The 144,179-nt window shown below is 41.4% G+C and overlaps 3 protein-coding genes and 1 long non-coding RNA gene across 15 annotated transcripts in view; 2 read left to right on the forward strand and 2 right to left on the reverse strand.

Moving 5' to 3' along the window:
• Window positions 1-697: 697 nt before the first annotated feature.
• Window positions 698-50,556, forward strand: sdccag8 (SHH signaling and ciliogenesis regulator sdccag8). Of its 2 annotated transcripts, none has more exons than XM_085296434.1 (18): window positions 698-1,099; window positions 1,994-2,155; window positions 3,213-3,298; window positions 3,751-3,849; window positions 3,948-4,073; window positions 4,515-4,607; window positions 4,855-4,919; window positions 5,626-5,826; window positions 5,972-6,110; window positions 6,436-6,588; window positions 6,960-7,094; window positions 7,992-8,108; window positions 8,999-9,141; window positions 28,314-28,441; window positions 33,348-33,456; window positions 34,869-35,000; window positions 49,580-49,706; window positions 50,005-50,556. In XM_085296434.1, exons 2-18 carry the CDS (start codon window positions 2,104-2,106, stop codon window positions 50,041-50,043), a joined length of 1,944 nt encoding a protein of 647 aa, XP_085152560.1. In that variant the 5' UTR covers window positions 698-1,099; window positions 1,994-2,103; the 3' UTR covers window positions 50,044-50,556. The 2 variants fall into 2 exon arrangements, with proteins under 2 accessions (XP_085152560.1, XP_085152559.1); XM_085296433.1 differs by having other exon boundaries at window positions 698-1,026.
• LOC146560881 (uncharacterized) lies at window positions 32,115-43,809 on the reverse strand. 2 transcript variants are annotated; one of them, XR_014894811.1, is made up of 3 exons: window positions 43,122-43,809; window positions 42,879-42,985; window positions 32,115-39,953 (listed from the first exon to the last, which is right to left on the reverse strand). It is a non-coding gene; the product is annotated as an uncharacterized LOC146560881 (long non-coding RNA). The 2 variants fall into 2 exon arrangements; XR_014894810.1 differs by having other exon boundaries at window positions 32,115-39,956.
• Window positions 50,557-50,652: 96 nt separating the features above from the next.
• Window positions 50,653-105,962, reverse strand: akt3a (AKT serine/threonine kinase 3a). Of its 5 annotated transcripts, XR_014894809.1 has the most exons (16): window positions 105,488-105,797; window positions 96,878-97,314; window positions 74,614-74,739; window positions 71,313-71,424; window positions 67,628-67,772; window positions 66,795-66,926; window positions 66,522-66,587; window positions 65,703-65,771; window positions 63,687-63,809; window positions 62,935-63,063; window positions 57,168-57,382; window positions 56,471-56,558; window positions 55,816-55,918; window positions 54,870-55,212; window positions 53,792-53,868; window positions 50,653-53,264 (listed from the first exon to the last, which is right to left on the reverse strand). XR_014894809.1 is itself a non-coding variant. In XM_085296436.1 (15 exons), the coding sequence occupies exons 3-15, from the start codon at window positions 96,921-96,923 to the stop codon at window positions 55,127-55,129; spliced, it is 1,440 nt and encodes a 479-aa protein (XP_085152562.1). In that variant the 5' UTR covers window positions 96,924-97,314; window positions 105,488-105,541; window positions 105,854-105,962; the 3' UTR covers window positions 50,653-55,126. The 5 variants fall into 5 exon arrangements, 2 of the variants coding, with proteins under 2 accessions (XP_085152562.1, XP_085152561.1); XR_014894807.1 differs by having other exon boundaries at window positions 50,653-53,868; XR_014894808.1 differs by having other exon boundaries at window positions 53,792-55,212.
• A 31,285-nt stretch (window positions 105,963-137,247) lies between these two features.
• zbtb18 (zinc finger and BTB domain containing 18) overlaps window positions 137,248-144,179 on the forward strand; it is a 10,378-nt gene continuing 3,446 nt past the window's right edge. The window contains exons 1-3 of one of the 6 annotated variants that reach the window (XM_085296441.1): window positions 138,010-138,025; window positions 139,726-139,859; window positions 142,590-144,179. The exon at window positions 142,590-144,179 is cut by the window's right edge and continues 3,446 nt beyond it. In XM_085296441.1, the coding sequence (XP_085152567.1) occupies window positions 139,844-139,859; window positions 142,590-144,179 (1,606 nt within the window). In that variant the 5' untranslated portion in view covers window positions 138,010-138,025; window positions 139,726-139,843. Of the gene's footprint in view, window positions 137,696-137,847; window positions 138,026-138,064; window positions 139,860-141,060; window positions 141,274-141,327; window positions 141,814-142,589 lie in introns of those variants that run through there. The other 5 variants (XM_085296442.1, XM_085296437.1, XM_085296440.1 and 2 more) reach the window with 5 other exon arrangements.

Consider the following 144,179-nt stretch of genomic DNA (forward strand, 5'->3'; position numbering starts at 1 on the left):
GTTTTATTTTATGACATCTAACAAGGGAGTTGTCTTAACATCACAACATATACTTAGTCACGTTTATATTTCTTTCTAAAAGAGCAATAAGGGATTTTTGCACTGATAGACAGCTCTAAAATGTTTGCATAACTGAGGCAGTTGTCATTCAGGAGACAGAGTCGGTCGTCTGTCAACTGGAATATCATATGTGTAAACTGGTTTGAGTCTCAGCCTCCAGTCTACATATTCAGTATCCTGGGCAAGATAGTGAACCCTAAGTTACCCCTAGTGCATCCACTAAATTGCGAGTGTGCCAATGTTGTGTTAAAAGTCCTTAGGTGTAGAAAAAAAGGAACTTATATGAATATGTGTGTGAATGAGGCTTCTAGTAAGAAAGTGCTATAAAGATACCAAACCATTTAAAACAAAACTCCCTATAATTACTGAGAAAATACATGAATGGACAATAAGAAATAAAGGTATACTACTTTAAAATATGGAGTATTTGGTGTTTATAAATACCAAGGAAGGTAGTTTAACATTAAGTGTTGCCTACTGGCGTCGATTAAAACATTTCTGTAATCTCACAACTGGGTTTAGGGAATTAAAAAAACAAAAAACAAAAAACGTTTCGTCTTTAAGCGCTCGCATTTGTATCATGACTACAAAAAACAACTACAATTCCCATCAGCTACGTGTGTTTACGGAAGCCTGACCCGTAAGCTAATGGTTGCCTCGTTTTGTTTTTAGGGTACAAGCTGATGTGATTTCTCGCAGGGGCGGTGACGTAAAATCTAAAATTCACTACTTAAAGGGAACTGTTTTCGGGCGATACTGGTTAATGAACTAAGCACAGCTCCATTGGGATTTGACGACCGTTACGTCGTGCTCGATGTGATGGTTGTTGCTTTGATTGTTGTACGTAGCCTAGCATGTTTCCTTAGTTAACAGTGCGATTTAACGACGATTAAACATCCATGAAACCGACAGACTCGGATGAAGATGAAGCAGAGCACCCAAGCTCCATGCAGTAGGAGCTGAGGCGTATGTTAATGTTTTGTCGTGCTACGTTTGCTAACCTGTTTGAATGGGCAGCTCAAGAGAGCGTCGTTGGATGGTTAGTTAGCACATAGTAAGATGAAACCGACTTGGTGTATTAAATTTATGCCGCCAGAGCCCAATAGAGCATTATCTCTATAGGTATGTTACCGAAAAGAACTATTATTGGTGGAAAAGTACAGGTGACAGGCACATGACTGCCACCTGTTGCTGCTGGGGCAGCAGATGAGGACACTTCACAGAACATAAGTGTCAATGCAATCTTAAACCAAAAGAAAACACAAGCTGACAATAAAATGAAGCTTCAGATTCTGAATCCAGGCGCTCAAAGTGCAGCTAAAAAGGAGACATGATCTCATGTGAACCGGACCAGGGAAACTGCCCTTTCTGCCAGTGTACAGAAGTTTAACTACATATTTAATCCCCGAGATTTGTTAGCATGACTCTTTGGGCTGAAAGTCAAAGAACTAAATGTGTAAAATTGCAGAAATCTAAATTTTAATTACTTTGGTGTAGTATGAATGACCATGGAGGAGGTCTTTATCAGTATGAAAACTTGTGAAAATACAATTAAAAGTCCAAGATTTCTGTTCTCCTTCTCCTTTCCAAAGCCATTTAGTGGGCCAGTTTGAAGCCTTTGCTGGGCCGATTCTGGACCCCGGGCCTTATGATTGGCACCACTGCTCTAAAGCTTTCATTTTAGGATGCATTGCCTGCCCTAAGCAAAATAAAAGCTTTGCATTATTTGGCTTCTGATTGGCTAAAATAAATAGGTGAAATTGAGATTGTACAGCTTAGTTTTTGTGCAAGTGCCACCTGCTTACCTTCGTGAACACAACACTGGTGGTGTATTTGTTTGCTGTATAGACATGACTTCTTTGGTTGTCTGTGCATTTCATCAAATAAATGATATACTATGTTACACTGGCATCTATGTGTATGCTGAATTCAGAGCGGGCCAACCAAAGCATCCAGCATCTGAGCAGTGCTCCGCTGCAGCTGGACCCTGATGGAGATGAGGTGGAGGAGGTCAGAGGTGGTGATGAAGACCATTATACAACCATGGCCGAAGAGGACAAGGCTGCATGGAACCAAAAGTCACAGAGTGAAGCAGGTGACTGATTGAATACATAGAAAGTTGATTCTGTTCACTTGTAAACTGACCTTACACCAACCAAGTAACTTTTTCTGCAGACTGCAGGCTTTCTCAACCTTATAAACAGTATAGTTGCATAATGACAGAAATTGGCGCAACTGACTAACAATGTGCAATGAGCTCAGTCCCGTGATTGTTAATATGCCAACTGTCATGACCACTGATCAGTGAGGAGTGGCTAAAGCATTGCAAGATTGTGAAAGATGTACTCTTAGGCCTCCTCCAGTGTTAAAAAATGGTCACCTCTCTTTTTACTTCCTACCAGCCTGGGATGCAAACTTCCTCAACATTGAAAGATTGGGCAGTACCCTGTAGGTATAATTACATGCAGTCTTGGCTTGACAAACTGAATATTCTGTGTTGTCCCGTCTGCCAGTGGTTGTTTGGGTTCTCTGATAATGTATAATTTACTGCAGTCGTCTTGGCAGCTGCATGTACTGTATTACTGTGTCTGTTCTGGGGCACCCGATCATTGAGGTGGACCACTTTTTGATGGATCATCTTTTGGTGTTTCAAACCACAGAAACATGGTGTTTTGAAAAAAGAAAAATGCATCTCAGCTGTTCTGATACTCCCGAAACATAAGAGATCAGATTGTTTCCTTAGGCAGCAGTTGTCCTTCTTCTCTCCTGGATCGCTCATAGCATTCTTCCCATCTTTGACTAACCAACCTGTGATAACCACATTTTAATAAGGAGCTCTTTGATATGACGTTCTTTTGCTTCCCTAGCTGCTGTGTATGTGGGGATGGTGTTTGCTCTAAAAAGAACCACAATGGTGCTAAATTATGCACTTGTACTGCTTATAAGGCTGGGAAACGTGCAGTCAGCTGAGACCGAAGAAGTTACTTGGATGAGTGATGAAATGTTTCTGATTAGTTGTAAGTCGGTTATGTGATAAAACTCAGCCCTTATAGTGGGGTATCGTGAGATTTCCCCTCTCAGTCTTTTTACACAAAGTTTAAATAAAGTGTTTATGTGTTTGTGTACATACTTATTTCTTATGTCTTTTGTAGTTAATCAGCTGAAGAGCCTTCTGCTGAAGCAGGGCAGAGAAATTCCCACACCTGTCTCCCCTTCCAAGAAACAGTCTCCATCCAAGGTAGAATGAGCAGTTGTGCATGGTTTAACATTTAAATGCGTTAGATCTGACGAAGGCCTGTTACAGAACTGATACTCAGATTAGGAGCAATTCTCCATACTTGAATGTACCATGGTTTTATAGTTCACTAAAATGAAAGAAAAAACTAAAAGTAGGTGTGAAAACTAAGTGAAATAAACTAAAAATAAACAGGAAAGGCCCTCAGTTTTAGTTTTTGTCATTCTAGCAAGCATCAGGAAGCCTTGTAAATTTGTTAAAATTTGTCACAGACTCACTTTCTAATAATAAAAAAGTAAAATTAAAAAAAATGTGCTAAAAGTGAAATGTGCAAAACCGCTTTGAAAACAAATGAAAGCTAAACTGAAATAAAATGGAATTAAAACTGACTTCACTTGCGGCTCTTCTGTGTTTTGGCTTTTATTTTTTACTCTTCTTTCCCTTTTGCATGGCAGGAGGGGATGTCCAGTTTACCTGCCTTTCAGGATTTGGTTCCTGTATTTCACAAGTCAGAATACATCCAACATCTGGAAGCTGAGGTTAAATTCTGTAAGGTCTGTGTGCACAAATGTACGTGTGTGGGCGCGTCCTTCATTCCCAGTGTGCTAATGTGAACGGATGTTAATCGGCTTCTCTGTTTGTGTGACTTCAGGAAGAGCTGCAGGGAATGAAACAGCGGATCAGAGTAGTGGTGGTGGAAAATGAGAAGTTACGTTCAGAACTGAAAGCCGAAGCTGTGGATGAATCCCTAAAAGATTACACGATCCGAAACTCCACGGTAATTTGTGCGTGTGTGAAAATCATTGGTTTGATTTTTGTGTGTGTGAAAATGGTAATGCATGTAACAATGAAGGCACCTATAGTACAAACATAATAATGAGAGGAATAAAAAAGACTGAGGTTACCTTATGGCTCAGTCACACTTAAATAAAAATAGGACGGTCATTTCTTTGCAGCTTTGACACTCCAGCTTTGACAACAGCGACTGAGGCTTGAGGCTTGCATTAATCGTAGTCATGCTATGGTCTCCAAACGCTGTTTTCTTATTATATTATGACTGTTGCATTAGTCATTTTTCTCTGGACACTTTCAGTAGAGAGACACTAGAATATAAAGTTAACGTAGCAAAGTTTTTATAGTTCAACAGGCTGAATTTAAGCATCATAAAAGCATCTTTCAAATTAAAGATTTGGTCACCCGTTCCAATTTTTTTCCTCAGATGAATGAAGTCATCGACAACAGCCACGTAGCCTCCATTCGAGACCACAGTGTGCTACAGAAAGAAGAACACAACACATGGAAAAATGAGCTGGTAGGAAAGATGAGTCTCTACTGGTTGCCGTTCGGTTCTCTTTTACCTCAGTGTTCATCAGATTTTATGCGTCACAATAATGCACAATGGTCCCAGATTGTATTTTAAGATTGGTCTTTTTGCTAATTTCCTCCAATAAAACTTTAACAGTAGAAACATGAATTCTGTTTTTTAGTACATTTATATAGGAAGCTGTTGCAATAAATTTAATTTCATCCAGTTAGATTCAGATGTTTGTGCTCATCAGGAAAAACTGAAGGTGATCTACCAGGCCCAGATGGAAAGCTTGGAGGCCCAGGTCATCTCTCTCAGGTTAGTTCTTTGCGGCATCAAACGAGCAGAAACTCATCTGGGTCATTCCTTGAAGAAAAGGTCAGTTCCTCCCACTGACGCCCTCAGAGTCTGCAGATTGTTTTTTGTTTAGTCACTTTAGTATTTTAATGATACCCTGGAAAAAATGTTTATTTTGTACTAAATATTTTCCAAGTTAAAAGTGCAGAGGAGTTGGTTAAAAACAAAATGCTCATTTTTTCAAGTTATTGTCTTCTTGTTTTTTTTTGAGCTCAACATAAAATGTTCAGGGCTGAGAAAGACATTTATGCTCTATTTAAAACTGCAACCAGATCAAGTGGACACCCACTCAGTGTCACAGTGCAAAACACAAAACGTTTTTGTTCAGCATGAGTTTTTCAATAACCAACTTTGAGCATCAACATATAGTTTCAATAACCAAACTATTATTTGCTGTCAATGACGCGGTGTCACAGAAACATTCTGACCTGAATTTTTTTTTATCTGTCTTCTGGTAATTCACTGGAGAAAAATGTAAAAAGTCCATTTCTTGTAGGCTGGTCAAAATAAGTCATAGCTTACCTACATTTTTATACCAAGCCCATCTCTGATCCCCTCCGTTTCAAAACCTTAGTCATTTTTAACCCTAGCAAATGTACCTTATGTCTGTAAAAATCAGTTATCTTTAATTCTTTTTAGAACACTTTTCCTTCTCTGATATTTTCAGAAAGGATCTGTCAGTCAGTCAGAAGGAGTGTGAGGAGGTGAAGCTTCGCCTGAGACACAGGGAGAAGCAGGCCGCAGATGCACTGAAGGCTGATGGAGCTCCTCGTGTGGCAGGATTGTGCCTGAAGTGTGCACAGCACGAAGCTGTGTTGGCTGGGACTCACACAAACCTGCATGTCCAGGCTATTGACAGGCTCACAAAGTCAGTGGTAACAAATGCTTCCTGCAGAATCAATCAGACGTTAGCAGCAGCATACTGACTGCGTAAACCATAGCATTAGTTTAGACTTAGTTAAGTGTACCATCCAGATTCTGCTTTTAATTCCTTTTTGTCTGATTTTTCTCAGAGAGCGTGATGAGTTACTGGTGGCTCTGCGTGCTGTGAGGACCAGTCAGCAAGAGACACAACAGAGGGAGTGGTCAGCCTGTCTCCAGGTCAAACAGGCTGTGGAGATGGCGGAGGAAGCAAACCTGCAGAAAGCTAGGGTCAGAGAAACATCCTCACACACAACTTTCCAGCTGACCGCCATCTTTGCTTAATACAGTTAATATTTAGAATGCATTGCATTTGTTAATGCTCAGATTTACCTATTTATAAGCTACACACACTGTATACATATACAGTACAAGCTTATGGGAATACCACTATCATATACGTCCACTAGAGGGTGCTCAAACATTGCCTTGAAATTAAGGACATATTCAGCTTTCATATGTTCTTCAACCTCGGTGTTGACTCACAACATCATTTTTTGTTTTCTTTACAGCTGGTTATTACTCTGTTAACCCTTCTGTTTTTGTACACATGCAGGTGGAGGTGCAGTGCGAGCAGTTGTCCAGGGAGCTGGCTCGACAGAGAGAACAGCTCGACCGAGACGCACACGGTTTGCAGCAGAGACTGGCTGAGGCCAGAGAGGAGGGCCGAGCAGAGGCCCGCAAACAAAAAGAGGAGCTGACGAATATAGTTAGTCTTACTTTTCATGTACATGATTATTAGTCGCAGAATTGGGAAATTCACAGAAGAAGTGGATTACAGAAGAATGAGTCTGTTCATTTGCCTGTAAAATACTGTAAATAACTATATTAACAGACAAATTTAAAAAAATACTCTTTTAATGAAACATTAAGTAGTAAAAAGTAGGAAATTGAATCATTGCTGTTTGCTTTTGCAGTAGCTATTGTATATTTCTTGTACTTAGAGTTTATGTCTGTTATGTTTTGTACGGTAATGATACCCTAAAAAAAATGTTTGTATTTGCAGGACATTTTACTTGAATTCTGAGTGACGCTGCAGTGAAATGGCCACTGAAATGGTGTACTGTGTTTGTCTGTCAGGTGTCTGGCCTTTCCCAGCGTGTCGCTGAGTTGGAAGGACAGCTAGACAGAGCTCTCAGAGACAAGAGTTCACTGACCAGTCAGCTGGAGGACACTCTCCGCACACTTACCAGCCAGGAACAAGAAAACACAAAGGTATCGGATGCTGTTTGCGCAAGAAAACTTTGTGTCAGTATGTCTTCTATTGATGGCATGATGAGCATTTCAAATAAGCATGAGCCAGCGTTTGTCTTTAGAAGTGTGGGATTGAAAAAGCAAAAAGCTCTTTTGTTGTTGTTTAAAAAAGTAGAACTATTAATTTTAAGGACCCACATGCTTCACTATCTGCTTGCATTTAATTTCTAAATCCACTGGATGGCAGCAAAAGATAATCTATTCCAACTTTATATTCAGTTTTTGAACACGTAAATGCAAGAGCATATTTTTCTTTCATTAATATTTGTATTTATTTTGAACAATTCAAGAACACAAACAAAAACAAAAATAAACCAAGTGAATCGAAAGAAAAAGCGAACAGCAATCTGCTCCTCTCAATCGACACATGGCAACCCACAGGCTGAAAAAGACTTCAGAAAAAGACAAACAAAGTGTGTGGGTTCACACAAAATTCAACCCTCATATCATTTTACAAATCTTAAAAAAATAAAACTTAGTTTACAACAAACAGCCAGATTCAAATCTTTCTAATAATTCAAAGAGATTCTCAAAACTTTTCAAATGCGTCTTATTTGTGTTTGTTTCTTAATCCTTCTAGGGGAGGATTCGAGATTAAACATCACAGTGCTTTTATATTTTTGGTGAAAGACTGAATTAGTAGGTGCTTTTAGGGATGATGAAATGTGAAACTAGTCAAATACACGAGTGTAAAAACATTGAGCCTGGGAACGAGACAGTCTGATTTAGATGGGTGATTTTCAAAGTAAGGACATGATAGGATAATAAAAAGAAAATCAATAAATGATGAAGCATTGAATGTGACATACTTGTTAATTAAAAGACCGCCTTTGTTTAATGAGGACTGTTCATCTATAGGTATGTGTGGATCTGAGATATCAGCTCAGCCAGGCCGCGCTGAAGAAACAGGAGGCTGAACGAGAGCTCAGAGAGCTCAACGCCAAGACCAGCAGACGGATGGAAAAGGCAGCACAGGTATGTGCCGATGTATTGATTAGTTAGGATTTATTTGATATTTGTTTAAGTCGGCTACAGACCCAGTATTTTGTAGAGTTGATTGTTTCATAAATAGTCTTTATTTTTCTTTTTTTGAGGGTCTGCAATGAAGCATAGCAAGCAAAATGAGTATTAAAACTCAAATTTTCCAAATTATTCTCAAGTTATTTGCACAAGCATCAATTATCCAAACTGTTAAAGGAACAGTTCACACCAAAATCAAATTTGCATACTTTTCCTTCAGCCTTTAGTGATATTAAGTGATAGAGATTGTTTTGGTGTGAACCTTTCCACTGTAGAAATGACAGCCTTCTTTTGAATATAATACAGCTAAATGACATTTTCCTTGTGGTGCTCAAAGCCCCACGGCATTGGCATTAACTTCTCTTTACAGAAGTCATGACCTGGTTACTAAAAGAAAGCTGACAGATGCACCACTCTACATGAGGAAGTATTGGTAGTAGTTTGGGATAACTCTGTCATGATTTCTAGAAATATATTTTATGTCTTTTAAGTGTATTTCGTGTGCTTTGAGCACCACAAGGCAAATGCCATAAAGAAGTCAGACATTGCTACACACCTCAAAAACTGGACAAGACGCACCAAAACAATCTATATGACTAAATGGCATTAAAGGTTCTGATTGATTTTGGGGTGAACTGTCCCTTTAAATTTAAATAATGAATGCAGGATATTCTGTGTTTCCATTTTGAGGTTCAGAAGATCAAACCTGACGTCCTTTTTTTGTCCTGCTCAGTTTTTACATGTTATTGTAACCAGGCTTTAATGTTTTGTTCATCTGAGGGCACAGGGTGGGTTGTTGTGAAAGATTTCCTCACCTCCTCTCTTCTTCCATCTCTGCGGGACAGGAAGTGGAAAGGCTGAGCTCAGAGCTGGTTGGCTGTCGGCAGCATCTGGAGGCGGTCCAAAAGGATGGGAGCCAATGGCAGGCCGAAGCCCTGAGCCTAGCAGAACAGCTGGCAAATGCCCAGCGCCAACTGCACCTCACCAGGTAGTACCTAATCCTATTATACATGCCACCACACTCACACACACACAGTGCTCCCCTCTGTCCAGCTCCTGCCCAGCTCAGCCCAGTCCAGTCCAGTTCAGATCAGCACACCAACTGTACCGCACCAGGTAACAGCTAATCCTATTATACAAACCACACACACATAAACACACATGCGCGCCGCTGTGCCATGGTCCCGATACCAACTGGACCTCACTAGGTCACCTCTAATCCTGTTAAGCATGCCACAACATAATGCAACACAACACACACACACACACTGCCCACTCTGTGCCACCAGGCCAGTGCCCAACCCAGCAACAGCTCCAACAGAGCCAAAATGGCGCCTGAGCCTTTCTTCTGTCCCTGGCGCACACACACACACACACACACAACAGTGCGGCTGATGGTCACTGGACAGCCTGGCCTCAGTGCCACCTGCCAGTGCCCTGCACCCGTCCTCACAACGGGCACTACCGGCACCCCTCCATTATCTTTCTATCTATTTTTGCACCATTCTGTCCTGCTTTTTCCAGCATCTCTATATCAAGACCTCTGATATTCTTTATGATTTCATCCCACCTATTTGGGCATAGATTCATATTTACTGCCACCTGCTCTTTTGTCCTTATCTGGCCTTTCTGTCTCCTCTTTAATTGAAACTAATCTCCCCTGTAACGTTATCCTATCGCCGTCCTCCCTTTGACGTTATTCTTTCTTTCCTTTCTTACTACGATCTTGTCTTTTTCTTCCCTCTGTCCCTCCTGTCATCCTCTGGCTGCTTTTTCCTTCCACACCATTCACCGCCAAGGCCACGCCAGCCAATGCCAGCCGCTCAGGGCACTCTCTCACCCCCGCTGCCCAAAGCCGAGGTGTTTGAGATGGGCACAGATGTGGTGGCGGTGTCCCGTGGTGCTGGAGGCTGCGGGATGCAAGTTTGTGCAATCTAAGTGTGTATATGTGTGTCTGGTTTAAGTGTGTGTGTCCACTGCTGCTTCTGGCTCTGATCTGTGTTTAAGTGTGTTTGTCTGTCAGCTGGCCAGCATTTACACACTGGTTTCATGACTGGCTGCTGTGTGTTTTTTGTTTTTTTTAAAAAGATGATGTAATGAGCGTGTGTGCGTGCGTGCACACGTGTGTGCATTTTGCAGCCAGCTGTGGAGAATGACATGCATATTAATGTGGCTACATGATGACTTTGACCTGTACTAGAGGAGCTACTGGACGAAACCATTTTACTGCCATGTGTGCGCCTGTATGTGCATGAGAGAGTTTATAGTTTTATCTGTCCTCAGTTGCATACTAGATGTTTGACAGCTGTTGACTTGGCTAAGCATGTAGCCATTCAGATTCAATTTTGGTCATTAGCAGTGAAAACCACTTCTGATAGAGATTTAATATGGCTGCTTCTTTTTTTTAAACAGTTTTAGATGAGAAGAAGTCTTAAGTCTTTGCACACAGTAACACCTTTAGTCACATTTAAAGGCAAAAGAGTATAAGAGTATAAAAATGATTAATACCCATAACCGCCCCTGGTTTTAAGCTTGGATGGTTCCATAATAGTGCGGTGGTTTGCACATTTTTCTGACAGCTGAAAGATTCCTGGTTTGACGCTGAAAGGAGACACAATGAAACCTGTGGAGCTACCTGCTATGACGACTCTCCCGTGAATAAGGCAGCAGCTGAAAGTTGCTTTTTATAGCAGCTGGCTGACAGTTGATTTCCACTTCTGCTGTAAATCTTTGTTGATTCTACAATGTAACCAATGCAAGTGGCCTTCTGCAATGTGTTTATTATCTTGTGGTTGTGGCTCAGTGTTTTAAATGCAGTGCTACCCAAAAATCCTGGGAGATTTTCCCCCTTTTTTGTACATTCCCACTCCCAATAGTTTGGCAGTCTCCCCTCAAGAATTTGACCACATCTGTAAGTACTAATATTAAGGCTATGATTGTAATTTCTCATGTTTAGATGATAATTCTTATTCTTTCTCTGATTCATTCAGAAACTGCAGTGAAAAATAGCTAGAAACACACACAGGAGGAACACACCTAATAGGCCAATCACAATAGCTGCAGGCTGGGTCGATGTGACGTCTAGTTATAGTTCCATGGAGGTGCATGTCAGGTTAAGGCGTAGTTTAAATGGTAGTTTTTCAGATGTTTCTGCAGTTACAGTTTCCTAACACAGAGGTATCAATCCACCACGAGTTGTTGTGCTGTTACAGTAAATGTTGAACACTGTTTGACTGTACAGACTAAAGGTTTGTCCGTCTGAGATGCACTTTAAAGCAGTTTCAACTCATTACTTTTGATATTTGGTTAATCATTACTCTGAGCTCTGAAGGAAAAAGTCTGCCGAGGACACAGAAAGCTGTCCAGCAGGCCTGTTTCCAAAAAGCAGTTTTCTTAGAAGTGTGCAAAGTCTTAACATCCATACATGGATATGGGATCTCTGTTGATTTAACTGCTTTAGAGAATGGTATATTTCACTCACATCTTAAAGATTCATCAAATTTGTGATGGTAAAAACCAAGTCTTAGCGGTGCAATGGCTCTGCACAAAAATGTATCCATGCAAAGATGGTAGCATACATGCATCGTACACACCTGTTGAAGTTTGGTCAAAGCCTTTGTCCCTCCTCAGCACTGCATTATGTTTGTTTTTTTCTCCCGCCCCCCCCCCCCTTTTACTTGTCATGTCCTCATCGCTTTTTTCTTTTGCCATTTCGAAATGAAACAAATGAAACCTCAAGCGATTGTGTCTCTCTGCTCTTTCACTAGCTCTGTGTCATTCTCTTTCTGTCCATCTGTGGGCCTTCAGGGGTTATGCAGAGCTACATGTATTTCATTCATAGTCATGCCCTCTGCTGTTGTTCGCTACAGAGCCATCCAAGAGTCTTTGTAGCTTTACTGGGCTGTATTTTTGTTGGTGTGTGTGTGTGTGTGTGTGTTGTTGGAGAGTAAGAGGAGAGGGTGAGATTCACGGTAGCAAGGCTGGAAGGCATTTATATGGCCAGCCTTCGAAGGCAGCTCTTTGATTTTTCTCTTTGCAACTTGCTCGCTCCTCTCTTTCATTCGGTCCACCTCTCGTGGCGCAAATGATCACAGCTCGCCTTCAAACAGGGGGGACATGAAGCGCAGACAGCTTCTGTTTGATTTCTGATAGCCCTACCTTCCTTCCTGATAAACACATACATATAATATGGACACACACACTCACACACATATTTGTTTGTACAACGGCATCTTTGCAAACGTGCACGCTGATATTCACATCAGTCTAACCCACATGCCTGTACACAAAGACGCAAACACACGCGCTCACACACAGATGCAAGCACGCATCCGGGGGTCCCATGGCGGCTGGTGCGCTGCGCTGTGCTCCAGGATTGGATCATCAGCCAGCTGTGAGTTGGACAGCCCAGGATCTGTCCTAATCCCCGCCACTCTGTTCACATCGCCTCACATGCGCACACACACTCTCCAGTCCCGGCCCCAACCCAGCAGAGGGCTTTACTAAGTTTGTTTTGTTTGTTTGCTCCCGCCTTTCTTCACTTTCTTTCTTTTCTTCTTTCCATGTCTCCATCCGGCCTCATCTCTCCCCGTGTTGTGATCACACATCCCAAAGGCCATAGTGAAAACTGCCCAGCATAACTTCTCTTTCAACACATGCCAGATAGGACTGAGATGTGTGTTTGCATGCGTTAGTGTATCCATGGTTAGTTGAGACCTGTGGGCCTGCATTGTGTTTGAGCCGAGATGAATGTCTGAGGCTCCAGATCTTCCACCGGTTTTGTTATCCCCATGAAATCAAGCATCCATGTTCATTAGGGTGCTTGCTTAGAGATGTAGATGGACCTGGAGCTTCAAACTGCTTCTGTGAATAAGTTTACTTGCGCTCAGTTTTTCCACCTAAAACTTCTGTGTGGAGTCTTCAGCCAGGAAATATCTGAACATGCTGGTCCATATAATCTGTGCCTGTATGTGACAAACACCTGAAGAACGAGTCTTCAGTTGAAATTGTCCTGGCAGCAAATTTGCCGAGGAGGCTGAATAAACCTCTTATGAGAAAATCTGCAGTGATGATTATCTGTGAATATCTGGTTAAAAATCCTATCAGCAAATGTTCATCTTTATGCATTTGGGGTCACAGTTTCCAAAGGTTGATACTGGATAATGCAGAGCGGGCTGTGAGATGGGGAAGGTCTTTTGGGTTTGGATCAGCGTGTCCTGATCTGTTCTTTGGCAGTTGTGCTAAGTGCACCCACTGCAGCAGTATTGCATGCTAACAGTCCTATTTGAAAGAGTCAAATGTTTATGACCCAGGAGGCCACAGTTTGCCTTCCATTAGGACCTTTGTGCTTGGCGCTATGTCTTGTCTTCTCTTCAGTGTGTGAATGTCTGTGTGAATGGGTGGATGACTGGATATGTAAAGCGCTTTGGGGTCTTTAGGGACTAGTAAAGCGCTATATAAATACAGGCCATTTACCATTTTTACCATTCTCTTAAACTTGCTCCTTCATTTGCTTGTGAGGTTTAGGCCCTTAAAAAGTATTAGATTAGGATTAGCTAGAAATATTGGTTTGGGTTAAAACATCCCTCTTCAAAATGATGATAAAATGACGCTTATCCCACAAGTCAAGGGATAAGCATGCAGGTGGAATTGAGAGCTAAGTTTTGTACAGTTAGGTCCATATATATTGGGACACTGACGCAAGTTTAGTTTGGTTTTATTTGTTTGATAAAACATATTACAATTATAGTTATATAATGTACATGGATATAATGTGTAGACTCTAAGCTTTCATTTGAGGGTGTCCACATTCAAATTGGATGGAGGGTTTAGGAGTTTCAGCCTCTTAACCTGTGCCACCTTCGTTTTAAAGAGAACAAAAGTAATAGGACAATTGACTCTGTTGTTTCATGGGCACGTGTGGGCAATTCGTTGATTATGTCATTTTAAATTGAGCAGATAAAAAGCCTGGAGTTGATTTCAAGTGTGGTGCTTGCATGTGGAAGAGTTTGCTGTGAACAGACAACGTGCGGTCAAAGAAGCTTCCCATGCAGGTGAACAAGCCATTCTTAAACTGGGAAAACAGGAAAAAAAACACATCAGAGAAATTCCTACAATATTAGGAGTGGCAGAATCTACAGTTTGGTACAGCGGTCCCCAACCCACGGGCCTTGGACCGGTACCAGTCCGTGAGTCGTTTGGTACCGGGCCGCGAGAGTTGAGGCGAAGGTGTGAAATGTATGGTTTTCAGGGTTTTTATCGGTTTTCAGTGTTATTTTGTTATCGTTTTTATCATTAACTCGGTGTCCCTGTCCCGTGGCGCAAAAAAGGTTGGGGACCGCTGGTTTAGTACATCCTGAGAAAGAAAGAAAGCACTGGTGAAAACAAAAAGACCTGGGCGTCCATGGATGACAACAGTGGTGGATGATCGCAGAATCATTTCTATGGTGAAGAGAACAACCAAGAACAACCAGCCAAGTGAACAACACTCTCCAGGAAGTAGGCGTATTAAAGTCTACCATAAAGAGAAGACTGCATGAAAGTAAATACAGAGGATTCACTGCAAGGTGCAAGCCACTCATAAGTCTTCGTAATAAAAAAGCTAGATTGGAAAAACATCTAATATAACTGAACACAGTTTTCAGATCAACCTCTACCAGAATAATGACAAGAAAAAACTATGGAGAAGGTGTGGAACAGCTCATGATCGAAAGCATACCACATCATCTGTAACACACGGCGGAGGCAGTGCAATGGGTTTGGTGTGCATGGCTGCCAGTGGCACTGGGACACTAGTGTTTATTGATGCTGTGACACAGCACAGAAGCAGCTGAGTGAATTCGGAGGTGTTCAGAGACATACTGTCTGCTCAAATCCAGGTAAATGCAGTCAAATTGGTTGGATGACGTTTCATAATACAGATGGATGATGACCCAAAACATACAGCCAAAGCAATCCAGGAGTTTATTAAGGCAAGTAAGTGGATTATTCTTGAATGGCCAAGTCAGTCACCTGGTCTTAACCCAACTGAGCATGCATTTCATTTGCTGAAGACTAAACTTAGGCCCACAAACAAACAGCAACTGAAAGCTGCTGCAGTAAAGGTCTTTGTGTTCAACCCACTGAATCAAAGCTGAAAGTCAACTGCATCTGAGTTGTTTCATTTAAAAAAATTTGTGGTAATGTACAGAACCAAAATTAGGAAAAAGGTTGTCTCTGTTCTGATTAGAGATGGACCGATCCGATATTACGTATCGGTATCGGTCCGATACTGACCTAAATTACTGGATTGGATATCGGAGAGAAATAAAAAATTTAATCCGATCCATTAAATATCACAAAAGCAGCTCACAAAACTTGCGACATGGCATAACTCGGCTCTTAACTGTAGCACGTCGGAGCAGTATGCGTCACACGATAGAGCGGCTGTGGCGTGTGTTGTGGAAGTTTTCCATTAAATAAAGCCTGCAGACGAGCGGTGAGCGGTAGCTAACATTCTTTAATCCAAACACACAATAAACAGAAAACCAAGTTGGTGGAGAGCCTGCATGACCAAGGGGAGACAGTCAGCAGAGTCTCCCTGAGCCTAGTTAAATATCAGTTAAATATCAAAAGGCAGTGCACAGCTGTTTCACACATTAAGGTTCACACTCCCTTGCTACCTCCCAGAGTTCTGGAAGAGACAAAAGACTCTTCTTGTGGAGTGGTCTGCTTCCCCCAACTTCCTTACTACCCCTCCACCATTTGTCTTAATGAATGAGTGTGGAACATGTTTAAATCCAGTGGCACCAAGGCATTGTACAATAAAATAATGTGATTAATACATAAATAAAACAAATTCCTATAACATTGCAAGACCTGTCAGCTGTCTGGTTGAGCATTTGGAGCCTTGCTACCAAACCGGCATTTTATCTCCGAGGAAGTTATCCCAGAGAGAAGTAAAGCAAGTGTGTAAGTTCATCTCTGAATGTTTGTAAAGCATTCCAGCTTTATGCTTAACACCCGATATATGGAGCGACTGCCTCTTCTCTCCCCCTCCCTCTCCTGCTGCTACTTAAATCATGAAACTGATTAATGATCAGCTGATCGGCTTTTCTGTCGCGAGTCCATCTCTCTTGTTTGTTTATCGCCCACTTCGCACCAGAAAGAGGAAACCAGCGGCTGAACAACAGCTTGATAATCTGTTGTTAGAATTTATTTAATATTACTTTCTACACCAGAATCCTTTTCTACGCAGCTGACGGCTGGTAACTGTGCAGGGGCGGATCTAGCAAAGTTTAGCCAGGGGGGCCATAGGGCATGAACAGGGAAAAGGGGGCACAAAGACATACTTTTCTTTCTTATTCTCATTTAAAATATCTAGCTTTTAATAAACAATTATCTGCATCTTACACCCAAAGTTTTAATCTGATGTAAAATGCATAGAAGTTCATTACTGTATATAGTAACTATTAAGTCTAATACACCCTAGTAAGCTAGTTTTGCTGGGAGTTTGCAACCCTATTAGTTAGGTTGCTTAATATTTATGCTAAGTACTCTTTAAAATACCAGAATAGGGAGGATGGAGTAGGTTTACGTTTATTAGATTGATCAGTATTGCTGAACTATGAAATATTTTGGGTGCACTGTATTTTTTTGCATACAAGTATAACAGAATAGCTTTAGTGTTAGTTTGTTTTTAAACTTGAGTATGAACTTATACAAAATGCAGCAAGATATTACAAAAACAGTTTTATTGATTAAAAAACACACTATATCAGATTCATATCGGTATCGGCCGATATCCAAATTTATGATATCGGTATCGGTATCGGACATAAAAAAAGTGGTATCGTGCCATCTCTAGTCCAGATATTTATGAACCTAACTATGTAAGCCATGAGGCTGAAGCTTCTGTTGGCACTTTACACAAAGCCTTAGGTTTGGAAATAATCTTATTAAGAGGCCTTGGAAAAACACTTCCATTAGTGGGGGCTATACAGAGGTGCATATTCACTGATGTATTCAGAGCATATCCAACAGCGAGGTGAAGACACCATTGTTGATCTGCCATGTATTCTTGCTTTAACCAACAAATAGTTGCAGTAAATAGAAAAGATTTGGTAGACTTTGTACTGCATGAACTAACATCTTTCCTGCCTTTTGGCATCACTTTATATTTTCACAAATAGAAAGAAAAGTGAAAGGGCTGATTAATATTTTCTGATTGTGTAGTTGTTTATTGAAGTCTTTCTTGTGTTTCTTGTAGCTATGTTATGCATGCCATCACTGCATTGCTTTCTGCAGAAAACTTATATATATTTGGTACTAGACCAGGTCTGGTTAGGGCATAAGAGATGATGTATTAGAGATGCAAAAATGTGAGACATTTAAGGCACTTGTGAAATGATGGAATGCACCAAATTGGTAGTGTGGGAAATACAAAAGCAACCATATAGGCCAGGCAAGGAGAGAAGCATACATTGTGTATTTTAAGGCCACAGTCTCCTTTCTGTGACCCTGAAATCAGAAGATGGGTGCAAAGAGACACAGAGCGAGAGGGTTAGGCAGACAAAACTCTGGACCAACCGCTGTGACTCTTATACATGAAGTTCCCCAAACTCTATTAAACACGTCACGCTGCTGCGTTCCCTCTGTACCTCTACGTCGTTCTATTTTTTTCTCCCCTCTGTTGTACATCGTGATAGCAAGGTCTGGAAAGGCGGTGAACAGAACTGTGTGTGTGTGTGTGCGAGGGCGGAGAAGTGTAAATGAGGAAGGTGAGGCAGCAGATGCCGCGTCCCGCCAGAGGCTCGCTTTGAGCAGCGAGTGAAATCTGGGCGCGACAAAACTGCTGCAAACCAACTCGGCGGGAGGCCCTTGTCCAATCACGGCCCGGAATAAAAGGGCCGGGGCGCCACGCGGGCTGCAGTCGCTCAGGAGAGGCGGGGGCCATAATGAACCTTCAAGCGCTGCCAGCGAGCACACACACACACACACACACACACACACACACACACACACACACACACACACACACACACACACCACTTGAGCACAGCATCACTCTTTCTACCTGGCATTAAGAGTGTCTAACCACTGTCACCACGAACATGAATGCACTCTGCCTCTAAGGCAACTGTGTGCATGTATTCTTGTGTGTGCGCACATGCTTGGAGTATTCTTGTTTCGTGAACTGTATTGACTTGTTTGCGAGCGTGCAATTAGACGAGCGTGCGTGCACGTCTGTGTGTGAATGTTATGTGTTGATACCTTTGGGCTACACCTGTGTCTGTGAAGTTTGATGTGTGTGTCTCTGTGTGACAGCAGCAGTGCAGTGCCAGGTATGAGACTCGCTGTGTGTTTCTGTGTGTGTGTGTTTGTGTGTGTGTGTGCTTGTCTGGTCGGCGGCCATGTTGTTGGGTAGCAGATGGCACCATGGTTGGCAGGGGAGGGGCTGCTTAGCACAACTAATCAGACAGTTACGGATAGGGCAGCTGGGAGGGCCGTCGGCCAGCCGTGTGTGCGTGTGTGTGTTTGTGTGTGTACCACAGAGTGCCATGATGTTGACAGTGGTGGGCCCGTTGGCCCGGTGACGAGACCTTGCCGTGTTCTTCTCTCCTCGCTGTCGGAGTGCCCTCTCTGCCATCGTGCCTCCTCGCCTCTCTCTCTTGCACTCTTCCTGCCTCTCTCGCTCAATCTGTTGAGACCTACTTGTTTGTGTCTTCGTTTTAGCTTTTTTAACTGTCTCCTTTGATCTTCCTGTCACTGCTGTATTTCTTTGGTTAACTGTTCAAAGGTTATGTTAATTTGCCATGAAACAGTTATTAAAATACTAGCAAATTTATACTGAAACCATTTTTGTACAGTTTTAATGGAATTGGCACTATACGTATAAAAATGTGACCCCTTGAGCAGGATGTTATGTTGATGTTTATTGACTTCGTGAAGTAGGTCAGTGTCTGAATGCCTTTTGAAATCATGCATAAAGTCACTAACATATTTCGTTTTCACCCGTGATCTTAATAAATGTATCTTCCTTCTATATTGGTGGTTCTTATGCTCTGCTTATGAGTCTTTTCCCTTTATTCTACCTGAGTGTGGATAACATTAAAGGAAATTTACCAGACTTGAGGCATCTGACTATCAGGTAATAGATCTAAGATGGTTCTTAGAACAGCATTACTACTGCATTAGTACATATGACTTTATGGCTTTGGCCTTACCAGGTACTCCCTGATCTCTTAAACATGTGTTTCATGTGCTGCAATTGTATTCTGCAGTGATTTTATACGATTAAATACTATTATTTTCATCATGCATGTAGGTTTAAAACAGTTTTCCAGTTAGGTGCAAGTGTGGATAGTTTATGTGGGGAAACACAGTAGTTTGAGCATTACAGAATTGCAATACAGAGAGAACTCATTCTTGTTAGGTTCTCAGCCAGTGCACACATTTCTCACTAGTATTCACAACCTAAGTATTATATATAAACATGTTATATGTTATGGCTGATAACTGATAATGTGCAGCCATGGTATACTGTCCTTCTCACTCTTAACTCAGGAGCTTATTTATGTCTTTCGCAGTTAAAATGTAGATGCTATAAATCCACCAGAGAATATTCACACTCATTACTGTAAGTATGAAGATTGTTAAGCAGGACTGTAATCTATCCATCCGGCGAGGCTGAGAATGGATAGAAAAGACAGATCGCTGACTGTGAGACCTCAGGCAAGATGGAGGCAAATCTGTCGGCTACAACTGTTGCCACCCCAGCCAAGTGTGCCCTGGGACACTGGCCTACATACACACACTACTGCTAGAGGACAAAACGAAAGGGAGTACCAGCCCCCTGCCATCCATCCACCATCCACCCTTCACCTCATTCTGTACTCATCTTTTGCATATCTTTCTAAATAGGTATGGTGAGAAGGGTTTACCAGTAGCTCTATACGTTTTAGAGGATTGTGCTGAAGATCCAGTGCAGGTCGATTTTGAAATCTGTGTTTAAAAGTGTGTGTTGTTTTCGTGTGACCGTGTCATCTGTTCAACTTTTGTGCCTTTGCACACCCCTGCTGTGAGGGTGGCAGGATCAGTGGCGCTACCCAGTGCCCACTACCCAGTAGGCCCAGCTTTCATCCAACATGACAGAACCTCTCTCTGCCCCCCCCCCCCCCCCCCCATTTCTCTTTTACCTCTCTCATTCTCTTTTACCTGATTGATCTATCCTTTTGTCGTTTCATCCTCTTTTTTTCCTGCATAGCTGCTTTTTGTTCAGTTTTTTTCCCCTTCTTTTGCCTTCGTTCCATCAGCTTCTCTCTGTTACCCTGGGTGGACACAGCAGTGCCAACCGGTGCCACATAGGTAGTGGGCCAGTGCTGCCCTCAGCAGATTGTACTGGGAGTTGATCACAAAGAGCAGTAAGGAACAGAAGGATGAAAGATAAGATTGGAGCAAGGTAGCAGCTAAGTGGAGATGGAAGATACAGCAGGACAAATACTGAAAGGGGAGAGTGTCAAAGAGTTCAGACGGCATAGGAAAGTAATAATAATTATATACTGGGAGAAGACAGAAGGATCTACTCCTGCAAGCTAGATCTGAGAGATCAAATCAGGCAAAGCTGATAAAACCCCAAAACAAAATAAGAAATGTGATCAGTGTGGCTATAAGCACTAATAGGAGAAGCCCATGAAGGAGTGCTGTCCACTTTGGTGTCTATACATGACACCAGCAGCAGAACTAGCAGAAAAAACATGAAGAAGGACGATTTCTCCCCTTCCTGAGGTAATATAAAAAATTGCATTATTTGACCACTTTGGCCATTTTAATGAGTGAAAAAGCTTTTTGCTATTGGTACTTACAGCCATACTTTTAACAGGATCCAATCAACTCTCCATGGTGACAACTCTGTAACTGCTAGGCCTCTTCATTGGCACTTGCAGCTACATTTCAAGTGAATTAATATAATTTCCCTGCAGTGTATGTTGATGTGCTGCTCGTTCCAAACAAAGTGCCGTGCGAGCCAGGTTAAAGACGCCTTGACCTGATCCTGACAAACAAAGTGATCTAGTTGAGACCATAGACTGTGACATCACGCATAGTTTTCTGATTTCTGTATTCTGAAGCCTCAAGATTTGCTGTCTTTGGCAGCACATTATTTATTTAATTAGTTTTATTTTATTTTATTTTTTATTTTTTTTACCATAAAACCATATCTGGACAAGTTGGAAGCTTGTTTTGCAAGCTGTATTAATAAACTGAACAGGTGCAATGTACCGACAAACATCTGCTAATTAGTACTAAGTACGTAATGACTAATGATAAGGTACTAATAATTTTCACTCACCAAAGCACAACTTCTTGGATAGTCTGTACACAGCAAGCTGTATTATTTGTCAGATAATTGCATTAAGGATTGCATCAGCAGCAATCAGTGATACCAGTTAGCAGAGGTGAAGCCTAGCAAATCCTGCCCGGCTACAGCTCCCTGTGCCGGGACAGTTAATCAATGCAACCACTCCAGATGCAAAATGTATGAAAATTTAAACTTGTAAAGTCGTTCTGAATAATTCAAAAAGGAAAAAAAAAAATAACTGTAAAGTATTTTAAGAAGAGGGGGCTCTGGGAATTTGTTCGACTTTCTTAGGCAGCCTCAAGTGGCCACCAGGGGAACTGCAGTTTCTGGCAACTCTAGTGGTTGCTACTTGGTAAAGACACATCTGATTATAAAGCCCAGGGGAGAGGAGAGACGTTGTCAGAGACACGAGGTATGAAAGTAAGGAGATGATTGAATTCACTGACGATGATTTGGGTGCATAAGGAGAGAAAGGTGGTGCATAGTCCTTTGAGCCTGTTACCTCCAAGCACACGACCCACTGTGAAGGCTGGTGGGTGTTTTAAATAACATCATGCATGTCTCCAGTAAGAAGTGAATTCCGTCACAGGTAGACGGTGCTCACGCCAGCAGAGATAAATTTGCTGTAGTACACAAGATTTGGACTTATAGTATAAGTACCTTTCTCACTCTTTCCTCTCTCTTTTCTCTCTCTCTTTTTTTTTGTTGCATTGCATGTAAGTTAAGCATTTAACAGTAAGACAGTTGTAATTACAGATTTCTTTCTGTTTATTTGGGTAATTAACCAGAACCTTTTCTTATTATATTTGTCCCATAAAATTCACACAACAGGTATTAGACATACACTTTAAAAGATGCCTAATGAGAGGTAGCCTGGTTGAAATAATTAATTTTAAGCAGTCGTTTACCTTTTCTGCTAAAATAGATTTGACCTCGAGCACTGCCACATATGCTACCCACAACTATTTCTGCGGGGCACAGATTTGACACTGACGTTAGGTCTTTGGTTTCTGGATTGGGTCAATATGAGAGCATATTGTACGTATGCTGTGTGTTTATTTTTAAAAATCACAGATGCCTGCGCTGCCAGGCCGCTTTTCTTGTGTTAAGACCATCAGTCATCTGTGCCAATTAAGATTTTTAAACTTCTCTCGCTCTGTTTTGTGAGCAGATAGATGATGACAGAGGCCAATCAGCCACTAATTGCTTCAATCTAGAGCTGGGTTTTTTCTCTGAGGGAATGTGTGCTGTAACAGCAAATGTTTGTTTCTGCAGGGTCGTGTCTATTTGTAGCCGTCTGTGTGTATATGCATACATTTATTCATATGCATGGGAGATTAAACAGCTTTTCAGATGAGCGAAATTGCACACTTTTTTTTGTGCATACTTTTGCATATGTGTGTTACGGTTTGGGAGGCGAGGGGGTATATAAATTTTTTATTTTTTTTTTTTTGCGCTACTTTTAACAGTTGCAGCTTTCTGCTTTTCGGGCACGATTTGCTAACCACTGACCTTGGTGTCGGCGGGGGGGCTTTAGTGTTCCTTGAAGAAGAAAAGAGGCTTGGGCCGCCCGCTGTAAACAAAGTTGACTTGCCGACAGATGGATTGAATGACAGAGAGGCTAACTGAGCCAGGAATGGGCCTGGCAGCATCGCACCGAGCGGAGAGAGAGGGAGTGAGGGAGAGAGAAAGAGAAAAAGAGAGAGATAAAGGGGGGGGAGGGGGGAGAGAGAGGGGAGAAGAGAGAAGAGGTGGCCAACAGGAGAGGAGGTGTGAACAGGTGCAGGGCCGCTGAAGGAAGAACCAGCAGATGGAGAGAGACACAGCCAGTTTAGTTACAGGAAAAAAAGGGTGGGAGGGAAAAGAGGAAGGAGGAGGGAGAGATGGGAACGGGAGAAAAAAAAGGATCGGAGCAGAGATGAGAATGCTCTGGACAGATAGATGGACGGATATCTATATATATGTACGTGTATGTACATGTATGTGTATGTACGTGTATGTACATGTATGTGTATGTACGTGTATGTGTATGTATGTGTATGTACATGTATGTGTATGTACATGTATGTACATGTATGTGTATATATATATATATATAAATAAATAAGGCTGGGTGCAGAGTAAAGAAGCAGTGAGGCTGCATCAGGCCGCCTCTGTGTTGGATGTGCTTGCTTCACGGAGTCGGACAGCAAGATGAAGGGAGGGGTGCCGCAAGGAAAAATGTGGGAGCAGAGTGATTGACTTGCATCACCCAGAGGTTTAATAAAAATGTGCTAAAACACATTGAGGTGCGTGTGACAGGAAATCGTGTGACAGGAAATCGTGTGACACTCTGCGTGGTCTGCCACACGGAACAATTCAGATGTTTATTGTGTGCGACATCACCGATACGCAGCGCTGCAAATGTTCAATATGTCACATTATTTTCTCTGTATCGCGCTCATCGATTGTTGGCAGTTACCAGTTAGACGGGCCTACACGAGGCCGCTCGCTCACCGTCTCTCTGTCGCACACATAAACATCGCACTCGCACATAAGCAGAAATCATCTTTGTAGTCTTGCGTATCAAACTGTTGAATATTAATATAGTCTGATTGATGCAGTCTATCATAAATAACCGTGTATCTACTGGAATTCCTCCACCAGAGTGAATCATCACGAGTGTCACCGTTTTGAGCAGTTGGAGAGCAAATAATTAACAGTTGTCATTTTATAGTATACTATGAGTTTATTTCAGTAAAATCTTACTGACTCGATAAATGGGGTGGAAATTAACTGTGGGTTTTTTATAGCTATGTTCATATAAGAGGCAAAATAAAGGGAAAAACCTGACCTAGATCTGGTATGCTGTGTTTTGCTAGGGTGATTTGACTTCATTTGTGGCCTTAAAATGAAAGAAACTATCTCCTAAATGTAACATTTCTATTCTGGTGAGGGAGGTCTCTTCAAAGATGGCAGTGCTCCCTATCCAAGGGTCACTGTACAGGCTGTAAATTAGAAAAAAAGGTGTTAGGACCACCTCAGTTAAGCCTTTTGAGGACCTGTGAGAGATTGCATCATAAAGAGATGATAATTGGAGGGACCCAGAAGAGTTAAAGAGACTCGATGAATCAGTGGCAGGGTGTGCCAACATTTTCCTTTAATTAATGTTATAGGTGCTTAAAAATCCAATTCAGAAATCAGTGTGTTTTATTGTTTATTCTATAATGACATCCTAGTTACATGTGAATTACGTAAATCTGTAATTCTTCAATTAAAATGTTACATTGAACCGCTAATTCCATAATTGATAGCATCTTCTGGTTCTGGGCTCTCGTAGGTATTTTACCTGCGCAGTAGAAATGCTATTATTTGTCTTTGTCTTGATTCTTCAACTCTTTGCAGAGATCATCAGTACCTGCAACATTCAGTCCTTTTTGTTGCAAACAAAGCCTGCGTCTTCACATGTTTTTTGCTATAGGCTCAGTTCGCAGTCTGTTCACCTGTATGTTAATTTCACACCTGTTATTTTGCACCACATAACTATTGCAGAGCATAAATCTGAATATTCATTCATTTGAGGAATTGTTCTTTTTAGCTTATCGCTTGTTTTTATGTAGATAATTAATATACGATACACGTCAATATTTTACACTTTCTTTACGTCGCAGTGCGTTGAATAAGTTGCTCCAGTTTTTCCTTCATCAATCTTGTGACTGCTTTTTAAGGATTTGAAATTACAGCAAAATATAAACTAAATGATTGTTTTCCCCATTATCTCCGTGTGTGTGTGTGTTCGTATTTTTATGCTTTAAATATGCATGTATATGTATGTGAGTTATATAGTGGAGAGTTGATTCTGTTTTTACTTTAGTCAGAACAGCGGTCAGTTGTGTCTGGCGTTGGCGAATGTCTCCAATTCCTCCAAGTCCACCGTCTGACTCCAATTTGTGCTCGTTCTGTGATAAACCACGGCATTTGGTGGTTCTGGCGTGGGATGCCGGCTGCACCATGGGGTGCTGCAAACTCCGCGCTTGGTCAGGCCCTGGCACCCCACATCTAATGGGCAACAGCTTGAATAGTGCCCACTTAAGCAGGCAGTGTGGACTGGGCTCCCTCTTCTTCCTCACCACTCCAGCCAGCTAGTCAGCCAGCCACCGCCTCTGCCACCTCCCACTTACCCAGCAGCCACTGTACCTGGACGCAGCCCCAGAGCCATTCCAGCCTACCTTAGGCCCCTGGCCCATGCAGCTCTCGCCATACTTATCAAGCTGTCCTACTGTGCATCAGGCCAGGCATATACAAACAGGCCCAGCTATCTGCTAACTGAACAGTCAGTCTATTGCCTCCTAGGCCCAAACAAGAGTTCCTGCCACAGGCAGCATCCCAGAGCCCATTCACCAATTAACTGGAAGGCAGATTAATGCCCAAGGAGAATTCTACAGCTCCAGCCCCACATATTCAGCCTCTGCTCTACCCGTCACTCCTTATGCTTGCTCCAGGGCTTGGCTTTTCGCTGATACCTCGCCTTCGCTTTCTCTTTTTTATGCTTTAATTTGATAGTGCTCAACAGCAGCCATTTTGTGACAGCATTTTGCAAGTAAACATGTTGCACTGGATTAGAGGTACAAAATGGCGCAGGGGAGAAACAACCGCAAAAGTTTGATCTGGCAGCTCCAGTTTGATCTTTGGTGAGGCATTCAGGCTCTTGTCACAGAGATACAAGTGCTCGCACCCAACTTATCGAACCGAAACCTAAACTCAGCGCACTTCTTTGGGGTTTCTTCACCCAGGAACGAAAGCTTCCAGTCCGTTTGTTCAATTCTCTGTCCTTAACTAGGTCGTACTTCTGAGGTTTGGTTCTGTAATTCAGCACGACCAAGCAGATGCCAAATGTGAAGCTCTCTGTCTTTTGATTTCCTCTCCTCAGTTTTTATCACCCTCCTCTTCCTCACCACCACTCTATTGCTGACTGCTGGAACTTTCTGGCGATCTGTCTGATGCTAATTGGTGGGTAAACAGGTCTGGTGTGAGCCCCCTCCACCACCACCCCCCATCCCAATCGCACACAAACGCACACTCATAGAAATACACAAATACACACGGCCCCCTGGAACCTCTTGCAGGACCAAATGGCTGGCAACGCCTGCCCGCCATCTCCCGCTGAGCCCTGGTGTGCGCTTTGGTGGCTCAGGCTGCTGTTCAAGCCCAGCGGGGGTTCATTCACTCACACACACACTCATACGCGTACAGACACACACAGTCTCCTTGTGTCCCCTGCACACCCGCCACCCGCTTTCACACCCCAGACAGCAGGACAGCAGGAGAACACACACACACACGAAGGAACAGACAGACGCGGTCACTTTAGAGATGCAGGCCAAGCGCTGTAGGGGAGAAAAGTTTTCACTTAAACTGGAGAATTCTCTCTTCATTAGCGCCTTTGGACTTCAGGAAGAGTTCTGTTTATTTGTTCGTTTTTTTCCGCTCTTTGTAGTTTTTCTTTTCTTTCCTTCTTTGTCTGTCTCTCTGTTGTTTGGGTACGTTTGGACTTAGTTGAGATAGAAAGTTTGGTTCAGACAGGAACAAAATGTGCCGCTGTTCAAAGCCAGAAGCACCTCAGCTTGAATCGTACCTGTTCTATTCTATTCTGATACTGACACAAATCTGAATGCAGTTTAAAGTTATTTGACTCCTTCACGTACTTACAGAGATGACAGATCAGCTGACTCACTGTTGTGTGTCCTCAGCATTAGTGTAGCATATATCACAGTGATTTACCTTGTATCAAAATGCGCGGGATGGCAGTTTATTCGAGTGTTGTGTGAATGAGACAGCTGCTGTATCACTCAGGGGTCTCTAAGCTGACAGTGGCCTGACACATTTACCCTTCGACCCCCTCCAAGTCTTTTCTGTCATCGTCCTTTCTGCCCTTCCTTTCTTTCTCATGTTGTATAGTATGTGCTCTCCTCCTGCTCCCTCTCTCACCTTGGTTTTAGCAAAAAGCCTGTCTGACATCATTCGCACACACACACAGACGCATAACGTTTTCTTTTTATAGAAACGGCTGCAGATACGACCTGGTGGATTCTTGTCAGGTTGCTGGGATTCACTTGATAAATGACCCCGATTACATCGTAAGCCTTTGTGCATTTGTTACTGGACGCGTGGGAAGTCTGAAACATCAACAGTAATGAAGATGATCTGACATTTAACTTAACGCCTAGTTTCCACGTCTCAGTTTGAGTGCAGTTATTTAACGTACTCCTTCCAGAGCAGATTGCACGCAAGAAATTTGTTTCTCGGTGTGTCAACAAACTAATCTCCTTAGTAACCAGAAGCCACTTAAATGCACTGATTGACATGTCTGTTAATGCACAGACTTGAACTTGATCTAAGTGTACAAATTGTCGTCTGCATTATGTTGCAGGAGTAAAACATTAGACCCATTATTTCTGCAGTTTTTAGCCACAAAACACAAATTCCTACCTAAAAACAAAGATTGTGCTTGAAATGCTTCAGAGTGAAACCTTTTTCATGCACCATCACCCGCAGAGTGTGATGAGTAAGATGCCACAGAATGTCAGCGAGTGGCTGTGGAGACTTTTCACATTATTTTCCTTTTCACATGCGATGCTGTGCATGTGTACACAGCAGCTATGGAGGAATCAGAACACTGTCATCTAGTCTTTAGGGTTCTACCAATGGGCCGCTGTGCGTGTATTTTTTGCAGTGCACTTTTATATGATGTGCCAGAAACTAGAAAGTGTGTAGAAATAGTGAAAACACATTTTCTTTCACTGATTCTTCTTCTTTTTCTTTAACTTCTTGTTTTTTCTCCTCAGACAGGACAGAGAGGGTGCAGATCGGGCTCACGAAGAGGAAATGGCCTCGGTGACTCTTTCAGCTCGGGAAAGGGAGCGAGAGCTAACTGTGATGCTGCAGCAAGCAGAAGCCGAACACCTGCAGAGAGGTCAGTGCTTCAATCCACAGCAGTGACAACGGGTTTGTCTTCGTGCTTTTGACTTGTGGCGTAGGTCACAATGTCCTCTTTTCACCTCTCTGACTTAGTCAGCCATTTTGGCTCACATCAGGACAGGTCAGTTCTTCAAAAGAAAAAGCCCCTCCTTTCTTCCCCATCGGCATTTTAGTCACCACAGAACCTGTCGTTCAGAGTCATGCTGTCGTAATACTTACAGACTGCACCACAGCTCGATGCCGCAGTTTAAATGCTTTCTGGAAAACTTGGACGAGCAAAGCATGATAAAGCTTCTTAAAGCAATTTATATTGTAACGTAAAAACCATTGAACATTATAAAGCTTACAACAAACTGTTTTACAACAGTTTTTTTAATGCAATTTGTATTTATAATTTTTAAAACATTTAAAAAAAATATTAGCAGAAGGAATCTTGTAATGTTTCTTATTCTGTTTTATGCTTCAGAGTAGGGAGACCGAAAAGAAAAGACAGTGTCAGGATCTAATGAATCTTTAAATGTTATATGTACAACATGTGAATAAAGAAATCCGAGTTTGTGGATGCTGATAGAGCAGGTTCATCGTTTAAAAAGTTTTCAGCGAAGGCCTGCACACACTTGTTAAAACTGTACATGGCTACGCAGCCGTCTGTTCTCCGATTTGCGTCGCAGCTAGGTTTACTGCAGTACCCCGCAGTACACAGGCACGTCAGTTCTAACACAGAGGAGAGGTCGGTGTACGGTCGAGACAAACAAGACTACAGAACGCAGCAGGACTGAATGGGACAGAGCAATTAGAGTCAAATATCCAGAACAACAAGAGGCAAAACGGCAGAGATGACCAGGGTCAGCTACACATTCACATCCATTGAGCTGGATGATTTTCACTCTCCTCCTCAAGGGCGATTCAGCATGGCGGATCTTTGTTCAAACAAGGTCTTGAACTTGCATCATCCAGTTGAAGGGTGTCTTTCTTCTTTCTGTGCCCCCTCGTCCCCGCCATGACGGCACAGAGAGGAGAGCAATTCATCTGAACTGTACAAAACATGGCTGAAGTGACCTCAGAAGTGCAGAAGAGAGCAGAAAGAGCCAAACAGAAGCCTTAAGAGGAGAATAGAGAGAAGAGGGGCAGAGCAGAGGGAAGGTGATGGGAGCAGAGCAGGGAGACCCAGCTCAGAGCTCCCTGTCTGTCTGCACAGCAGAGCTGCTGCTGCTAGCACATCTGTTGCACCATCTGGATATTCCCCCCCCCCCCCATAACCCACCACCCGCCCTCAGCCACTCTCCCTCCCCTCCCTCCCTTCCCCTATCTTTTTATTTACCTGTGGTTCCCTTCAACAACCCGGGAGCCTGCTGGTACGCAGAACAAAGATGGAGGGTATAGAGAGAGGGAGGGGTGGCGGCGGTGTAGGTGGGGGGGGTAAACAAAGAGTTTTTTTGCTGGCGCGTGTCGACAGCACACATGTTGTCTAAAGAGAGCTGACATCAGAGCACAGCAGGAAACTGTGGATGGGGAGGGGATAGAGGGGTGGACGTCCTTTAGTAGCTCGCATCACTTCCTCTCCCCGTGCAACTCAACAGACGAGCTGGATAATTAGCTTTCTTGCTCTCCAAATCCCGCCTCTCTGTCCATCCGTTTGTCCTTCCATCCATCCGTTCCCCCCCTCTCTCACTTCTTCTCCGCTCCCTCCCACCTTTTTTTCTTTTTTCTGAATTTTTTTTTCATGTTTCTTTTTTGAGTAAATGTGTACAGAGCAGCCTCTAGATGATATCAGATATTTGTTTCTCTCTGTCCCTCCCTCCCTGCCACGCTTCTTCCCTCCATCCCTCCCTCCCTCATTTTTCCTCTGTTTGTTTCCAGTGCCAGTTCTGCTGTGTTTCTGTGTCCCAGGGTTCTTTTTGGCCTACGCATGGCCAGACGCATTCAAAGCCTGTTCAGCTAATTAGCATTCTTCATACAACTTTTCCAGCACTGACCAAACTTTGTAGAGTGTATGTGTGTGTGCACGGCTGTGAGTTTGTGTAGTTTAGTTTAATAGTTTAATGCTCAGTAGCATCCAATTTCTGCTCGACTTACATTGTCTGTGGTAGTGATTTGAAGAAGGCGGCTGTGGACAGTGGAATAAAATAGGTTAGAGGTTCCTTTGGAGTCACGGTCAATGGATGAGGTGCTCATCATCCTAAGCATTACCCTTTAAATTTCTCCCAATCAAGACTTGTATAACTTTCCGTTTTAATAGCTAATCTGTAGCTCGGAGAGAGCGAAGATGTCTAAAGGGGAGAGTCCAGTTTCTGTCTGCAGAGATCTTTATTTTCTCCACAATATTTGCTGTATGAAAAGGAAAAAAGTCTGAGTTACTTTTCAAAGACTGCGAGTCCTTGGTGTTTTTTGGTTTTTGGTCGACTGTAACAGAATGCCGGAGCAGGTGGATCATTCCCTCAATCCAACCGGCAGCCATTGTTATTTTAAAAGAGCAGACATATGCTGGAGAGCTGAACGTGGACCATTTCAAAGGAACGATGAAAGCCCAGTGTTGGATTGTTCAGAAAGAGGCCCCCATGAGCGGATGAGGAGGTGGCAGGAAGGGTGGAAAGGAGAAAGAAAGCGCTTTCAAACAACTATCCGCTCTTTTTCTCCACCTTGTTTTACCCTTCTCACTTTATATTTAAATTCTCTCTTCTGTGCATGGCTGCTTTTTTTTTCCTGTACATTTATTTGTGTCGATTGAACAGTTTTTATTTTAATAGGATTGTTGACTAAAGCATTTTTTGCAGATTCAAAGAGACATATGTACCTATATGTGACTTTAGTTTCATTGTTCTGTGCTGTCCATAAGGTAGACGTTATCCTCTGACGTGAGGCCACTTGGGGTTTTTTATGTGCCCACAGAAGTTGGGAAATGTCTTTTAACTAACTTTTCATAACAACATATGTTTCGTTTATTGTATTTTATTTAGTCAGTCGCGGTGTAAGTTTTATTCTGCACAGGAACCAAGTAGCACATATAGACACACCATTTAAACATTGATTTTTCTTTCTAAAACATGATGAGATCTCACATGATGACTCCAGTTTACAAGTCACAGTGACCATCCTCTAGTGCAGAGTCCTTTAGTACAGCTCACTTCGAATCTTTTTTTGTTGATATTATTGGCCCTGACTAGGGCTGTGCGATATGAACAAAATCTCATATCCCGATATAAGAATTCTATCGTCCGATAACGATATAAATCACAAAAATGTAGCATTAATTCTGTGAATCTCGGGCAGCTCAACTTGCGGGAAGTGTTTCCAGCTGCGCGTCATGTACCTGAAGTCGAGTGTTTTAACCGATGCATGAAACTATACATTTTTAGACATAAGTTGTAAAGGCCGCCGTTTTCTTTGTGAGTATTTATTACGCGGCGTGCTGCGGGGAAAAGCCTGTTCTAACGTTTGAGTCTAAGGGAGTCTAAGGTTTATTTTTTAGCACCTGGCGGCTCTTTTTTAATTCTCATCCGTAAATAATCTGCTCTTTCACGTGATTCAGTTTATTTTGAAAAGTCTCAACAGGATCTTGAGCTTTATTGTGAAAGGTTTACGTGAAACATAAACAAGCGGACACGGGATTGTGTTACCATCGTTGTTGCTAATGACAACGCATAAAACAGGCGCTTGTCCGTCCGTAGAGAAAGAAGATATAGCCATTAATTAATATAGCCACTACAGTGACCATCAAAAGGATGAAAAAATATTGCTGTAAACAGTTTATTTTGCGACACCACGAAACAAACGATAGCATAAAATGAAACGATAGACGTTTTTATATCGTCATCCGATATATATCGTTATATCGAACAGCCCTGGCCCTGACCCACTTTTTTTTTTACTTATTTAATTATAATTTTAATCTTCTTTATGTTTTCCTTTGTACTTTTAATGACATGAGCATGCAAAACTGCTAATTAGAATAAAAGGGGCATCTCAGGGTTTTCCAAAATATGGAGGCCTTTTATAGGGTTCTGTAAATGTCTTTCAATAATTTCTCCAGATTGGGAATCAGATCTCTGTCTGTTAATTATATCAATAATATTGAGGCGGGCATGCAGGTGTACTTGAATTTATTCCACTGAAGGATGGATGCTTTACTCTCCTCATGTTCTCCTCATGCTCAGTTTTATGAGCTGTGGCATTATAGTAAAAACATACTTGGATGATAGCTTAATGATTACGACATTAAGATATCGTCCTCACCTGTGAAAACTAGTCGCCCAAATCTTTTTTTTGACCTTTAGTATTTTATGTTCTCAGAGGTGAAACTGACAGATACAATCTTCAAATTAAGCCCCTCGCTGTTCCTTGTGTTTAAAACCTGCATACGCATAAAACATTTATTATGCTGTCAATTTTTTTGATTTGGCTCCACAGCTTAAAAATGTAACCATCATGTCCTTGTTACTGAGATTGTCCTTTTTACATATAGCAGCAGTTAATTAAAGGGAGTGTAACCGCTGTTAGGTAAACAACAGCTGCTACACTGTCAGAGCAACTTATTCAGTTGTGTTTAAGTATTAGATTGGAAATGGTCTAGTTAGGCTCAGTTTTGTTTTGGTCAGATTGGAGATTTATTTTGAAAGGACCTGAATACACATCTGTATCTCTATAACCTATGTGTAATTTATCATTCAGAAAAAGGTGTCTAATTCTTCTCTGTGTTTAGCTGGCACGTGTTGATATCATCATTAAAGCCAGTCAGCTACAGAATCACTGATGGCATTAAACTATGTTTGCATCCAAAATAAATAACATTTAATTTTTCAAGAGAAAGGTAGGTAAGTGAGGACTTTCACCTGTTCTGGAGGAACGTCACCTGTGGTGGTTAAACCTAAAGTGACTGCCAGCTTTCCCATCATTGATTACAGTTGGAGAGTTGGATGGTCTCCTGAGTTCCCAGAATTCCCTCATTGGGAGGCTGAAGGAGGAGTGCTGCAACCTGGGGACCAAACTGGAAGAGCTGGCTGAAAAAAGCAGGTGAGTGTTTCCTCTGTGTTTGAACATTTATTCGCTCAGTTATGCCTCGATTTTTTTTAAATTTGCCGTTTGCTTCCTAGCTCAGTGGCTTTTTTCTCTCTACATGAAACAGTTGTTTGCTCTGCCACTCTGTTGTTTATTCCCTCTATCTGCTGGACATCCATGTCATCATTTCACAAAGCATCATCTATCCAGGCTGTTTGAACAGAGCACATCAACATACTACATACTGCTTTCCAGTCTGACCTGTTTTCTTGTTAACCTGATGCTACAGTAGTCACAGCAGGCCTGCCCAGCTCTCCATCTGGGCTGAATGCGTGTGTGTCTGTGTGTGATTGTCTTCTGGGTGTGTGTGTATGACAGTGACCCTGGGCTCAGTGTCCTGTCAGCTGTTGGAGCTGTGCTGCACATTAGTCACATGACAGCCTCCAATCTGGCCCTGCCAGACCGCACTGGCCTCACCAACCACAGGACACATGCACACAACACACACACCAAAGTACACTGTGTATTTTGTTTGTTTGGAAGGACGTGAGTACCAGGTACACGTATAGAGTTTTTGTAGGTACAGAGTCATGCAGACACACTGGCCTGAAGGCTCATTGTGTACATCTTCTGGATGTGTGCGTTATGTAGTTTAGCAGCAGCGTGGTGGTGTGTTTGGTGCCTCGGGCTGTTTGAGTTCCTGGAGTCTAAGCCCAACGTAGCGGTTAAAGTCCTGCTGGACTGCCTCACTCGGGCGAAGTGAGGTTACAGTGAGACAGTTGCAGGAAGATGGAAAAGAAAAATGATCATCTGTTTTTGGTAGTCCTGCTGACTCTGCACCTTTTATCGAGTGTGCTGCTGCAGATTGGCCAATGTAATGTTGTGAAAGTGACACTCACTACGTCTGGACATGCAGCCCGTTACCTCTATTTTTATCCCTGCATTTCCTGCTGTTACCTCTACTGTTGATGTTAGGTAGGCAGAGTGGAAAATGGTGATCTTAAAACAGGCATGTTTGCCAAATTAGCCGAAGAGTAAATGAAGTCACTATTTATTTGTTGTTTTGCCTTTTGAGACTTCTATTTCCTGGATCGACATAGGCATCATGAACCTAGCCTGTTTTTGGACACCAGAGAAAAGTACTCAGGTGCGTGAGCTCTGTTGTGAGGCAACAATGCTAACCACTGAGCTACCTCGCTGCCATTTATTTGATGACACATACGTTCTCGTAAGATGTGCGCACACACTGACAAAGACTCTGCTGCTATCTCTGCTGTTTCATTCTCTGGGACTACGCAGATATACTTTACTAAAAAGTCATATATTAAAGAAAAAAAAGTGGATGATGAATTCAGTTTGTTGGTTGTATAATGCTTCGTACGTTGGTAGTGTGAATATAGCAGCTGTGTATGTGTGTGTGTATGCAGAAGTGAGCTGGAACAGCTGGCATTGGAGAAACAACACTTGGAGGAAACGGTGAAGAATCTGAGAGCTCGCTGCTCAGATATGGAAGAACAGTGTGTCCAGCACGGTCGCATGCACCAGCGCATGAAGGACAGGTGGGCGCATAACACACATAACTACACAGCTACACATACTGTCCATGCAGCAGAGGGCAAAACATCTTCTGACATCTTTTTGGGGTTGTTTAATTTGTTCATTGGTCTTGTAAACTCCCCGTCAAGAATTTTATCTGATTGAAAGAGTCCCGTAAACATCAGTGACATTACATAGAAATCACTAGTGTTTAAATCACGAGTGTTTAAATGTTCATTTCTTTACATTTCTGCAGCGATGGAAGCGAGCCTTTTAAAAAAGGAAGCACAGTTTTCTTCACATTCTGTCCCCTCACCAGTGAATCTTCTGCACAGCTGATGTTTATTTTTATATAAGAATTGTTTTAATTTTTTGTTGACATAGTGTTTTTTGTGTCAGCGCTTTATTCTCCTGCTGTCTGTACTGAGGCTGCACACACCAAGAGTTTCTGATCAGAAACTTTTCTCTTACATAACAGACAGGAGGAAAGTAAAGTAGTTATAGCGGTATAACTACGCGGTTGCGACTGTTCGCCCCGTTCACACGCAAGTCTCTCACAGCTCAACACAGATAATGGACACATGTTAAAGGGAAAAAAGTCTTAAAACGAGGACGTTAGGTACTCGTTTATCAAATTGCTCGTTTACAGCTGTGCTTCTTCACACCTCTGTGGCTCAGATGAGTTATGAAGTTAACAAGTGGGTAATTCGTGAGAAGTTGTGCGTCTCGGCAGTGACTAAAACCTATAATAAGCAGCGGTAAGTTGATCTCTTGTCAGCGGGAGCTGACACACGATGCTCCCGTGCGCTTGTCACACTCTAATAGACTCTTAATTACACTGCAGTGAACAGTAAAGTGAGATTTGGAGGAATTTAGAAACCATAAATAGTCTTCAAGTCAAAAAAAAACATGGCAGTGTGCATTTTAAGAAAAGAACGAAGCTGATCAGAGTGAGCTGATGAACTGAGGAGTCAGTTAAGAGAAAATAAATCTGATAGTGTAATAGTTGAGTATTTGTATTTGTATGAAGATTTGTTGGGTTTCTTTACTTATGAAAGCTGCAGCTAAAAGTGCCTCCATCTTTGGCTTATGCTACAGTATCTGTACATGTGTATGCATGATGCGGGGGTCTCTTCCTCCTTAAGTGCGGAGCCCAGTTGGCGTGCGTCTCCACGGGGCGCCTGGCATACAGCTTGGCTCTGCCAATGTGGGAGAGGGTGTGTGGGTGTTGTTGCCCCACTCTGCAGGATCTCTACCCCAGTGCCCCCCACTTTTCCTCTTAACACACACACACTTGCAATCACGCTCACCCTTTTCTCCTGCTCCATCCATGACACTACATATTGTCTACCTCCCACCGGTGTTAACCTGTCGATAGTCACACGCTGCCAAAAAAACAAAGTTTACCAAGTCACAGCTGTCTCCTGGTTCTGTGTGACTCTTTGTGTGGTTTAGAGAAAGAAAAGCTATTTAAGTTGACAAGGAGTGTGAAGTATGAATATTCTGTACGTTTCTGTGCATATGTTGCTGCGGTATTTTGTGTATGTGTGTGTGCGTGTGTGTGTTGGTTGCTATTGCATGTTCTCAGGAGGTTTAGCAGAGCAGGAATGTGGCTGCCAAAAGTGGATTGGCTGGGAAGTTGGCACCTAACTTCTCTCTTCTCCCAACTGAACCACGATAATCACTCTTGGCATTTACTGAGTTTTATTTTCTGCTTTGACACTTAGTTTGTTGATGAATCCTCCTGATATTTAAAAATCTCTCAAGTTCAGTCCTACAAGAGGTCACTTCAGGAGCGACTGTTAAGCCGGCTGACCGCGTTTTTATTTTTCAGCCGGTAGAAGGTGTGTTTGTTTGAGAGTGTGTTTATACTGGTTTGACGAGTAGGTTTGGCATTTAGCTGCCTTTTTTTTTTTTTTTTTTTTTAAAAAAGGTGCAACATAGAGATGAGGTAGAGAGGTGTGATTAACATTTATGATACACAATGCTGATACAACTTGTTTTTTTATCTCTATATGTGCTTCTTTTTGAGGTAAACATTATAGAATGTATATCATAAGAGTATAAGAGAATAATATTTGTTGGAGTTTGGGAAGTTTAGCGACAGGCGCGAACTTTGAGATGTGGCTTCCGAGTGTGTGTGCATGCAGTTTTGTTTGTGCGCGTTTAAGCCAGTACGTCATCAGTTCTTTTCTTGTACTTGTTGTCGTGATCTTCGGTGTGCTTGCACGTCTATATGTCGGGTATATGTTCGCTGGTCCCCACAGGCCCTGAGTGTTCGGTGGGCGCCCCGCCGTGCCGCTCGGGGGTTAAGGTGTACGTGTTAACAAGCTGGTGTAAGTGGGTTCAATATCCAGCGCCCCGCCCCTCCCCACAGCCTCTCCATCGGCCTGCAATCTGTGCTGCGAAGAGCGGCAACAGCGCACCACGCACAAAACATTTGGAAAATCAGCTTGATTTATTTTTACATGGGCAAGCTGATTGCCAAACTACACAGGGGTTTTAGCACACAATGTTTTGCTGCACCATTTAATTATTTATTTTACTATTTCTGTGTTGTTGCTTTTTTTTTCTTTCTTCTTTTTCCTTTTTTCTGCTTGGAAATGAAGGAATGGAGCGGAGGGTGGAGAGATGGAGCAGGACAGCAGCGAGTTAGAGAAGATGCATAGATGCAAATGTTGAATTTAAAGCCTCTGCGATTATTATCATTTTTACCAGCCTTTTTTAAAAACATTTTGATTTAGTTTAGTGTATAATGTAGTTTGGGATTTTAGGTTTAAATAGTTGGTTTTTTTTAGTTTTCAAGAATATTTTATTTAACATTTTTGGTATTTGATCATTTTCAGATGCTTTTGTGTCCGAAAAATACAAACAACAAATCAGCCTTTATTAACTCATGACAGCCGATCATTTGTCAGTGGGCAGGTGATGTTTGTGAGTTTGTATTATGTGAAAACAACTTAATACAAGCATAAACGGAAGAAAAAAGATTTTGCTATAACTGTGACAAAAGTGAACATTTTGCAGTGCAGATGAATTAGTTAATAGAAACATTAAACTCTCAGTGCAAATCATGCATTTCTTAGTTATTCCAAAATATTTAAAATCAATACATAAATAAAAACGAGCATTTCTTTTAAAGCAAAGATATTATTAAAATCTGAAAACGCTGCATGAGTACATGTACAGCTGGCCCTGAAACTTTAATCCACTTTAGTCCATTTTAGTTGGAAATTTCTCTTAATAATGCAGCTTTAACAAGAAAAAGGAAAATATATCTGTCGATCTCTCTATATATGAAATAACCTTTTTCTAACAGAGTAATGTTTGTTGGGAAATGTGACTTTAAACTGTAACTTCTCCAGTTTTCTATTCATATTAATTATTTTTTCAGCTGTGGCTCTTCTGCCCTCCGTCTCCTCTTACCTCCCCCTTCTCTTCTTCTTATCTCTTTTCACTTTACTTTCCTTTCCTGCTCCAACTTTTCTCCTCTCCTCTCTTCTCCTCCTCCCCTCTGCTTTCCGTACTAAACACCACGCAACCTTTTCTCACCCCACAGCTGTTGGCAGGCTGTTTTACCAATTATCACTACGCATGCACACACTTAGGTCACGCACATAGACTCTCGCGCACATGTACGACGGACCAGCACAACACCAATGCTTGCTTAACCACGCATCGTGACAGCGGAGTGTGTTTGTCAGGCCTCGGTGCGCGAGTGCTGTAGAGGTGTACGAGCGCAGCTCACTGTGCAGTCCTTTAAGAAGAGTAGCAACATATACGCAGATGTGTCTGTAGATCCACAGGCTTCACTGGGCCATATGGCCTCCACGGAGAAAGATGGTGCTTGCGTCTGGAGGAGAGCAGAAGAGGGAGGGAGGGATGGAGCGGAGGATGGAGGGCCATGTGTGGCATGAGCTGTGCAAGCAGTTGTTGAAGTATGTATGCCTGTGGATGTGTGTGTGAGTGCATGCATGTGTATGAGCGTGTGCGTTTGCACCAGAGGCTCCAGGAGATTGGTTAATGGAACAAATGGTCGCGGCGGGCCAGGGAAGAGGGAACAGGCTTGCTGCTACCGCGGGCGGACAGTGAGCCTCAGGCGAGGGCTGCTTCATCTGGGCTCATGCCACACACATACACACACCCTCTGTCAAACCCTCGTCTCTCCTCATCCCCCCGCTCCCAAACACACAGTGTGCTGCCATGCCGCCCCAGAAGCAAAAGGACGCTCGTCGCAAAACTTTTCATTTGCAAATGAAGTTGGCAGAGGCTGGGCAGAAGAAAACAGGACAGCTTTCATTTGTCTCATCTGTGTCTTCGCGCGTACACACACACACACACACACACAGATATTTGTGTGTGCGTGCATCTGTGTGTGATGAGTTGCCACTATGTGTGTGATCTATGAGGTACAGAGAAACAGGGGGACGATAAAAAGAGTGAGATGTGGAGAAAGTGAGGATAAAGACAAAGAAGGCCCAGTGTGAGGTTCAGTGACGTTAACGCCTCGTATTCATCTTCCACAGAGCGCTAATATTAACATCACCTCCTTACATTTCACATGCGTTTCTTTTTTTTTACTGATCACACATAGCTGTTTCTTCACAGATTTTTTTAAAAATGGATTTTTATTTTTCACATAACAGCAGCCCCTTGCCTTTCAGGTTTTTATCATAAAGCACTGATCACAGGTAGGTAGTTGGGTAGTCAGAATGTGGTTTGTTAGCAGCTACTTTCCAAACATTTCAAATATTTAATTTAAATTTTAAATATTTACAAAAGCAAACACGAGGAAGTATTAACCGTTTTAAGACACTACCTCCATTTCGTTCCTCACTCATACTTGCGTTCTTACCTCTGGGTGGCGCTGATCAGTCGTCTCCCTCCTCCTTCATCTTCCTCTTCTTCTTTTCTCATCGTTTCTGTCTCTGCATGGCCCAGCTGGCTCCCGCAGCCGGGAGCGACTGCAGGGCGGCCTGCTGAAAGAGCATTGTCAAACGGTGGCTTTACAGCTCTGTCACACACACACGCACACACAGACGCACAGATTTGCAGCTCAGATGTCAGGCTGTAGCCAGAGGCTTGCAAGCTGGAGCGTTAACTGTGCAAAGCGTCACATCTCAAGCCCCAGTCAGTGACTCTAACACTACTTCATAAAACTACAAGTAGAAAACTCGAGCAGAAGCACCTGCCCCTTCTTTAGAAAAAATGTTAAAAGTAACATCAGCAGAAACACTTTAATGCCAGCAAAGCAAAAGCTCAAACCCACGGCCTAAAACAGTCAGGAGGCCTCACGGCAGCAAACAACTCTGACGTTAAATAGATGATTTCCCAGCCTGCAGCAGCACCGACACCTCTGTTAATGCAGAAATGAAAGCAGAGACGACTTCTGTGCCCGTTCAGAGCTGTTTACAGCTTCGTCAGATCGTGAATATATTTCTAACATCCCTTCCTAAACTCTTTCCAGATTTTATTTTTAATTATAAATACTGGCCAGGAGCCTTTCATTTTACGCTGGTGAACTGCTGTCTGGGACGCTTTACGGGAATGAAAGAAAAAGCACCTGAAATGATCAAGGAAAATAATTGATATTAAAAATATGAAATTACATCATACGGAAGGTGATGGCACTGGGAGGTCTTAAGACGAAAAAAGACAGATTTGCCAAGTTTGTCTGTTACAGATGTTTTATTGGGTACAGCACAGCTGACGGCCTAATACTAGCCCCACTTTAGAATCTGCAATTAAGATTTTTTGCACAGCACTTTTCAAATTTTATTTTACTGATAATAACTTAATACTTATGTAAGCTGGATATTTATGGTTTTTGTTGCAATCAGCGCAAGAAGCAGACATGATGTTTAATTTCTTTTACTCTCAACTTTATGTTCACTTTAATGTAAAGCTAAAAACTGTAAAGTACCACAGCATGCAATGTAAATGTAGCAGTAATATCAAGTAATTGTATTTGAAAATTTAAAAAAAAACAAACCAGTAATAATATAAATGCTGTTTTAGTGTTTTTAAATCTCATATAAAGGTTTAAGCATGCATTTTTTCAAACAAAAATGTCAGTAAAAATCATTTTCTTGCACCTGTTAAATAAAGATTTCACAATAAAAGCATGATTAGTTAACATGACTTTGTAGTAACAAACACAAGAGAAGCCAAATTAAAAATTTCAAACAACAAAAAAGAAACATTTTTAAGAAAAGTATTATTTAATGTTGGTGATCACATGCTGAAAAGTATTTTTCACTTCATGCCGTGCTCTCAGAAGAAGCTGGCCTGACAGACTTTAGGTTATTATATTCACGCTGTTATTCAGCGTGCATGAATATAAATGTGTACACAGTGCAGTGCTCAAAGTAAAAGGAATTAAAACTGAACAGCTATAGGATCGCTGCCTCGTGTATGTTGTTCCTTTAATAAGTGCTGAATATTGGTTTTGCAGGACTGCGACAGATGAGTTGCAACTTTCATGTGACTGTTCATGGAACATCTGGCGGGCTAGTAACATCTAAGACACTTTTTTTTTTCTTCCCCTCCTGATCTTCACACTGTGCTCAGCACTGCAGGGGAACAGCTGTGAGCTGGAAACTAATGGGGGAAAAGAGCAGTTTTAACAGAGGCTGCTTCACAGATGATATTTTTTTTAGTTTGATGATTAGATGCCAATTCACCCGACATTTGTTTAATCGCCATTTCTGTCTTCACAATTTGACAGAAATGCGGTGCACCAAAGCCGCTCCAGTTAGAATGTACATATTTAAAGATTACTGGAACTTAGAGGATTTTGCAAATGATTTGATTGTTAGGATTTCTTCAATTCTAAATTACAGAAAAATATCAACTATATCCTGCTTTAGAAATTGCCCATAAACAATATACTTCTTTAATATCCAGTATATGTAATTTCTTTATCTGTTTATTCAGGGGATAGTGATCTTCTGTGTCGTGGATCTGGAAATGAAGACTGACTTAGCGTGTCTTTCAAGCGTGACGCTCACATGTGAAATCCGCTGTGCCTTTACAGAATAAAGTCTCTGGAAATTGCCAGGTGGCCGTAAACAAAAAGCAAAGAAAATCAAAAGACAGTGAGGGAATGCACGTCGGGCTCATCCCGATCAAAACCCCGCAGCGTCAGCGATGGCGTTCCCATGTCAAATGCACATGTTAGCGAGAGCAACAACTGGCGTGACAGGTTGGTGGAAGAGGGCGAGGGGCATGGCCTTCAGGCACACGCACATATTCTCGAGTGCGGTTTTGTGCCAGCCAAGATTTAGCGGGAGCGCTGGGGTGTGAGGGTGGTGATGGTGGGCAAGCCTGGGGTTGGGCGAAATATGGTTTTGTGTTGTGCGTGTGTGTTTGTGTGTGTGTGGCAGCTGCAGCCTTCATGCCCCTGGCAGTGTTGTTGTAACCAGGCAAACCAAGGCCGTCTGCCTGCGTTCTTCACCCCCCTAGGCTCCTTGCCTGCTGCACACAGACACACACACACGCACACACGTAGGTTCAGAGATCTTTCATTGTCTTTAGATTTAATTTTTTGCAACATTGAGTCCAATTCTTTAGTTTTTTGTGATGTTTGAGCATGTGTTTTTTATCTCTCTGGTTTGCAGATTTTTGAAATGTACTCTTTAATTACAGCCCACGTTCGCCATCGCTGACAGATTTTCCTTTTTTTTACTCTTATTAAAAAAAAAAAAAAAAAGTAAAATACCTGATCTCACAACCCAGTTTATGCAGGATAGCGTCAGTTTACTCTGTGGTTTGTTTTCGAGTAATTTTGATAATCTATGCACTGTGCGATAAATATTTTCTTAAAGTGGCACGCTCCACTGGCTGATTTGTTTAGTGATAGGAACACACACACATTCATAAGGGGCTGCTGAGTGACAGACCTGAACGCCGCTTCCAGATCTTCTGTATCTATTACAGTGTCTCTGTTTTTCTAACGTGACGTTAGCACTTTCCCTTTGGACCATGCCTTTAGGACATATGCTCCCACCTGTAAATAAATATGCAAACACAGACAAACACGTACACACAGAACAGAGTTTAGACACTAGCTGTGGGCTACGACTGATGTATACCAGAGAGAGGTAGCTGTGTCTGTGTTTGTGTGTTGTAATTAATCTCCTTACTAGCAGCAGTCAATAGAGAGTGCTGTGGTTTGAGGTGCAGATTGTGAGCAGAGTTTGATTATTGGGCTGTCAGGGGAAATTACTGCAAACTGCCTCCCAGCAAAACTTGCTTCTGTCATGTCTGCTGGAGAGCAGAATACACACTTAGTACCAGGACTGCTCTGGAAGCTGTTTTCAGGTATTTTAGGGGAATTATTTCAGTGTAGATGTGTGCGTTGTGTGTGTGTGTCAGTGAAGCGCTGGATCCAGCAGGTGGTGTCCTTTTACCAGGTCAGCGGGGAAGCTTCTCCTTCTCTAACCCCGGTCACTGAGCTGCCAGCCCGGCCATCAGCAGGCAGCAGGGGATGGTGACGGCTGGAGCTTGGAGCCTCGGTTTCTCTTCGCCCCCACCACCGCTCAGTCCGACACCTCACCTGACACCACAAACTGTCAGCCCTCGTTTTTCACCGGCTGCAGATCCCCTTCACCCAAACATCCGTTTATCTGTCCTCCCATCAGTCGGTCAGTGAATCCAAGCTTCCTTCTAACCAAACCCATTCCAAGCAGTGTGCAGAACTGAGCCAGCAAGCCAGCAGTGTGTGTGTGTGTGTGTTTGGGGGGGGTGTTCAGTGTAGGGCAGTGCCTGAGCATTAAGCCGTTTTAAGCCCTAATTAATGAGTGTGCCAGTCGATAGAGACCAGTTATTGGATTTGCTGCTTTAGCTGCTGGAAGGAGCGCTACCTTAATCACACACACACGCATATACACACATCCCCCCTAGGAGGCGGGGTTTCAAGGTGAGGTGAAGTGGATTAGAGAAAGTGTGTTGTGTAAGGTCAGAGGTTGGCGTCTCTGAGGGCAGACAAATTGCGTCTGTGGTTGTTTATGTCTGTGCTGGGGTCAAATCCTTCACTTACTGCATTACATAAACCTTCAGCTTACAACCTATAGCCGGTTTAAACATCTCGAGCCACGACCTGGCCGACTGATTTACTGGCTGCCTGCTTAGCTCACTTACCGTCACGTCAGGGGGTTGTGTAGAAGCCTGCTGGCATTTTACATTTTGTACAGCTGTTGCCATGTTGTTCAGAATAATTGTGTTTTGGATATATTAACTCCAGAGTGACCCAGTTATGCTTTAGGAATGGGTGATCAGTGTGTTGACAAAAAACAGCTACAAAGTTACTTTTGTGGAAGTGTAAAATGTAATGTAACTATTTAAAGCCTGTTTTAAACTGAAAGTAATGAAAATGCAGCACGTAAAAGCTCATTTTGAATTCATGGGTAGCAACGCAATAAAAACATAATATGTTGACCGCTGTGTTGCATCACCTCTTCTTTCAGAAACACTGCATGTGTGTGGGAGTTGAGACGATTAGTTCCTGTAGTTAAAAGTTCAGCCGGGGTCAGTTCAGGACTACAGGGAGGTCATTTTCTTTTCACCTGGACTCTTTTACTGCAAAGCCGCTCTGCTGTAATACGTGTGGTTATCTTGCTAAAATAAGAAAGTTTTCCTGAACAAGATGTCAATATTCCAGAACTTTGTCTGTATTAATGGCGACTTCAAAAATGTGCTAATTGAGTGTGCTATCTGTTCTAATGCCTCACATTCAATCACCGATGCTGGTTTTTGATCTCTGTGCTGATATGTTGGATGATCCCTCTCGTCGAGATGGTTTTGTGAGGAAAATCCCAGCAGATTAGCTGTTTCTGAAATACAGACCAACAACCACGCCACGGTCAAAGTCACCTAAATCAACTTTATTCGCCATTCTGATGCTCGGGTTAAACTTCAGCAGTTGTCTTGACCACATCTACATGCCTAAATGCAATTAGTTGCTGCCATGTGATTGGCTGATGAGATACTTGCGTCAACAGGTAGGACTATTAAAGTGGCTGGTGAGTGTATGCTAATTTAGACTAGTTTTTAGAAGCGTCCCTGAGTCGATGCACGGATTTCCACTGCACGGCTGTCAAATGCAGTGCTATCTGGAGGCCTGATTTTTGGCCTCCTCCCTACTTCGTCCCATTCTGCTCCAGAATCTCTGACTCTTTTAGTAGTACACCCCCAATTTTTTTTAATCGTTTTAGATAAACCTTACACCTTAAACATGGTGACTCCCCTCTCCATCCGGACTTTTTACATTCTTTTTATAAGATAGAGTCTCCAAGTGCATGTGTTTTGTAGGCCAGCCTTGCTACTAAACCTGTTTTCAATTAACCTAATTACTTTAAAGATATTCCAACAGGTGTTTTTCCCACTTTTTTTCCCAATTAAATAACGTTTCCAGTCTTTATCCAACACGTCACAGGGATCAAACTCAAAGAGAGCACACATTCTTTAAAAAAGAAAGACATTTTCTCAGTTTAAACATTTAGTATGTTGTCATTTCACAATGTTTATTTAAAGAGAGGATTTAAATGATTCAGACTCACATTTGAAAGAATATCCACATTTTGAAGAGGGATAGTTTTCAGATACAGATTTTAAAGAGTAGTGGTTTGTGCGTGGAAAAAAGAAATTTGATTAAGTTAAACTTCTGAATGCAAACAACAGAACTCTCTGTAGGACTAGAAATATTTTATTTTGGGTAATAAAGTTTAAGTTAAAGTTGGTATAAAATGGGATTTTTAAGATATGTCAGGTTTTGTTTTGTTTACCGTTGTAGGATGTCCTCTGTGAACAAGTTGTGGATCATTTCATAGAAATATCCTCCCAGCTTTAATCAATGAATGAATACATTTTCACTCCAGTGTCACATTTTTCTCCACTAGCAGACAAAGTGTAAAACCCCTGTTGGATTATAGAGTGGATTTCAAAGCGGGCCAAGTCATCGCCACAAAATCTCCCGTAAATTCTCTTTGATTTTCGGAGTGGTGCATCTACATGTATCGATATCAGAGGGCATGAATGGATAAGGACTGGCATTTTCCCAGCGTGACTCAGATTAGTTTAGTGGTGTGGAGCTAAAGGCCTTCAGTCGACACATTCCCAACACTTCCCTCATCAAACATTTACAGCTTCAGAACAACAGGCTCTGTTTCTGACCTTTAGGTCCTCCGCTGTGTGTGTGTATATGTGCGTGTGTGTGTGTGGCCGACATCCCCGCACTGGTTGTGTTTGTACCTTGTGTCTTCGCTCACCGCAGTGGGGCTGCTTCTGTGTGTGTGTTTGTTGTGTTGTTGGGTGACGTGGCGATGTCCTGCTGTGGTGCTGTGTGAAGGCGTAGGAGGTAGAGCAGAGTGGGAGGAGGGAGTGAGGGGGTGGTTGGTCAGGACAGCTTGGCAGCCGGCTGGAGGAACACCAGGCAGGGAGGGGAGTCATCGCCCTCAGCCTCCAGGACTGGACAGAGCCTCCGGGTCTGGGATAAACCACTCAGCGGGCCCTGAGACAGGATGGAGGAGAAGGAGGAGGCTCAAAGAGGGAAGGTAGGGATGATGAAGAAGGACAGGCAAAAAAAAAGGATTAAACCCTGCAGAGCAGAGTGAGGACCATGTGGGTGGGGAGAGCAGTGTGAAGTGTTGGGATGTTCGCCTCCCCCGTCTGTCTCACACAGCCAGCACTACCACTGCCAACATGACCAGCAGGGCAGGGGCATCTGTCTCCCTCCCAGCTACCCCCTCTCTGTCTCTCTCTGCCCCGAGCCACTGCCCTCTTCATCCTCCTCTTCTTCGCTCTTCCTTGTCTGTATCCCCCCACATCATTGCTTTCTAATGAACTTGTTGAAACAGCGACAATTTTAGCTTATAATTCATATCAGAGTAATTAAAATTCCTCACAGGGTGCTTATGAGCTCTGAGAAGCTCTGCAGAGACCGATGTTGGTTTTTTAAATTCAAAAAGTGTAGCAGATACTTTCTTAACTTTATTAACCATTTTATCTTTCCTCCTGTCTCCCTCTAAGTAAGTAGTAAATAAAGTTTTAATACCACAAGTCTTAAGTAATCTATGTGATGTTTTCAAGAGGAAGATGAGAAATCCCTCATCCAAAAATAAGGATGGAGGACACTGTCAGAGCAATCTGGAACACTCAGCAGTGCTTTAAGCTGATCGTCTCCATGCCACATACACTGAAGCAGTAAACTGTGGTAAAGAAGCTCCAAACAAGTGTACAGTTTTTGGAATTTGGACATTTTTGTATTTAAAATCTCTTTTATACTGGTCTTTAAAAATATTTTAAGAATTTGAGATACTGGATTTATGATTATTCTTATTAGCTGCATATCAATATGTGAGCAGTATATAACTTCTAATGCTCCTTGAGGTGGTGCTAGTCTGTGGTTTGTAATCTAAAGGTCGGGTTCCTACACAGGAGAGAAACGAAAACAATAAATAAATCCTCCCACAAAAGTGTTTTATTCATTGAGAACTGGTTTAATCTTTAATATTTCATCATATTATAGAGGATTAACTAGTGGCTATTTTTATTTAATAGACATATCAGACTAAATGATACATTTCCTTTTGAAATCTAGCAGAAGTAAATTTTAAAAAAATGAAAATACATAAGTAAAGCATGAGTAATCTGAAGTTGTGGTACTCGAGTAATTGTACTTAATACTTTGAAGCATTGTTTTATGTGTGCAAAAGTCTCTAAATTATCCTAAAGTTCCTCATATAGAAGACAGAAATATGTATAATTTTATAGATGGCTGGTTAAATATGTAAATGTGCATTCCAGTGCTGTGACATCGCTCTCATTATCTGTGTGTGTGTGTGTGTGTGTGTGTGTGTGTGTGTGTAAATGAATGAGTTCACCACTGCATTTGAGGGGAGCATGGATGGATGAATGAGTGAAATAATGGGCTGCTGGTGGGAAATATCTCAACACACATTCATCCACCACCCCCAAACACACATTCAACACACACAATTTCTCACGCATCCTTGAACTCCAGCTGGAACACACACACACACTCTGAGTTTAATCCTAGTGTGCAGTGAAAGAGTTCATTGTCTGTAGGAGCGGCTGTTTTTTTCTCATTATTATCATTTATGAGTGAAAAAGCATTAAATTTAAAAAAACAACTGTATGACAGTATGTTGCCCATAGTAATGATCTTGACATAGTGATATAGTGATATACTACAACACTCTCTATGTTGGAAGTCCTGAAAAAGCAAGCAGTAGGAACGATGCATGTGTCTTATAGGTCTGAAAATCTAAAAATGAAGTCACAGCATTTTTCTTCTTCTCTCAGTGTCCCACAGGGGGCGACTTCTTGTACTAACGCACTTTGTTTAGAAGTGTAAAGGAAAGTTACCGTTGGCTCATTTGATCTTTGACCTGAGAAAACACAGTCCTGAGGAGTATATGAGCTCCATCACTAGTTTGAAGTCTTATTGAACACCATGTGAAGCTTATTTTCTTATAAAGTCATTAAAGTCAGCAAAAATGATGAAGGATTGTATGAGTGACAAGCTGCTGCCCTGTGAGCACACGGTGTCCCTCGGTCTCTCATGCAGGGATTATACTCCGTTAATAACGAGCACTCATTCCTGCTATATCGCTCTGAAGACCGCAGGCAGAGCTGTTGACTTGTAATGTCTCTGCAAAGGAGTGTTTACAGTTGCAGACATCTGCAGTGCAGCATATCCACGAGGTGGAAAATGTGACACGCCTGTAAGGCCTGATGTAGACTTCTGCGTACTAAATTCACAGGAGGAATCAGCAGTACTGAACAGACCAATCAGAATAGTTGCGGGCTGTGTCGACTTGACGTGTGGTTGCACTTTTAGGGAGCTGTCTGTCAGGTTACGATGTTTGCTGTTAGATAAAAACGAAAGTTTGGGGCCTGCGGGCATCACGGCAACTTCATTAATTATTTCACTCTGATTCTGTTGATAAGAAACACCAGCTGAGTCATGAACTGGTACCTTTGGTTACTAGTCACTCATTTTATAAAAAATATTTGGTCGAGTGTGTCACTAATGTATCCCTGAATAAGTGTTTTAATAAGATTTCATCCAGTTTCACATAAGATGAGTGGTTTTTTGTTTGTTTTTTGTTGACTCTTCCTCATTAATTATCAATAGGTTGATAATGCGGCCTACTGGACTAAACTTCTTCTGTATATAAATTAGCTCTTCATGCACCAAGCTTATCGACTCGATGCCTCAAGTCAGCATTTTTTTTTTTAAACGTACTTTATAGTTTTCAAAAACTGTCTGGAAGAGGAATTTTTAATAGCCGTCATTATATAAACATCTAGCCAGCATCCAGTCCTTTGATACATTTCAGCTACTGCATCATCCCTATGTGCACTCACAGTGAAAAACTTAAACCGCACTCGTATCCCTGTAAACACTGTTGATTGCTTGATCAAAACAAAGTCCGGTGATATTAAAAGCTCTTTGTGGATCCAGCTCTCTTTCAATATTTACAACATTTGGTTTTATATTAGCCAGGAGGGTACGTTCTTCTCACACTCTTTCAGTCAATATTGTGTGTGTGTGTGTGTGTGTGTGTGTGCGTTGCAGGCTGCAGCAGTTGGACCGTCACTGTCAGAGCAGCGCCCAGCAGGTGTGTGAGCTGCTGGCCAAACAGAACCAGCTGATGCAGGAGAGAAACACACTGAGCGAGGAGATGCAGAGCCTACGCATCGAGGTACGAACACACAGAGGAGTGTGTGATTGTGTGTGACTCACTGTTCTGATACTAAATGAATTTGTAGTCGTGTCTTTTCTCTCTGGGAGCACGCTAAGAGTTGTCAGTTTACCAAGAATAAAAACCAGTAAGAAGACATTTGTCCCTTCGTGACTAATGATTCTGTCTGGTTCTGGATTTGCTGAAAAACATGTTGTCTGTATTCTGCTGTGATTCATTATCACAGGGTGTGTTTGTGCGCGCCTCTGTGTGTGTTCACATACACTTCTCACTATGTGTTGTGTGTTTGTCTTTCAAGCTGCCGAACACGAGACGAACTGAGACTCTGTCCACATGAGTCTGTCTCACCGGTTTCCCTTCATCGCTCCGTGGATCACGATGTTCTGTTCGTTTGTCAACAGGAAAACAAACTGTTGTTTACTTAGAGGATATTTATGTCCTCTATTCGGTATTAATGTGGATTGTGTTCATGTAACTGGGTTTTTTGTGGCATTTTTTTGTCTCATGACTGAGTGTAATTATGATTGATAGGTCAAGTGAGTATTCAAAGTATGTTTTTTTTTTTTCCCCTCCCATCCATTTTAATAAATAAAAGCTCAGTCCACTAATGAGCTTTCTGAAGTACAACTTCTTTATATAGAAATGCTAACATGATGCACAACTCCATGTCCAATAGGAAGTGTCCTGGATTAAAAACTGTAAAGATCCTAATCCAAACTTTACTTCCATTACAGGATTTTATTTGCTGGGAAACTTTGAGCATAAAGTGCCTCTGTAAACCTCTGCCATACTGGACATAGACTTGATTTGTATTAAAGCTTGTTATGATGTGTGCAAAGCGCACCCCCAACACTCATTTTGTGAGTTTTTAGTGAACATTGTTTTTTTGCTCTGTTTAGACTGAGCTGAAACTCCACAAAGCGAACAAAAAGTCGACACGATGGCAGCAGATTGACATAGTGCTTTATTGAAGCTGTCTGTAAGAAGGAAAATAATGTGCATCCCTATCATATACATTTTATGTGTAAAAATACTAAGGATGTACAGAGTAAAAAAACCAGCTTCATGTTGATGGTAATTTGTTGTTTTCACATCGTGGCGGGCTCACTGGCCAGCAGCTCTGCATCTGCACGGAGCACAGAAAAAGGCTTTTCTGTGAAGCTCTCCAGAGTTTCCCCGATGCCGTGTCAGAGTCTACGCCATCTCTGTGCCTTCGACAAGAGCGGCGACGACCTCGGCCGCGCAGCGACTTGGGAAAACGCGGCCCACTCTGCCGAACAGCTGGAAGCTGTCCGCAAATGTCTCACGCAACTGTAAAGCTACAGTGGATGGACATGGCATCAAAACCCAGTTATACTGTGTAATATTTGTACATGTTTGCTGTTTTGTTTTTTTTTGTTTGCCGTTTATAAATAAATGCATCTCATGCTTGTTTATGTTAAATGTGATGATAGCGGTCTAGTACCAGAGAGAGGAGAGGGGAGGGGGAATCTGCCGCAGACACGAGGTCGAACACTTTCACCTTCCAAACACTCGAGCCGTTTACTGATCACCTGGCGGAGAGCGGTTTGCCATTTAGAGCTGATGGGTTCATTAACAATGGAAGAGGTCAGTTCTTGAAAGAATTTTACATATGTCTGAAACACGAGTGGGGTCTTATGTGTTGTGTGATAGGTGTACAAACAGCAGCAGCTTTAAGAGGGAACACCATCAGCGCAGCATCAAATCTCAAACTGCTGAGGCCACCAGTAAAGCTGTGAGGAACAATGAATTTCTGCATTCAGTTTAAGAACTGAGCCACGTGTCCACGACTGATTTGCTGTTCCACACTGAGTAAGTGTGTTACAAAGCGTTACCTTCCCCCCTATTAAAAGTCAGAGGAAACCCTTCTTTTTTTAGGATCTCTGACCCCACAGTCAGACTCTGATATCATTGCTGTCACTACATGGACCTGTATCCATCGAGGATGGAGTGTGGGAGAGTTGGCGGCTTACTGTTGAAAAAAACTTTGCGAATCAGAGCAGGAATCTGGGACATCAGTGCCACGGCTGATCAGTGGATTTGTTTTTTTAAACAAACACTGACCAATTTACTAAAAATTCCAACTGAGCCCAGTTCACAGGCCGCTCTAACTCGTCTCAGCATGCGACACACTTCATCCAGTCTCGCCAACTCTCAACATCAGAGCAACATCAAAGCTAGTGGTTGTAGATGGAGGGGGAGATGTGTTTTGAAAAATCCTCATTTCCTTACAAACATAAAAAACAAGCTAAAAGTCTTCCTTTAAAGCAAAGCTGAACCAGACTCCTCTGAGTCATATAAAAAGTGATGGGTGTTGAAAGTGCTATGGCCGAAGCTACAAAGCGATATTTTATGAACTCTGGTTTCTAATGATTTTTGGCGTTAAGCGTGCACATGCAGCTAGAACTCCTCAGTCGCTCGCAGACCTGGGTCAAATCAAAGCTGAAATCCTTCCAAATACTTGGGGAGCGTTTGCTTGAGCCTGTCGAGGGTGCCAGCTGGGTGGGATTTGTACTCATTTCGCTTCAGCCGTGCCAGACAGGCTCAATCGATCACAGAGCAGTATTTTTCATAAGAGTTCTGAGTGCCACTTTGACTCAGGACTGGTGAAGCGGACAGAGGAGGACTACAGCTTGCAGGCCAGCGCCATCCTTTTATACTTTCTGCCATAAAGCGCCTAGTAGCGGTTTAATGGATGTGCAACAGTAAAGCATATGGACTTCAGAGCAGCGGAAAAACAGGTAATTTGTTGTATATCTGAAAATGGAAAAAAAAAAAAAAGGAGACATTTATTTCTAGCACAAAGTGTTGAAACACAGCTACATCCCCTTACTGCTAAACGCCAAAACAACATTAAATAAATTAAATAGAAAATAAATTCAAGTTATCCATCAATAAAGATAAAAAACATTCAAATAAATAAAGTGGAATACAGTTTTCCACGGCTAATAAGAGCACATCCCCTGGTACTCTTTTAATCCGTCATCCTGACACTGAAGGTGACATCTCCCCCACAAGATGAACATGTCGCTATTTTAAAATTTTAAAAATATATTACCTCACATCTGGCGATATATATATTTTTGTCTCAGAAATGCTGGGTGTCAACGTCTTTGACTTGTTCTGAGCTAAACCGTAAGGCTTACTGGCCATTTGAAGACAGTGACTTTGAGGGGACTTTCAAATCTTGTTGGTCAGACTGGAAGACATACGACAACGTGACGACTGGAAACAAAGAAAAGTCCACAAGGGAGAAATGACGGCGCGCGTTATAGACAGAAGAGTGCGGGGATGGTTTAGTGGTAAGGACCTGATCTTTAAATAAACTTGATCTTCTAAACATCCAAAGAACCGACAGGAACACGACGACTCGCCTTCAAACATACATTTCTTAACCGAGTGCTAACTCACCTCTCCTCAAAACACTTACAGCTAAAGCCTTGCATTCAGCCTTTTGTGCTGCACTTGTTATCCTTCTGCTCAACTTCCACTTTGTCTTTCTCACCCGACTGTGCCTTAACCATCACCGACACACACCTGTAATAAGAATAAATATGAGCAACATCTACTAGTCTTCATATCTGACATCTCATTGAGATAATTATGCAGATTCCTAGATGTTTCTCCCAAACTTTCGTCGTCTGTCTTTAATATGTCCTGTCACCTCTGGGCTGTCACATTTTGGTCACAAAACAACACGAAAACATTAAAACAAAAAAACAAATGGAGCAGGAAGGCTATCTGCTTTCCCTCCTACATTCTTCAGCCATTTTTGTTTCTTGAGGTGCTTTTTTTTCCCTCTCAGCCCTAAGAAATAACAATATATTTCTTTCTAGAATAATGTAATAACAATAGAAAAAGTTAAATATAAAACTGATGAGTAGAACAATAAATAAAACATATATATATTATAACCATTGCTGTGATTCTTGTAAACCCATAACAGTTGACGTGTACCTCCTCACAAAACATATATACTTTTTATACCTGTTACCTCACGGCTCCTTATCACATTATAAATATTTCACATCTTTCCTGATTTTTTTTCTCATCGCTGCACTCACCCTGCCATCTCAGACTTTTTTTTTTTTTTTTTTTTTTGCTCTGTGCTGAATCTGCTCCTTTCTTCAGGTTCCCTTTCCTGCACATAGACACAGAGGTACAGCCACATGGATCCAACAGCCGCTATAACGATGCGTCACAGTAAAGCTTTCCATCGTCGAAACAAAAGTACCGTTTTGCTTTTGTGTTCCCTTTCAGAGATTTAAACTCAGCGGGACTGAAAACTAAAAAAGAAAAAAAAATTGGGGGGAAACATTCAAACCAGCTGTTTTCACCTCTGCAGTAATATATGCATCGACCATCTTGCACTGCACTGTAGGTTATGTAGTAAAGCTCATGGGTTGAGAGTCACATCCTTCTGAACTGCTGTGCTTTGAGATGCGATCTTAAAACACAAACCCATAACTGGACCTTAAACACGCACACAGACACACACGACACGCGTTTGATCTACAGAGCTGATGTGTAAGAGCTGTGCATCAGGAGCAGCAGCTGTTCTGCAGCTGTATAAGCATAAGTGTGGTTCATGTTTTGCTGGCGCTTGTATAATGATCAGCAGCATTTAGCCAGTATTGTAGCACCGGGTTTTAGTAGTAGCAGTAATAGTATAAGAGCAGTAGGAACAGCGGTACCTGTAATAGTTGTTGTAGTAGTTGAAATAGCAGCAACGATGATAATGACTTGCACTGAGCAAAACCTGAGTCAAATCCTGCTCGACAACATGAGGTGTGTAGGATTCTGCTCACTGGTGACAACTGCTTCCTCGATGCCAGGCAGCCTCAATAAATCCCAGAATTATGTAACTGAGGATTTCAAATCTGACCTGTCTGCAAAAGCCTGAGATACAACTGGTAATGGCAGTTTGGGTTTTGAATGATTTGAGTGTTTCCGTCCCACGGATAAAGAAGCCACAAAAACGTCTCCTTAGAAATGCATCAGCTGTTGTCTAAGTGCATCAGAGATGTTCATTTTTAGAGTTTGGCAGGCCCGACACACGTCAAAGCACAGCAGGCCACCGGAGGTGCACCCATCATTAAAGGGTCATTACATAACAACTGATCACATCACAGTTCGGATCACCTGGGGTTGCAGTGCAGGATTAGACCGTAATTTCGCCTGAAGGTTTTTTCTAAGGAGGGATTGGAGAGAATTAAAAAAAAAAGAGAGAGAGAAAAGAAGCACACTGGAGAGGTGAAGAACAGATAACGAGGAAGAGGAAAAGGGCAAAAATCCTTCAAGTCATGGTTGTTCTGGGTTGGTCCAAAGCTGTGGGTCTCTTTGCGCCCACAGTGATGGCCTCAGAGACCAGCTGTGATGATGTCACTGTGATGGACAGTTCATTCCCGACCGCTGGCAGAGTACGAGAACTGCGGGAAGTGTGGTCGTCTCTCGTTGTCCAGACAGTCCATCCCATCCTCATCGACTAAGAAAAAAATATGAAAAGTATAGATTCAGAGGTCATTTTTAAAGCATTTACTATATAACACAGTTCATTTGTATTAATACATGACATCAATCAGGAAATATACAACTTCTCTCTCTCATCTGATCATCTTCTCTGTTACTGTCGAGTTAAACAATTAAAAAGTAAGTTTCTGATGTGCCAGTTTCATTCTACTAACATGTGACCTACAAACAAGTGGAACCTCACATCAGTTCATGTATAATACAGCGTTAAATGATTTTAAAAGCACGATCTGTATCCCAGAAGCCCAGAAGAGCTGCATGTGGCCGGAGGACTAACACAGAGACACTCGAATAAACAGACAAAGGTGTTTGTTCCACAGTGTGAAACAGTCATCTGTTTGAGTAAACGCTGTCATTTCACCACTAACATTTTACAGAAATCCTGACACGTATTAAACACCCGACAACAGAGAATGCATGTTTGTTTATTTCACCATTATGTCCAAGGACAATATCTGCAGCTTTGTAAAAAAACAAAATTTGTGATTGAGTCAAATTATGTTCTTGACTTATTTGTTCATATGCGCGTGTGGAAAAGAAAGAGGCACGAGACACTCACATTTCTCTGGTGGGGTGATTGTGATGGTCTGAGCTGTGAACTCCTCATCAAAGTATCTGGTGTCTGTCTCCGACGTCACCTGAGGCTTGAACGGAGGAACGAGCTGGGACAGAGATGCGAAGAGATCACATCAGATTGTAAATAACAGCAGTGGGCGTTGTTGTTGTTCCAGACTGACAGACATAAAAATTCCTGTAACTAAAAGTCAGGAAAAAAAGGCCAGGAAGAAGAAGAAATAAATCCACCAAAATCCTCCTTTCACCACAGTTATTATTCATAGTTAACATCCGAGCCTCAGATCCAGAGTGTCTTGTCTTTACATCATTACCATAAAACCCTATAAATAGTAGTTAAACCAACTGAATAATTTCAAGGAGGTCTTTTATGCTTTTGAATCACTGGACTCTACTAAACTCTGCAACAGAACAAAACAACTTTTTAAAAAAAAAGTCAAATGAGGAGGCTTGACACCTGTTTAGCTGCTTAAGTGATGCCACCTGACTCTCACTTGATGGTGTTATATGAGAAACACATGCACAGGATACAAAGTCACACATCTCTGTAACACTGTGCTCTTTACAGCTGCCTGTCTTAATAAGTTGAATACATTATTTTCTACAGTCCTATTATGTTTAATTAGACATGCAAACTATACCTTTTTATCGTAGACATCCTGCCAGTCAATACCAGAGAAAAAACTGTGTCTCATTATTTCTTTAGCATCATCTGGCCCTCCTCCGAGCCTAGGGCAGAGGACAGGTGAAGACAGGATTGTTAGAAGCAGAAGTGACAAACGCAGTAAGAAATGAACAGCACAGCGTGAACAGAATGTGAACAGATTTCTACAATTTTCTATATGGCGTCTTACTGCTGCTATATCGACAAATGGTGGCTAATCAGTGATCTACAGAATGAAAGGCTTTGCCCATTAAAACAGCAGTAAGAATCAGCACATCTCTATATTTGTATGATTAGTGGCTGTACACTAAAAGTAGTGGGTGTTTTTTGTTTATATAGCAAAATAACTAAAGTTAGTCTCCTCTGTGTGTCTGAAGGTAGTAACTGAAAAATAACTTTACACAAAGGGCACAAATATGAATCATCTTCCCAACTTTTCCCACTTTTGCCGGTGGTTGTCAATTCACCAGATCTGTTAATATCTTGTATTAAGTCAGTACCGGGCCATATTGGCGATACAAAGTAAAAATTTAAATTTCACTGACATGGTGATACGAATAAAGAGATTTATTTGACATCAAAATAGTATTTCTAATAGAGGTCCTGCTTCACATTACTGAATAAATTTGATTTCATGTGAAAGTAAAAAAAAAAAAAAAAGCTTCGACACACACCGTTTGTTCGGATCTTTGAAGAGCAGGCCAGACAGCAGGGACTTTGCGTCAGCTGACAGAGTGCGGGGGAACTTGATGTCCTCCATGAGGATGAGCTCAAACAGCTTCTCGTGGTCTTGGTTGTAGAAAGGCAGGCGACCGCACATCATCTCGTACGTCACAACACCCAGACCCCACCAGTCCACCGCTCGACCGTAGTCATTGTCCTCCAGGACCTGAGGAGCAAACACAAAGATACGAAATTTCTGTCTTTTAAAATGGGACCATTAGTTTTATTGGGCATCTGCTTTTTCTAGTGAACGTCTGCATTTATTTTATTGGACAATATTGACTGCTTAAGGTATCCATTGAATAAACAGATGAGCGAGGAACGGCACCAAAGGACAGTCAATATGCCATTAGGCTCCAGGGATGAATAAAACCAAAAAGTTGTCTGAGATGAACAGAAGTTGCTGCACAGTTATCAAGGACTAAGGTGTAGACGACAGCCCCCACCTCTCTCAATACACAGCCACGTACAGAGGCAAATATTATGGGATGGCAGGTCTTCAGAGGCTCCTGTTACAGTAGGAAAGTCGGCGTGTTGGCGTGGCCTACCAGATGCCCCCCCGGTTGCTGCCAGCTCTCCCTGGCACACTAAGCTCTCCTGGCAGTGACAGACAAGAATGTCCCTGGATGGAAAAGGCAGGAACAGCCTCCAGTCCAAGTCAGGGCCACACCAACCTCCAAGCTGGGTGGCACAAGTACTGCATGGTAAACTGCTGTGTTTCATGTCTATTTGTGTGTGTTTTAAGGAAAATTGTACTGTTTAGTAAGTCACTTTTATATCTAAATCTCGCGTTTGGGCCGCCTTCCTACTCTTCATCCCTTCCTGCCTTCCTTGCACTATCCTCTCCATCCTGTCTTATCCTGCCTTCTCCATCCTCTAATCATGCCTTCCCTCACTCGCTTTCCTCTCTTTCATCCCCTCATGTTCCGCTCTGCAAACCTCTGGAAGGGAGAAGGAGAAGAGAAGGAGGCAGAAACAAGAAGAGAGGTATTTCAGGTGCTGTTGAGGCCCTCATTAACATAATAAGCTTATTAACATGATGAGTACAAGTGTGTGCATGTGTTGCACGTGTGTGTGTGTATGTGCGTGTGACTGACAAACAGACAGGGCTGGAGAGCAGCCAGAACAGCATATGTTGTACATCTCGCCAATAATAACAACATCTCACTCACTGTTAATAATGGACCAGTCAGGGTGGACATGAGCACACGCTAACAGAGACTAAAACGTTCACAAAAGGCCTGTTTGTACTGCCACTATTTAAAATGACATGAAACAATTACACAGTGAATTTAATAATATCATAATATTTAAAAACATATACTCCACTCTGAACTAACACCAGACATTGTGTGGCAGATGCTGGGAGGACAGGTGTCATAAATACATAACTGGCTCATATTAAACAGAAAACAGGGTCACATATCAAAACTTTTAATAAACTTTAAAAAACAACAACAAAAAAACGTTGATGCATACTAATTGCAAATTGTGCTTTGATGTTCACATAGGCCTTATTAGCAGTGTCAAAAGGTGAAAACAGTGTCTAAAATCAAACCATACCACTCTAAATGTATCAGTTCAATGTTACGGATGTGATATAATCAACTGTATGAGGAAACTCGAGGAAGCAAAATCTAGTTTTATTTAGCATATTTCTGCATTTTAAATCCTAAACAGAGTTGCTGTCATTTAAAGTAACCACAGCCTAAAATGCCGTGAAGGCAGGCAGAAAATATGCAATATGCTTATTTTGAATACATTTTTACTTGGCAGTTTCTTTCCAGCTCTACAATTAGATAAGACGGCTGAATTCAAATGTCACAGTGCACCACGCAGGGAAGAAAAAAAAAAAAGGAAGAATACGAAGAACACACCAAACAGCTGCCTGTGAGTTTCTACAGCAGTTCAATACCACGGAAAGCTGGTCATTAACTGACTGAGCTCATGCACTTGACACTAAACTGCTAATGATGCAGGCGGACTGCTTCAATGTGTGCAAGTCAACATGTACAGTACGTGGAAGTGAATAAGAGACTTATGAGTGCTATTTTATGTGTGAATGTGTGTTTGGGTGAGAATTAAGCTGGTCACCCAGTTGGCAGCTGCAGAGAAGAGCTGGGGGAATGAAACACACCGCCAGCTCCAGATATATTACTGACTGGTACGGCTGGAGGGATAACACTGGCTTAGACTGCTGGGAGACTGCAAGACACACACACGCACACACACACAGCAGATGGAATATTTATCCATCCTCATCAAATTCATAAAGTTTTGAGTGTGAGATGTTTGGTGTTGTTTCAGTTCCTGCAGCTCGAGGACGCACGCACGCACGCACGCGCACACACACACACACACACACACACACACACACACACACACACACACACACACACACACACACACACACACACACACACACACACACACACACACACACACACACACACGGAACCGTTTATGAAATTCAGAGCAGCTTACGAGGTTGATTTTGCATCTTTGTACAAAAAAGGTACAGAAATGTAAACTAATCAGTGTGTCCAGTTAGGCATGTATACGTATGTGGTTGTCAGTGTCTGTAACAGTGTGTGTAATGGTGTGTCCGTGTGTCCTGGGACTAAAGAAAGTGGTGGCAGCTCGGTTGCAGGCAGGGAGCAGATTAATCCACACAGAGCCAGAATGATGCCCCACAGCCCGAGGCATGGAGGCACTGGAGTGTGTATGCGTGTGTGTGTGTGTTTATGGCATGTGTGGTTATGTGTATAATTTAAAAAGAGGCAGGGCAAATAAATAGGACAAGACAGGAAGAAACAAATGGGACAAATCGAGAGGAGAGGAGAGGAGAGGAGAGGAGAGGAAAGAAGAAGGAGAGGAGAGGAGGAAAGAAGGAGGTGAGGAAGAGGAGGAGAGGATGCGAAGAAGAGAAGGAGGAGAGGAGAGTGATTTAAAGCAGCAGTGATGGAGAAGGTCCTGTCCTGTCCTGGTCCCTATAGTGGCAGCCATGTGGCAGCTAGCTGCCGATCGCAGGATGAGGGCTTTGGCAGCCTGGACAGGGCTAGATGGGACGGGATGGGCACACACAGCCTGAGGCTGTACCAGCCCAGATACCCAGCAGGAAACACAAACACACATCCACATACACAGTTCATATACTGTGAACATACTATCCCATATTGTGGGTATCAGACAGAGGCCTTCCATCTCCAAAGTGTCATCACTTGAAAATGAATTTGTGCTGTCACTGTGCTAACATTTTGAAATACGCTGACTGTTTGTGAAACATTTACAATAGAAAAGGAGTCGCAATAATACCCAACATATACAACATACAAACAAAATAAAAACAAACACATAAAAATAAATGGAAAAGGCCCAAATCCATTCCCTTTAACACTTTCAAATTTGCCACAAAGAAATGTGTCAAACGCACAAAAAAGAAAAGGAAAAAAAACACTCTCCATGTGTTTTCTCTGATCCCGTTCCATCCCTTTGCGAGGATCTTACACTGCTTATTCTTTATTAATCTTACATTAATCTTTTTTATAATTGTTGACTTCCCTTGAAACAAATGATAACACTTCAATCTAATTCTTTACGAGTTTGGATGAAGAATTATTCAGCGTTGCGTTGCTGCAGTATCTGTTTGTGTGTTCTTCAGGCACGCAGCAGACAGAAACCCTCTTTATTCACTTCTCATCTGCCCTTTTCACTGACGGCAAACACAGGAACTGTCTGAATTTCACTCCTGTAACCCTGAAATATTTTCTCTCCCTTCTCATCTTCCTCTGTCTTCAACCCCCATCCCCCCTTTTTCTTTTTTATCCCGGCTACTTTGCATCTCTGTAACTTGGCTCCGAGCAAACTGTGTTATTTTTACACGCAGGCGGGCGAGCAGAGCTTGCGGGCGGGCGAGTGGCGGCGGCGGTGGTGTAGATTTCCAGGTTTTTTCCGAGCACCTTCCTCCAACCTCGCCCATCTGCCGCCATCTGCCTCGCTTTAGCCTGCACTTTCTACTGCAATCACACACACACACACACACAGCGCACACGCGCGCACACACACATATAAATACACACAGACGCACATCCTGTGAAAAATAACCAACAGCCTCCAATCAGCTTTTGGCACGCAAAGGAAGGGACTAAAAAAAAAAAAAGCACAAAATGCTGCGCCAAATTGTCCTCCATACTTTTTTGAGTGGGATATATACTATGCCTCTCCCCTCCTGCCTTCATCTCCACATCACCATCGCTCTGCTTCCACCACCCACAGTCGTGCAACACTCTCTGCAGTTGATCTGCTGGCCTTCGAGTGAGGCAGAGCTGATGACTGGACAGCGGATGGTTGAAAAAAATGATTACAAGATCGTAGCGCTGTGTGTTTGTGTGTGTTTTTGTGTGTGTGTGTGAGAGGAACCGTGCTTTGCCCTTTTCCAATTCAACCAACACCCTGCTTCGCACGCAAAAACTGCATATTTACTGTTCACCCTGATATTATGGAAATTGTTTGCCTGTGAAATTTGCAAATGAAACTGTACATACATAAATTCCACTATAAGAAGACTCCTAACACCCTCATGAGTGTTATGGGTAACGGGTCGGGAGAGAGTCTCTGGATCATCACTTTGTGATTCAAGTGTACTGAGCGCATTAGCTCCGCCTCAACCAGACACATAAATGAAACAATAAGATAATTCATGATAACGAAACACAGAATGACCTCTCTTTCAGTGTGTTTCAATACTTAGAAATACATTTTGCTATTAACAATGGATTTTTGTAATGCAGTAAAGGATACTGTATGTGTGGCTCCTACAGGTTCTTCATGAACCTACCCTGCAGGCACCCATTTATCAAAGCTCAGTAATAATTCCGGTAGTTAAATTAATCAGCCAGGGCTGTTGTTAGATAAACAGAAACTGTGCAGTGGGCAACATGAGTCTCACAGTTCACAGGGGCCTTCCTGGTGGAACCCTGAGCACTGCAGAAAAGCTGCCTAATGGATAGGCCGCCTGTGGATGCCACAGATGCTTTTATGTACTACGAGGCCTAAGTCAATCTGCTCAGTTTACGGAACATAACATACAGTCACTGAGATTTCTCTTGTTGATCAATTATATAAATCAGTTTAAAAAGTGGACGCTCCTTCGTGGATCTGGTGGTTTGAATCCTTTGCTTTTTGGCCTTTGAACACCTAACATGTTCATGACTGAATCAATGTCGCATGTGGAAACAGGCTGAGCTCTATATCCTGCACCTCTAAAAATATCTTACACGTACATTGTCCTGACAGTGTATGGTTTTTACATGGTGCCCAGAACTACTATACAGTACAACTCTCAGGAATGTGCCCTGTGACATATTAGCAATTTCTTTAACTGCTTCTCATCTCTTCTTCTTCTTATCTATAAATAAAAACAGAATTTTAATGAAAACGTTAAGCAACAAATGCATCAAATTCTCTGACACCACACATCATGTTACACTTCAAATTTCACACGTGGGGTACACACGTGAGTGATCAATTAGTGAAGATCAAAGAAAAAAAGCTTCTCCTTTCCTGTACAAGATTACAGATGTGCATACATCCAGGTGAAAATACCAAGGATGTGTGCTTATTTACCGCATTGCAGTGCAGTGCAGGCACCTCACATTCACCCTCTGATGACAAAAACATAAATGTATATACACACATTTAAAAAAAAAAAAACATTACCTCAGGTGCAAGGTACTCTGGTGTACCACAGAAGGTCTTCATGGTAGCAGCATCAGTGATGCCCTCCTTGCAGAGCCCAAAATCTGTGATTTTGATATGGCCATCTTTATCCAGCATTAAGTTTTCCAACTGGAAGGAAATCAAAATCTCTTTGTCATTATGTGACACTTTATTAACTGGCTGAACACTTTTTGTGCACTGTGGAGTCAAACTTGTTATCACTTTGAAGAGGAAAGCAGTGAGGGACGAGTAAGCTGTATTGTATTACTCCACAGTGTGGCAGTACACACACTCAGACACACAAACACCAAGTTGAAAAGGGAAATAAACTTCAGGCATGTAGTGGAGCCACTCAACCTTTTAATTTTAATGGCTGAAGTGTTTTTCTCACTCTCTGTCTGCTTTTTCTCCTTTCTGTTTTCTTGGCTGCTGCGAGTGGGGCTGGGGCCAAGGCTGCCAGGCAGGCACTCAGACGGAGCAATCTACCTCTCTACCTCTGTGGCATCAGCACCTCTCTCCTTCCCTCTCTCCCTGCCTCCTGCAATTCTTTGCTGCTTTATGTCTGTGTGAGTTTGTCCCTGTCCGTCTCTTTAATTACTACACATCCTGAGCCACTTGTCTTCTCCTGGACGGGGAGGGACACCGAAACACAAGAGGTGGGAGGGGGGCAAAAACAAAAGAAGTTTTCCCTAAAATATCTGATCACTCTCTTCCATGCCCCCAGCCTGCTTTTCCTCCCTGTTTCTGTTTACCTTGAGGTCCCGGTACACAATCTTGGCTGAATGCAGGTAGTCGAGAGCCGAAACAATCTCTGCGCCGTAGAAGCGCGTGCGCTCCTCTGAGAACACCCGTTCTCTGGACAAATGGAAAAACAGCTGCGGGAAAAGGAGGAAGGACGAGAAGGGAAGAGCGGGTGAGAGGGAGAGAACAGAGAGAGGGCGGGGGAGAGAGAAGGGGGAGAGACAGCAGGGACGGCACAGCAATAATTACTGATTTATTGGAGGAAATTAGCACAACACAAACTGGCTGCCCGCACCATATTGAGATGATAGATAGCGGAGGGGAGGGTGAGTGGGGTGTGTGTGCGCGTGTGTGTGTGTGAGGGGTGCATGTGTGTGGGGGGGGTCTCAGAGGACGGCGGGTGGAGGCGCTCGGCAGCTGGCGCCTCATCTAGTGGCCCCCCCCACACCCCCTTCTCACTACACATACACAGACACGCATACCTCTTCCACGTTACCCTCTGGGCTAGGTTGGCACGGTGCTGGCGTGGAGTTCGGCGATGGGGGCCAAATCAAGGGTTTAATCAATACACCAGTCTAGTTAAAGACAGGCCGACTGCCGCTGTCGCCAACAGCCCCCCGACTGCCTACGGTGCAGTACTCATTAGTGGCCTAACTGGCCTTGCCCCCTGAGCCTCCGTCTTCATTTGCTCCATTCTCATATCCACCGTTCTCTGTTTTTGGCACAAGGCTTATTTTCATACTTTAAAGAGTACAACCCCTCCTGTGGTTTGACCTCTCCTGTCTTCCTTTTAAATGGCTCACCTCACATTCCCTTCCTCACTTACTTTCTCCTTCGCTGTCAGTTGTCAAGTTCTCACTGTCACACAGCTACACATGTGGCACCAAACTGACATCAGCCTGCTGTGCCGCAACAGTCGAGTCGTACAAATTACCCATGAGGCCAAAGGGCAGATATCTCCCCATTAATTGTTCAGGGAGGTTTGCATAATGGCCACTGGAGTGATCCTCACAGACCACCTTGCTCAAATGGTGTCTGTTTGTGTGCAAGTGTGTGCATGTGTGTGTGTATGTGTTGAAGCTGTGGTGAGAGGGGGTAACACGACAGGTGGGCCTTCATCAGTGTACTGGCAGCTGTGACTGTGGCAGGTTTGTAATGGGTTCGGTGTGTGTGTGTGGTGTGTGTGTGAGGCATGTGTGGTCACAATTTGTCCGTTGAGGTAAAAATTTGGTGCGTGTGTTTGTATGTATGTGTGAGTTCTGCTCAGGCCTGGTGCTGGCTGAACTGCTTAACTAGCTGGGAGGGGAGCAGGTGACAGTTACACTAAGGGAATGAACCAAGATTGCAAAAACGGCCCGATTAAAAATCTGAGAAATGGAAAAGTGGGGGAATCCAAACTCATTTCATCTCAGACTGTCATTCTGGCTGTGTCCTCCCCATAGGTGTGTTCATGAATAGACACACGCAGGAGAAGGAGAGTACAGAAAAGAGAGGCGAGAAGGCAAGTGAGAGGCCAGTTGGTTGGAAAATTAACCGTGTTAGAAAGCAATCAAAAAGCGAAACTTTAGCCACTTCTTCAGTGTTTGCACGTTCAACCGATCATTCCCGGCACTGCTGCTGCAGCTTTGCACATACAATTACAACATATTCTGTATTCATCTGTGAGACATTTATGAACCCAAAAAACTGTTTAGGAAATTGTCTTTGAAATAATAATAATCACAAAAACAACTAATTTACAATTTAAATCCAGTCTCTTTTAGTTTGGCTGAACACTGGCATCTGGAGAGTGATTAAATATGATTTAAAACACTTGTAACAACCCTGATATATAAAAACTGAAATGAAAATTAAGATAACAGATCCAGGAATGTATCTGTTTACATACCATAAGACAGTTACTGTGAGAAAGTAACTCGCCGACAGTTATTGTGGTGGAAATGTGGTTTAACCGGCTCTTTAAAGTAGTAACACAAAGATGAGAAACCACACACAGCACATCCATCACAAATGTGTGTGTCTCTTACCTCTCCTCCATTCACATACTCCATGACGAAACAGAGGCGGTCTTTAGTCTGGAATGAGTATTTTAGAGACTGAAACAAAAACCACACACACAAACAATTTATATAAAAGAAATCATTCACCGAGGCACTGAAAGCATCAGCCTTGCATTAATTAAAATAAAATAATCTCAGGATATATATGTAATATAACATTTCAGGCCTAACTGGTTGTACAGGAGAGGTAATATGGAATGCTCCTTCTTCATTTGGCTTAAAAAACACAAACAATCTGCCTGTTTTCGTATGCACTCCCTGTACAGTGAACAGTGAAGTGGGTGAGTGAACGATTTCATACACAGCAGGAAGTCTTGCCGTTCTAGCTAGAACAGCAGGAGGAGCACAACGTGATCGGCCTAAGCTTTAAACTGTTTATGCCTCTATTTGTTTATTCAAAGCAAGTAGGTGTCTGTGTGTCTGTGTGTTCACTTTCTCTTTTGAGGGAGAAATCTGCTAAACAAAAGAACAGTTGGTTGAAGTCTCTTTGTGGCTGCAGGTGTGACGGGGCTAAACTCAGATGTGAAGTGTAATTGCTCTTTCGATAGTGTGTGTGTGTGTGTGTCTGTGTGTGAACATGCATATATGTGTGCAGCAGCTAATGTGTGAATGTGTACATCAAAGCTAACAGATGCAGCTGTTAAAGTACAACAATGTGGCTTCTAAATCATAACTCAGGTATGTGGAGGATGAATAAGCTGTGTGTGTACAGATGTCAGGACACGGTCCATATGTAAAGATCTATAAATTTAAACCAGTTGTGTTTAGTGTGTACGAGGTACTTACAGTTAGAAAGGGGTGCCTGGTGTTTTTTAGTACTCTGCTCTCTGTGAGTGTGTGAGCCACTTCATCCTGTTCAGACAACATGCAATAAAAACCATTATCAGTCCACTTAAACCACTAAGAAAGAGGACAGCTGAACAGTGCTGCAGCAGTACAATAAAAACAACCAATACTGACATCTGACATTACCCAGAATCAAAAGTACAGTAAAAGATAAAATATTCAAATTAATGGACGCAACTGAAAATACATACTTGATGTATTTTCCAGACTCACCTTGGCTATAATGACTTCTTTTTTAAGGATTTTCATGGCGTAGTATTTCCCGCTGGCCTTTTCCCGGACAAGAATCACTTTACCAAAGGTTCCCTTTCCCAGCAGCTTCAGGTAGTCGAAGTCGCTCATTGTCTATTAGAGGAAAAAAAGAGAAGGCCAATATCATGAGTTCCTCAGTTGAATAATTGATGCAGTATCTACTGGCATTTAGAAACATTAAAATCCCATTGGAAGTGTAGGGCTGTGAATATTTTGAAATAAGTATATTTTTCTCCTTTAAGCAATACAATGAGGATTCTCTGTGAAGCCGTTTTTCATGTAACAGAAAAGTGGCAATCTTCCTCAATGTAAATGATATCTAAATTCAAGCAGCCAAAAACAACATTTATTGACTGCTACTGGGCTAAATGCCATGAAATTCATGAGTGATGTTAATGGCACCCGTGAGATGACTCCCAGTCATCTTCATGACCATGCCGAGTGCGACTGTCAGGTCAAAACAAGCCCTTTAGTCTACGATAGACACTGAAAACAGATTTTTATTGAACCATAACATTATTACATAAAACCTTTACAGAGTGGGGTGTAATAAACAGCAGAGCCAGAGGAGGCAGCTAGTGGTAGATTGTTAAATTTATTTTTTTATGTATGTAGTAGGAAATGTGCCCAAGTATCACCTGTGCCTTCACAGAAGATATTTAGCAGGACTGATTTTACTCGCTGGAGTATTATAACATGAAAAAAATTATGAGCTGACATAAAACAGCATAACGGCTGGAATATTTTTTGTACCTTGGGTATAAAATACATGCACGTGCAAGTGTAGTTTTTACCTTTCTTTTGTGGTGTGTAGTGGAGATGTCCATCTCCTCCTCCACCATGTTGTCGATGTTGGAGGTGGGGCTGCACTGGATCCTTTCCTCCTCTTGTCTCTGCAGCTTGTCAGCCACCATCTGAATTGCCTCTGTCCACTCATCTCTGGAGTCAAAGCATGTAAAAAGGTAAAGTTAGCATTTGCAGCCTTACTAAGACCTTTCTTAATATACTGACTGTCCAAAAAGGTCCAGTTTACTATGCTTAAGCACACACCTGTAACTAGCACATGTATAAAAACATTAAATTGGTGTAATGCATTATACTGGTCCTAATATTAAAAAGAAATTTGAGTGCACTTATTTAACCAGGTTTTTAAAGGCATCAAAGTGTTTTCAATTAACATAAACACCTATTTGTTCAACAGAGTGGAAACACGGTCAACTAGAGAATCAACCAAATGAGCAATGATCATAGAGCAGAACTAATGCCTACCAGTCTGTGTGTGTGCATGTGCGAGAGGCGAGGGGGTGAATGAGTGTGTGCAAATACACACCAGTGCATTAGAGGGAACAATGCTTTGTTTTTTGCTAACATTGTTCCTCCCCATTGACTTTCCATTAGCAGTGATGTTCAACATCTGTTCAGAGAAGGTGTGTGTGTGCGTGTGTGTGTGTGTGATTATAATCTGTAGCAGCATGGATGGCCATGCATCAAGATGTTAAGGTGCATTAACTGTATTTAACAATGATGAATATAATGGTTAGGACAGAGGGTCTAGCTTCCCTCTGCCCTGAGAAGAGAAGAGAAGAGAAGAGAAGAGAAGAGAAGAGAAGAGAAGAGAAGAGAAGAGAAGAGAAGAGAAGAGAAGAGAAGAGAAGAGAAGAGAAGAGAAGAGAAGAGAAGAGAAGAGAAGAGAAGAGAAGAGAAGATTCTGTGATTTTAGCAGTATCCAAAAAATTGTAAATTAGTTTAAGTTCACACAACTTGAAAGTTTTCCTCAAGAATGAAATGGTTCAAAATGACTTGTACTTTGAAGTTTTTTTTATGCCACTGATCTTCACTCAAACAGTGTTAATCCTGTGCCACATGCAGGGGTTACATGTTAGCAGAAAACACCAGAGAGCTTGAACTGAGGTGAAGTAAAAATGATACTCAAATATTCTGAAATCCCCTGGACTCGGGAGAAGCAAATCTGGATTTACGAGAATGCACTTTGAAAACACACTTACCCAGAGTAAGCTGTGAGGAGATCATAATAATGAAACCTGCTTGACTCATAAACATTCACCTCTGTCTGCTTTGTTTTGTTTTGAGTTAGACGCCCATATGTTTCCTTGAGGGATCTGGAGGAATATTCATCTGAACCTAAACAGAGCAGTGTGTTTTTAAGATCTGAATCTCTTTCTTCTGCAAAGACTTCTTAGCATACCCTACACACTCCAAAACAAGGGCAAACTCAAGTTACACTCTATCAACAACAGTGGAGCACTCAATTTGTGGCATCCATATTGTGCGAATGTGTGTGTGCTACGTGAAAAGCAACGGGAACTCTCTCAAGGTCAGACAGCAGATAAATGCTCTCTCATTTTGAGTATTTTTTTTTGTGTAATGAGGGGTTTTTTTTTGCTAATGAGAGATAATGGGCCTGCCTACAGTCGGGCACCACGCCAACACGTGCCACCCTCTCTGGGTTGGTGCTGTGGTAGCTGGAGCTCTGCCAGCACGGGTACAGTACAACAGATACAGTAACACACAACAGCACAGACTCCCACACGCAGACTTTTTTCCAACCCACTTCAATAACGCAAAAAATCTTGCGCACACTTCTACAACAAAGCACAGGCACATCTGGAGCTCACAGTCATCTACTTCCTCTTCCTCCATCAATATAAAGTTATTAGTTTAATGTTATTTGATTATCTAGAGACTAAACTACTATAAAAGCAACATATAACACCAAGTTAGACAGACAGCTGCAGCCCACACACATAGACCCCCAAAAAAATGAATAAATAAAAAGAAGAACACACACACACACACACACACACACACACACACACACACACACACACACACACACACACACACAAACACACACACACACACAAACTCAAAGGATGCACAGAAGCATCTGTGGTCTTCTGGGCAAAGCTGTTCATTTTCTGGAGATAAACACCTCAGCTCCTCAGAAAGGAACTGAGCAGCTGGAGAATTTATGCCAACGCAACTTGAAAGGTCTCCTTTCCACTCTGTCTCTCTCACCCTCTCCTTTCTCTCTCACACCACCAAAAGCAATACAGTACAGACCTCTTCATACATCCTGTATCCCTGCCATTGATAATTCGTTTACCCATGTACTTTCCATTTATTTTACTTCAACATGATTTGTACTCATTTGGCTATTTTTGCTTCCCTTAATGGAAAAAAAAATGCTTCGTCAAGCAGTCGTGGATGTCAATTTGACTGGTGGTAGCCACAGGTTATTGAGAAAGAGGCACGATACTCAAGAAAAATTCAAGCACCGACTTGTGGCATGAAAAACACCGCAACAACAGCTGACCCTGAAAGCAACAAACTGTCTCTTCTGGGAAGAGAGTGTAAATCAATTCCAAATGGAATGTAATACAAAGAATACATTACTGTGCAAAAATCAGCCTGTCATTTCTTTATATTTTGCATGCAATGATCCAAACTCTCTTGCAATTTTAAATTTCTTTTTAAGTGCTCTTGAGCAATAGTTCTCTGGGTTTCTGAAGGGCTTTCAAAGTGGTTTTTTGGCTGGTTTTCATTCATTTTTAGTCCAGTATCTCCACCTGATCATTTTCAGTTTAATGTTTTTTGTTTGTTGAAACACTAACCTATGCATCCTACAAGGATAAAAAGGCAACTAACTCAAGAGATGAACCACTGTCGTGTCTACATATAACAGTCAGCTTATCAAGGAAGCAATTTTAAATAACTTTTTTTACAAGTGTATAATTTATTCTCATTTCTTTAGTTGAATCTAAGGAAAAGACAAACATAACACAGTTTGGTAAGCAAAAAATAATATTTTTGCACTAATGAGGTGATTGAAGAAGCTATTAGCCAAAAACTTGGAATATCTCAGCATGGTGCGCAGTATCATTAAAAATATAAGGAAACTGGAGGAGTGGAGAACACAAGTGGCAGTAGCATGCCCAAAAACATATCTATAGTGGATGAACAGGGTCTTAAAGTCATGCGTTCCAGCAAAGACCTGACACAGAACCTGAGCGATGCACCAGGACATTCATGATATGTGATCCATCTACTGTTAACTGAAGTGTCATCAAAAATGGTCTCAGTGCAAGCGTAGCTATCAAGAAGAAATTCTTAAGGAAGGGAAATGAACTGGATTGAAAATCTGTGGCATTCACATTTTTGATTCAAGTTGTTGTCAATATGTACAGAAGACAGATGTACAACAGTGAGAGTCATCAATAAAACATGGTGGAGGCTCTGTCATGGTTTGGGGTTTTCAGCCAGTGCTGGAGATTTTCTCAAAACTGGTGGAATTAACAGAGAATAGACATTTTTTGGTATTCTGACTAATAAGTCTTAACTAGATTACAAAATGTCCATTCAGCATGCTGCACTCATTTCTCAGAGAGATATAGATACTCACTGATCAAACCCTGATTGTTGAACACTTTAGGAATTGTTGCCTAAAGGAAAACTGACCTCTCATCTGGGGAGTCCACATGGAACGTCCTCTCGATGACCGTGGTCCACTGGAGGCAGCGTATGATGAAGGTGTTTGACTTCGGCCTCTCTGTCTTCATCAGCTGACATTCTAAAAATAAAGAAAGAAAGAAAGAAAAGAAAAGAAAAGAAAAGAAAGAAAATGGGCACCCAGAGGAAAGTGATTTCTTCACTGTACGATGACTGCAATCACTTTGCACTCCAGAAAAACAAATAAGCAGAAACAAACTCAGATGAGGTCAGAGCACTTCTAACTCTACCAGAAATAAATTAAGATGTAGTGACTTCAGGTCAAAGTTACTTATGACTTATGACAAGTTAAAAATATGCACGTATAGCATGTCGGCCATTGGATTTGCCAGGGTATTTTTTTTCTACACTTGTGCCTAGGCAGTTGTTATTAGCAACATCTGTATTTTTCCCTTAAAGCCCTCTGCTGTTAAAAAGGCCTAGTCCTTGCCACAGTGACACTAGAATTCATTTAGCTAGAAAAAGAAGCCATGTAACAAATTACCCTTAACATTATCATTAAGAAAACATGCACTTTGTATTTTAATTTGTTGATTTAAAAAAAACGGCAACTTCAGCAACCAATGACTGTGCCAAGGGATATTATGTGGTGCACCACATACGCATCTGGTGACTATCAGAACAGACGCATTTCTATGAAAATAGGCAATACAGCAGTCCATTACTGCGCAAAGCATACTACAGTACACAAAAGCAGAAACGTATACACACATAGCCAGATGGGGCTGTGAGCTTGCTGTGGGAAAGAATGCATCTTCATTGCCCCTTTGCAGTCTCTCTGGTTTTTGGAGACGAGAACTGATGTAAAAGAGCCTAATGAGTCACCTTTTGTCCTCTCGTCTCCCCCACTTGCTCTACATATGTGACCCTCCATCTCTCTCTCTCCTGTTTTCTCCTCCCCTCTGTCCTCTTTTTGTCTCCTGTCATTCTCCGCTCACCTTCTCTCCCTCGCTCATCTCTCCCTTCCCCTCCTTATAATGCTATCTGTTTAACTGTGGCACAGCACAGCATGTCATGGCTCTGCCTAAATATAGACAGGAAGGTTAATGACAAGACCACAGTGCTTCGATGTAAACACACACAAAACTACACACACAAAGAAGCTACAACCTGACTTGTGAATACAGCCTGCAGTGTTGCCTGAAAACAATGTTATGCTATGGTTGATGCCAAAAAACACTCACACCCACACACAGACAAACACACACATACACACACGTAAAAGTAAAGTTTGAATGAAATTGGGTTGTTTGCCACAGCAGGCAATTGTGAAAACTGTGTAGCAGTGTTAGTGTGTGTGTGCGCGCGCGCGCGAAAGGCTTGTATGTATGAGTCCCTCTGCAGGGAACAGGCCTGTACCATCTCTGTTCCATCTGACCACTTCTGTTGTTCACGCACGCAAACACACACGCACAACCACGCAAAAACAAACAAACACATACACGCACACAGTCACACACACACACACCACCTGGCCTCCCAGCTTTGGGCAACAGATGTGGCAATGCCAGTGCTGTGCCAAGCAGCCAGGGCCGGATGTATGGCCTGGCTTGTCCTCCTCACAAACTCTTTCCTCTCCCCTTTTTCCTCCTTCTCCAGTCCTGTCTTCGTCTCCTCCTCCCTGTCTGTTTGGTGCTGATGATCCTCCTCTCTCCCAGTCCCTCCGTCCTTCTCTTCCTCCACCCTAATCATCCTTCCATCTCTGCCCTTCCCTGTTCTTCCTCTCTCCTCTGCCACCTCTGATCAGCTACCATCGCTCATTCCCCGTACTTGTCCTCCCTTCTGGACTCCTATCTTTCTTTCTCCACCTCCATTGTTCGATGTACCATTTTTTATCATTTTCTCTGAGGTATCAGCTTGTATTCTATCATACATCATATTTTCTGTTTTGGCTCTCGTCTCACACATATTCTCTGCCTCTCTGCAGATATTTCACATGCCCTGCAGGTGCCATTTGATTTAAAAGAATAAACATATTCGCCTCATTTATGTTATTTTGAAATCTGAGATATTGTGCAGCAATACAGTGTTAATTGGAAATAGATGCTAATAATTTTGGTGGCATCTGCATCAGGCCTTGTGCCAAGAGGGCAAACACCATCATAGTAACAATCAGATTATGTATAAACATGAACTAGAGTAAACAACTAGATAATACATACTCATTTATTCATTAACAGACAGCTGCTGTGTGTTACACTATATTTTTTATAAAACAACAAAATAATCTGGTTCATTTTGCAAAATTAAACAAGGTTATCTGCTCCTTTATCTCATTTCAGCTTGAATGGTAGTCCTTGTGGTACCCCCCCCAAAAAAATCAGGTTTACTGCCTCCACATGTGCCCTCAGGCAGTTCAAGATCCCTGCCTAGTTGCACAACTTACTTCTTGAGGACTTTTATTACACGCATTCTTTAATACTGACAGAGATATAACTGTCTTCTCAACCCGCCTCCCTCACTTGTAGACTGATGTTCACTTGGACAGATGGTAATGATTTTGTTTTCTTCCATTTCAGTCTTTCATTTTATCTGCTATAAGGCACTTTCAAACTTTACTATGAGCTGACTGATATCTTTAATCAATGTTACATGAAAAAGTATTTTACTGCATTTCCACTAAGCCCAGCTAAGTCCACTTTTATTCTCATTTCCCAGACTTAATGTCTTTAATCTATGTGTAGTATAAAGTAACCTTAACTTGAGAAAATTTGATATTTTTAAAAACAGAAAGGTTAATAGAAACTCAGTTCTGTCCTATAAGCAGTTGGAGGCAATACTGATGGTTATTAAAAGTTCATCAAGTGCTGAGTTGTCCTAAAGCAAGACTGTGACTCAGTACCACCTGCAGAGATTCTTCATTGAACTGAAATGTTCCCTTCACAGATAAATTACAGGAGGTGTTACCATATCATTACTTAATTATGAGCCTCCAGAGAAGTATGCAGGGTACTTTGGTAATGTACGTAGAGGAAAGATGCAGGTTCCTGGCTACTAGTCTTCCCATATACCCTGCTTACAGTTTAACATTTCAATATCTTTAAGGTGCTGACATGATCGGTCAACTGAATGTTGAGTCAAACAAAAAGATGTAATCTGCAGCTGCATCCCTCTGACAGAAATCTGTGGATCATCATTTTCTCACTTGCCTTTAATGTTCCTGTCTGTATACAGTGTAAAAATTCATGTACACAAAATTTTAGAGCACAGTGTCAAGAGTCTATAATGGCATATGTTGTAGGTAACATACTTGCTACTGAGAAGTTATTTAAGGGGTAGGGCAGGTCGGCATCCTGAGGTTTCTCTTTGTAGCCGATGAAAGAGCCGTCTGTCTTCAGCAGGAAGTACCGCGGTCGCCAGTTCTTTATGTATTCACCTGAAAAGAAAGATGAACACAAAAAGAAAGAAAATGTAGGAGTTAAATATCTTCAATAAATACTTGGTGCACACACAGGTAAATTCAGATCAGATTCAGAGGAAAGAGTGATGCTGATGGAATAGTTCATTCAGGGGTTGTGATGATTACTATAATCATCATGATATATGGACAGTCGCATTAACTGCAACAATAATAATGCTAATGATTTTAAATACAGACTTTATTCCCTGGACAGTTAGGAGCCTGTCTGCTCAACTCTCATCTGTCCAAAAGATGTCACACACACACACACACACACACACACACACACACACACACATATACACTCTGCAGTGTTGCACAAACACACACTTACACACAGCATCTCTATGGCTCCCACAGCGCTTGCCAGATTCAGATCGGATTATCATGTAAAAAATGACAAAAACATGTTTACCAGCGCAGAACTCAAACTATCCATGCCAGAAACATCATCTGGCTGATACATGGGCAGGTGTTGAGGTGACGACCCCTCTACCAAATACTCACACGCGGACACACAACGCACACAAATCTACAAAAACCACTGGTCACTAGAAGACAAGAAAGAAGAGACAGATCAGATGAGACAAGATTACATCAGATAAGATTGCGTATCGAGAATAACCCTTCCTAGACTGCAGAGACAAATATAAACATCTGCTGAGCAGCTGGTGGCAGAGTTTTACCCAACTGGCTGGCACAGACTGACGCAAAGGTGGCACCACAGCTTTATCAGATGACCCGCTGCAGGATTACATGAGTGTCAAGCACTTCCACACCACAGAGGCGGATAACACTTACTGGAAAACAGCATGGATACACACATGGATTAAAGTGCACACGTGTGCAGATTCACACAAAGTTGGACGAGTAGAATGAGTGCACATACAGGGTGAGATGGAAGCTGTGTAAACGTCTCAGTTTGTCATTTTAAGCAGCTGAAACCTCAGCCCCTTTAAATAAACTAGCCAATGTTTGACACGTGCATACTTCGCACACTTTTAACACACCTTTTCCACATAATATGTGCAGAAATGCTCACAACTGACATACAAAGCTCAGTAACAGTTTTGATCACCTTGTTTCAGCTAATTCGCTGGGAGAAGAGAACACGGAGAGCTTATATATGTGTGTGTGTTCTATTTGCGACATCCATTTAAAGCGGAAATGACAGCAGGCCGTGCTCGTTAACACATCGCAGAAAAACACCTGCTCCACTGAAGGAACCATGCGACTGCGGGCCCTCCCGGTACCTCTGGGCGCTGATGGTGGTAGAGGTGCATGTGTGTATTTGTGTGTGTGTGCGTGTGTGTGGCGCAGAGGGGAGTGATTGCAACTGATCTGAACCACCACACACAGACAGACAGACACATAAAATGTTTGTGGGTGCCAGTGCGTCATCAGGGCTACCAAATCACACCTCTCCTCTCCTCTTCTCTCCTAGTCTCTATTTTTCTCTTTTTCACAAATCCACCCACTCTCTCCTCCTTTCCTATTTCCTTCTCCTGTTCTTTCAGAAACAAAGCATATTCTTTGGATCACTTGCTACTGATAAACAGAGTGCTGCAAGAGGGGCTGAATGGGAGGGGTGGAGAGAGGCATAAGGAAGATGAAAGAAAAAATATTAAAGAAAGCATTCCAAAAAATATGGGGGGAGAGGGGGGTAGATTATAAACAAGCAAAAAAAAAACCCAGAATCTCTCATTATTCTGACCAAACAATAATAGATAATCGGGCATAAAAAAAGATAATAAATATTTAATGAGGTTCACAGTTAATCAATTCAGCATTTTGTTATACTGTGGGTTTTGGTTCCCTGAAGCAGGAATGAATGTTTCTTTCATTGCTACTTTGTGAATAAATGTAAGTGGAAAATCACTAGACTTTCTAAACAACGTGTGCTTTATAAAGTCCAGAAAAAATTATCTAAGGCAATAAAAGCCCTGTGATAAATACTGAAGGTTATAATGTTCAGTGCTTGTGGAGACCGTGTCTGGAAAACATTATGATGAGATATTCTCTTCTGTAGCTAAGATAAGCTCCTTTAGATTTGCATCAGAGAAAGTGTATTAATGCTCTATTTATTGAAAGTTTAATTGCGAGGTTAGATATCTTTATGATATTTTATGATTTAATCATTAGATATTAATCAGTAGACAGAAGTTAATGATTAATGATTGAAAAAAACTTAAAGTGAAACTAAGTAACTTAAAAGTGGATTAAGAAAGAGATGGATGGACTTTGAAAAGATGAAGATGAAGTAAAAATTAAACTAAATACAGATGTTCAGTGTTTTTAGAGATTGAAGATGTCATGATCCATCTTTATGGAAGCCAGAACGAGCCCACCCAAAGGTCCAATCCAATTGGATAGCTTTGCACAGTGTAAAAACTGAAGGAGGGTTTAGGATATCTATTTTTCAATGAAATGCACAGGAGCACCAATGCCAGAATTACTATACAGAAGAGAAAATGTCAGGAAAATTGTGTTTTTCATATAATGTATGTACAATATTTTGCAGGTGTCCTATTGGCCCGGCCATCCTGATAGTACTGCAGGCAGTGTAAAATCATCTGTGGTCCACAGCATAAAATGTTTGCAATAAAAACTAAACTCTACAGTACTACTGAAAATATTTAGTCCCTCTGTGCACATTTAGTATGTAATGTTGTTTTATTGCTGAAGCTAACCTAATGCAACCTTGTAGTAATGTTACTAAACTACTCAGCAAGCCTCCCAAGATTTCTGTATCAATAAAATATAATGCTCATATTTTAGATAAACCATTATGTCAGTGATCTAAAAATACATTTTATTGGAGAGGTTTACGATTAAGTAAACAGGGTAATCATTTTTGGTTTTCATACCATGACATCTTAATATGGGTATCAAGAATCAAAATGACATTCCTACACATCACACAAACTGAGTTTGGCAGTGCTCATGTAAATTATTATTGTGCAACTGTGTTCAGCTCTTATAGATATGCATCAGACATTAAAAATGAATGAATATAAGATCTATGGTGGAAAGTTGACAGAAATTAGCAGTTTTGGAGGTTTATCCGTTCCAGCTGTGAGCTCAGAAAGGAATGAAAATGGAAACTGATCATCTGGAAAAAAGAAACTCTGCTTAACTTCAAACTGGATTGAAAAAGAGATGGATTGACTGTCAAAAAGGATGAAGATAAAGAGAAAGTTAAACTGATAAAACTATTATAAACTGGCAGCGACGGCTGGCCTGCCGGTCCAAGTCCAGTCATTTCTATGAGTCAGTTTCTAGATGAGGTGTCCAACCAATGGAAGCCTGTGGTTGGCCACTTCATCCCTCAGCTGTCCAGTACAACTGAAAACATTTAAGCGATCCTTCTGGCCAGGCCTAGACAGCGTGTACGTGAGTGTGTGAGTCTGTGAGTGTGTTTTTCTGTGTGTACATGTCCACTGGGGGGCGGGGGAGGGGGCAGCCAGGGGTGGCACAGACGGAGAGAGAGGAGATGGACAGTTGTCCGCACACGCCGTTCCAAACAAACACAAGCACACGCGCATGCACATACACGCACACACAGACTAAAACAATTCTGCTCTGACCGATCCAATTCTCTGTATGATCCAATGCTGTTCTGTCAAGCTATCCCGTCTTGGCCCTGCCTGTAATGAGTCCAGCGAGCTCTCCCACTCTGGACAGCTTGTCTGGGGAGCCACATGTCTCTAGCTTGGACTGCTGGAGAAAACAGAACAGCCGGTCTCCTTCCCACACCATCTCTCTCGGACTCCTCACTTCAGTTTCATTTAGTTTTCTGCACAACTTTACTTTTCCCTTAAGGCCAATTAGTAAATACTACAGTACACAGTGCTTAAAACAACAGGAGTCTCTTGTTTCTTGTTAGAACGACAGGGTATCAGTAAAACAGGAGAACGTGGGAGATCTGAAGGATCGAAGGAACAGAAGATGTTTAGGAGAATAGGATACACCATTCTGAAGTGTATTCAAATTGCTTCAAAAAGACGACAAAATATAGACTTCAGCAGGAGATGTAAAGTGCTCTTTTCCATATAATTAGAAATGAGAGGTTGCATATTCATACATTCCTCTCTATTCCGTTTTCTGTAACTATTAGGAAAATATTAAATAAAAGTGTAACGCTGACTCACAAAGGTCAACATGACATAAAAATCAAGCTAGACTTTTTTAAAGTAATTTTTCCGACTTATAGGAGAAATAAATCTCGTTGGCACCTCCTCCAATTGCAGCTTGTGGATTTAGCAGAAAGAAGCAGAGATGAATCAGCTGTGACTGTGTCCGTTCCAAGCTTTCTGATTGGACAATTACAACAATGCGCTCGCTAACTGTCACTCAATTAGCGGACTGATTAACTATTCATTTCGGGGCGGAGGAAAAAAGAGGAGAGAATCAGTGAGGGAAATGCAGAGAGAATAAATGGGGAGACAGGTACAAATGACGAGGCTGAAATTCAGCCAGCAAAACAGGAATGAGACACACAAACTTGCACAAACTTCTTTAGTTTCTCCCCATCTCTTTGTTTCGCACTGACTCCTTAAGGACATCGGTATACCTCTGCTCTCCTGATTTAACCACATTTTAGCTGAGAACACGACAGACGAAAATCAGGAAAAGCTTTGATGACAATTAAATAAATAAGTCCATAACTATGTGAGCTCACCAGCCATTTGTTAATCAACCCAAACAGGGATTTAATTTAATGCTTTGGCCGAGGCTAGAGCTGATATGCAGATGGTGCAGAGACGGGGCTGTGTGACTGGCACTCTGGGAGCTGGAGAGGTGGTGGGTGGTGGTGTATAGAGGTAGGGAGAGGCGGGGATGAGGGTGGAGGGAAATTTCTGCCACGTTCCAGCACATACACAGCAGCTCACCAGCAGAAAGAAAAACGTCTGGCCACATAACACCACACACTCACTTCCATATAACAGGGTTTTCTTGCAATCAGATTTACTGCTGTTTTGTATTTCTTTAAATTCGTTTTTTCATGTATTTTATGCCTTGAATGTTTGCTTTCAATCCTAGTTAGTTTGTTAGTTTCCAGAGCAGATTTAGTTGAGCTTTTATTAGTCTTTTTATTTATTATTGTGACATTCCAGTTACTCAACATCTGCACCAGGACAATCTGCTGACAAAATGTGACCATAACAGCAAAGGCTAAAAATTAAAACTAAAGAATTTTCTCTGCATTTTTATTTTATTTTAGTTTTATCTATTATTTCTTTTAGTAAATCTTTTTTTTTCCACATTTTTTTTAAAAAAAAATTTGATTTAGTGTTCAGTTCAGTTCAGTTCAGTTCATTTTTATTTCAAACATTTCAAACATTTGCCTTCACAATCATTACAAAATATCATTCCATTATTTGTTTGAAAAGGAGTAGGCTGAAGTATTTACTTATTTGTCCCTACCCCCTCAAGTTTTACCTCTCATTCATTTAATTTTTTTTTTTTTGTCTTAAAATAAACAAACAACATATGAAACATATGAAGTAAAACAAAACATAACATACATAAATCAAAAACAAGATTTAGTGTTTAATAACATTGGTTGTAACAAAAAAAACAAAAGCAAATATGGTAACTGCTTTCCAACTGTCTTGGCTATTTTTGGTCATTTTATTAATCAGACTTCATTTACTAAACATGGATGTGAAAGGACGTGCATTAAAGCAAAAAATTATCATGTTTAAAAAGCATTGAAAAACCAAAATATTATGCAGTTGAGCTATAGTAGGTGAGCAGGAATTACTGTTTTTTAGGGGTTTAACGAACCATTGTGAAACAAAAGCAGAACACAGTCAAACTGGTAGGTGGGCTTTTAGCTGACCTCTTTATTGACAAAAGTCAATATACATCACAAGACATTGTGTGAAGGAGTTTTAATTTGCAAATCTAAAGCAGGTACAAAAGGCATTAACAGATCGTGTGGAGGACGAAGAGGTACACCTAACTGGTTTCTGATGTTAGGAAAGGTAACAGTGTAGTGACTGCACAGAGAGCACGGAGAATACGGCGAACTGGGAGAACTGTGCTGAAAGATGCTTCAATATGACTATATCTTTCTGAGAGTTTGTCCAGTATATGCAGCTGCACAAGACATTTACTGTCAGTCTCACTGGTTCAAAAGAGTGCAAAATTTTAGCATTATCTGGAGAGTCTACTCCATCAGCCATGTGAGCATTTATTAGGAAATATCTCTATGCGTGACCTCAACCCCAGCAATTCTAACTCCAGTCTGCTCAGACTTCTTAAGGCGAGTCCAGACTCTTCAAAGCCAATCTACTTAGTGTGCATTAGTCTCATTACCACATTACCAGCGTGTGCATGACTGCTTTAAATACAGTGAGAGCATAAAACTTATGCTACGTGCTCCCTGTAAAACTGAGATGGCATTTTTCCTGCTTGTGCTGTGTTTAAGCATTTAGTGCTAGAGTAATTGTAGAAGCTTATAGCGCTGTCTGTGGGGCGTTACTACACGGAGCCACAACAGTGTAATGATGAAGAGGATGTCATGGTGAAGAGTGAGGGGAAAACACTGAGCAAGATACTGAGTGAGAGTGAGACAAGGCTCAGTGTGTGTGTGGTTGAAGCTATGACAGTGACAGAAAGCTGGGACAGGGCAGGGCAGCCACAGGGTGACCAGATTGAGTGTAAACCCATGGGAGTATGCCCATCCCTTGGGGGCCAAGGAGATTTTACCCAGCCAGCTGCACACAGCCAGAGCTTCCTGGTAAGCTGTGCTGGGTGCACTTAGACACACACTCACACATGCATGCAGCATGCCCTGGTGCCCCTCTGCTGGTACAGAAGGAGGTACACTCATGGACTCATGCACACACACATACACACTGGCAGCATACACATTCAATTGCAATACAAGGAATACAACATCTCTTTTGGGGAAACATTACTACAGAATTGAACCTTTTTTTTTTTCCTCGATTTATTTCTTCTGCTTAAAAAAATACAATTCTTCTCTTTTTATGATATCCTCTCCTGCAGTACCACTACAGTCCAGTAGATGGTGGTGGCTCCCTGAAGCATGGTGGCCACTGCTGCTGTGCTGGAAAGTGACTGACAAACATGGTTCAGCCAAGATGCCGCTCATTCTAATCCCCCTAAGAGCACAGTTGTGAATGTGTGTGTGTGTGTGTGTGTGTGTGTGTGTGTGTGTGAGAACAGTATATATATAAGATGGCAGTTCCGTGTTTGTATGTCAATTGATGTCAGTTTGACCATTTCTCCAGTTCAGTCAGCTTCAATATGATATACATTTTAACGTCATAAGAAAAAAAGTGTCATATCATGATATCATTGCTATAGCAACAACATTTACATTCCCTAATGCACGAAACAATGAGACCAGTCCAGACATGTCCGACAGCCAGAGCCGCATGTCGCCCTCCAACGATAGTGGTAAAGGTGGAAACAACAAACTTGTTTTACCACAACCAAAACAAAATGCACACATCATACAATTCAACCAGGCTAGGAAGTAGGGCTGCCACAAACGATTATTTTGATAGTCGACTAGTCACCGATTATTTTGGCGATTAGTCGACTAATCAGATCATCATCCATTGGACGTAAAACGTACAGCTTATTGCACCAGCAGCATCTGCTCTTATATAACTATCATTAGCTTACAGCTTTAAGTGTTTAAGGTCTGTGCTAACTAAAAATAAAGACAGGATGATAGTTTATTAAATTTTAATGAAATTTGCAGATTGTTTCGGTGAAGTTTAATAAACTCCTTGCTTTCTAAACTATAACAGCATCTCACACTTCTGATAATCAGCTGTCTGCTTGACGTTTATTCAGCTGTGTAAAAACTATAACTTTAATCTCAGCCAAACGGATTTACTCAGGAACAAATAAAATACTAAAAAAAAAAAAAAAAAAAAAAAAAAAGGCAAAACAATAACATTTTTAAGTTATCTAAGTGACTTATATATCACGTTTAACCTGAGGAGCGAAAGACGGCGGTGGGTTTGAAAACTATTTGCCGGGAGTCCGGTTCTCTCACGGCTCTAGTTAGCCTAGCCCCCGGCTAGCTATCGAGCTAGTGGGTAACAGACGTCTCCGAAAACGTCGGAGCGCTTTTGAAAATATGTGGTGTCTTGATAAACTGAGCAGATATTTGAGGTTTACACAGCTACATTCTCGCCTGAAAATATGTTAAACGTTTATTTTGTGACCCAGAAAGAATAATAAGAGTAATATTAAAACTAACTAGCTGCCGCCATTGTTGGAAACTGAGCTGGGCCGCGCTATGAATTCTGGGACACAGCTTCTTCTTCTTCGGGGTTTAACGGCAGCTGGCATCCTTGTACATGCAGTGCTGCCATCTTCTGTTTCAGTCCGTTATTACACTCTTAAATCCTGCTACTTATTTTTGCGTCTTTTGGATCTTACAAAGCTTCAAACGACGCGTCGACTATTAAATCAGTCGTCGACGATTTTGATAGTCGACGTAATCGTGACTAGTCGACTAATCGTGGCAGCCCTACTAGGAAGGCACGCAAGGAGATAAGCAGCAGGTGATGTATGGCCCAAAAGTAAACAAATATTCAATGGCTAGAGCACATGCTAGTTAGACTCCATATAACAGGAAAACGGGAACAGCAAACAGTGGATGGAAATTACTGATGTGGTTAAATATTGTGCGGCCAAGTATATGGTGCCAACTCGTATGACAAAAAAGGAGTGCTTTAAGAGGCACCCAGGCTAAAACATCCCAAGCAGAAAATATTTTTGAATTTTAGTTTTATTATGTGACCGCATTGTGTAGGGTCTGTCACCCACCCCTACAGCAAATCTTTGCTTTGTAAAAGACAGAGAACAGATATGTAACGCACACAAAAATGCCCACAGAAGCTTATGAACTTTAGAATGTGTGAGGAGTTTTCTGACTTAATGGTGACATCCAAAGTGTTTTGCGATTCCCCATCTGTCCAGCTTTATGTTCTATGCTCTTCTGTTTTCAGAAATCAGTCCTGTGACGAGGTATTATTAGGGGCATGAGACACACCTGGGCCCAGAATGACCTCCTGTCCAGTAAATGAAGCCTGGTTCAGTACAAATTCTTCTCCTTACACATTACAGAGGCTTCTTTTTACAGTTTCAGCTACAAATAAAATACATCTCTACTTGAACCTGACTGGTGCTGACCTTTAGGGACTGGAGTACATAAAAAAATTAACTCATTTGACAGCAATTTACATTAACCTACCCATCAGATTTAATTGCTTATTAACTGAAGGTGCCAAAATACTGATCCAGGCAGTCCAAGCCCACTTTAACCCCTGCTCTCAAGATATTCTCGAGGCATTAAATTAATGTATGCCAATTACTGCAACTTGTGATAATGATATTTAAAGTTGATAACAGAAAAAACTCATGCTAAAAAATTTTTTAAGTAATTTAAATGCATTTTTCCGTCCTTAAAACTTTACGTGACTCAAAGGTAAGTTAAGTTTGAAATTTCTATCCATCCATCCATCCATCCATCCATTCGCTTCCGCTTATCCTTTTCAGGGTCGCGGGGGGCGCTGGAGCCTATCCCAGCTGTCATAGGGCAAGAGGCGGGGTACACCCTGGACAGGTCGCCAGTCTGTCGCAGTGTTGGTGTATTTCTATCCAAATACACCAATTTACTTTGAGGGGCTGTAAGTCAGAAAACTGTCATAGTTTGAAGGTACAAAACAAAAACAAACAAGTTAATACTAATATATCTGCAATAGGCCAACATCAGCCAAAAGCAAGAAATCAATACATAAGATGACCATTTTTTATTTATCAGAAAAATATACTATTTTTTGCAGACTTTCCCTAAAATTGTTACATTTTTTAAAATTCGTAGTTTGTTTGTCAATGTATAAGTAAGATTTAGATATGCAAGATATGCAAATATTGATGCTGATAGAATCATTAACCGGACAATCCAGGTTTAAATCTGTAAATTCTGTCAACAATATTCAAAACAGCTCAGTCAGATGGTCTGCCCCGCCAAAATACATTTTTATATATAACCATCCACCCCCACACGCACAACTACCCAGGCAGCATGTCACTGAAAACACGAAGACTGATGTGTTTGTATGTCTTCTCGCACATCAAGAAGGTAAAAATACAATCTGAGCTAACCAGAAAAAAAATCCTTTGCATTCAAACACCCGATAACATTAGGAATGACATGCTGCCTGTGTTCAGAAAGAGGTGGATCCAATGAGATTAGGAAAGGCACACACACAGCCAATAAGCAGGCTAATCATATTGTACTGATTGTTGGTATATTGCTCCTCTTTTTCTCTCCTTGAGGCATTGTGTGTTAGCACCCTGGATTTCTTTATTTTTGTATGACTGGCAATTACATTTAATGCAGTAATTAAATGCTGTATAGATATTTCTCATTTGCTTTTAATATAAATATAATTTAAATCTTTAGCAGGTCTAAATATATTTTTAAATTGTTTCAAAAAAGGCAATTTACTTCCCTCAACTATTACTTTCAGTTAGTTCATGCCTGAGAGGCCCTGTTTACAAATGAAAATCATCATAACAACACCAAAGTTATCAGTGGTTTCCTGATGACTAGTCTGGTTCTGCTGCAATACACTAATGTCCCTTCTTGACATTTCTCTGTTTATCTGGTTAAATGTTGAAAATGATGAAGCGGTTTAAGGTTTTAAAAAGCTAAGTTACAAAGATTTTACTTGTTAGTCTGGAGCAAAAGGAGGAACAAGCCAAGTCAACTTTACTTACAGAGCATTTTAAAAACAGCTAGCACTGACCAAAGTGCTGAACATAAAATATGAAAAAAATGTAAATATGAATACTAAAAATAAAAATACAATAATAGTAAACAAAAAAACAATACCAGTATGGGCTCACAATTTTACAACGGGTTGCATTCCCCCCATTCAGTATTTGCTATATTCATACTGTGCATTAACACTTAGAAGTGCATAGCTTTGAGGGTCCCCATTTAAATCTGACATTCATATTCAAATTATTATCCTGTTTCTTTGCCTCATTGGATATAAAACTATCCAATCAGGGGAACAAAGTAACACAACTGGACCAATCATTCAGTGAGAATAGCTTGCCATCAGAAATAGAAGGGGAGGGTCAGGAGATAGACACAGCTGTCTAACTATTGCCCACAACAGACTCAAGGGGGGTGTGGATGTGCGTGTGTGCGTGTGGTGGTGAAGCCCAACCCTGTCCAGTTAAGCAGTGGTGAACAGGTGCAAAGCTTTGTGCATGGATGTGTGTGTGTGTAAATCACCATTATTCCAGAGTGGCTGGCCCTGTATTATTAATTCAGAAATACTGGGCTGGGGCTAAGGGCGGCAGCTGGCATTATGTGTGCATGTGAGTGTTTGTGTGGCCAACATAAGACCCCCTCCCTGATCATTTGTGAAGCCCCTATACTCTTCTAGATCAACAGAGAAGCACTGTGCCGTTTGTCTCCTTGAATGCCTGTAAACTTTATACACACCACCACACATACACACTACTCTGCAACCACAAATACACACTCATGCACGCATACACACTAGAGCACAATAGCTCAGCCCCACAGGCAAGAGTAAACAATCAAGTACTATACCCCAAGTATTGTCAAGAGCACCGCCTCCCCTGCACCAGTACTGCCCCCAACACACACCAGCCCAGCCGCGCCTCATTCAAAGGGTCCATTCATGTGCTGCACTGAAGGGCCGACAGTAAGTGCTCTCCACCTCACTAACTGCTGCTCTCTGCTCTCCTCTCCGTCCTGCCTGTTTACCTGTCTGTCTCTCCACCTGCCTTAGTGTGTGCCCATCTGTCTATTACGGTGAATTCACTGTGGGCATATTTAGCACAGCTCATTCACACACTTTTTATTATTTTCTCACTAAACTTTGTTCTTGCAACTCAGAAATTGCGATGCCAACAAATAACCAGAGAAAAGAGACTTTATTTAGTTTTTTATGTGATGAAGTACATAAGTAATATAGTTGTTTACATCTGAATTCAAGGATAATGGATATAGAGGGATGTGACAGACTGCAGTTCATAAAGCTTTTAAAATGTAACACTTATTCAATTCCCCTCACAATTACTCACTCCTCGTCGTCTGAACGAAAATCATATTTGTTTTGGTTCACCTGCAACTAAAACTTCCCGATGTCTCATAAAGACACCACAACTCAGTTCAATAAAAGACTTGAGCGTAAGCCTTAAAAAAATATTTTCAGGGTCTTGTGGAAACAGTGGCGCCCCAGTTGTGCCCACAACAAGAGACTTGTGCTTTCACAGGTAAGGGTGAAAGCAAAGTAAAGCTGTCTATAATTCTGTTAGAGACAAAAAGCACAAGACCTCAGATACCAGAATGAGCTTCCATTGGTAGGGGCTCACCCTAAGTTCTGCTCATGACAATGGCAAGAATAAACTAGGCGTCTAGTTTCGGTTGGACATGGTTTGGGCATCTCCAACCAGATGTAGACCCCTAGGCAGGCCAAGGATGCTGAAGAAATTACTTCACCTCTGCATTCCCATCCTCGGGAGGTCTGGGCATCTCTCCTTAGACTGCTGCCCCCATGACTCAACCTGGTTGATCAATGAATGGATGCCTGGATGGATGGATTGCTTATTTAAAATTTGGCAGTGTAAATTCAGGAAGTATTACAGACTTTGGGGAAACGAATCACAGTGTGATTGCAATTAGTGACCGCTTGCCTGTCTGTAACACCTTGAGGTGGCAGACAGTATATCACTTTAACTACAGCAAACACTTTTCTCTCTGTCCCTGGGAGCTGGTGCTTGTCATTTTGTAACGCCTTTCTGTCTAAGAGGCTGTTTTTGACAACTTGTCCACCTCAGCTGGCCAGCATCAGGCACTTAGGCCTCTCACACAGTTAAAAAGAAACAAAGATGGCTATATGTGTGTCATCTATACTGTAATCAGTTTTAGCCAATTACTAATGAAAATTAATCCTTTAATTTTCATTTAACTCAAAACATTCATATTAAGTATTAAATCTGCTACTTGCACTTCCTGAAAATTACAAACAAGATTAAAAAATACATATGCCAGACTAAAATCAAACCAAAGTTTTCACACGCAGTTATGTTAAAATTCATTCACTACAATGGGGAAAAGTTCCCAGTCAGTAACAGCTAACTACTGTAATTGCAAAAGAAAAAGCTTCCAAACAAGTGATCAATCAAAAAGTGAAGGCAACAAATCATTATATATGTCACTCTCCTAACAGTAAAGAGGAAATGATAGATGACTTAAGTATAGAAAAACTCCAATATACAGACAAAGAACACCAGCTAACAAGCAGTACGATTTATCTGACTTTAAAATATTTCTTGAGGTTTATAGTTGCACCAACTTGTTCAACTGTTTGCTCTCCGTGTCAAATGGCTCATCTGTTTCTCCACAGAGTATTTCACCAACAAAGACATACGCCCAGTGAAACAAAACGTTGGTGAAGGGAGATAAAATCGCATTTTTGGTTAAATACTTAAGAATATTTGTGAACTTGCCAGTCTAGTCCTGCAAACTACTTAATAAGCAGGCAATGTCCCAGGCCTATTCCAGCTCAAAATATTTTGTGGAAACACTCAAACCACGGAGCAATATCTGAATATGGCAGATGTTCGTCATCTTTTCTTCTCAGTTCTCCCCCTCCACCTCCTCTCATGCAGCAGTCTGCTGTTGAACCTCATGTTCCAGCCGCTATGCTGTGAGACATCTGCACCTCACTCACTGTTTCTTTCCTTTCTGTCTCATCTTTCCTGTCTATGCAAACACACACACACACACACACACACAGAATTCTTTGCTTGATGACAGATGGCAAGTCAACAATTGTACAGCGTCACTCTCTCAAAACACAGACACACACACCACATGTACACACAAACACAGAAACAAACACCACCTCCTTGTCCTCCTGTCCCTTTGTGTCCAATCCCTTGTCAAATGCCTTGATTTGTTTCTTACAGCTGAGAGTATGCATTAGTCTGTGTGTGTGTGTGTGTGTTTCTTTACCTTGGTATATTAAGCAGTAGTTTAATGAGAGCATGGTGAAGAGCGGGTCCCAGCCAGTGGACCATATGGGGGCCATTTAGCCCCCTCAGAACATTGAGCCAAGCCTTGCTGACATGATTACCACTGCTGTCCACTGCTCTACACTAGTGTCAGATTGGGAATGGGGAATTTTATCATGGACAGCTAATTAATGACTGGAGATTGGCAACCATAGATGGAGGAGTCTGAGGGAGGATGAAAAAATGTTGTCACTGTTTGGTGTCGTCTTCTTCTGTTTTTAGTCAGGCCAAATAACCAAGATTCTGTGAAACATGTGTATACCAATAAGAAAAATGCATGCAAACAAACATGTACACGTGCAGTAAAAAAAAAAACATGGTCACATTTTATGCATTTTTTCTGGTCTGCATGCACTGTACACCTTTATACCTTTATTAATGCATGTATTTATTCATGTGTGACATTTTCAGCGTGTCTGTGTGGCACAGCAGGCTGAAGCTAGTGGCTCTGTTAATCCCGTCAGGGACAGATTACAGGTGGGAAGTTATAAATAGACTGACTGACCCTTTAACCATGATCACTGTAACATCAACATGCAGCTCAACTATTAAGTCACCAACCCAATAGCCATCAGTCAGATTCAGAAATGCTGAATAAAAATTTTAAAAAGGGGCTCCAATAACCACAAAAACCTCTTTCCTGGCTTCTGTAACAGACGATGCTCTGTGGAGCTCATGCTCGGACTTAAAAATGAGGCAACAAAGAGCTCTGTGCTACAAATTGAAGAGAAATGCATCAAGGATGCTGTCCAGTTGCTTTGAGCAAACAGATGTACACCACTGTCGACCATTTTGGTTCTGCTGAAAACACCTTTGTTGTGTTATACACCTGATTTATTCTTGCTGCACCCAAATCAACTGCAACATCCATTTTTCCCCAAACAGGGGATAAAGAATTTCTTAATTCATCCTTATCTTATTTGAAACTTCAGCATGTGAAAAAAAAAATCATACAAGAATAAAATCATCACAGAGAAAAAACTGGGCACCAAAAATAGTTTCTAGGGAAATTTTCAGCATGGACATACTAAATAATACACACACTGTTACTGGAGCAGTAATCATTTTGTCAGCTGTGGTAAGCAACAGCCTGGCTAGTGTCGTCCTGTTGTCAGTGTGAAAAGCAGTTCTAAGACATACGATCAGACTGTGCTGTTCTATTATTTAAAAAGGCACAAACAGACAGTATATCTGATTATCTGTAGTACTCGATACTGGAGAGAAAAACTAGTTTGAAATGGAGCTGTACAAGGTCTCATTACAGGGTTTTATTAAATACAGTAGACTATTATTTTTCAGAAGTTTTAATATCATATCAAGCTATGGATTAAAATTTTGTCAAAACTGGAAAAGAAAAAAAAAATGGCCACATAAAAAGCCAAAACAGTCTCACTCTGGGGTAATACTTCTGTCAGCTACTGTAACACTTACATTAGCTGCTAGCGACTAGGAACTAATCTGTTGGCCCAAATCAGCCAAACCAACCCCCACTGTAACCTGCCTTCTCTAATCAACCCAAAGCCTGCTCCCACCAGCTCTCAATAACCTCAAGATGTTAAACCACACACTACCCTATTAGTCTAATCTGTGTTAGCACATTTAAACATAGATTCTGGTTTCCACTTAAACTCAAATTGCTTTGTCAAGTGAGGACAGTGCAGCTGCTGTCAACAGATCTTATTAAACTAAAGACACATCTCCAGGCTCCCTTTGGAACAAGGGAAAATACTTGTGGAGGAACCTGAGGCGTGTAGGAAATCTAGGATACATAAAGGTTTTTTCCCTTAAAAAAACATTGTCTGGGCTAAATTTGAAAAACGAAGCAAGCATTGGCAACAATATTCAACAATAGCCTTACTGGTGCAAGTGGCATAAACCATGTTGTTAAAGAAATCCATCATATAACATCTGTTAGTTGTTGGATTTGTGTTGCGTGACCATGAAAATGTCTAACAAGCTTGAGTCACATTCTTATATATACACAGTAGCACCTTTATATAAATGAATTATTAATTTATATATGTATTAAATTCTAACATTGATAACAAACTGTATAATTTGTTTAATTATTAGCAGCAGATGACAGACAATATGTTTAGCTGAGGGTGCTTCTGATCACACTTATTACTAATCAAGTGAAAGGAGTGATAATGTATAGCATGTAAGCAGGGTGCATTAAGCAAAATTTGGATTCTGACAATGATTTTCAGAGTAGTGATAAATAATAACTAACAATAACCTTGTGAAGTGTACATGTGTGAATATATGTGCATCCACCCACAGTGTGATCAAATGTTTGAGGTCAGCATATTGATGATCCTGAGCTGCAAACTAATCCCATTATTCAACCTCTCCTCCTTTACTCCCCGCTCACTTCCTCTGTCCAAGCTGTTCATCTGCAGTGATCAGCACTCCATTCATTGATTCACTCATTCATTTATCCAAGACTGCCTAACTCTACATTAATTCATTCACACACCCATCCATTACTCCAGGAGTGTCCTTGTGCATGGCTTTTATAGGGATGCTTCAGCCGATCTTACTGAGCTGACAGTTATATTGCTTCAGGCCATTGAGCTCACAACTCGCAAAATTTATCCGTGGTTATGCTGAGGCAGTGTAACGCTAACACAGACATAATCCAAAAACCAAAAAACATATATTCCAGCTAAACACAAAGTTATCTGTGTATGTTATCCATCTACATTTTGTGTCCACACGTGCTAGCTGCAGGTCTTTTTAGTTCACAAGTTGGCTTCCTCTGTTCCATATTGGCTCTACCTGTCACAAACTGTCTCTCTGCTGTTCGTCTGTAGGCTCTGCAGACTAGTCTGTCTGCACTGTGCTGTCAGTCTGTCTGACTGCCTGGCTGTCTGCCATTCTCTGCAGTGTAGAGTGAGTCATTCTCAGGACAATGGAGACAGTTTGTAAAGCCACACTGGAGCGTACACTTCCTCCGGATGTGCAAGAGGATGCCATTCATAACAAAGCCTTCACTGTCTGTGTGTCTACTATTGGCCTGTAGAATAAGTTTGAGAAAAAGAGGGGATGAATAATGGTACATGGAAATGAGAGAGAAGAGAAGAGAAGAGAAGAGAAGAGAAGAGAAGAGAAGAGAAGAGAAGAGAAGAGAAGAGAAGAGAAGAGAAGAGAAGAGAAGAGAGAAAGGCGACACAGCAGACAGTAGCAGAGGCAGCAGCGGCTGGTGATTGATATCAGAGATCTGGCACTGCCACCTGATCCAGCCAGCCTTCCTCCAGCATCACTGAACTCACTGAACTCACTGAGCCAAGATGGCTGCCTCACTGCACTGCACCCAATGAACCCCACAGCAGCCCAATGTATACAGTATAGCACGTACAGTTCCCAGAGGGATTAATTTTAAGAGACTGTACAAGAGGAAAGAGTGCAGAAAGGACAGGTGTGCTGTTCCTTATTGCAGCTCAGTGTCTCATAAGAGAGTGGTGAGATGCAGACAGGTTGCGTGAAAAGCCTAATGTGAAACTGCACAAGGACGAGTATGTACAACATCCCCTTGATTCTATCAACAAAGAATTATTGATCCTGACCACTTCATAGCACGTCTGTAACAAGACACACTCCACTTTGACATAGTTTAGAGATCAGTAGCTTTGAGGAAAGCCACTTCACTGGGGACAGATAAATGGATTTTCATAAAGAGACACATTGAATATCTAATGCAGCTACTTCCTGGGTTCCGTATTATGTCATTTCCAAACAAACGATGGAAAGATACAGGCAACGTGAGCAGCATGAGCAGAGCTAAAGATACAAATGAAGTTATGAAGAACAAACATTTTTGTGAATGTGTAGGATGCTGCAATGTAATTTAATTGCTGCAATGTAATTCAATTCCTTTTATAATATAATATCATAACCAATACACAATCGAGACCATATGTCCGAGCCTGTAGCCTCGTTTGACCTCTTGATTTTTCCCTCCATTATGCAGTCAAAGAAATCAATAATTTCCACTACAAAATTATTGAACTCAGAGAGGAAGAACAAAGAGAAGTGTTCCTTCCTGTGGTGATGATTCATATATTATTAAGATGACTGCATTCGAGAAAACATGGATGTGTATTTGTAGTATAATTTCTAGTTTCTTACAGCTTATGGGAATAGAAGTGATATGCAAAGAGGTATTTGAACTGACCTAGCCTGATGCCCTTTTTATATTTTTAATTCCTAGCAGAAATACAAGATTTATACTTTTAAATGAAGCTGAGTGAAATTTAAAGAAGGAAACATATTTTTTGCAAAAATTGCAGCATATATTTGCAGTATATTGTGTTTCCCTTCTGACTTCAACAGTAAGTTTTCATAGCATTTTCTTTAAACATTTTTTTCTAAATGCATCTATATTCTTTAAGTTTCATGTAAAAATAAATCTAAGTTGTTTGAAAAAAAAACCTGTATCGCTCCTCTACTAACTCTACTTTGATATAGTTTTGAGATTATTAGCTTTACGGAAGAGCACTTCACATGGGACAAAGTGTCAAAGAAAAGACAATGCTTTTCACCCTGTCCTCTCTCCTCCAGTGTTTCTCCTCCCTCCTACCCATCTGTTGTGCTGACTGCTGTGTGGGTTGATGCTGATGGAGGTAACATTATCCACAACTACTGTGTGACCTCTGTGGCCTCATATAGGTTGTCAGAAAGTAAAGTCCCAGCTTTGGCAGAAAAGAAGACAGGTATACTTCAAGATTTAGATATTAAAGCTAAACTAAAACAGCTCTGTTAGGCATTTAAATATTGATTGTTACCCACAGATAATCAACACAATACAGTGTCCTTCCAAGGTTACACTTGCACCTATTTTCAGAAATTAATAATTTATTTAAATATTTTTAAAATTTATAGTTGTTTTAATTCCATAATGATTTTGGTTTACTTCTCCATCTGTTCCTTTTATGACGCATTGTGTGGCAGCTTACGGGATTAATCCACTGTTTTTTTTACTTCCATTGATAAAGACATAATGCAGCCAAATGCACTCCCCACTCTGATTCAGTGAAAGGAGGAAGGAAATCATCATTGTGGTAGTGAGCGAGTAAGCATTCAAAGGCTCGGTCATCTAAGGACATGGTGCACTCTGTTTTTGTAGAGGTAAAGCTCTTGATGCTTATCTCTGGGTTGCAAGATTACAAAGATAATTCATCTTAACTTTGCGTAACTTTATGCTTTTATTACATTTACATTTCATTACGCTTTATTTTATGCGATCTCTTGTGCATTTCTTTCATGTCTTATGGATCTTTTACTCAGTGTTTATGAAACACTTTGTATTTCAAATTGGTCTCATTGTTTGAAGTAGAAAGGCAATACGGAAAGTAAGGATGCATCCTGAAGCTCTGATATAGTTACAGTACAGGTTAAAAAGGTTGACTGAGGTTGGTGCAGTTGGGCATACATATACAGATATAAGCTACAGAAATAAGTGTATACAGACACCAACTTGTCAAATAAACTCACAGGTACACATAGTCCCTTCGAAGTCCATGAGCAAGAAGTCATGACCGTCACTGATATTTTGAAGGGTAAATGCTTTCTCCTAATCAATCATTTCTAATTTATAAGCAGAGGAAAGAGTAGCATAAAACAATACATAAAAATCAGACATTTCTTATCATAGTTGTCTTTTAGCTAATCTGGTTAAATTAAAAGAAGACAAAACTGTCCGTTTTATTTATCCAATGGACATACATATCTACAACTTTAGAACAGTTATATCATCAGCAAACGTACAAACAACAGTCTTTATAAAGCTCTTTTATATCTGAACCAAGCCTGAGCTATCAGCAATCAGACCAAATAAAACAACAACCAAAATATTCAACCAACCTGCTTATTATTAAAAGAAAATTTCTGTACGCAAGCAGAGTTTTTCCAACTAATTAACATCAAGTTGTTTTTGATAGCAAGATTTTACCATATTGGAACTACATACTTAACAGCTGCTGTAGACCTGAACTGAGAGAATAAAATTAAACTAAAATGATCAATTACAAGATTACCAAAAATACAACCTGAATTATGGAATACACAAACAAGACTGAATTAGTAACAGGAAGACAAACACATCAGTACTCATCTAAGCAGAAACTATACACAAACCCAGCAGTTATTTAGGTATTGCTCTCATACTGACTAGAACAAAAACAGGAAAACTGTTTTTACAATTTTTTTAACTAGAGGTTTTCAAAGGCACTTAAGAGCCTCATTCCTTTATACAGAGAGATTCTAAAACTCCAGAGGTTCAGTGTTTTAGTCTCTGTGTCTATTGTCACTGTCACTCAGTTCAAAACAAAAAGACGTTAGAAGAGTTAGAAAGTACAGGCTCTTCCAGACAGTGAGAGCACAACTGAATGCAATCATATTAGCACAAAGTTTTGTGTATGTGGAAGTTTAACTTTCTGCATTGGCCTATCTTGCCATTTTATTTCAGCATAAAGCTGTTTAATGACTAAGACTGCAGTGTCTGCTGTATCACGACCTGGACAGTGAGTCAGCACCCTGACCTTGCTTCACTCCACACACAAACACAGAGAAAGATTTAGCATATGATGCAGACAAACATTCATATTCCTGACACAAACAAACACCCCTTCTTTCCTCCCTAACCTCTATCTCTCTCTCCCTCTCACTGCAAGCACTAGTATTGCTGCGTCGTGACTGGGGGCGATGTGTTCCTCTTAATATGCACAGACGACTGTCTGAGAATCATACTGGCATGTTGGCGTATATTGACAACAATTTGCCCCTCTTTTTTACTACCGTAATACAGATTGTTTTTGAGTGTCTGACACAGTGAGAGAGCGATAATCCAGTCCATGTAGTAGGAGCAGCATATACTCCTGCTGTGCTGTAGGCTGAGCCTACAATACCCAGAAACCTGCTGTCTGTTATGTACCCATGTCACTTCCTGTTCAAAAGTTTCTGTTACACATTCCTAAAACAGCATCACAGTCAAGAGGATGCTGCTCATTGGCCTAAAAGACTGGAAATCCCCTTGTTCTACCCCTGAAGCACTCCTTCTAAAAGACATTCACATACACTTAGTCGTATCCCTCAGGCAGACACACGACCCCATGAAATTGTGGTTTAGGAGAAAAACAAAAAAAAAAGTCCTGAAGTGTCTACCAGTCAGTGATGCATTCATCACAGAGCTACTCTATAGCACTTTCTTGGCCAATTCTGCCCAGTCTGGCCTTGCTACAAATGCCTTCTTTTGTGTTGTGACTACCACTGAGTGAGCATAAGCTGTGAATGTTTGAGGACAGGGAAGTACTATTTTTTGCCACATGTTCTTCAGCTATTGCAAAATTTTCCCATTTCTCATTCATTTTGCTATAAACAGGATGTGCTGTCAGTGAACCCCCCCACCACACACACACACACACCCTGACTCCACCCCAACTATCCCCTCAACCCCACATCATATGACTCCCAATGACACCACGCTATGAACTTAAAACTTCTGTTTTCAATAACACCGCAGAGAGACAGAACTAACTGGATTTCAGACAAGCAGAGACACTGGCATAAAAAAAAACAACAAATATAACAAAACAGAAAAAGAACACTACACACTAGCCCAGTAGATGTTGTTAAGTGCACACATATATACACTTGTGCATACAAATTTAAGCACATACCCATGCACAGTCCTTTCAGTCACAACTTGAGAGGGGCATATAGTGGCTTAGCAAACACAGCCAGGCAAGCTTATAATATACAAAGACACACACACTCATGTACAGTCTCATACTACATAATCAGACATCCATGTTATCACTCATACACAGACACACACACAATCGCAACACTCACATCCTCCCACCAGCACATGTGGAAAGGCACAGCCAGGCCCTCAGTCTAGAAAAGAGGCAGAGGAAAAGAAGAAGAGAGGAGGCAGAAGCACAGGGGAGGGGTGTAGAAGAAGAAGAGAGGTACTGGATGTACTTACCCCGTTTCTGGAGCCATCCCTCTCTAACGATGGTGACATCGCTCATGGTTCCTTCACGCCGAGTCTGATGCCGCTGCACGCCTGCTCCACTGAGAGAGAGAGAGGGAGGAGGGGAGGAGAGGAGAGGAGGAGAGAAAGAGAGGGAGAGGAGGAGGAGAGGAGAGGAGGGGGGCCGGCTCTCCCAGCCTCCGCGTCACTCTCCCTCCCTTCCTTTCCCGTTCACCCTCTCGTTCGCGCAGCCTCTCTCTTAGACACACACACACAAACACGCGGTGTGTATGTATATTGTACGTGTGTGTCGACTTGCTTCCTGTTGTGGCTTATCTCCTCAGCTCCCTCCCTACTTCTTCTCCTTCTTCTTCTTCTCCCCCTCCTCCTCCACCTCCTCCTCTCTCGTTCCCTCTCCAGACCTTCCTCCTCACCAGCAGTGACTCAGCCTGTAAGGAAGTGAAAGGAGAGAAAAATAATAATACAGAAAAAAGTAGAGATGGGTTTATTTTTCTTCCTCTCTTGCTGGTCCCCTCTTCCTCTCATAAGTCCTTTTCTGACAAGACAAACAACTAGTTATTGGGAGGGCTGCTTCCTCTCCTTCTCTCTCCACCCAATCATACACCCAGTTCCTCTTTTTATCCACGCAACACTCTCTCTGATAAACAAGATGAATTATTACAGAACTGTCAATGAAGCCAAAAAAAAAAAAAACCTGACACTGACTGCCAAACCAAAATCCCAGAGCTAAAGAACTCATTCATTCACAGATATGTCTGTCCTGGTTAGCAGGTTGTGCACCATACATAAGCCAATCTAGTGCTCTGCCTTCAATGTATTTCTGTATATCAAATAATTTTTTTCAATGTGTGTGTGTGTGGGTATGTGTGGGCTGATTTGAACGTATGTGGGAGGTGAGAGAGCTTCTCAGGACTGTGGAGTAGGGCTTGGTTATAAATAGCAACAACGGCAGTTAGGGATGCTCTCACGCTCCCTTTCTCTCTGCAAATCTCTGCACCTCTCTGTCGTCTCACTCCTGCTCTCCCTCCCCTCTCTTTGTCTCTCTGCATAGCTGCTGCGTTCACCTCAGATGCACCCTACTACACTGTATTACAAAACCCCGCAACGACACTACGCTGCTCAGCTTGAATGAAGATCAGCACCACGGGAGCTAGGCTAGTAGTCAATGCTATCTAGCTGGAAATCAGTATTCAGATCAGCTACTGTCTGCAATGCTGCAGACACTTGTGGGGTCTGCAGCGTCAGAGCGAATGCTGGAATAGACCCACAGATGCGCACACACCCTAGTAGGTGACACAGGGATTTTTCTTTTCTTTCTTTTTTTTAATACATTTTGAAGCAGCAGAGTCGTGACTAGTCAGCGAGCAAATGAACAAATGCAGACTAGTTCATCACATTTAGGTTTGTTGGTAATCAAAGCTCAGAGATTCATTTAATCAACAGGAGGATATCTACTTTCACATTTCAAACATGTCATATGTCTCAAATGTCAAAATGATAACTTTTTGTTCAACACTTTGGATTTAAGAAATTATAGCACCTGTTTTATGCCGTTATTTTGTTTAATTATTGAAAACAATCAATAATGTACATTTTTGCACCTTTGATAATACCTGAAAATGACCTTGGATTTGAGGATGTTTAATATTTTACCATCCAAATACAATGTAATTAGGTATGTGAGCAACTAATCAATCAACTAATCAACTATACAATTAAACTGGAGTTTCTAGTCAGCATATTCACATTTTATACAGGTACATCACCAGCCAACTGTTGGTTTTAAGATTTTAGGCAGCCACCTACGATGGCTACTGTCCTGCCCTGAAGTTGTAAATATCACATCATGGTTCTGCACTACTTTGATCTAAATCAGTAAGAGGCTGTGCCAGAGCAAAATGGCAAAGACCACTCAACCGTGTTCTGCAAAGGTGCACGGATGCTAACCTGTAAGAAAGTAGGGTGCTTACGCTAACACAGTAAACATCGGCCACTTTAGTGTCGAATTGCCACATATTTCAGCAAACTTAGAAATAAGATTTGATTATCTGATTATAAAGAAATACATTTTTGTTTTCAAACAACTTAAATGCACATAAAGTGTGTGTGCTCTCTTATTTTTAGACTAGTTAAATAGTCAATTTTTTACCCCAGCACATCTAACCTATTAATTTTGTTGGCAAATATATTAACCCTATGGGAACATCTCTTGCTGTAGTTTTAATGTTTGGAATTTATTCATCATACTTTTTTCTAGTTCTTAAATGTCTATTTCTGAAATGTCTAAAAATTAAAATCAATCAAATTCACACCATAAGATAAGGTGCTTGTGTTACAGAAGACAAAAATCAAACATTTAATTTACAATATTACTTATTCAGATGGTTCCTTTTGTGTCCTTTTGTTCAACAGAAAGAGACCTCGTTCTTGAAATCCAGTTGATATTTGTGAAACTGAGGCATAAAGACTATCATAATGGCACTACTTTAGAAGAGAAAAATAAATGACTTTCAGCCCTAGTAATTACATCCAAGGGGATAACATTCTTTTTATAGACACTATACAATTTTGGATTAAGCTTGTTATTCAATAAAGCTTTGGTTAGCTTCAACCTTAATCTGTGAAGCATAGCCTGGACTGAGTTGAGTTGAGGAGAGGAGAGGAATGTCCAGACAGTGGCAACCCCTTGTCACTAGGGTGGCTGTTGCTATGGTGACATGTACTGCAATGATGAACCAACCATGCCAGGGGAAGCACCTGCCAGACAACATTTATTTCATGCCCTTTCATTTCAGAGGCAACAACAAAGACAAAAAAAATACAAATAAGGAAAAGAAACTTTAAGAAAAGAGAAAAAGACTCAGTGGAGGCAGACACATAGCGAGTGGCAGCATTCAACGAATATGTGTTACATAACAGCAGAACCCTGTTTTTATTATTTACTTTGTTTTGCAGAAGTGATGTTCTCACTATAATTTTGAGATAGTGTATCCAAGAGCATCAGTTGCCACACCTATAGAAAACAATGTGCGTTCAAAATAATAAACAAACTTACTACTTAGTAAAAAAATTTAATATATAAATTTAAAATATTTTTTCAGTATATGAGCAATCTCAATATGAAGGGAATATTATAGTTTGCAAGCACAAGACACTACATTGGCATGTATACTCCACAATGCAATGTAGTGATATTGATGGACGAGTAAACTGGGATTTAAAGCAAATATACAATTTTTCCATTTTTAATTTGTCTATCCATAATTTAAGTAGTGTTACCATGGAAATGCATTTCTGAAAGAGTGACTTAACTAAGACAAGCTTAGAAGTGCATCCAAAAGGATAAAAACAACTGAGATTCACTCTTAAGTTTGTTGAACCATGATATTGAGTACATAGAGCACAGTATGGGATTTTGAACTCAATGTAACTAGAAGAACTATACTTACAAGGTGTTGTAACTATACAACACCTCTCAGCACATATTTGGGCAATTGATATAAAGCATTATCTGAATTAAGTTTATTGTCAGTTCATTTACGGGGACATATAAATTGCATCTCTATAATCACCAGTAAGTTCCACCCCAGAATAAAGCTTTAAATTGCTTTTTGTCCCCAGAATTATACTTCTTCCAGGGACATTGAGGGTTGCTTGAGAGCTCTGTGTTTCTCTTTTAACAGTCTTTGCTACAACTGAGAACTACAGAATACTTGATGAATTCCCCCATAATTTACTCTGAAATTGTGATGAAAGTGGAATAATTTCAACACTTTATAAGCTCCATCTGCTTTAACTTTGAACTGGAACACTTTCAGCTTGACGAAGACTAATACAAGCAATGCCAGTTCTTACACAAGTTAAGCTATCTACACTGCTCAAATCCCCACTCATGTCTCTTAATATTGCAAAGGTAAGAAACAGACCCAAATCCAAATCCACAGGTCTGCCTTAAACAATTTAATCTTTGTTGTATTTTATTTAAAAAAAACAAAAAAACAGATCACATTTCAGACACCAGCATTTTCCAACCACTGTTCAAGGAAAGAAAGCTAAATATCTTTCTTGTAACATACTAACAAGCATACCTGCAAACAGGTTTTTTCCCCAGGTTCTCTAATATTTCAAGACTCTCCTGGCAAACTTCTGTATTTGGCATGACCCGCAAACTTTCTACTAAAAAAAAATCAGCAAGTTTTGTGTTCCTCTTATGTTGCCCAAGTTGCCAGACTGTCTATGAAACACAGTCTTCATACACACAACCACACACTACATAGAACTTCAACCATCTGGCAGCAAAACCTGGCAACACACATCCCAATTCATGGGTCTGTGCAGCTAGTCTCTGCACAGGCAAATTCGTTCATTGCTGAATTACTAGCTGGCATCCGAGCTGTTGTTTCACCACTTATCTCTTCTGATTGTGAAAATACTGTAAAGACTAAGACCAAAATAAATAATTGTGAGTTGAGGTATACATACTACTCTTCAAGTGTGTGTAATAAGGACTGGTTTACTTCAGTATAGTTGGAAAGAAAGTTCACCGATCCATAACTCATAACAAAAACATAAAAACATAAAAATTCATATAAGCTAGCCAAACAGCACTGGTCTCTCTGTTCAGCTGACTGGAAGATGATATCAAATGAGACTGTGTAAGTCAAGCATGTTGAACTGATTCCCAGTCTCTTACCCACAGTAAGGAATATAGTTTATTAATTTAACTCTGGTGTTAATCTGTACTCAATATCAACAGATACCTAAGGTATTAAGACAGAAAAAGTTATATCACTAATTGATATAAATTTAAACAGTAATAAGGAAGAATGTCTGCAAGTAGATTTTTTTGCACTACTACGATAGAAACTGAAGCCTAAGTGGAAGAGAGTCTACTGTACTCTAAGCAAAGCACCAGTACACGATATACAAATATATAAGACTAAAATATGCACCATTACTGGTGTAGCTCTACAGAACAAGTCATCTACAAAAGGAGATATACACTGACGTCGCAAGCTATCACTATTCTTTAGCTAATTCTATATGTAATCAGCTCATTCCCATCAAACTCAGGTCAGGACAGTACACCTCACCTCAATTCACCTTTCATCACCCTTCCTCACCCACAACACTGGCCTCATGAAAACTCTGGCTGACATCCACAGCAGCAAATCCACAATCTAAATTCCTAAATGAAAGCCAGCCTTTGGCAGGACCTCAAGTGTTACACTCTGTTAACACAGAAAGTGCTTTAGGTGTTGTTGTCCCCCCCCCCCCCCCCCTTAGATGGTCTGTTTAATCCGGATCTGATATGAGAAATTCTCTTCTATTTTAATCAATGAAGCTGCCTTCACAGGCTACTTAGGGTTGAAGTCTATTTTCTTCTCTTCATAAGCATTTAATGATGCGAGGGTACATTCGATGGCGAACACTGCCAATACACAGGTAAGCACACTACACTGATGCTTCTGTATGAAGTGCTGCTTTCATTAGAAGAGACGGAAAATAAAATTAAAAATAAAATGATTAGTCAATTGTTGTACAAGTGCTTAATCTTTTGCATCAAGCAAACATGCTGAGGATGGTTATCAGAGTTTCTGAAATGTAAGTTCTTCCTTTGTATGAAAAGCCTGAGATGTGGAATGTAATGTAACTGTTATTTATTTGTTATTATTAAATGAAAGTAAATTTAACTAGAAAGTGAACACATGAGATTAAATGTTTGTGTCTAGATCTGTGCTTTATTTTCTATACAAATCCTATCAAGCTGAGTGTTCACAGTGCTAAAAGTCCTAGACCCAAAACTGGCCTTGGTACACAAGTGTTTTTTGATTTTTGTTGCGTTCTTTGTTCAAAACAGTTCAGGTTTAGGAACTTGTCAAGGTCACTTCTCTCTTCTTTCACTAACCAACTGAAATCAGAAGGAATGGGACTTAAAATATCAGCTCTGCAAATAACAGCAAAGGAGAAAAACTTGAGAAGCCTTGTGTAGCCTAGCAACAAAAGGTGCTGGACAGATGCATTTGATGCACTAAAACTTTCTCTATATATGTACTTATGACTCTCTCGTTTACTCCTCACTTCAGCAACTGGTGAGAAAACTTAAAACTGAAACTAGGTTTCTACTTTAGAATCAACAATAAGACTTGTTCAGTTCAATTTAACTCAATTTTATTTTTATAGCACCAAATAATAAAAACAGTCACCTTGAGGCACTTTAAATTGTACGGTAAAAACCCTACAATAATACAAAGAAAACAATCAAACGACCCCCTGTGAGCAAGCAGTTGGCAACACTGGGAAAGAAAAATGCCCTTTTAACAGGAAGAAACCTCCAGCAGAAGCCGGCTCAGGGAGGGGCAGCCATCTGCTACAACTGGTTATGGGTGATGAGAGGAAGACAGGACAAAAGACATGCAGAGATAATACTAACGAATGATTAAATGCAGAGTGGTATAAAAAGACATAGTGAGTGATGTTAGTGCATCCTGGGAAGGCCCCAGCAGCCTTGGCCTATTTTATCGTAACTAAAGGTGGATTCAGTGTCACCCAGTCCAGCCCCCGCTCTATGCTTTGTTATAATGGAAAGGTTTGATGGTGGGTGGGCGTTGCAATGTGCAAGACTTGTTGCTTGAAATTTTATGTCATTACTGGATTATGGTATTGGTATGTTATTTATATGCATGCATAACCTCAATGTTCACATATGCTGGATTCTGCCTATTATAGAAATGTATAGACTTAATTTTTCCATTAATGAAATATTATTATTATTTTTTACTATTATTGATACATCCCTCGTTTGAACCTCTGGTCAGATGGTGTCTTTCTGTACTGAGATCGCATGTTCGTCCTCCCAAAGTCTAAAGATATGTTTGTTAGGTTAATTGCTGGATCCAAATTGGCTGGAGGTGGGGATGTAAGTTAGATAAAGTGCTTAAGTAGATAGAACAAAGTGCTTGTAGTGTAAAGCACTTCAACTGGTCATTGAAGTGCTTTACACTACAAACACTTTGTTCTATCTACACTACAAGCAAGAGCAGAAAAGTGCTCTATAAATTAATTTTTCCTTTTCATTAGAATTCATGTACTAACCATTTTTCAGACTTTATGTAAAGAAACTATTAAATCAAACAATTAAAAAAATATATACTACAGTTAAAAAGTGGGTCAATATTTAATGTTGAGTGTTGCAATACACATACTAAACAGAGGCTATTATGTTCAAAACCAAAGTAATGAATATGCCGCGGTGGTTACCTTATCGCCACTCAGTATCTCTGTGCATTTGATCAGATATGCGTTTTGTTTTGCTCTAAGTTTCTTGAGAGTTTGCATTAAAAAAAAAACCATTGCAGGGGAGCCTTTAAGGTTGTAAACTGACATTTTGGTGAAAAGGAAAAGTATATTCCCTATTTACATTAAGGAGAAGTATATGGAAAGAAACAAACCAAAGGATTACATTAAATTGAACAATTATAATCAGTTTGGGCCTAATTAATTGACCTAAGTTGTTTAAATTAAGCATTTGTATTAGACATGCGCCAACTGACCGGCCAGGCACCAAATCGGTCAATTGCCAGTCTTCTCAGCTCAAAACCAGTGATCGGATGGTCAGCCTCCCATATGACCTATTGCAAGCTCAGAGCCAGCAGAATCAGTATGAGCAAAGAATCAAAGCACTTTTGAAGAAAATTATAAAAATGAGTAATAAAAGAGAAAAGGGTGAAGTTACAAACATTAGGTAAATAATACAAGTGCCTACCCTTTGTCATGTTACATAAATCTGGGGCACCTACTTTTCTTTCATAGGGTAAGTTAAAGGTGGGTAAAAGCAACTCATTTTCAGTTTATTATCTGTACATCTTTCCAGTAGCAAAGCATTTTTTTTATTTTTTTTATTTTTTGAGAGAGAGAGAAGATTCTGTAGCCTTATTGCAGTTTGGGGATTTTTGTAATGATCTCTTTGACATGAAGATAATATTTTGTTCTGATAAAATTCTTAAAAAGAAAATAAGAATCAATAAAAATTGGTAAGCAGGTTTCCTCTAATTTCTATTCTGCTTGGGCTCCTAAATCGATTATAATCCAAATATCAGGCTCCAAAAGTAAAAATTTGCAACACATATTGTTTACTAATTCAACCAGCACTATTCCCATTATTATCAACTGGATTATCTACGAGTGTGGCACACCCTCTTAATTACTTGCCGTAACTTGTGTAGGCAAATCGAGCCAGGCCTAGTCTGCCGTTTCTCTGCATACCGCGTACATGCAAATCATCCCGATATACTGCTGCCTCAAACTGCAGTGATGTATCCAGCAGGTAGGATGAATATGATTGATTAAGACACACAGGTACCACCACTGCAATACCTGCGTCACGGGGATTTGAAACAACTGACGCATATCACACGCAGGCAGAAAACTGCACGCACGATAAACGTTTAAAAACACTACTTTTTATCCCCCGCCTCAGTTTTCCCTTGTGAGCGGTCAAACACACCTCGCTAATGTTATCACGAGGCATTATATTACTAGCTTTAGCGTTGCTCGTGCCGTGTTTACTGTCACAACAGTGTGGCTAGCTAACAGTATTACCTGTAGCCGCAGGTGCGGTAGAGGTGGTGGTGTGTGGTATCCCTCTTGCACCTGCTGTTGACAGGACGGCTCGGGTTATTAATTATTTTTTTCCACGCTTCTTAAGTGAGGAACACTAAGCTATCCTGGGACTGTAAGCTAAGAAACCGTCGTCGGTTCACGTTACGAGCCGATGCAGAAATAATCGTTTGCAGACACATCAAACGGATTTCCGCGGAGCTTTCGTTTACCGCAGCCAACGGTTGTTTTGACTCTGGTGAGGAAAACCGGTGACGTCACTCAGGGAAACGGCAACCCCATTTCTGTTATGTCCCCATCCCCCCCCACCCACATTCTCACACACACGCACGCGCGCGCACTCCCTACCGTCTCGTCTCGTTCTCCCGTTTTCGATTTTAACGGTTTCAGTTCTGTGTCTTGTTTTCCTTCCCTGTGGAGCTCTCTCATCATCTCATCCCAACACCCCGTGCGTCTGTGCCGGCTAATAAGCCAAGTATCGCGAGAATTAAGTGCTTAGGCGGTTTATCTGCGAGATAACTGAATCACAAACCCAAACATATCATCAGAAATAAGATGTGAGACAGACTTTATCGATCCCAGAAGTTTGGTGATTGTTGTGTCACAGTAGTCAAGACATTACACAGCCTATGACAATAGCTTAAATAAAGAAGAACAGTATGACAAGGGCAGAAAAATTGGAGCACAATTTTTAAAATAGAGCAATACCATGATGTTGTCTAAGTAGTCTTTATTTTTATTTAATTTTTTCCCTTTTTTAAAATTCAAGTTAGTATTATTTGGTTTTCTCGGCTGGAAATAACACGAGTTCTTATTCTCTGAAATTTTTAAATTTCATTTTAGTTTTTATTTCTTTTAGTGTTTTTGTTAGTCTCTTAGGTAACACCTTATAATAAGCCTATCATTAAGGGCTCAAGTCCCCTGTAATAAAACTTCATTTCCACTTTTTTATTTGAAATTACAATGTAATTATATTTACCTGCAAATACTTTAAGGTAAGTACACTAGAATAAGGGAGCACCAAGTCAGGTTTTTATGGGAAACAAAGAATTAATTACATTGTAAGTAATTTTAAGTATAGGGCAAGTGAATTTCAGTACAGCATAAGTCATCTTCAGTACACCATAGGTAAGTTTAAGTACAGCGTAATTTTATTGTGTTTTTTTAAACAACATTTCCCCATCTTAAATCTTACATACTGTACTGTACTTCTCGCGCAGGCCATATAATGAAGTGCTTTAATCTCGCTTTCTTACGTGCTTATTTAATATTCATTATGTTAATGTGCATGATGGATGTTCTATTATACAACTGTGCTTTTATCATAATAATCTGTGATAATGTGATATTTAAATGTGATCATGACTATTCTTTTTGTAACTTATACAAAAACAAATACCATTAAAATTTAAAATATCAAACTTCACAATCACCTCACAATAACTGTTCAAAATGTTCTAAATCCCTACTGCATGCCTACTAAAAGGGGAAATGAAAGAACAGGCAATTTGCACATCTACATAATAAATATTTAATAAAGATCTAAAACAAATAAAGATGAGAAAAGATTAAGTCACTTCATAATACGACCTGCACCCCCAAACATACTTATATTAAGTATACATTAAGTATATTAATAATAAACCAGATTTTTTTGTTTTTCCTCAATATGTACCATGATATTACACACAACTTTACTTATGCTATACTTAAAATTCACAGTATTAATTCTTTATTTCCTGTAAAAATCTGATTTCTTACCAAATTCTTCTAAGTATTTGAATGCAAATATAATTACATTATAATTTAAAATAAAATACATTGAAATTCCTTTTAATTACAGGGGAATTACGCCCTTAGTTATGGGCTATATTACAAGTTGTTATCGTTCGTCATTAATGTCCTTACAGTATTGAGCAGACACAGATTTTGGTAAATCATTAATTTTTTGAAAACTGTTGACTCACACACTTGCAGTCATCCAAAATCTCAGTAAACATCTCAAAAAACATGTCCAATAATTAATTTTATTGGGCTTAGCAAAGGTGCAGCCACTCATCATCCGTTCATCAGAGCTGTACTTACTTGAATAACCATAGGGGTGTCAAACATAAGGTGCACCAAAGGATCAAATTTGGCCTACTGGGTCACTTTGCAAAGTGTGAAATCATTTACTTTTTTTTTTTTACGTTAGTTTTGAAGCAAAGACTGTTAAACTAAGGTGAGGTTTTTACTTTTTAAGTAAAAGTAGATTTGATTTTATTGATTAGCATTCAAATAGCTCAGTGAACAAAGATCTACCACAAAGCAAGAAAGCATGAGACAAGGCTAATCAAAAGGTATTGGCTGAAGTATTTGCTTATTACGCCAACCTTTTTAACAAAAGAACTTTTTGCATGCAGCTCCTGTACACAGGGCTCGAAGCAAATAATAAAACAAAGCAAAAACAAAACAAACAAACAAACAAGGAAAAAAAAAACTTTCCACCTTAGATAAGTAACTACATCAAAGAAAAAGAATCAAGAGGGGTTTTTTTTTTTTTTTTGGGGGGGGGGGGGGGGGGTTGTTTTTTTTTGCTCTTTTCATTCTTAATTTATATATTTTTCTAATACTCTATTTTTAAACATATTTTTAAACAAGGAAAATGAACTACACCTTTTTAAATCACTGTCATAACTATTCCACAGGTTAACTCCTCTAACAGAAACACATCTCTGCTTTATATTTTTTCTTATCTTGTTTTTTTTAAAGAAATCTGTTCCCCTTAAGTCATATTGACTCTCTCTGACTTTGGACAGCTTCTGAGTACTGGGGCAAAGCAAGTTATTTTGTGCTTTATACATTATCTGTGCCATTTTATATTCAACTAAATCATAAAAATTTCAGGGTATTCAGATTAATAAACAAAATGTTAGTTGCTTCTATATAGTTTGATTGATTTATAATTCTTATAGCTCTTTTTTGTAACTTGAAAATAGGAAGAGTGCCTTGTTATATATGCATTACCCCATATCTCCAGACAGTATGTCATATATGGAAGCAGCAGAGAACAATACAGTGTGTAGAGTAGAAGTCGTGTGATAACTTTAAGTGATTATTCTTAAATAAAAGTGCATTACCACATGTATTATTATTTTATATTACATCTGCAAGCGCTTTGTGACTAGCAGCCTGCTGCTGCCTGTTTGAAAGGCATAAAATTAAATTTTTCCACCAACAAGAGATTTTGAAAGAACTATTAGCTGAAAACCTGGCATATTTTGACATGGTGTGTAGTGTCTCCTTAAAAAACTAAGCGAACTAAACAAGTGGAAGACACAAAAAGAAGTGGCGGGCCTGAAAAACAACCTACAGCAGATGAAGAGTATGTGAAAGTCATGTCCTTAAGAGAAATAAAATCCAGCAAGAACCTGAGAGATACATCTGGCCCTCCAGCTAATCCAAGAACTAATTCTTAAGGAAGGGGAACAGGGAGAAAATGCTGAGGTATTCCAAATTACACAGTGATTGGATGAAAATCAGTGGAAACAGGTCTCTCTGTTTTGTATCCCTTGTCCCTTGCGAAACTGGACACATCTCACAAGAAACTTGTGGCTCAAAAGAATCAGAATCAGAATACTTTATTGATCCCTGGGGGAAATTATTTTTTGTTACAGTGCTCCATTTTAAACCAACATTAAGACAAGACAGACAATACGCTAACTAAGAATAGTACAATATATACATATATATACATACATACATACATAAGTCACTTATAAATAAATATTTGGAAAAGAAACATGTGTAGTTGTAGCAGCAAACAGTGTGTTAAGTGGATGCATTGTACAGGGAGATGGCCACAGGCAGGAATGATTTCCTGTGTCGTTCAGTGGTGCTTTTCGGTAATCTCAGTCTCTCACTGAACGAGCTCCTGTGACTGACCAACATGTCATGGAGTGGGTGGGAGGTGTTATCCAACATTGTCTTTATCTTGGACAGCATCCGCCTCTCCGACACCACCTTGAGGGAGTCCAGCTCCATCCCCACAACATTGCTGGCCTTACGGATCAGTTTATTAAGTCTGTTGGCATCTGCGACCCTCAGCCTGCTCCCCCAGCATGCAACAGCATAGAGGATCGCACTGGCCACAACAGACTCATAGAAAATCCTCAGCATTTTCTGGCAGATGTTGAAGGACCTCAGTCGCCTCAAAAAATAGAGACGACTCTGGCCCTTCCTGTAAAGTGCTGTGGTGTTTTTAGCCCAGTCCAGTTTATTGTCAATGTGTACTCCAAGGTATTTATAGTCCTCCACAATGTCAACACTGACCCCCTGGATTGAAACAGGGGTCAAAGGCCTGATCTGTGAATGGATCCTTGGCGAAACCCAAAGATGATTACCAAACAGAAAGGAAACTGAAATAACAGTTACAAATTTCAACAGGTATTGCAACAGAAAAAGGGAATTCACTAATGTACAAATGTTATCAGTTAGACCAGAAAAACAACATCTAACCTCCATTTAGGTGCATAAGAAGGTATGAATTAAAGTTAAAAAACAAACAAACAAAAAAAAAACACCCAACATTATATTTATTCATCACAAGACTGATACAAACCAGTTTATTTATCTTTTACTGAAGTATATCACAGTTTCATATTGACTCTCACATATTAACCCACACAAAACTAACCATCCATCCATCTTCATCCGCTTTATCCGAGGCTGGGTCGCGGGGGCAGCAGCCTAAGCTAACCCTTCAGCCCAAATGTCACCCTAATGTTACAATTTGATGTCTTATTACAAAAAAAACCCCCCATTAGATGTTATTACCACTGACTGAAAATGTACTTTTGTCAGTTGTATTTATACTTATGATCATTAACGCCATGTACCAAAAATACCTTCCTGGCTGTTCTTTATTTTTCAATTAATTTCAGCTACATCCAAAAAATATGACTCATATTAATAATAATGCCCCGTTCTGTAACTGCTGTCTGTGTGAATAAGCAACCAATTACTAACAATACTGCCAAAATGTTAGCTTCACCAAATGTCCACAAATGATCCATCCACTTTCTTTACCTTATCCAGTTCAGGGTCACATTTGGACTGGAGTCTATCCCAGCTGTTACAGGGTGACCCATTCTAAAATCAGTGGAGCTAAGTGTTACTGATATGGAAACCATTACTGATTTATTATTTACAGTTATGATCTTACTGTATTTGGAGAAGAGATTTTCCTACACCTGCATGTGTTCTCTCCTCCCACTCCTCCCACACTTCAAGGACATGCATGTCTGGTTTATTTGTGGGTAAGTAAAACATTGTTTATATAGCACCTTTCCAGACAAAGATAACAGTGTTTCACAAAAAAATTCCAGAGTATTAAAAAATGAGAAAAAAGGGAGTTAACCAAAAGCAAGTCTGAAAAGATAAGTTTTTAGTTGCTTCTTGAAAGAGACCACTGAGTTTTCAGACTGGTGTGGTGCACAACAAATACGCCATGATCACAAGATCCTCAGGCACCCGTTGGGGACATTTGCCGATGTCCATGAAGAGGTCTAAAAGTCAGAACACAGAAACCCAGAATTTGCTTAGAAAAATGAACAATGAATCACATCAATGCTGTGATCAATGTGACCCTAAATAGGTCGTAAGTGTGAATATATGCGTGACTAGTTGTTTATCTCTATTAGACCTCATATCTATCTAATAGACTCCAATTCGTGCATGTAAATGGAGAGTCCTCTTCACACACTGAGGTTAATTATGGAGTTCCACAGGGTTCAGTGCTAGGACCAATTCTGTTTACATTATACATGCTTCCCTTAGGCAGTATCATTAGAAGACATAGCATACATTTTCACTGCTATGCAGATGACACCCAGCTCTATCTGTCCATGAAGCCAGATAACACACACCAATTAGTTAAACTGCAGGAATGTCTTAAAGACATAAAGACCTGGATGGCCGCTAACTTTCTGCTTCTTAATTCAGATAAAACTGAGGTTATTGTACTCGGCCCTGAAAATCTTAGAAATATGGTATCTAATCAGATTCTTACTCTGGATGGCATTACCTTGGCCTCCAGTAACGCGGTGAGGAACCTTGGAGTCATTTTTGACCAGGACATGTCCTTCAACGCACATATTAAACAAATATGTAAGACTGCTTTCTTCCATTTGCGCAACATCTCTAAAATTAGAAATATCCTGTCTCAGAGTGACGCTGAAAAACTAGTTCATGCATTTATTACTTCCAGGCTGGACTACTGTAATTCATTATTATCAGGATGTCCAAAAAACTCACTGAAAAGCCTTCAGCTAATCCAAAATGCTGCAGCAAGAGTCCTGACAGGGACTAGAAAGAGAGAGCATATTTCTCCTGTTTTGGCTTCCCTTCATTGGCTTCCTGTTAAATCCAGAATTGAATTCAAAATCCTGCTCCTCACATACAAGGTCTTAAATAATCAGGCCCCATCTTATCTTAATGACCTTGTAGTACCATATCACCCTATTAGAGCGCTCCGCTCTCGCTCTGCAGGCCTACTTGTTGTTCCTAGAGTATTTAAAAGTAGAATGGGAGGGAGAGCCTTCAGTTTTCAGGCCCCTCTTCTGTGGAACCAGCTTCCAGTTTGGATTCGGGAGACAGACACTATCTCTACTTTTAAGATTAGGCTTAAAACTTTCCTTTTTTCTAAAGCATATAGTTAGGGCTGGACCAGGTGACCCTGAATCCTCCCTTTGTTATGCTGCAATAGATGTAGGCTGCCGGGGGATTCCCATGATGCATTGAGTTTTTCCTTTCCAGTCACCTTTCTCACTCACTATGTATTAATAGACCTCTCTGCATTGAATCATATCTGTTATTAACCTCTGTCTCTCTTCCACAGCATGTCTTTATCCTGTCTTCCTTCTCTCACCCCAACCGGTCGCAGCAGATGGCCGCCCCTCCCTGAGCCTGGTTCTGCCGGAGGTTTCTTCCTGTTAAAAGGGAGTTTTTCCTTCCCACTGTCGCCAAAGTGCTTGCTCATAGGGGGTCATATGATTGTTGGGTTTTTCTCTGTATCTATGAAGCGCCTTGAGGCGACTTTTGTTGTGATTTGGCGCTATATAAATAAAATTGAATTGAATTGAATTGAATAAACTTGCAACATGGCCCCCAAGGTGGATGGATGGATAAATGATATTCCTACTGTTGCTTGAAGAAAGCCTACAACATCTTTAAATCTTGAAAAGTTAGAAAACCCTTGATCTGTTGTTATAAAAAGAGAGATACCAGTTTAAGACACTGGGCTGTTGTATGCAAACAGATAAATCTTGGAAACCACTTACTCCTACAAGGCAATCTGGATTTCAGTTAAACTTTTTTTCATCTTTAAGATCAGTCTTGGAATAAACAAACAAAAGCCAGGAGAATTCACTGGGTGGTTGTGTTACATTGAAATGTTGTATCATTAGAAATGTTTTAATAGATTTTTCTTTGTTTTTTTTATTACTATTTCTATTTCAAAGACACAGTGTCTGAACAATGACCAACCTGTGAGGTCAACAATCCATGCATCCTCTTCACACTGCCATTTTCCGAATGCTGTTTACAGCCCGGAAGGATCAGACAGCTGCACAGCATATGACTGAAATCTCTACACAACAGCTGATCAGTCTAGTGTAAACCAGAATGTTCAGTGCACATATAAGGCTCAGATTGTTTATGCAACACATTTTTTGAATTCCTGTGCAGTTTGTTTCAAGCCAACAGGGTCAGCTGTCCTATTATGGTTCTTTAATTTTGTTACAGCCAATATTGAATTAGGGCATCCTAGCGTCAGTTTGGTTATTCAAGAGTTGATACAGACAAATGATTCTTATGCTTTTGATAACATCTCAGAAAGACATGTCCTTATATTAAAACTAGAATTTTCATTTGTTGGCTTTTTGGCCTCCATTATCATCATCTGTGTGGAGCATGGAGCTTCAGCAGCAGAGGGTTTAGGTATGGGACCATGGCTGGGCACAGAGTGCAGACACAGGTGGACCTAGCGTGTCACATAATATATGTGTTTACTGTTCTGGCCTCCCTTAACACACATACACGTATTGCCATCAGCTGGCCTTTTGCTCACAGCCCTGTGTGCACGAGGGGGAGTATGGGTAGCAACCAGCAGCAAAAGGAAGGTGTGTATGTATGTGTGTTTGTTGTGTGTGTGTGTGTGTGTGTGTGTGTGTGTGGTGTGGAGGTTGAATAACTGAGGTGGGGGTAAAGAGACAGCTTGAAAAGGAAAAAGGCAACACAGGGGAGCCCTTCTGTTACTGTTGCTGTGGCCAGACGTGCCCCTGTGACACACACACACACACACACACACACACACACACACACACACACACACACGCACACACAAACCTACAGATAACTTAGAGTCAGTAAGCAACTTCGAAAATATTAGCCCTCTAATAATACAACAACATAAAGAAGTAAAAGAAACAAACAAAAGAAACACTACATATATTTGGAAATAAGCAGAACAAACTCAAAGTAAATATTCATATATATATATATATATATATATATATATATATATATATATATATATATATATATATATATGTATAGAGAGAGAGAGAGAGAGAGAGAGAGAGAGAGAGAGAGAGAGAGAGAGTCTGAAAGAAGCAGTACTTTTTTAGTTTTTAGCACAACATATAAAAAAGAAGAGATCAGCAAATTCTTTGCCATTTGCTTTGAGGTGGATGAATGTCTACCATTAATTTTTTACTAAAAAAAAAACTACCTCGGAAGGCTACATGCACATGTCCACAAATTTTAAAAAAGATAGAGAGACAGAGAGAAAGTAGAGGTGAAATAAACTTCATTCCACCATCCTTTAATCTTTGTTTGTTTGTCGTTGTCCATCTTGCTTTTGTGTGTATTTGTGTTTCACTGAGGTTTTTGCGCTCTCAAGAAAAGATACTAGCTAACTAAAAGGTTGGGTAATCTTTCAACGACAGCTGGTGAAATTCACACACTAAATAAAAAAGAAAATAAAAAATAATGATGATGTAACAGAAGAATGCAAGGTGACAGATGTCTCAACCTGTAGCTGGTGTTACATATAATTGCATATCAGTTTGCTTCCTGTTTCCTGCTTCCTGTTTTCTACAGGAACAAAATACCTGTCAATATATTCCCGAGGCCAAAAAGAGGAAGAGCAAAGATACACTGCCCCTGGGAAACATGAATATCTGCACTAAATGCTGTATCAGTCCATCAAGGTTAAACTGAGATCCTCTTCAGCTGTTGGTGCTCAAGGAGTATGTCTGCACAGTGTTTCATGGTAATCCATCCAGTGTTTGCTTGACTGGATGAAAACTGGTGCACCCACAGATGAAATGACAATATAGTTCCTAAAAACGCTCCATTATGATAATAACTGCCTCACGATCAGCATCCCTCAATGAAACCTATCCCAGCTGACATTGGTCAAGAGGTGGGATACACCCCAAGCAGATGTGCCATTCATACCCACAGGTGCAGAGAGAACATACATAATAACATAATAGTTTTTCAGCTGACCAACATAGTGGCTTGAATGGCTGTCATCCTTTGCTGCTTTTCTTTGACTAGGGTATCCAGCTGCCTGTCATTGTAATGTCGCCCTTTCTAAAGAGTCCGACAAGTCTGTGAATCTTAACACATGACTGAAATCCATTGTGTTTTAAATGTCTCAGTAGAGTCACATTTCAATCTTTTGGAAATGCTCTGGAGAAATGTACCGACTGAATAAACCTGCTGTACAAAGAACAGCAAACAACACAGTTTCACAGCCTTAGTTTATGTGTGCCTGGACAAAATTTCTTTTGAATCTGGTCAGTATCATATGCACTGATTTGTGTCGTTGTGTTTAAAATGATTGTTTTCACTTTTAAAAGGTTGGATTTTGCTGCTCACACCAGAAACCAAAGTTTGAGTCTTGCACGTGGCAGGTTTTCACACTTCATTTATATGGTTAATGTAGAAATACATACATAACCTGTATGTGTGTAATCCATACGGTACATAAAATTCACAAAGATGCAAAAAGTTCTTTTAAAGTGGACCAAAGTGGTGGTCCTTGGGCCAACAGTAAGCAGGTGTCCAGGCACATATTTTGACAGTTGTCTTGAAGAATCTATAAATAAGGTTTTTCACCAGCAGTTGTTCTATATTATTAACATCTCAATCCAATCTTTTTTGTTATTTCCTTTTTTTCCAATTTCTTCAACTTATAAAGTTTAAAAATGCATTTATGTCTGTTAAACTAGATTCCGTGATTATATCAGATGTTCTGTTATTTCACCCATCTCTTAATATGGGTGTGTTTGTCTTGTAATCTTTTTTTTCCACTGGGAGTCCAATGTAACAGTGGCCCCCAGGTCCCCTAGCCGTCACTTCTTACCAAGCTGAACATATGACTCCCTGCGGGTGAGGGGATGTGCTGCTGAGTGAATAACACACGCATGCACATACTCCTGTAGGTGACACCAGAGCACAGAAAGCCTGCCCAGGTTGAAAAGCAAACAAACACAAGTCTAAACTTCCATCTTTTGACGATCATAACATCCCTAATCCCATTCCCTTACCTCCTGTCTCTGCTCGCCTGCCACTGTGACTCCCTTCACCTTCTGCAACACTCCCTCCTACCTTAACTCCAGCCCCAGCTCCCAAAGCCCAGGGAAGCAGCCGTGCTGGCCGGCTCAGCACCCTGTGCACCTACAGCCCATCCCTGGTCTCTTTGAAGTGGCTTCAGGAGAGAGGTCAGCCTTGCCCAGGAGACCAGCATAGAGGTAGGGACAGCTGAGGTCAATGTGCAGGGGATACGTACACACACACATGCACATAAATGTATGCACACATGAGACAGGACAGAGCAGCTGCAGCCACGGTGTTGAAGGTGTGCTGTACAGCAGGACAGCTTGGGAGCCAGTATGGTCCAGCATGGCTCTGCTGTGCTCTGTTCTCCTCTGTTCTGGGTCACCTATTCTGCACTCAGGTGTGAAATGTAGTCTGCGAATTACCAGATGACCAGATATAAACTTCAGCTCGTAAACAAAATTTTTGCTGCTGCTGCTTCTGGAAAAAAAACTAAACAATGTGGAATATTTGGCTGTTATGCATTCACTGATGTTCGTCTCAGTGATATAATTGTGTGAATATTTGTATTAAATCACTAATGTAGATGGTCCACTACTCTGAAATTGTCACATGAATGCCGTTCATACTGCTGTTCAAAGTGTGGCCAAAATACAAGGAGATCAATGCAACTCCACAAACTATCCAAGTTTCAGTCACATTTAATCTCCACCCTCTTGACACAGAGTCAGCAAACTGAACATTACAGCCACATTACCCCACAGCTGTAGCTGTGAAAGGCTTTCATTTGTTACAGGGATATCGCATTTGATTGCACCACACGGTAAACTGTTCCTATTATTTTGTCTATACACAGTATGTGATCAAAACATTTCACTTCTGCAAATGGAGTGTCCAACTTACACCCTGTGTGCAAATGAGAAGGCACTTTGGTTTTGTGTGTATCAGTGTGTAGTTGCTTATATGTGCTCGCTTGCTTGCCTCCTTATGTGTTATCCAGTGTTGTATCACATGTTCACACACTTGCTTGCATATGCATTTGTATGTGTGTTTGTGGATACCTTCTGCTCATGTGCAGACAGGTTGAACTCTCCCTATAAACACCCCGTCCCCTGGCCCTTCATCATGCACACAAACACACAGATTGTCCTCTACCCCCACACTACCTTCCATACACACATCCATCCCCTTGTTTGGAGCAGCCTGGTTTTTCAGGTTGTGCAGCAGTGTGCAGCTGCTACTCTAAAATGAAAAGCTGGGGTCCAGAAGAGTGGAAACAGATTTTGATTAACTTTACAAGAGTAGTAATAACAATGATATAACCTCTTCATTAATGTTTAATTTGCAACTTCCAATCTTCCCACATTATGATTGTCAAGGAGATGCGTTGGCTGATTAAAGCATCCAAGTCTGATGAAAACTGTAAGGTTTTAAGACAGTTTAAGGTAAAGAGTGGCCCAGAAATGTGTCAGAATATTAGAGTCTGTGATAAAACTGATTTTTTTTATATTGTTATTTCCACATCCTGAATAAGAAATAAAATCATATTGTTATAAATCTCTGTTATAAATTTATTGTATTCATATACTGTAACCAGTTTCTGTAATTTGAACAGTATTAATCTGTAATGCCAACAGTAAGATAGTATAGTAGGTTTACACATTAATTTACTGTAAATGGCAAAGGATTATGGGAAAATATTGGTTCACTACTGTAATTCCATTTTACAGAAGTAAAACCTGCATGGGAAAAACTGACCAATGGCAGAGTCTTCTTTTAAAATTCAATGTTTAACCATCCTTTTGAGGTTGCAGCAAAAGGATAACAGAGAAAAGATGTCACTTTAACAGTTAACTGCCACTCAGCACAAGGTGGCCAGTCAAATTTACAGCAAATTACAGTAAATGCAATTACAGGATACAGGATATTTTTGCTGTAACTTTCCAGCATCCAGCTGCCACTAAATTACTACAGAATTTCCTACATTGTATCTATACATTGCGTCCTTTTAAATAAGAAAACACGTCTATGACAGAAAGCTCTCCCAGTTCAACCTTGTGAATCCGTTTTTTTGTGAACCTCCCACCATGATGAGATTCATGAGCAGCTTCTACGTCAGCAAGTTGTAATTCCTGTATCTCTGACAGCATGTGACAGCAGATTATTCATGAGTGAGGGTAAAAGTAATTATGTGATTGACCGCTGCTTAGCAGCAGCTGCTGCAGTAATGTAGGAATCATTTTGCGCCATGGTGATAAAGAGAGAGCTGAGCCACAAAGCAAAGCCTCTTGATATACTGCTTAGGTTTGCTCTGACGGCCAGCACTAACGTCATAAGCTCTTGGAAGTGACTCTAAGAATGAGACTGCACATTTCAGGAAGGGGCTGTTTATTTTGCAGGACAGCTGGACAAGCCGACAAGACTTAGCAAAGGTGTTTTGTTCACTTTACATTGAATTTTATTATTTGTCATTATGAGAAATGAGTGAGTGAACAGGATGTGTTTGTAGACAGATGTTATCCGCATGTGACAGTGAGGGCAGCCAGAAACCTCATTCTACCGTCATCAAGCATCTCCAAGCTCTGGACTCTGTGACATGTACATACAAATGAAATCCCTATGTCGCACACACACACACACACACACTGCTCTTGTTGCTCTTCCAGCTGCATACTGGAGCTTTACTGGGTGCCATCAAAATAGATTTTGCTCACATTGAGGCAATGGAGGAGCAAGAACACTGCCATTTCTGAGGTGTGACCTTGACATATGGCTAAACACATACTGTTATAAACCTTTAGAAATAAAATGCTCCCAGCTGCATTGACATTGTAAAATATAATATAGAAAATATAGAAAATAATTCTGTGGTTGTTCTTTAAATAGTTTATTATATTTCCAACCCAAATTTACTACAACATGTGTTACGTTCTGGTCCCGGCAAGTAAATAAACGTAACAAATAGTTTGCCCCACTCACTTCCCACCCACGCACAAACCCCAACAACGACACCTTTTTTAAGTATTTAAGCAGCCATTTATTTTCATCAGCAGTGAGCAATGCCAAAACAATAAACAAAACTCCCTATAAAACAATCCCTAGTCTTCCCTACACCAAAATAAAAAGAAGCCAAAACAAAAGACAAGTCACTTACCTAACTATCTAACGAAAAACAGGAGAAAACTTGTTCAACAAAAGAAAACGGCTTCTCACGCCTACTAGGCTGCGACAGTGAAAGTTATACAGCAAAGGAACAAAAAAGTGACCGCCACTGGTTAACTTATTTACAATTATTTACATGGCAAGGCTAGAGGTACACGTGAATACTCCAGCCTGCACTACAATGACACAACACACAACTCTGTGACCGAGTCAACGGGGTTCCAAACAGCACTCCCAGGTGACTGTCATCCGGACGTTAAGTACTGGAGGTGGTCCATCAATTATCCAGTCGGAAGGTGTGTAGAGACTCCACCCAGATACCTAGCAGCCACGCCCAGGTGTCCACCTCCTAGGAGAGAAAAAAAAAGGGAAAATACTGCCACCATCCTCCGGTGGGAGGCACAACACCAACAAACACATCACTGGGTCATAACAGTTTCCCCCACCCAAAAAAAATCAAACATCCAACCCCACACAAAGATGTTTGATTTACGACCTAGAGAGGGCATCAGCCATAACCTTCTCTAAGCTCTTATATATCGGATCTCAATGTTGAAATCCTGTAGGAGTAAGGACCAACGCATGAGGCGCTGGTTGCTGTTTTAGAAATGTTCTAGAAAAGAAACAGACTGGGTGATCAATGCCATTTTCATCCTCCTGCACGAGCACTGCACCCGCCCCCAAAACACTGGCGTCCACCTCTGAATCCTTGGCCCCTCAGGAACCGCCCAGGGACACCAAAAGTCTCCAGATTGCGCTTTCGCTCCTCTGCCCACGTCAGTCTGAGCCCATTATCAGATGAGATGTTGTCAAAGAAAAACTTTGCTTTGTCATAGTAGCACTTTGGACCAAAATGATCCTCCCCTGAACTCAGCTGCAACCCCTCTTTTTCCCTTCCCTCAGAATTCCCATCTTTTAGATTCAGCCCCTCCTGTAACTTCTTCTCAAGCGCCTCCTTAATGAATTGCGCGTTGGAGGAATCAAAATCAAAGTCTGTGTCAAATTTAAGGGTGGGAGATGGAGCATTAGCCACCATCAGCTGGCCTCTTCTGCGGTCCCTATGCCGTCGAGGTCCTTGTCTTTTTCTAGCATAACACATGGATGGCTAAAAGCATGCTTAAAAGTGTAGTTTTGTGGCAACAATTACTTTACATCTAAGATATTTCTGTATTTGAGGGTTTTGTCACAGAATTTCATGCTACAATTATGGTTTTGCATCATTTAGCAAGAAAGACATTTTGTCAAACAACACCAACAGTCCTGATGAAGCAGGTTTATGACTTATAAGATAAATAAGTGAATAATTTGTCTATTTATTTTTTTGGCTGTTTGATTTCTTTAAAAATCGACTGACGGGCCTAGAAGTCATTAACTTTTGTGGTCAGTCTGGGAATAATTCAAAGGGTTCTTTACCTCTTCAAGATTGGGAAAAACAGGATATTTTGTGTCATATCATCATAAATATGCCAACTGGTCCCAATAGATGGCTGCACCTCCCTGAGCTTGGTTCTGCCAAGGTTTCTTCCTGTTAGAAGGGAGTTTTTCCTTCTCACTTTCCCCAAGTGCTTGCTCATGGAGTTTTCTCTGTTTTATTGTGGCAATCTAAAGTGCCTCGAGGTGACTGTTGTCAAGATTTGGCAATATATAAATAAAATTGAATTGAATTAAACTAAATTGAATTAATTGAGCATAGTTTAAATTTAAATGAGGAAAAAAAGGAGGCTTTAGATTCACTTTCTGAAGAAAATGTGTTAAAATAATCTGAATGTCCTTCTGTGGTCCTTCAGGGAATCAGTTCATGGATGTTAAATCCAAGTTTCATCCTTGGATTTATGCAATCACTGACATCTTCTTTCAGTAGTCCTTATAGAAAATGGCCTATTTTCAATTATGACAGTCCAATATAAGCATAAAAATGTGGTTGCAATGTGTTTGAATGTGGTTTAATTTACTTTAATGACATTCTGTCTCTAGACTGTATAAAAAATGCTGTAATACCAAAACAGTTCATGCAGTCTTTCATTAAGACCCTTGAATTAAAGTTAAAATTGTTTGCTTCAATCACATCTTATTTGTTTGAGTAGAAATCCACTATGGAGATTTACAGAGGTAAAACTCTAAAAATTGTGCCTTTATCCAACAAATTATGTACTTAACTGTGTTGTGTTTGAAAACATGATAACCTAACTACCTAAAAAAATTAATCAATAAATTAATACAATACAATTCATTTTCAATACACAACAAAAGCGAGTATCTAAAGGGTATTTGCCAAATAGGATAGAAAGGTCAGGATGTGACATGATAAGTAGGATCAGACAGGATGGGAAATGATAGGACTGGATGAAAAACAACAGCTGAGACACTAAAACGTTGCTACCCAACCTAGCCCAGCCTGTGAGAGATGACAGCTAAATGTCCCACCATTCCAAACCATCCATCTCAACATCCTCTCTGCATGTGCACAGCTGCATGTGTGCAGGAGCCGCCCCAGACCACTAGGGAGAGCTGCATTAACTCCGGCTATTTGCCTGTCTGTCTCCCTGCCTCTCCCTGAAATTGCCGACTATGATGCAAACACATCTGCATGACACAAATTCTGTGTTTTAGTTTGTTATAGAACATCTGGAACAGCAGAGTGGACACCTTGTCCCTCAAGAGCACAGCAGCACACCACTGGAGCTAAGATTGGTTTTAAGAAATATTGGAGTGTTTGTTGAATCCCTCACGAAAGCCAGAAGGACTGTTTCTAATGGGCCTACAGGAAGGATGTGGGTTACTGTCTCCGCTGTGTGTGTATGTGTGTGTGTCATTGTGCACGTGAGTTTCAGAGGATGTTAGGCTGTGCACGGCACATCTGTCAGCATCTGGGTGCACAGACTGTGTTTGGTTTTCCAACAACTGGGTGAGATCAACATCAAAAACACACACAGTTTGAGCACAGCCAGAGGACAGAGCACACACACGCATTTCCAAAGCTTCTGATGGCCCCCAAGGGCCCCTCAGTTTCCAATCCTGCCACTTCCTATTTCTGGTCTGTGCCTCAGTTATTTCCTTTGCATGACACTTTCTTTCTCTCTGTCTTCTTTTCTCTTTAGTCTCCTCCTCACACTTGCTCACAGACACACATGAATACTTTATGTGTAAATGTGATTTTCCCCAGGCTACACACTCCTTGGGGAAGCACAGGAGGAATCATCTTCTCCTTCTCTGAACAAACTGCTGCGTAACATCTGTGTGCAGGAACAGAGAGATGTGAGAAGGATATCTGTCAAGGGAGGAGATGTCTCTCAGTTACATTTCTCTCTCAGCAATTTGCATTTCCCAAATGTGCCCTAAGCTGTGTTTGATAAGAAGACGCACGTGAATGTGGGGCAGATACGATCAATTCAATTTATTTTCTTTTATTTTCTAATAAGGTTACCATAAAACTCATTACATTTTTATCATTGTGAATCCATTTCACACTAGCTCTGCCGCATCAGTAACATCTGACAGCCGTTACTCATAAACACTCCAGTGAAATGTGTTAGAATTTGTTGACAAAAACAATGTTTTTCAAAAAGGATAAACAGATTTTAGGATATCGCTTCAGTATAAATACTGACATACGACCAAGGTAATTCACTTTCATGACAGATTTAGGAGATAATATCCCATCCAAAAATATGCCAGCAAATACAACATCATAACTCCATGTCCAGTTGTTGTTTACTCAGTCAGTGTGTGATGGCTGGCTGGAGGTCGCACACAGGGGAGGGCTGCATCCTGTTGCCACAGTGTGTGCTCACCATATGGGGGGGCCCTTTCTATAAGCCCTCTGGAAGTCCGCACACATGGATCTCACAAACAGAGCTAAAGCAGCCTCATGGATGTCACCTCTGTGGCGACACACACACAGACACAAACGTACACACACATAAATCTGCTTCAGCATCACAGTTACACACCCTCCAGATGATGAAGCTAATTGTGTCCCACTGTTTGATGGAACATGTTGTGTTTTTATTTCAAAAACCGCCTTCTTGTTTATGGAGAGATATTGGCTTTAGGTGGTTTGGAAAACACTGGATTTGGTGATTAGAAAGGACAGAGGGTGACCTCAAAGTAACGCAATTGAAGGTCACCAGGCTGGATTATGTGATGCCATCATTTTTCATGGTAATTTATATATGGTCATATCAAGAACCTTAATGAAATGAAATGAGTGTGCAATGTGAAAAAACAGACTGAACAAAGAATCCTGACGTTCTCTGTTATTACTCTGTCATTGCTGAAACTCTGCTCTTGCAAATTTCTCTCACAGAGATTTGTGGCATTTTCAGCCATACTTTTAAAAGGTTATGGATCACTAACTGTACACATCCTGTCCATCAAACTTAAGGTAGTGAAAAGAGTGAAGCGTTTAGTGGATAAACAGGCAGATATTACCGTTAGCAGCTTGTTAAGGCTAAAACTAGGATAAAAGAGATTGAGTGCTGGATCTTAAAAAGGTGACTCAAAGCAAATGAATACATATTGTACTTTTTATAGATTGATGAACCCAAGAAGTGAACTGAATGCTGCAGATTTAAAATCCACTTTTTAGACAATGTAATCATTCACTTTAAGAATGGTTGTAGTATATTACTGCTGCCAAGGAGTTTTTGAATGATTTGTTTTGCCTGTTTGTTAGCTGGATTACTAAGAAAAAAATATTTAGAAGAATTTGCTTAAAAACCTGACCACAGGTAGGACAGTAACTAGCTTCTTAGTTGATCTAGATCCAGGCACTTTTGGAAAGAATCTTTACCATTGTTATTTGAGTGGGGGGGAAAAGGCCATTATGTTAGGTACACCTTGCTAGTACCAGGTTGGACAGTGCAAAAAATAGAAGTAGCACCCAGTGTGGTCTTCTGCTGTTGTAGCCCATCTACATCAAGGTTTGGTGTGTTGCACAACCTATGCACAACCTTGGTTGTAACAAATGCCTTCCCATCAGCTCAAAGCAGTATGTCCATTCACCTCTGACCTCTGGCATCAAAGAAAGGCAGATCATTTTATGTAAACGCTACAGATAGTTGTGAAAATCCAAGTACCACCAACCATTAAAGGTCACTTAGATCACCTTCCTTTCTCATTCTGCTGCTCGGTTTAAACTTTGGCAGGTCGTCTTGACCATGTCTAATTGCCTAAGTGCATTGAGTTGCTGCATTGTGCTGATTAATTATTTGCATTAATGAACAACAGGCATACCTAATGAAATGGCCGGTGAAAGTATATATCCAATTGAAATAAGAAAACTGAAGTTGATATCAATTTCATGCCTCCCAGGGGCCAGAGGTTTCCGGTTATACCAACACTGAGCAAAAATCCATTAAAGTGGCATAGTCTGATTAATTTATGTTTAAATTCTTGTGTGAGAAAGGTGAACAGGCACATCGTATCAAATAATATCTCTTTCATCTGATTCATCTTCCAGTTCTTTTATCCTTTTATGTGGTCTCTCTTTCTCTGCAATTTACTAGTCCTGTATAATGAGAGTGTGGGTCCCTCCATTTAGCCCAAGGCTTACAGAACTAACATCTGGGCTGTTTGGCAGGCTGGCTGCCATTGGTCTTGTTGGAAAGCCTCTTCAATGCTGCTCCAGATGCAGGCAAGGGAGGCCCAGCACACACAGATGGAGACACACACACACACACACACATACACGCACACATCAGAGCTGGTATGTACACATGCAGTGCACACAACATTAGCAACATCGCTTCTTATACACATTGGCACAGTGCATACTACACACAAAAAAGGCTTTGCATTCATGCACACAGCTGGAAATACAAATACAGATGTGGTGAGTTAAAGGCACAGTAATCCGCTGACAAACAATACGCACGCAAATCCAATCTCGCGCCCAGATGGAGACAGAATGGCAGGTGATGTGGTGGGCAGAGCCGGCGCATTGTTGGCACAGGTAACATGTTCTCAACAGCTGGCGCAGGTTAGGCATTCCTGGGAATTGGAGCCACAAGGCAAATGTTCCCGCTGGCTGGGGGGCTGGCGCTGTGGCAGGCAGGCTGGCAGGCTGGCACGCCATCACCCCTATCCACACACACTTTACGCAAAACTGATGAATGCTGGAGAAAAATGAAAGGCGCACGAATACTTTCACAGGCAAAGAACTGAACTGGTTATAGCAGTCATATGCGCATGTGCAGCAACATGGATTTTAGGTACAAAGCAAACTGATATGCAAAGAAAGAGACGAGTAACGCTTTTGCATCATTCCTGCACAGTTTTTTCTGTGTGTGTGCACATGTTTTGTTTTGGTCTCTCTTCGCCGTGTGGAAGTGTATTAGCCTTTTCACAGCCTGGGGGCTCATTTCCTGCCGCAGCTGTTGGCTAGTTCTTCTGACATCTGGACTGAAGAGAGACAGACAGGCAGGCAAGCAGACCGGCAGACAGAGGCTACAGTAACTCGTTTCATTTCAACATGATCTCTGAAATCTTAGAATAAAAATTTGAGGAGATCACACTGCTGCTCTTGCACTCTTGGCCTGGGCTCGGCTGCATCTGCTGTGTCTGTATTTATTTAAAGCTCTGTCCATGTTAGTGTTTCTCCCTCTCCCTCAGTGTATTTGTATGTGAATTCTGCCTGGACAGATAGCAGCTGCAGCAAGTCTGACCAGCTCCATACCTGGCTCCCAAAGACTTTCTTTAGAGCTTTAAAAGTAATTAAAACATATAGAATAGAATAGAATAGAATAGAATAGAATTCAACTTTATTGTCATTGCACATGCACAGGTACAGGGCAACGAAATGCAGTTTGCATCCATCCAGAAGTGCTTTAGTGATATAGATATATTACAATATATATTAGCAATAATATAGATATGTGAGTATATTACAGAAATGGGTCTATTATGGTATGTTATAATGTACATGGTATGAAGTATGTTGTGAATATTCTATAACTATAAGTATGTACAGGCTGTAGTGAGTACAAGCTATGTACAGGATATGAACAGGATATAAATATGAAAAACTATACAGAATATGAAATAAATAACTTTACAGAAATCTGAGATATACAGCTATACAGAAATGGGAACTATGCAAGTTGTAAACAGTTGTAGGGTTAAAAATTATCGTATGTACAGAATGATTATTTACAGAACTATACAGTAGTGCAGTTAAGATAAGTGAGGGTGTAGATAGTTTCTACAGAGGCTATATAAAGTGCTAGTGGTTGTGAGTGGTGGTTCAGTCCATGTTATTATTGTGTGTTTGAGGGTACAGTTGTCCATTGTGGGTGTGTGTATGTTCAGTCCATGTGTTAACGTGGGTCAGATGTCAGGAGGCAGAGTTCAGGAGTCTGACAGCTGTGGGGAAGAAGCTGTTCTGGTACCTGGTGGTCTTAGTCCGGAGGCTCCTGTAGCGCCTCCCAGAGGGCAGGAGGGTGAAGAGTCCATGTGATGGGTGACTGGGGTCTCTGATGATTTTCCCAGCCCTTTTCAGACACCGCTTCCTGTAGATGTCTTTTATGGCAGGAAGTGGGCAGTTTTCACGACCCTCTGCAACGCCTTCCGGTCCGAGGCAGAGCAGTTCCCGTACCAGACTGTTATACAGTTGGTCAGGATGCTCTCGATGGTGCAACGATAGAAGTTCACCAGGATGTCTGAGGACAGGTGGTTCTTCCTCAGAGTCCTCAAGAAGAAGAGGCGCTGGAGAGCTTCCTTGACCAGCTTGGAGCAGTTGGTCGTCCAGGTGAGATCCTCGGAGGTGTGGACTCCCAGGAACTTGAAGCTGCTCACACGCTCCACAGCCGTCCCTTTAATGTGGATGGGTGGATGTGGGTCAGCATTCCTCCTGTAGTCCACGATGAGCTCCTTGGTCTTCTCGGTGTTAAGCAGCAGGTTGTTTCTGTCGCACCACTCAGCCAGACGATCCACCTCCTCCCTGTAGGCGGCCTCATCGTTGTCACTGATGAGGCCAATCACCGTGGTGTCATCTGCAAACTTAATGATGGTGTTGGAACCATCAGCAGGTCTGATGGATATAAAAAATAAGCAACAAACTCATCTGCTGCTCATTATTAATTATGCTTTAGAAAATGTTTTTATAGCCTTTTGTCTATACAGCACTGAAATGCCCAACGCATAAAACCCCAGGACACTACAGTGACTATCAGTGCTTTAGTAAAGTACAGGTTAAGCACACTTTCCTGGGCATTAATCTAATGAAGAGTGGCAGATGTGTGTCCTTGGTTGCATTTTCATTACTACTACTCATTGTGAGTCCACCTCACAGGCTCTGCCTGTTATTTTACCCTCTTCAACTCTCTTTAGACCTGTGACTGGCTTGTATTTCTTGTTACTATAGGATGAACTGCATTTATAGAGCGATTTTCTAGTTTTATTGAACACTCAAGACACACTCAGTTATTCATCCACACATTGGTACAGCATTTTTATTGTATAATAATAATAATAATAGTAGTAATAATAATGAAAAATTACAATCATGTGAGGTCATAATAGAGGCTGCCACAGTAGCAGCACTGATGGAGGGATAAAAATCTCACACACTTTGGCACTCAGTCATTTTTCCTCCCAGATTGAATATTTCGGCAGTAATTGGATTGACGTGAAAATTGGTCCATTTTTTTTTCCAGATTTGAAGTGAAATAATCTGATTTTGCTTGATGGCTTATCATAAAATCTGGCACATGAATGAATGCTCTCCCTAGGAACTGAAATAAATGAACTGATATAACATACAGTCATGTGAAAAAGAAAGCACAACTCATGACCCAATAACTCCAATAAGTACCTTTAGCAAGAATAACTTGAAGTAATCATCTTATGTATGACTTTGTTGTTGTTTTTTTCATTGTTGTTTAGGAATTTTGGCACTTTCTTCCTTGCAACATGGCTTCAGTTCATTGCAGTTTACAGGCATTTGTTTATTCACTTAAAGTCACTACACAGCATCTCAATCACCAGGATTGCTGCTATGCTAGCTCTCATTGTCCTGCTGCATGATTTAATTTCATCCAACCTTTACCTGTTGAACATATGGTCTCATATTTTCCTCTCAATGCTTTGGAAGACAGAGGAGTTCATGGTTGACTGAATAGATGTAACCAGTCAGTATGAACAATGCTGTGCATTGTAGCTAGAGTTGGTTGGAGTTTACTGCTTAAATGGCAATAGACTCTAACAAGCTTTTAACATGGGAAGGTCAAGGTCAAGGTCAAGGTTCTTTATTTGTCACATGCATAGTTATACAAGTATAACACACAGTGAAATGTAGCCTGACACGCTCCTCGACATGAAGCAGGTGGGAAGAAGATTTAAGTGCGCAGTTTTAGGGAGGGTCCTGTTCCCCGTCCTCTCTCCTACCTGCAAAAGTGTTTATACAAGCCTCCAAATATGCCATCAGAGATCGGACATCCAAATATTTTAGGGAACTCAAGCATCCATCATTTTACTGTTAACCTGTTACACTCCTAACAGTCCTGGTTCATAGTGTCAAATTCAACTACTGAATGTAAATTAATTTTGTGGTACCAACAGCAGGATGGAAGAGACGGAAGTCAAACACAAAGTGATCATTTAATCCAGAAAGACTCCAGAATATTGCAAAGTCCAAAACCAGGGATATAAATTCATGAAACACAGAGAATACGTAGCTAGGAAGCACACAGCTATGAAACCAAGGAACTATTTTAATTTTTGACAAAGGTATCCCAAGTAAATACAAAATGCAGCTTCTAAATGTGATTTCCTTTATTAAGGGGGAAAAGGTTAATATTAAACTTTGTTTGATTTTATTTGATCTGAAACATGTAAGTGTGACAAGTATGCAAAAAAAACAAACAATAAATCAGGAAGGGGCAAATACTTTTTCATGGCTCTGTATGTAGACAACACAACAAAGAACAAAGGAAGACTGAGACAATTGAGACAATATACACACAAACAGAAATAGGTGGAGACTACACACAGCTGAAAACAATCAAGACAATGAGCAGGGGAAGATCAGAAAATTAGATACAGAAGATCAAAGAGCTACCAAAACAAAACAGGAATTCAATTCAGTTTCATTTATAAAGCATCAAATCACAACAGCAGCCACCTCAAGGTGATTTATATTGTACACTAAAAACCCTACAACAATACAGAGAAAAATACCAACAAAACAAATAACCCCCTATGAACGAGCACTTGGCAACAGTGTGAAGGAAAAACTCCCTTTAAACAGGAAGAAACCTCAGACAGAATCAGCCTCAGGGAGAGGCAGTGACAGGGTGAGTGTGAGTGGAGGAAGACAGGACAAAAAAGACAATGTGGAAGAGAGCCAGAGATTAATAATAACTAATGATTAAATGCATAGTGGCTTGTAAGCACATAGTGAGTGAAAAATGTGAGTGAAGAAGAAACAGCATCCGCCAGCAGATTAGGCCTATTGCAGGGTAACTAAGGGAATATTCAAGGTCAGCTGAAGCCTAATCTTGAAAGTAGAGAGGCTGTCCGTCTCCCGAATAAAAACTGTGAGCTGGTTCCACAGAATAAGACACAACTAAACAAGGAGCTCAAATTAAAGCAACAACTCTGCAACTAGTCAACCAGGTATTAGACCTTTGTGTGTCCATTAATTAGACACACAAAGAACCCAACACAAAGGATTAGCTAAAATGAAAGGCTCAAAGGAGCCTAACTATAACCAAGGGCCACTGGGGAGATATAAGAATGTAAAAAATGCAAACAACCTACATTTAAAAAGGAACAAAAAACAAAAACTCAAAGAAGAACCACTCTTAGAACCAAAAGCAATCATGAGCTCTTAAAACTCAAAGTCCTGGCTCCAGGATTGAGGGGTCACGATGACCCACAGAGCTATGAGACCAGATATTTACCCAAAAAAACTGAAGGACCTTGCTTCTGGCTGATGGAATTTTAAAATGGCCAGGAGGGGAAAAGGATACTTTTTTGAGAAAACTACTGAAAACAGTGACCTGAAATTTTCTATAATTCCTTTAAAGAAGTTGAACAAAATTAATAAACATTCTTCCCTAAAAACATGAGATATTAAACAGGCAGGATTAGAGGCTGTATAACACAGCTCTGTGTAACAGTGGAGAGCGGTGTGGCGATCGGAGCCAAACGTGATGCTTCTTTATGGTCTCAAACGCAGCAGTTTGCCTGAGTGAACAAAATTAATTTGATTTCGTTTGCAGTATGAATTTGGAAGGTAAAAGCCCTTAAATGTCCAGCAGGGGTTTTTGTCTGTGGCAAGGCAGCTGGCCAGATGTAGAGTCCCCCACCACAGAAGCCCACCACCCCCACTGCACACACACATACACACGCACAACTCTCTCTTAGTTCAGCAAGGGGACGGCCGGCTGGCTGTTGGCTTGGAGGCGCACTTAACCAATTTAGCTTCCAGATGTCCATCATACAGGCTCAGCCAAAGCTCCACAGTTCTCTGCAAGCTTCACACAAATGGGTGTGAGTCTCTCTCTCTCACACACACACGCACGCACACACACCCACGTTGCATAGCTGTGATATGCTGATGTTTGCTGAGACAGATATGTATAGAATGGCACAGACATCAGATGTATAAAATTCCCTTTAACACATCACACACGCACAGCAGCACCGCTCTCCTTGTGCATATATGAGAGCGACACTTGATTGACAAGTACAGATCCTAATAAAACTGAGACTCGCTTTTTGATCATGTCTAATGATCCTCCACCATCTGGAGATGAGCAAGTTAAATACACAGTTGTTTCTCCTGATGTCTGGTCCCACTGAGACACACGCACGCACAAATACACACACACTCTCGTGCATCAGAAAATGCGCTCTTGTACGCACACGCATGCTCAGGAACGCACGTGCAAACGCTAGAATCCACTCACACAAACACAAATTCACTTTCCTTAAATGGACAGATGCTGCACCTCTAGAGGCACAGAGACCCAGCAGCTGTTCCCCAGCCAGTCAGATGGGCGACCATTGATAGTTCATGAATATTTTACACTCAGTCAAAATGGCTGCATTCCAAACCGCCTACAACAGCAGCCACATTGAACCAGATGATCAAATCATTAAACTATATGGATGGATTTCCTCCCACTGTCAGCTGAAACAAAGTTTGTTCTTCCTGGAGGTTTTGACACTGACAGAAAGTTTGTGTTGGCTTTTTAGCTTGAGCTCAGGTGTTTAGGAGAGGATGTTCACATTTATGTCTCGTAATGCCACACATTTATGGAAAATTTAGGGACCTGCATAAATCCTGGGCCACATTGCTGCTGTATTCACATGATTAATCTCAGCTGAACAGGAGGTATGAGCCTGTTATTTCACCAATAACAGGCTTCCTTTTTCTCATACAGTCCAGTGATATAGAATGGATGCACTGCACACTTCTGCAAGAAGAAAAAATGGTGGATCAGGATGCCTGGTATGCATGGAGGAAAGAGGGCAGCCAATTGAACTAATAGAAATTGCTTCCATTACGTTCTCTATTTCTCTTTTGCTGTCTCTGCCTTGGAGGATGGATTAATCTCATCTGCCCCAGGGCTGGGATTCAAACATCTGTCTGCACCCCCTTTCCTTCCCTTCATCTTCGTCTGACAGCCAGCCAGTGTCTCCCAGAGTGTCTCCCCTCTTGCATACCTCCATTATGGGCATAATTAAGGAAGCTGTGGGACATACTGTGGAGGGCTGCTGCCTGCTGCAGGTTTGGGAAGCTCAAGGATTGATGGATAAGGAGTGTCCCTAACACAGGCTGAGACTTTATGAGAAAAAAACCAATTTATGCTCTTTACTTATATCAATAAAGATGCCCAAACAATTGTCAAAGGAAGTGAGATAATGATCCTGGCTGCTGCGTACTCTGCTGCCCTTGCGTGTTGCTTTTAATGGGTTTATTTCATTATTTCAGCCCCCTGCTGCTTCGAAACTAAGCTGAACCATCTACCAGACGGGATATCTCTGCAAATGAACATTTGTTTTTTCCTGCTTGGAACATTTAGTTCATGTTCATTCAGGGCAACTTATAAGACGTGCAAATAAGCTTTAAGATCTTTATCGCCAAATTTATCATGAACTTAAATGTAGGAATCACAGCAAACTGATGAGAACGGGAACATAGAAAGCAGTATTAATCACAGCGCAGGATACATAAATTATACAATGAGATCAGATTTAGAGCTCAGATCTTAGAGTCGCTTCTCTTGCACACTGAAATGAGCCAGTTGATGTGGTTCAGGCATCTGATGCCACCTGGACACCTTCTAGGTGAGGTTTTTAGGCCAGCTGGGAGAAGATCCAGGGACAGACCCGGGACATGTTGGAGACATAATGTCTTTCAGATGGCTTGGGAACACCACAGTGTCCCCCAGGAAGAGCTGGAGGAGGTGGCCAGGAAGGGAAGTCTGGGCATTTCTGCATCGCTGCTGCCCCAGCTACCAAGACCCAGATAAGTGGCAGAAAATGGATGGATGACTAGATGGATTTAATTGCAAATAAATATATCTTCAGTTGAGCACCCTGAGAAGTCATTTATTTTTGCATTTCATTGGGGAAAATGAGGACTGTTGAAAGAATTACCTTTAGAGGTGCTTTCAAACAGCCATCCATGTTAAAAAAAAAAACAACTTTGAATATGAAAACCCCTTAACAAGCAAAATATAATTAATGCTGGCAGCGAAAGCCAGAAGATGTGAAGCATGCAGTCCTAATATCTAAGGTATGGCCAGAGGTTTCCAGTGATTTACTTCATCTGCCAGATGCACAACATGCTTTTTCTTTGCTTTAAAAAAAAGAAAGAAAAAGCTTTGCTCAGGACTATCTATTCCAACAAAAAGATAAATAGCAGCATCAATCACTCTCTCCTAAAAGACAGTAAAAAAGAGTGAACAGAGAAAAATAAGCACTGGGAACACAACTACAAGCCAGAGAAGCATAAAGAAAGTCTGCTTAAATCTGAAGGAGATATTTAACACTTCCAATCGTTCTTTGAAGTGATTTTTTTATATTCTAGCCTTAGGTAAGAGCTTAAACATGTGCAGATATGCAGTCTAGTACCTTTCTTGCATGTATGCCCTTTATCAGAATAATTTTTAATCAAAATGTAAAACAAGCAAAAATAAGTTGAAGTCAATTCTACTGGACAGAGAGTGAACCGGTGTGTAAAATATGGGATCTACAGCGACCTCCAGAGGCAGAAATTATAACACTTACTCAGGACAATGCTGCATTTATTCGGAAGCGAAACACATGCTGTAATTAGTCTGGCTCTATATGTTTTCCTAGAAGCATTGTGCATGATTCATGTTTAAAGGAAACAACTCTTAGCATTGTTGTCATTGTCGTAACAGACAACAGAAATGTGAGAAAGGCCTGAGTGCTGCAACATAAATATACGAGACTATTCGTAGATGTTTTGTTCTGTTCTTTCTTAATGTCCTCTGAGTTTTAAGCAGAAAGAAGGAGAACTAAACCTAAACAAAACTTCTGCTACAGATAATAAGCTCTGCTATGCATACTGGTTCTTGCATGTTTCTCCCTTCTGCCTGCCGTCTGCTTTGTCTTTCAGCTGTAAGGAGGATGAAACAGTAGTGCAGATAATTTCAAACATCAGTCTAGCTCTGCTTTCTTGGCTCACATGTTCACACACTTGGCTGTATTCTGGCATCTGTCAGTGGCAAAACAATATGTGGATCAGAGGAGGGAACACGAGAAAGGTGAAAGAAGTTTAGAAAATTGCACAGGAGTCTCTGGAGAACAGATTTCAGTACATCCAAGGCTATCTTTCTCTTTTCAGTCATCATATACAGAAGCTACAAAAGACACTTCCGGAGAGGTGAGCTTTCCAATACAGCCAAAGTGAAAAAGAGAAACTCTAAATGGCAGCGTATATTAAATATGGCTACATCTAAAATGCTTTGACTGCCATACGTTTATTGCACAAATTAGCCAACAGTTTTTAAAAGCCTGTCCTTCAGTCCAATTTCCTGCACAGGCCCCCTCGTTGAACTGCGTATTTTCGTGCATGAACAAGGGGCTCATTGTAATGCGCTGGTAACATGGATCCCTAAATTGATAGACACATAACAGGGTCATCATTCATTTGCATTTTAACAAGTCCTTCAGCTATGACACCAGATCGTGTGAATTCATTACCATACAGGGCTACGGTTCATCCAGCCATCTATTAGTGACGCCAATTAGTTTACTGGGACAGGTTCACGAGATGCAAATAGGCCCTCAGACGCACCAAGCAGAGCTGCCCCAAACTTTTTCACATAGAGACTCTCATGACAGACACACATTCAAAAAAGGTTTTTGTCCCAGTGACCCACATCTGTGAGAAGTTGAAAAATATGTTGTAAGCATATAATTTGTGGTAAGTGGGGTAATAAATAAATTCATCTTGTGTGTCACTCTAAGCTTTAAGTCTCTGAACATCCTTATTTTGAAATCTGTGAAATGGTGTCCCTTTATCTGGACAGGAAGATATATTGCTGCTGATGTTGCGCCGTGTCCTAGATTCAGTGCTCTCTTCTCTCAGTTGTCACGTAGGAAACGTGCAACCTCAATATCTGTGAAGCATTTCGTACTGCTAAAGGCATCCATAACAAAGACTGATAAAAAAACAACTAAATTAAAACAAACCAAAAAAAAAAAGAACATCAGCTTGATTTCTGCTCGCCCGTTACTGGTGGAACAAACCAGTCCGGTGTAAAAATGTGCAACAGCCTGTTTATTGTAAACTGCCACTTACAGGTTAGACAGGCCCTGCCACCAGAAGCCTTGATGTTACTTCAGGAGGACAGAGCAAGTCACAGGTCTCCCGTGAAAGAGAAGTCCAAGACAACTCATGTGTCACCCGGGAAAGATACGGGCAGTTAAAACCTGTCAGCCAGCACAGGAACCTGTTACTTTTATTCACCCTTTTGTATCCAAGGTCACTGCTGGGCCTGTATTAGTCATTTCAGAAAAGAATTTCCTTCTTCCTCCTTTCATTTCAGACTCCGATTGACGCCTGTAAGAGTGATTTCTGGTGGAGACAAAACAAACATTTTAACTACACCTTACAGACATTTTGGATTTGTTCTTCTGACTCACACAGCTTAGGCAGCCACACTTTATTATAGGTTTTAACCGTGCTATAAGCATGAACAGCAACAGAGGCACATTAGTTTTTCTCACTCCAAAAATCATCATAGCCTCTGTTAAGGAGACAGTTTCCTCAAATATGTTAACATGTCTTTGGATTAGTTCAAATACAGATATAAGCTTTCACAGAGGAAAGACAAGTTTAAGATTTTAAGAAATTCTTGGTATTGGACAAGCTCATAGTGTACAGATGTGACTCAAGCAATCATATTATTAGTGATTAATATTTTTATTGTGTTTAAGCAGAAGATAAATTGCTGTTTAGTTCATAACATGTCAAAGAAGTAAAACAAATGATCATTTTACTGTTAACTGTGGCTCTCAGAGCTGTCTGTCTATTTAGTCACTTAATGAATAATAAAAACACATTAAATAAAATGCCTTTAAGGCCTTTGTAACAGTTAACTGCAGATAAAATGTTAATCAGTTTTATTCTTTGTGCTTTGAAGAATCACCCTAGTTATACACTGCAATTTTGATATTATTATGAAAGTAGTAAAGCGTAGATTGTTCCTTCTAACAAATAAGACCAGGCCTGATAACATGTCTCAGATGCATTATAATGAACATGGGCTCTGAAATGTTTTGAATAAAACCCACATACTACTACTGCATCAGAGCCACACCTGGAAAAGGTTTGAGGATTTGCCACAGGAGACACTTTATAGGGAAATGACAGCGGTATTATCAATAGCTGTATTCTCAATTTTGTGGATTCTGATCTACTGCCATGGCTTTCTGATGCACCTACAGGCCAGCTGAGCCATCATTAACACTTTGTTCTTTTCCTACCTCGGCAAGTCAAAACAGGTTTGGTATATATTAGCAGGTAGGCGCCTCTTTGCAGCCACTGAGGCACACAAAATACCTTCATGGTTTGACCAAGGCGTTTTGGCTTGGGGGCCAAATAAAACATACAGGCAACATTAACAAGGGGATGCCAACATCACTTCCTTTATAGGGATGGGGGCATGTTTTTGTCCAAAGGTGCATTATGAAAAAGTGAAAGTTAAACTGTGTCTATCTGTCTATCTATCTATCTGAGGGATCAAGGTTAACTGTGTTGAAGAAACAAACTCTGAAGCAGACACACAACCTCTTTACTTTTTACTACAAGCTGCAATCACCCATTCACACACACCATACAGTATTTTTCTATCCATCACTTGGAGTGGAGTATCTTGCCCAAGGACACTTATCTGACTAGTAGATGAACTTCTCCGCATCCCTTCATCGGGCAAAGAAAACTTTTTTTATTGATTGAACAAAATTTTTTATTTTTAACTGGATGGACAGCACACACTTTTAAAATGAGGTGGCATTAAAATGAAGTAAGGTAAGTGAGCAAGGTAGGTTTGTTGACTTTACATCTTCCTAATTATCTATCAACTACGTAAATACGTAATAAATTGTTTGTAACACTTGAAAATGTTTATCAGCGGTGCATTAACAAACACACTAATATAAATGCTCGCATTTGCTTACAACTACTACGCAATATAAATAATTTATCACATCTTCATCTGGTCATCATACATAATACATGTCCACCTCTGGAAGTGGTGCAGCTGGCTTTATGCCTGTGTCTTAAGCATTATCCAGCACCACTGGAAAACCCAACCACATGTTTTTACTTCCTGTCAAGGTGGTGCACCTGCTCATATCAGCTCCACCCCCTTAGCCTCCCTCCCTCCCTGCCTCCTACCCCCCCCCCCCCCCCCCCCCACGACACCTCTCGCTCCAGGTTTGACTACAGTACCCAGAGCGCACTGCGCCGCTCTCCACTCTCCCTCGCTCTCCGCTGCGCCAGTCCGCCTCACTGACTCGCAGAACCAGTTGGTTTGGCCCAGCTTCTTGTTTCCTGCCTTCTCACTGTGTGTGTGCTGCTGCTGCTGCTGTTGTTGTTGCCTGGTGTCAACCTACGCCGACGGGAGAAGAAGACATATCCCTCCCTCTCCTCTGTCAGAGGGCCGCTTCCAATTTGCCTTCACTTTCCTCCTCGCCGGCACCATTGGCTTCCGTGCCGTGCCAGTCAACTCGCCTCCTTCCCCAGCCCGAGTTGAGCAGCAACAGCTCGGAAACATCTGGCCGCCGCAGAGTGCTAGACTCCCCGTCCCTGCGCCTGCTCGCCTCGGCAGCCTGTTATGGAAATTAGTCCAAAGTCAATCTAGTTTTGTCTCCGAAGGAAAAAAGAGGGGATTTTGACGGAGGAAGCGGGGAAGACGGTGGACCTTCTTGTCTGTAAGTGCTGCTTCTAATACCGGAGTCCGATTAAAGGAGGCTCAGGAGAGAGAGAGAGGGTGGGTTACGGAGGGGAAAAAGTAGCTAAACCTTCCTTAGCATGACTGTGTTGTCTCCACGCACTAATAGTTGCTATGTTAGCCGTCCCTCCGCGGTGTTTTAGGGGCTGTTGTCATAGCACCTGGGCCTCCCGAACAACTGTAAATAGCTCAATATTGCAGCCCGTCCGCCTTACTTTTGTTAGCCGCGATCGGGCTATAGCTAGCTGCGTGGGTCAGTGTGTCTCCGTGTGTGTCTCTCCCTGTTTTTCTGTGTTTGTTGTGTCTTCTGGTAAGAAATTAATTACAATACTCCTTTTCTCGCTCGGAGACTTGTCTCTGAACAGCCTGTAAGCGGTAGCAGGAGTTGGACTTTTATGCTAATTTTTTCTCCGGACCGTCGTGGGCAGGCAGCTTGAAAATTGAGTCTTAAATTAAAACAAACTCCAGCAGACTTTCTCCTAAATTTGATAGCACTTTAGAGGTGATAAAAACGCGTCAAAGTGAGGTGAAATTGATTTTTTTTAAAGCGACTTCCAAACCGTGTAATTAAAAGAACTCCGGTGGTGAAGTTAATTAGAAGTTTAAGTTGATTAATGTGATGTTTCCCGCACTTTATTTCTGTTTTATTGACACAGTGAAAATTTTCATTACAGGAGATTACACGGCAAATATTTCTAATTAACTTACAAAATGTTGAAATGGGTGATTATGAAACAAAGAAAAAATAATATAAATGTAATTTATTTCCACATTTGTGTGCAGCTGTGATCACATTTTATTGTGGAAACTCAGTGGGCGGTGTTGCTATTATTTTATTTAAAAAAAAAAACACAACTTTATTTACAGCCAAAATAAAATAGAAAATAAAAGTTGCAGAGTTGTAAACGTTACAGAAAGTTTGCCCAAAACGAAAGCGAAATACAGCCGTTATAATAAGTGTAATAAGTTTCTCCCCGGCTATTAAACACCCTGCACACCTTTTGTTTTGCCCTCACTGGACTCTTTCGGCTCATTTTTGTCACCCAGTGAGTCGTTCGAAGGGTCCGGGCAGTGGTGGTGGTGGTGTGTAGGGGGTGGTGGTTGCTGGATACATGGATATATGGATGGATGGATGGATGAGCGGATGAATGAGTGAATACAAGACGAGGTAGCGGCGCTGAACCGTAAAAGAGTGGAAAACAATATCAGCTGCGTGCGTCTGTCAGTTGCAAATGTGCCGTGTTGGCTTTTGTTTATGGTAACTGGAAGGAGAAAAAGACAGAAGGAGAAGGACAGAGAAGTGCATTTCAAATGATTTTAGACGCCAGGTAAAAGAAAAGTTGTTTGTGTGTGTGTATGTGTGTTTTTTAGTGCGTAAACTTTGCATTTCCTTAATAGTTTTGGTGGCAGTTGCAGCTTAGTGATTTTGATGTGTAAACTCCAAACACCAAATCCCAGAATATTTTAGCCGACTTGTGTTTTATTTCCCAGAGAGAGAAAAAAAGGAGGGGGAGAAGAGAGACAAAGTTGTGCGGTGTTGGTAGAATGAAAGAGGAGTCTGGTGGCAGGAGTGTAGAGGAGGCAGCATATGGCTGTAGAAAGAGCACAGCTGGAGGTAGCATCTCCATCTGAGGATGATGTCAGAGCAGCTGACAGGCTGCCATCCACCCCACCTCCTCCTCCTCCATCCCTCCACTGCCTCCACCCCTCCCCAGTCCTTTATTGTGAGTCTCAGCGGCAGCCTGGGAGAGTCAGTGCTGTGCGTGTGTGTGTGCAGTGTGCGCACGCTGTGTGTGTGTGTGTTTGTGGCTGCTGATCAGCGCCAGTTAGGAGGAGGAGGAGGAAGAGGAGGAGGAGGGAGGTGGTATCTCGTTCCCCCTCCAACATCTCCTCCACTTTGCATCTGTCCCTCGCAGTTTGAACAGCGTGTTTTTTTTTTTTTTGCTTGCCTGCCTGCCTGCCTGCCTCCCTCTTCTTCTTCTCTCCTCTTCTACCCACTCATTGATTCAGAGAGAGCGAGCGAGCAAGAGAAAGAGCAAGAAAGAAAGAGAGAGAGGGAGAGGGCGATACACAGCCATTCCCAGCCAGAGAGCCCGGCTATTCTGCTACAGTGGAGTTAATCAAGTTGATGCATACTGCTGCAGGTATTGTTTTGTGTGTGTATGTGTGTGCGTGCGTGTGTTTACAGTAGGAGAGTCCGGGATGGTGGAGTTTTGTTTTGTTGTGGGGGATCTCCGGTGTGTCAAACCAGTGTGAGAACTGCGTGAAACTGCTGGCGAGTGCTTCAGAAGTAAACGGCAAAGGTAGCCGGTGCTGCCTGTCTGAGGGGTAATTGCAGCCCGGGAGCAGTCTGCTTGCTTTTAGCTTGCAGTCGAGAGGGGTGCATTTAAAACTTAAGCTGCTGCTTCCTGTTTGAGCTGTCAGACGTTTTGTCGGGACACTTGTTAATTGAAAGGGAAGTGTAGTTTTTTGCAGTTTAATCGTGATCATAAATCATAAAAGTAAGTCTCCTTTGAAATATAGTATTTAGACATTTTAAGAGAAGACAATAAACACACATTTTAGCTAATAAATAGGCTTAAAAAACCCTAGAATAAACTGAGCAGTTATTTAATCTGTATTATCTACTTTACTTTTTTCCTGTTAATTCTAGCTCGCTGTAAAAATTACTTGAAAGCATGTGCGGTGCGCTCTACCCATTTTCCCCCTCCTGTCGGCTGGAGTAGAGGAGACTAATTTAGAAGTTGCAGATTTGAGCTGCCTGAATTGGCTAGACAGCTGTAATCGCACTCCCTCCTAGTCTTAATCTCTTTATCTGGCTAGCAGCTGCCATATGGCCCCCGTCAGCTGGATCAGATGTGGGTAAGCCTCCCTCCTCGGCCGTCCCAGCCTCTCCCTCACCCTCTCCCTCCCTGCCTGCCCCTCTGTGTGTGTCTCTCTCAGACCCCTGCCTGAGCTGGCTGGCCGGGGCCGGGTGGGCTGGGTGACTGGGCTGCTGCCCTCCTGAGTCTCCGCCGGCGGCTCCCTCCCCACCGTCGCCACCGTCGTCTTTATTTTTAGCCATCTTTAAGGATTAGGATTGATGCTGTGACGAGCAGGGCACTTACAGTGATTGTATTGTAAATCTTCTCTTCTGGGTGGTGGTGGGTGGAGGGGGTTGAGGAAGAGGGCAGTTTCTACTATGGGGCGGATGTGCGGGGTTTTTCTTGTAAGATTCAGATGGAAAGGAGTGCATGAGTGACGGCTGGTTTATATGTGTGTGCGAGTGTGTGTGGAAGGAGGAGGTGGTAGAGGGGTTTGGCTGGACAGTGGGGTGGGGGGGAGGTGGGAGGTGGTACACCCTTGTCCCTGTAAGTCCCCCTCATTAAAAGCAGTCTGAACAAGCCGGAGGGCGAGCACACACACACATGCACATCACACGGACGCACACACAGTCTAACACACTGACATTCTTGGTTTAGCTTCATTCAAATGAGGTGATTTAACTGCTTTGGTTAACACAGTGCAGAGCGGGACCAATGTATTTTCTCAGGCACGACAAATCGACTTGGCTAACAGGTGGGACCTTTTACACATTTCTTTTTTCTTATTGTCTTCTGGAATCAAAGGTTTTTTGCACAATTAGTTGGTAATTAATTTTATTAATTCGATAATTTCCAGCAAATCTTCTCTAAGAACACCTGCAGAGCATTGATGCAAATTTCCTCCCTTTTTTTCCCTCCATGTCTAATCTCACACCTAAAGCCGAAGCTCGCAGGTTAAACAAGGGACAAGCTGTTTTGTTTTTGACAGTGCTGTTTCAATTGGCCAGTTTTGCTGCTCGACTTAGCCTGTGGAGGTGGTTGGTAGGTAGGCTGGTACTAAGTGTGTGTGTGTTGTGTTTTATATGTGAGGACAGCGTGTGCAGCTGAAAGCCGGTTACCTAAAAGGGCTGTGCCAGGCCAGGCCAAAGTGGGTTAATAAAAATAACCAGCGTAGGAGCAGCGACAATCCAGGAGTGCAGGCAGAGGAGTTGGAGAGATACAGAGAGTGAGAGCGGAGAGACCGAGTAGAAGAATCGGTCGCTGGTGGTTTACCTGAGATTGAGTCTTTGTCTTGGTACAAAACTGAGTTAGTGGTTTTTCTTAAATGAAACCATAAATTGTATTTTCTTTCTATTTTTCTTGTCTACTTTTTATTTATTTTAAATTAAGCAAGTAATTGGAGCAGAAAATGAACATTTGGTTTGATGTATGAAGGAATGTGTGCACGACTTTACGAGAATTGTTTCTGTCGATGTTGGGATGAGGAGTAAAAAAATCCGGGTTGTGCGTAGGTCATGGCTTATTTTAGTTAACTTTTTATGTGTTTTAAAATTATTATTTCATGTGTTACTCTTCCTGTTTGTGCCTTTCGTGTTTTCTTGTCTTTTTCTTGTTTTGTTGTCACCGTCGTTATATCAGATATGTTTTTTTACTGATTCTCTCTGTCCTTGTGTCTCTTAATTTTTAATCTTTTTGTGTTTTTTACCAGATTTAATACAAATTTTGTTCACAGAAATTGTGGCGTTAAAAGAAACGTCTTAGTGGTGATAAAAACTAAATCATGGTCTCTCTATTTAGCTTACGTTTTTAACTTGTTTTCCACCTTTTTAGATTCCATAGTTTTCTATTGCTCCTCATTTCATGTAATCTTGGTTGCCTCTTGTTTACCTTTTAATTCTTTATATTTTGCATATTTATGCTCATGGAAAGGTTGTTTTTTTTAATTACACCCCCTAAATGAAATCATTAAAATAACAAAAAATAAAAACTGTAGGTTTAAAATGAAAGACATCTTTGATACTTTACGAGATGTAATTAACTTTGACGCTGTGTCTGTGTGTGTGGCTTCAGGTTATGAGGACGGCAGGATGGAGTTCCCAGACCACAGCAGACATTTACTCCAGTGTCTGAGCGAACAGCGGCATCAGGGCTTCCTGTGTGACTCCACGGTGCTGGTGGGCGATGCCCAGTTCCGTGCCCATCGTGCTGTGTTGGCCTCCTGCAGCATGTACTTTCACCTTTTCTACAAGGACCAGCTGGACAAGAGAGACGTGGTGCACCTCAACAGTGACATTGTCACAGCTCCGGCCTTTTCCCTGCTCCTGGAGTTCATGTATGAGGGCAAACTGCAGTTCCAGGACCTTCCCGTGGAGGATGTGCTGGCAGCAGCCAGCTACTTGCACATGTATGACATTGTCAAGGTGTGTAAGAAACGTTTGAAGCAGAAGGCCACAGCGGAGGCAGACAGCACGCGCAGAGAGGATGACGGTGGGTCCAGCTGCTCTGATAAAGCCGATAGTCTATCAGACAGTTCCACAGGCCGGCCTGCTACTGCCGACCTGCTGCACAGCGATGAAGAGGAGGAGGGAAAGGCAGAGGGAGGGCCGCTGTGGCTGAGGCTGCCGTCTGCAGACAGACCAGGGACACCAGCTATGGCTACAACCAGTCCAGGGCAGGGTGAGACGGAGACGCAAGCAGGGGAAGGCCTGGGAGAGGGAGGAAAGCTCCTTTCTCCGGCCGGCAGCCCCACCAGCTCCACTGGATCTCTCTCCCAGAGGTCCCACCGCTCCGTGAGCTCTCGTGGGGGCCACAGGGGTAGGAGGGTGTCAAATGATGCAGCTGACTGCGTCCTGGACCTGTCAGTCAAGCCAATTGCAGGTAGCAACCACACTAACCACCACCAATCCTTTTTCAGCGGAGCAGCTACACCAGACAGCCTCCAAAGCCCATTGGCTGTTAGGGTAAAGGTAGAAAGGGGCGTGGCTTCAGATGAGGAAGAGGAACTGGGAGGTGGGGACTATGACATGGAGCATAGCGGCCTCACCAAGGCCACGGTTCCTAACACCAATGGGGGCCTGGCCCACCACGGGGTCGGAGGGCCCTTGTCGGCCCAGCGGAGGCTCGGCCTGGAAGCACACCTGTCTGCTCTGCGAGAAGCCTCCCTGGCCTCAGAGCTGGAGCGGGAGGAGAAGCCTCCAGCCACAGCAGACGATGAGGACATCCTGGGGGGCGAAAACGAGCGCGCTCAGGCTGAGGCGGCCAGCATGGATAGCTCGCTGCTGCCTTACGTCTCCAACATGCTGTCGGCTCAACACACACAGATCTTCATGTGCCCGCTGTGTAACAAGGTTTTCCCCTCACCCCACATCCTCCAGCTTCACCTCAGCTCCCACTTCAGGGAGCAGGAGGGCATCCGCGCCAAGCCCGCCGGAGACGTCAACGTGCCCACCTGCAACATCTGCAGCAAGACCTTCTCCTGCATGTACACGCTGAAGCGCCACGAGCGGACACACTCCGGTGAAAAACCCTACACCTGCACCACCTGCGGCAAGAGCTTCCAGTACTCACACAACCTCAGCCGCCACGCAGTGGTGCACACGCGTGAGAAGCCTCATGCTTGCAAGTGGTGCGAGCGGCGCTTCACGCAATCCGGGGACCTCT

The sequence above is a fragment of the Mchenga conophoros genome, linkage group LG13 (assembly GCF_057382185.1).
Source record: "Mchenga conophoros isolate Kocher_MC1m ecotype Shallow Benthic linkage group LG13, M_conophoros_male_GT1.1, whole genome shotgun sequence".
Classification (NCBI taxonomy): Eukaryota; Metazoa; Chordata; class Actinopteri; order Cichliformes; family Cichlidae; genus Mchenga; species Mchenga conophoros.

Coding starts and splice junctions, on each gene's coding strand:
- sdccag8 (XM_085296434.1), top strand. CDS start 2,104: ATGGCCGAAGAGGACAAGGCTGCATGGAACCAAAAGTCACAGAGTGAA. Junction 4,608..4,854: donor ACACATGGAAAAATGAGCTG/GTAGGAAAGATG, acceptor TGTGCTCATCAG/GAAAAACTGAAGGTGATCTA. Junction 8,109..8,998: donor GGATGGAAAAGGCAGCACAG/GTATGTGCCGAT, acceptor TCTGCGGGACAG/GAAGTGGAAAGGCTGAGCTC.
- akt3a (XM_085296435.1), bottom strand. CDS start 96,923: ATGAGCGATGTCACCATCGTTAGAGAGGGATGGCTCCAGAAACGGG. Junction 66,927..67,627: donor CTACACACCACAAAAGAAAG/GTAAAAACTACA, acceptor TTCCTCTAATAG/ACAATGAGCGACTTCGACTA. Junction 63,064..63,686: donor TTGTGTACCGGGACCTCAAG/GTAAACAGAAAC, acceptor ATTTCCTTCCAG/TTGGAAAACTTAATGCTGGA.